At 41.9% G+C, this 141,605-nt stretch overlaps 5 protein-coding genes across 13 annotated transcripts; 3 read left to right on the top strand and 2 right to left on the bottom strand.

Annotated features, from left to right (window-relative positions):
* Positions 1-9,051: 9,051 nt before the first annotated feature.
* On the top strand, positions 9,052-46,382 carry REEP3 (receptor accessory protein 3). Of its 2 annotated transcripts, XR_009275054.1 has the most exons (9): positions 9,052-9,111; positions 25,276-25,348; positions 28,945-29,021; positions 29,501-29,621; positions 31,519-31,632; positions 38,985-39,132; positions 41,530-41,681; positions 42,427-44,586; positions 45,137-46,382. XR_009275054.1 is itself a non-coding variant. In XM_058810431.1 (8 exons), the coding sequence occupies exons 1-8, from the start codon at positions 9,080-9,082 to the stop codon at positions 42,481-42,483; spliced, it is 774 nt and encodes a 257-aa protein (XP_058666414.1). In that variant the 5' UTR covers positions 9,052-9,079; the 3' UTR covers positions 42,484-46,382. The 2 variants fall into 2 exon arrangements, 1 of the variants encoding a protein (XP_058666414.1); XM_058810431.1 differs by having other exon boundaries at positions 42,427-46,382.
* Positions 46,383-55,039: 8,657 nt separating this feature from the next.
* On the bottom strand, positions 55,040-61,773 carry TFAM (transcription factor A, mitochondrial). The gene is made up of 6 exons (XM_058810514.1): positions 61,485-61,773; positions 60,314-60,384; positions 59,202-59,351; positions 57,751-57,846; positions 56,880-56,936; positions 55,040-55,971 (listed from the first exon to the last, which is right to left on the bottom strand). The coding sequence occupies exons 1-6, from the start codon at positions 61,771-61,773 to the stop codon at positions 55,753-55,755; spliced, it is 882 nt and encodes a 293-aa protein (XP_058666497.1). The 3' UTR covers positions 55,040-55,752.
* A 1,140-nt stretch (positions 61,774-62,913) lies between these two features.
* UBE2D1 (ubiquitin conjugating enzyme E2 D1) lies at positions 62,914-78,020 on the bottom strand. Of its 2 annotated transcripts, none has more exons than XM_058810330.1 (7): positions 77,934-78,020; positions 70,041-70,104; positions 69,922-69,953; positions 68,930-69,007; positions 68,580-68,685; positions 66,312-66,405; positions 62,914-64,671 (listed from the first exon to the last, which is right to left on the bottom strand). In XM_058810330.1, exons 1-7 carry the CDS (start codon positions 77,955-77,957, stop codon positions 64,626-64,628), a joined length of 444 nt encoding a protein of 147 aa, XP_058666313.1. In that variant the 5' UTR covers positions 77,958-78,020; the 3' UTR covers positions 62,914-64,625. The 2 variants fall into 2 exon arrangements, with proteins under 2 accessions (XP_058666313.1, XP_058666314.1); XM_058810331.1 differs by having other exon boundaries at positions 66,312-66,363.
* Positions 78,021-78,192: 172 nt separating this feature from the next.
* CISD1 (CDGSH iron sulfur domain 1) lies at positions 78,193-92,269 on the top strand. Of its 6 annotated transcripts, none has more exons than XM_058810376.1 (4): positions 78,193-78,286; positions 78,955-79,325; positions 84,945-85,150; positions 89,432-91,383. In XM_058810376.1, the coding sequence occupies exons 2-4, from the start codon at positions 79,295-79,297 to the stop codon at positions 89,519-89,521; spliced, it is 327 nt and encodes a 108-aa protein (XP_058666359.1). In that variant the 5' UTR covers positions 78,193-78,286; positions 78,955-79,294; the 3' UTR covers positions 89,522-91,383. The 6 variants fall into 6 exon arrangements, 4 of the variants coding, with proteins under 4 accessions (XP_058666359.1, XP_058666358.1, XP_058666357.1 ...); XM_058810374.1 differs by lacking the exons at positions 78,193-78,286; positions 78,955-79,325 and adding exons at positions 84,050-84,230; positions 91,430-92,269 and having other exon boundaries at positions 89,432-89,549; XM_058810373.1 differs by lacking the exons at positions 78,193-78,286; positions 78,955-79,325 and adding exons at positions 84,050-84,230; positions 91,427-92,269 and having other exon boundaries at positions 89,432-89,549.
* A 5,401-nt stretch (positions 92,270-97,670) lies between these two features.
* IPMK (inositol polyphosphate multikinase) lies at positions 97,671-134,499 on the top strand. 2 transcript variants are annotated; one of them, XM_058810906.1, is made up of 6 exons: positions 97,671-97,722; positions 105,356-105,441; positions 118,464-118,560; positions 121,238-121,410; positions 128,418-128,499; positions 128,892-134,499. In XM_058810906.1, the coding sequence occupies exons 1-6, from the start codon at positions 97,686-97,688 to the stop codon at positions 129,524-129,526; spliced, it is 1,110 nt and encodes a 369-aa protein (XP_058666889.1). In that variant the 5' UTR covers positions 97,671-97,685; the 3' UTR covers positions 129,527-134,499. The 2 variants fall into 2 exon arrangements, with proteins under 2 accessions (XP_058666889.1, XP_058666888.1); XM_058810905.1 differs by lacking the exon at positions 97,671-97,722 and adding an exon at positions 101,057-101,282.
* The last annotated feature ends 7,106 nt before the right edge of the window (positions 134,500-141,605 follow it).

The raw sequence follows: 141,605 nt of genomic DNA, 5'->3' as shown, positions 1-141,605 counted from the left end.
AATTTGTGACTCTCATATGACCAAATGCAATGCAAATCCAGTGTCTTTCTTGTTTGCAATGAATGTTGATGGAAAGATGAAATGGAAGTTCAAGGAAATGGTTGCAATAAGCACCACCTCAGAGCCTTGTGTTGACTCCGATTTTCTTACATCATAACTGCTTTGAGCCCTCTAAGTTACAACCCAGCAATTTACCACTTGTGTTTCATGTTGCTTAAGTTAACTTTCTTGAGACAAAAAAGAGGTCTGAAAGCACAGGTTTGATAACTCCTGAACCAATTGATGACTGAATTAATTGATGCAAGAGAGATTTAGTGGTGCTCACAGTTGTGATGCAGCTCATCTGCAGGGAAATAAAGTGAGGGAAGGTATTCATGTCCTCCTTCCAGCGTTTGCATAAGCTACAAGACTTGCTCCATACTGGTGAAACTTGAGTACTTGTTTTATGCTTATGAACCCAGTAGGTCAACCATAAACATTAAAGCCACTCAAAACCATAAAGGTGACTTTATTTTTAATTCAGCTATCCACAATTAGTGCTCATTTAAGGAGGAGCATCCATCATTTGTGTAATTTGTGGTCCTAAGTACTCCAGAGATGAGCTGCTGAAGGTCCTGAATTTTAGGTTGCACTTTAGTTTTGTCAGGGTTTTTTAAATTCAGGTTTCATTTATCTTGATAGATTATTTACCAAAATGTGTGAGAGGATGAAAAAAGAGTATGTGGAAGAACTGTGTCTGTATGTTTATACTGTGTGAAAGGAAGCCAAAACAAACCAGCTACTGGTTGTCATTTTTGGCTTGCTGGAGATTGCCTTTTGTGTAGATTTTGATGTCCAACATTTATTTCTAGTGAATTCTGGGAGCCAAGGGGTATGCAAAAAAGGTGAAGCTCTGATTTGTCTAGACAGAATGTGTTTGACATCAAGATTTTTTCCTAGCCACCTGCAGGCTACCAGCTCAGAGCATCTACAGACATGGTGCATTTATGCCTGTTAAACCAGAAGTTCTGCCTATTGTTTTTCCTGCCTTCATCACTTTCTACTGCTCTAATCCAACTATGCTCTACCAGGCTATTAAACATTCAGCATCCACAATGTCTAGACAGGCTGAAAGACTGTCTGTGCTCCCTTTCTCAGAGTCAACTTTGCTCAGAACTAAAAGGCTAGTTGGAAAGCAAAGGTGGCAGAGTTTTGAGTATGAGAGACTTTTCAGGCTGCCTTCTGAGTGGATAGTAACACACACTGCTAGGGATTTCTGGCAGTGTAAAAATCCATGTGCAAAACTCCTGCTGCTCCCCAGAGAGGCTTCAAACCTTTGACAATTATTGCTAATGTATTAAACAGCTTGCACTTGTGTCCTTAGAGTACTACAGAAGACTACATAGAAATGTATTCTGTTGGCTGGCAATGTTCTACTCAAATAACAGAGAAGAAGACTCAAGGGTGACTTCCTTGCCACAGAAAATGGGAAAAAATCTTTTAGGCAGAAACAAATTTCTGTGTAGAGATGTTTTGTAGAAATTTCTGTAAGAGATGTTTTTCTGTGTGTATCTGCTGGTTTTGGCTATGTTGAACAAGAAAACAAGCCCAAGTGCCAACTTTTTTTTTCTAGGTAATCTTTATTTTCTTCAGTGCTGACTTGAGTCACTCTGTATAGCAAGAAGCAAGGACTTGTTTCTTGCAGGGTGGACATGAATGCTGCCTCTAGAAGCTTTGCAAATTGAAAGTTAGAGACTGTATAAGGGCTGTTGATCCTGTTTTGCTGTTGATCTGCTGCACCCTCTATATGATTGTGATATATCATTACAGAAACATGCTTTGATTTTGCACCTCAGGACAAGACTGGGAGGCTTTTTCAGAGGTGGGGAGGAAGGGAGGGCAGTCCGGTGGCACAGCAGGAGTTGTCCTTGTTGTGCTTGCAGGAGTGAGGAGACATGGGTGCTCCTATCCAGCCATGCCTTTGGGGTCCATCCCCTTTCTTTGAAGAATCTTGGCAAATCTTATGCTAACTCTCTTAACTTCCAGTAAGGGACAACAGCGTCTTAGTGGGGGTGTTTAATGACCTGGGCTCTGTTAGCAAGGTTTTTTTTGTGTTAGGTGAGCCCTCCAAGAACAGACATCAACAAAACATTCAGACTGGTAGCCAGGAGTTTGAGAAGCAGCACGCAAGGCAGGTGCCTGGATCAGAGGACAAAGAATTGAATATGAGCACCCAAGAACATTTTCTCTGTTAATGAGAACAAAAGAAAAAAGAGGGTGGCAGATTTATTATCTTATGCCATTCAAACAGAAAGTTTGTGAAGTTAACAGAAATGTGGTTACTAAGTTCAGCATATGAAAATACTGGACAAATTTGGGCTTAGAGCTAGGAATCTACCATAAAGAATTTAGGGACAAAAAAAAAAATTCCAAGAAACTTGCTGTTTAATTTTTCAAGAGACTGAAATGTGACTTATGCATGCATTAATCCTTGTGGAGACCTAATGAGTGAGAAAGACGTCTAATCTATCACTTAAAGCATAGCAGGAACCTAAACTGGAAACTAAAGGTAAATTCAAAGTTTCAAAGTAGGGGCCTAGTGTTTTCAAGAGGAAAAAAAAATTACTGGTGAAAATTAAAAAAAAGAATTGATGTTCTGATGCCTTCAAATCAATATCCTTTGCCGGCAGCACTGCTTCTAGGAAACAAAGGTTATCTGACACAACACATGAATTAATGATTCTGTGTCTAGGGTTTAAGTTGGATGAAATGATTTGATATTCCCTTCCAGTTTTCAAGTCTAGAGAGACCTTTTCCCCAGTTCAGGGGAGAATGCAGAGAGATAACACTTGGGGGGAAAAAAGAACCCAAGTAATGAGAAGGCAGAAAACATAGCTCCAAGGAAAAACAAATCAGAATATTGTTTAACAAAACAGCTTCCTTAAATGCATTTATTGGTTAGCAGTTTTGAGCAGACCTGTCTTGGAATGAGAAAGCAAGGCAGATTGGGGTCAGCTGGCTAAAGGCTGACTTGGGGCTGCACATAGGAATTGCCATCTTGCCTCACAGCAGAGGTTCCCCTGAGTATCTGTCCCAGCTGATCATGCTGTGCTGCCCTGAGAGTGTGGGAAACAAGAAAAGGGAAACCTGATAGCCTGGTGTCCTTTGCTGGCAGCCTTTTGAGTTGCTGGATAATGTACCAGGTAGTCCTTCAGCTCTTGGTGCTGATCACTCTCCTGTCAAGCTCTGTGTATGGGTCTGGGCTCTGCATTTCAAGAAAGTTTGATTAAAAAAGGAATCAAAAGGACTAGAAAATATCCCATAAGGAATTCTTTATTCCAAGGAAGATTTGATACATAAGTATTCGGTTGAGTTTTTTAGGGTGCTGCAAAGGAAATTAACATTTTTCCTGCCATACTTGGGGGAGGCAGGGTAACTGCTGAATACTCCTTGACTCAGCTTAACTTTGATACAAGGAAAAGCTTCCCAGTAGGATAATGAAGGACTAGTAAGCATAGTTAAGAAAAGGTGTGTAATTGCTGTTGAAAGGCTTTAGGAACAGGTAGGACAAGACATCTCTCCAAATGACAGGGGGTGATCTTTTTTCCTTATGCAGCAGAAAAACTTTGGGTCCTTTCTGTTTCTAAGCTATGTTTTGGGCTTGTGGCCATGTTGAACAAGCACTGTTTATCTGGAGAGACTGACATTCTGCAAATAGAAATGGTGCTGAACACCATTCCAAGTGTTGCTGAAGAAGGTATAGCTCCTCTTCATTTTAAGTAAAATCCATCAGTCAGTTCAAAAAGCAGTCATTGTTCCCTGATAAAATGCAGCTGGTGTGCACATGAGCTTAGTCAGCAGACTATAAAATAACGTAAGCTTTCCACAGGGATCACAAACATCAAAAGCAGAAGGTGTATTTAGAAACAATCTCCAGCAGATTGCTATAATTATTAAATGTGAGGCATCACAAGTAGTGATGGAATATAGCTGAGATGATACTGCCCAGACAGGAAGGAATAATATGGCTTTGGTGTCTGTCTCTCTATACAGATTTCAAATCCCAAAGAGTGCATCATCAGATGCCAGATTATGTGTAGCTCACCATTTAAAATGGGTCTGCTCTCATGAGGGAGGTGTATATTTACTGAAACATTCAGGTGCAGCTTTTGAACAGTTCAACAGCTTTAATGTCACTCCTAGACACAATGGGAACATGGGAGAAATAACAATACAAACCTCTCTGCTGGACTGCCCTAGTGGGATGTACTGGTATGGTTACACTTAGCTACAGGGTAATGTTTGAAGGTCCACATGCAACACGTCAGACATTTCTATCTTACATGTCAGACATTTCTGCCTATAGCTTATCAACACAGCAGCAGGAAAGTGACAGGTACAGCACTTTGTGAGGGCCTCCTGGGCTGGAAATGAGCTCCTCTGTTGCCTCAGCTTGCCCTTGTGGGGGCCACATTTTAAATGCTTTCAACTGCAAATGGAAGCAATAAGGTAGGATGGACACACAAGTGCTGCCAGGAGCAAGTCTCAGATGGAGCTGTTCTGAACTTTCCCCTTCCGCTTCAGATCACATTTCCCTTCAGAAAAAAAAATCCTAATGGGTTTGCTTTTATGTTTCTGGTAAGAAAGAACGGGAGGCACTTAACCCATTGCAACCCATTAAAAATTGATAAAACAAATCAGCAGTTGCATGATAAACCTTTTCACAGCATGGTAAGTTTTCTTTAAAATAGTAAGCAGAGTACCCTTTTAATATTTGTATTTATAAGATTAATTGGATTCTGTCTGAATTGACTGATGCAGTCAAAACAGGCTGGAGTGATGAAAATGCTTTGCCTTTATATTGATAAGGCTGTTCTGAATTGCTTTCAGTTCTGTCTCAGCCTTATCTGCTTTTCCTGACCTACAACTCATGGAATTAACAGTGCTAGACATCATTCTTTCATAGTTTTGAAAAACAAGTCTCTGGGCCTGCTGCATTTGCTAACTCCTCTGCTTGCAAGGATTCCCCTCTACTACTTGGTGCAGTCATCCTACAACTCTAGGTAGATGCCTTTTTAATTCCAAATTCTATTTTGCTTAAAATTCAGTACTAACTGTAATTCTCAGGGCCCTGAAAATCAGGAAACTGCCATCAAAAAATGCCTTAAACCATGAATTTTAAAACATGTTGCAGTTTGTGTGTTTTCAGGTTTTGCACTTGCAGGCATATCTGTAAACATGAGGGAAAGAGATTATTCAAAACCCAAGGTTTCTACTTATTCATATTGAAGCAAGAGCTTTAATAGGCATGTCAAACTGTAATAAAACTGAAAACAATAGTGGTTAAACCAAATGAAAAAGGTAGAAACATACATTTGAAACGTTGCTTTTTTGTTAAATTGGGTGCTTTACATTCCTAATTTGGAATGTTAATAAATTTCACACAAACATTCCTGAAAGAAATAAGCTTATGGCCTGTTAGCATTCAGTCTGCATGCTGTAATAAAAAAAACTTAAGACACCAATATTAGACACCAACTGGCTTTGCCATGTTCCTCAGCAAGATGCTGTGCTGGGAGGCTGAAATAGATGTGAGGAAAAGCTTCAGCTGCTTTGATTTCCTAAAACATCCATAGCATTGCCCAACATTCACTTTCAAATTAAAGCCCATTAGGGTAGAAGGGCTTTTTATTTAGAGATTAGAGCTTACCTTTGCTGTTGCCTCATGCATAGGAAAGGTAGATGAAGAGTTAAATACTTGAAGGTATCATAAACTCTACATTTCAACCATATTAATTAATAATCAGTTATGGTAATAACATCATTAGAGCAGTGTAAGAAATAGTAATTTTCACCCATTCTGTATTGCTGTTTTAACAGATAAACTCTCATAATCTGTGTTCTGGTCCCAAAATTACCAACGTATGTGGTATGATTCAGGACTGAAAGAAATCTTTTTTTTCAAAATATTTTAGATTTGAGGCTCAGCTAGAATAGATGAATATAAAAGAGTGAAGCTATGAAAAACCCATCCCTGCGATCAACCTATCTGTATTTTTAACCTATGTGATGCAACTGGTGTTGTCTTTGTGGAGCATATCCTTGTACTGCAGGGAACTGAATCCCTCTGTCACAGAGTAGCTTGTGGCTTCCTAAATGTTGCTCATCCACTGATTGCACAGCTGCAATGTAGTTGAAATGTTTGTTTACCTGTAAAAGAGGTGAAAGCTCAACATTGATGTTTGTATACATACATTGTATTATATCAAAGAAGGTAGGTGGCCTTTACAAATGATTTTCCAACCACTGTAAAAACTATTTAAAGCAACTTTTAACTATATTAAGTGGCTTTTGGAAGGGGCGTTAAAAATATCCCATAATGAGATACCTGTAAGTCTCCTCCTTAGACAGAAATAGACAGATGAGTAAGACATGCCAGGTTTGACTAAGTACATGGCATGGATTTAATTGCTGTGCTGCTCCCTGTGTTTCTGCCATGCAGGAGCATGGATTAGCATTATGTGTGAGCTGGAATACAGGGAAGTTCATGGGGCATCCCTGTGCCTGTCTGCTGAGGGCTCAGCAACCACCACCCAGCTTGTTGCACTGAATTTAGTCTCAAAACATTCTGTGAAATAAATTGTAATCTTCTGAGCAAGATAAATTACTCTTAGGAACCATCTGCCTTTACCCTTTTAAAAAATGTCTCTTTAAATGTAAATTTAGCTTTCTAACAGAGACAGTATCACCATGGTAACAAACACAAGAAAAATAAATGTCTCTTAGAGGAAAACCACTTTTTATTTTGTATAAACATATTCCATATAAAATAAATTATGCAGCTATGGAATTATTGTATATACAATCTGAGACAGTAAAGAAGAGTATAAGTCTTTTCCTGGAATGGTTCTCTGAGCTAGTACCAAACATAATTGCTTGCAGTAAAGAAATGTATTGTGTACTTAATTTCACATGCTGTGAACTAGAGCTCTCATCTTTGTTTGCTCTAAATGGACTGGAATGCTACAAACCTCAGTGGAGCGTCAGGCAGGCAGCAGGAGTTTACAGAACTGGAGCCTAAAATGTAATCTCTGCCAGGTAATTTATGTTACAAATGCTCTGCTGAGTGAGTTTCCTCTGCCCAGTCCACCACTGGAGGGGTTTGTTATTCAAAGGGCACAGAAGCAGTGGTTTGGATTTCTGCTTTCATTGAATGAAAGGAAGAATGCTTTCAGGTTAGGCCTGTTGCAAAAATAAGATTGATGAGTGGTGTACTTTAAATTGTTCACAAACAAATTCCTCGCTACCTCTTCCTGCATCAGTAACCCCCTACAAAGGTCAGTGTGAGGACACACCTAAGATGGGGCAGTATCACTGTATCCAAGAATTTCTGCATGGTTAAAAATAATTGCTTTTTACATTGTCTGCTTTCTTGTTTCAGGCTTCAAATTTCACAGTATACAACTATAAGAACAGTTTTCAAACACTGTTGAAATGTTCCACAATTGTTTATTTACCCTCTTTCTTTCCCTCTTTTAGGCTGTCTGTGGTGTGTTTGAAGGCTGTAGGTGAGTGAAGATGGCCGTGGCTGGGTTTTAGTGGTGGGAGGAGGTGAGGAATTCTGGTGGAACAGAAACCATCCTGCATTTACCTGGCACCTCTCATCTGAATAAAACAATAGCTTACACAGATTAAGCTATTTCTTTTTTCTGTATGGCAGGCAGAGAAACTCTATAATCTGCACTTAAAGATGTGTTAAAGTATTCATTTCTTCTAGGGATTGTCACAATGACTTTGGCATGTCATTTACTGTGAGAGGCAACAGGAGTGGTGCTGAAACTGTGATCTGCTCTTTCCCTACCTTAGCTCTGAGTGGCATGTTCAGTAGCATCGACATCCATCACTTTGGCTATTGCTCTGTTACACTCGTTGAAATCAGAAGAGTAAAATGGAATGTTTTCAGCGGTGGCTTGGGCAGGACTTCATACAACCTAGTCTTCTGAGAAAAGATAAAGCAGTCAGTTTCAGGAAAATATTGTTGTTTTATGTGCGCAAACAGTTCTGCAGGAAGTGTAAAACTAATATGCAGAGATGGATTAACTAAGGTATCAGGAAGCAATCAGCTTCTCCTGCATGTCTCAGCCTGCCAGACCACGACTTTGGCAAGAGTACCTGGACTGGGTTACACTGCGGATCATCTTGCTTGCTCTCAGGCCTTGGACGGCAGCTGGTAAAAAAGATGGGTAAGGGAAGAAACAAAAGTAACAAGGCAGACAAGCACTAATCCTTTCATGTGTATCTATCTGGTTATCTGCAGTTTTGGATTAACTGCATGTAGCAGTCTGTGTGGCCCACCTAAGGAGGTGACCTTAAACACTATTTGGTTCTGAGTGCCTGTGGGAGAGCACAGAGGAGGAACACCTTCTCCTAGTGCTCCAGGGGCGGGCTGGCACCACACTGTGCTTACGGCTGGGCTGCACAGCTGTCCCGGGGTGCCACAGCGGCCTGACCCACCCGCTGTCCCCCACCACTGTCCCTGGGTGACACAGTGGCCTTACCCACCCCTCCAGCACACGAGTGCCTCGGCACGCTCCGGGGCAGCAGGCCAGCCTGAGGTGACTTCAATAAACCACACGGATGTTTTGGCTTACCGAACATCCTACAGCATTGCGAGCACACGGGCAAAGACCAAGGCAAGGGGTGAGCATCGCACCCCTCTTATTGCTAGAGTTGGTCACTGTGTTTCAAATAGGGGCGGTGAGAAGGGGAGAAAGTGCCTTACTGCAATCTTAACGACTCCTATCTGTTCCTCTCTCTTCCAGGTGCTTTGCAAAGGCTGTATCCATGTCGGGGTCTAGGATGGCTGCTCAGACAGGTGCTGGATGAAGAGGCAGGAGCAGACACACACCTTTCCCAGCCGCCGTCCCGCTCCCCTCACGCCGCGCCGAGCCCTCCCCACGGGCCCCGCTCCGCTCCCGCCCCGCCCGCGCGGCCTCAGGGCGCAGGCGCGCAGCTCCCGAGCCAATGAGGCGGGCGGGGCGGGGCGCGGCCATTGCGGCCCGGCCGGCTGAGGGGACGCGTCGCTGCCGCCGCCGCCGCGATGGTGTCCTGGATGATCTCCCGAGCGGTCGTGTGAGTGCCGGGCTGGGGCTGCGGGAGGCGCCTTATTTCCCGGGGCTGAGATGGTGCCGATGAGCGGCGGGCGGGGGGCTGAGTCCCTTTTCTGCTTCCCCCAGCCTCCAGAGGCGGGTGCTCAGCGCTCCCCGCTCCCCTTGGGGGTCCGTGTCCCTGAGAGTCCTTGTGCTCCCAGAAACTCCGCAGGACCCGCACCGGGATTGTGGTTACCCATAATGTGGATCTCCTGCTCTTAGTGCACGTTTCCCGGGGCTGCGGAGCCAGCCAACTCGCGCTGCTTGTGCCTGGCGCGCACAGATTGCAACCGTTGCTTGTAAATTGATCCAGAGTAACCTATAAAATCTCGTAACTTTTACTTTTTAACTTCTAGCAGAGTTGAGAGGACTAGAAGAGTGCTTGCGAGTGTGAGATGGCGGTCTGTGCTGAGTGTAGCTTATCAGCTGAAGAGATAGGTTGGCAGTTATTGTGTTCTGCACCTCATAAACTCGAGTTTTTGAAAGCCAAAGAGACAAACTTCGTTAGGGCGAGAAGCTTCATTTTATCTGTTGTGTAAGTTCTATTTGAGAAAGAGTAAACTGCAGTGACACCTCTGAATTTTTTTCATAGGCATTGTACTGTTCCTTCCTGAAACTGATGAGTTATTGAGTTCATTTGAATGTCATAAAGTCCCTCATAAAGTCTGAGTAATATTTGGGTAGCAGAATCTTCCTCATGCTCCTTGCTGGATGGCAAGGATAGTGACTTTGAGGTCCCCGGTGCTTATTGGGTCCTTTGAGTTGAGATTTGCTGTGAGTGAGCTTTTGCCAGGCAAACGAAATGAATCCTCTCACAAAGCAGTCCAACAAACATCCGAATTAGCATAAAGTGTGTAGCAGGAGTGTGTGACCCACAGCAGGGCATAATAGGATTGTCCTGTTTTGTTGGTGAAAGATATCCCCCTTAAGCTGTCTGGTGTAATTTCATCTGAAAACTTTGTCAAGTTTTCTCCTGCTTTCTCATACTGCCGCGTATATTTTCCTGCGGCAGCCCAACCACCTCGATAAGTAGCAGTCTTTCTCCCTCTTCCTGCCGTCCCCGAGACTTGTCACATAATTGCAGCTTGCAAAGTAGAACATCACGTTCCAGAATTGGCAAGGGACGAGAGAGGTTTGGAGGAGAGTCTGTGGGAGGAATTGCTGTTGGTGCACTTTGGCAGTGTGGTCTTCCCACAGGCTTTACACGGTGCTATAGGCAAGAGGCATACTCCAGCTTTCTGTACATCAGATGGAGCTGCTCAACCTGTTTCTGCTTTGTTACATAACAGCACCAGCCGGAGAATTCTTATTTTAACTACTTAGACTGTGTTGGTTTCAGGGGAGATGGCAGCAATGCCGAGTACCTTCATTTCTGATGACCAGGTTCTTCTGTAGGTGGTTGGGTTTTCCCCCCTGAATTCCCAAGGGTTGTATTTACATAAGTTAAAATCTCCATGAGCCTAACCCTATAGCACAGGGAATGAAGAGAACAGCTTCTGTTCTCCACAGATTTATTGCAAAAGGCAGTAAAAGATAATGTACTGTGCAGTTCTGTGGAGTTAGTTTTCCTTGTTGCCATTGGTCACTGATCTGTGTGCCCTAATTATTTTTGCTAAAAAGGGAGTCCTGAATATTATTTATAAATCCTTTCCACCTTCTTGTGTCCTTGTTTCCTAGATGTGGGATTTAAATAGTTTGCCAGTGTTTAATTTCTCAGGAAGGTGGAAGTGTTTAATGAGAACTTGGACAGCTTTGAGATAGATTGTCGTTTAACTTTGCTAATAAAGCAAAATTCTTGTGGAAACAGAAGGTGAGAAGTAGCACAGAAGTAGATGTGGTATGACATGAGAGGTCATCAGTTTCAATAGTCTTGAGAATGCTCTTGTCCTGTTTTCTCAGTGTCCATTATCTTCCTTTTTTGATCTGTTTTCCTCTGGTCTCTTCCCAGATGTACCTATTTCAGTCACTTTGAGTCTCTGAATTGCGTGTTTGTAGTTTGGAAGGTGTGTCCTAGCCTTCCCATAGAAGCCATAAGAAAGAGATTTTTAAATACTGTGTAGCTGTGAGGACCTGAGGCTCTTTGTTATGTAGCATTTGGATTCTGCTCTGGTGACTTCCTGGTGCACAAGTCCCCAGCAGCCTGTCATCCTGACTGGTGATGGAAAGGAGCAGCAGTTTGTCTGTCTGTGGCAGAGTTCTTCACTCCTGACTGACCTCCTGTGTTTCAGGGCCAAAAGAGCAGCAAAATATTAATTTATAGGTGAGTCGCCGTGCCCTCTGCTGATTTCTGACGTGGTGGACTTGTCCTGACATGTGTGTCCCAAGCAAACTGCCTTCTGATTCAGTTTGGGAGTTTGCAATTTGGAATTCATTAACTCCACTAAAATACTTTGGTGAACACTTTAAGGAACTAGGGAATGGAGCTAGTAGGGAATTTGGATTCTTAATTGCATGTGAATTGTCTTGAGGAGTCATGCACAGGAAACAGGGAGTGGTTCAAATTCACTGTTCCACATAAGAATCTTTAGCAGAACTTTGTTTTAATGAAGTCTTTTCCCTTTGCTCTATCAATGCTATTATTCTTAAGTATTTAAACTTGTGAAATACTTTGTACTAATTGCATATCTTTATGTCAAGAAGCAGAAGACTTGAAGTGCACAATTAAAACATCTTTCCATTTTCAAATTGCATATCAATTGGGTGCTGTTGCAGTAAGTATAGCTTGTTATTTCTAAAACACACTGGCTGTTGCAACAATTTTTGGAATATTTACTGCAGGGTTTTTCCTTTTTTTTTCACATAACAAAACTAACAATAAGATAAATTATTTCATTCAGAATCTCAGAAAACATGTCAGTGTGGCACATCATGTTCTCGGTTTTTGATGGTGGAAATAATTTTTTAAATTTGGGAGTGCCCATCTTGTTAACTTCAAACAGAGCTTGTGCCTGACTTTTCATCCACTTGGATTGCTCATTCTTCTCATTTGTGAGGTCTGAGTGCTCGTGTACACATCAGTTGCTGAGACAGTATTTAATAGTAAACACACTGAATACTTGTCAGTCACAGCCTGGTATGGATGAGATCAGACCATCCTCTTGTGCCAAGCAGAGATGTGAAAGCATCCTAAATACCAAGTAGATGGCCATTTTGTTCTTGCAATCTGTTAAAGCAGACTGTCTGCTGTAATCTGTTAGCTTCTTTCCCTCCTCACTTAAAAATGAAAGTTCCCCCATCTGTGTTGCTTTGCAGCACGTTCTCCCTTCATGTTTAAGTACGTGGTTTGTTTCCAGTTAAGTAGGTCGGTATCCATCAATGTTGGAAGGAAAAGTTGCAGTGCTCCACAGAAGGATGGATTTGTTTGGGTACTAGTAGTTAGCTTTCTGTTTGCTTGTATTTATAATGTCTCTCTTCCCCACCCCAAGTTTGGAGCCTTGCAAATATTCTTTGAATCTGATGTTAGATTATAACTAATTGCTTTAAGCTGGACAAAGACTGTGTGGGGGGACACAGGAGGTGACCTGAAGCTAGGCAGTAGTATTGGTCTCTTTCAGCTTTTGCTGCTTTACACAATGGAGCTGTTTCTTTAATGGTAGTTTCTAAGGCATTATCTTACTCTACTTTTAATGCTTCTGTTGTTGTTTGACATTTCCAGATGTCCAGCTGCCCCCAGAATTACTGTAAATCTGAGAAGGGGTGGCTGCAGCCATAGCTTCTGTGTTGATTGAATTGTTGTCTAATACCTGGCTTAGCATGTGGATCATGTTTTATGTAACTCTGTATGCTTTGGCTGGAAACCTAGATCGTGTCTTGTTCGTGGAATACAATTTTTTTTTTTTAATAAAAGCATAAACTGCAATAATATTTACCCTCTTGTGTACTGATCAACATGCTGTCACATGTTTTGAAGTCATCCCAGCTCGTGGGGTGGAATCAGGTAACAATAACACCCTGTGTGTAAAAGGAACAGCTATAGCTTCATAGCCTGATCTTCAAGGCAGAGGAGGCCTTTGTGGGAGAGTTTCTGACTGTTTGTAGCCTGCTCTCTGGCACAGTGGTTGCAGCTGAAGTGTGAAGGATGTTGGCTGCTGTGGGATGCTGAATTTCTGACAGTTTTCTTTGGTTTAAAGGCCTATAAATTGCTGCTGCACCTGTGGGGAAAAGGAGCTGCTGTCACAGCGTGAGATGTGCTGCAGCATCTGTCTCATCTCAGAACTGGAATGAATCAGTGGCTCTGATCAGTTATCCTTGGCATTTCATGCTAGAGATGTCACTGCCCCTTTGCTGGGAGGGGCTATCCTGTCCTTCATCCTCTCCTCATTCACTTTCCACATGATCCAAACTGACCACTGTGTGTGTCTGATTGTTCTGTCAACTGGAATGAAAATTAGTCTTGATAGAAGTTAATATTTTGTTAGTTGCAATGAACTGCACCAGCTCACACTGCTGTTGTGTAGTTGCTAGGTAAGTGGTGTGTTGAGAATGAAAGGTTGCAGGACAAAACCAGCATTATTTTAGGCTTTAGGGTATGGTTAAAGTGTGCTCTGAAACTGCATTCTTTGCTTTCACATTGCTGCTTATTCTTTCTTCTTATGAATCTAGTTCCAGTAATAACAGTGCAGCTGTTCTAATCAAACAAGGTGTCAGATTTTTAAAGGGTTTTCAGTTTCATGGGTTGAAATCTGTGAGCATATGCAAGTCTAGGGATTAAGTGTATTGTCCTGACTGTGTGAAAGTTTAAAATCATTTACATAATTAAGCAGTGAAATCATCAGAACTCTTCTCTCCAACAGTTCAGCTTCTCAGTGAGGTAATCCTAATATATACAATGAGAAGTTTCTGCTCACTTGCATGTGACTTGTAACACTTCTTGAGTTAATACAATGCAAAATTTCTGTCTCTGCCAACTTGTAAGAAAGAAGTGTCCCTACTGCTTGTCTGGCACACCTTGCCTTAAATCAACATTTGCTCTGCAGCCTAGCTGCTCTTTCCTCTGCCATGTTTACAGGGTGGTGGGAGTGCAGAGCAGGCTCAGTGTGCCTGTGGCAGGCGAGCTGGACTGAAGCTTCCCCAGAACAGATGGAGCACGTCTAGAGGTGTCCCGTGGAGTCTGACATTCTTACTTCATGCTCTTGGCATGTTCTGTGTTACAAAATGTGCTGAGCCCCACATGTGTGTCTTCTGATTGTAGATAAAGAAATACCAAGAACTGCATGATCTGGCACAAAAGGGTGTTTCTAATGAAAACAAACAACCTCCACTCCTGCAGTGTTCCACAAAGCAATGTCTGCTTTGAGCCAGCACGTTGTAGGCTGTTGAGCACTTCTGCAGCCTGGACAGAAAGTTTTGTCTTTCCTGGGTTTGGACATAGAGGCAGCTCCCTATATGCTTGGGCAAGGCTGAGGAAGATCCTGAGCCAAATTCTGATTTGTTTAAAAAAAAGTTGCTTTGGCTCAATAATTTTAATATTTGATAGAAATCATCTTCTAAATGTGTGTAAAACGTGTCTGGCAAAGTCCTGTGTTCCAGTGCTCCATGTGCAAAGGAGTTTTCCCTAAGCTTTTTTTAGGTCCCTTTTATTCTGCTTTTGAAATTCCAACATTTTGAAACCTGTGTAAGTACTAGGTTTATACAGAAGAAAATATTCCATCTGCCAACAGCACAATCCCTCTGTTGGCAGGACCTGCCAGACTAGACCATGACAGTTTGCTTCAGGACAAATGAGAGGAGCTGTGCAGGGTCTAGGCAGGGAAGGGGATTGCAAATTTTTTGCTGACCAGGATGACTTCAAACACAACTGGCCTCAGTGGCACAGAACAACCAACCTGACAAGATGGTTTTTGTGTGAGGGAAATAAAACACCCCACAGAGGCTATCTCTGCACTGAGCTTCTTGTCAGCTATCTCTGTTCTTTGCTGCTCAGTTTATCACTGACAAAATAAAAGGGCGTTACTTGTGTTTCTCTTGTGTTTCCTAGCAGTCTGCAAGCATCAACATGGAGGTGGGTTCAACTAGATGAATGTTTGCCCTATGTTTATCATCTTTGGAACATTACTCATGCATCCCAAAGACAGTTGGAACTTGTGTTTGATGTTGAAAACTAGGTGCAGTTCGTTTCAAAAGCCTGCAACCTGGCTTTGAGTGCAAGGATTTCCCAAGCAGAGTTTTTCCTGATATGAGAAGCCTGACATAATGCTGTACCTTGTGTTAAAGCTGTTGGAACTTCCAGTGCTCAAGGGGAAAATCAGAAAACAGTTTGTGCTTGTGCCTTCCTACCACTGTCTGTTTTTGTTATTTCCTCCCCCCACCCTGTTTTGTAACTCATTGATCACAACTGTGGAGAGTCAGGAAGATGGTCACTAGCTTAAAGATATCCTGATTAGTTTTTAAGTATGGTAACATTACTTTAAACTAATATAAAACTCCCAAAGAATTATTATTTGGCTTTGTGCTGTCATTATTCACTTCTGCCTGCTAATATTTTTTTCCCAGATTAGGATTTTTTTCTAGAACGTATCACTGCCTTTATAGATGTCTAAAAGCACATCTAGGATTACTCAGTTGCAGTGTATTTAGTATTAGAATGTTTTAGAAGCTGACCTCTTCAATATTTTCATCTGTGAACAGCTTATGGTTCACTTGGAAGACACTATATCCACAGAAACATAAAATATATGTTTTACATGGCTGCTTTGGCAGTCATTAATTTCCTGTAGTTGCAAGGTAAGCAATGTTTGTTTTACTATTCTACTTACAGAACTTTGAGGGCTAGTTTTTCTTGTCTAAAAGTTACCCTTGAATGGTGGAGACAAAATGAAATTTACATTTGTATAAAGAGGATAATATGAATCGGGCAAATTATCTTACATTTGCATTTGGAAAATAACGTTTCTGAAAAGGCACGCATTTCTTTTGTATCTTCTGGTAACTTAGCCCATTTGCATATAACCAGTGAAACATAATTGTGTTAACAGAATTCTTCTCTCAGAAATTAATTTTTTTTGTTAATCAGCATAATGTGCTTTATTTGTTTTTGAGAGCAAACCCTCAAACTAATTAATGCATGAGTCTAAAAAAACCCATAAATTATTTGGGTTCAAAAGGGAGGAAATTAAGATCTTTCAGCATTGTATTTTTGTTACTAATAGAACTGCATGAATAAGGCTGGTGGAGATTCTGCTTGTCAGCCTGAACTTGGTGTCCAACAGAATCCTCGGAGTTCTCTCTGTACCAGGTATAATTGAGGAAACACATTACTGGCAATGACAACTCCAGATGCTGCCTCTACAGCATCTGCCAAATCCAAAGTTCATAGAAACCTTTTCCTGTGTCCAGTGGAAAGGTTTGTTCTTTGAATGCTCTGAGAGGCTCCAGAAGTTCATTTCTGGGTTATAAGATTAACAGAATTGTTTGAAAATCAAGGAACTTAGGGCAAAAAATTAAAATGTGTGTAACTTTGGATGATTAAAAACCAAACCAGCAGCTGCCTGGGGTAGAGATAAGGCATGCTTACTTTTACTTCACAAGTTGGTGTTATATGGCTTCACTTACCTCTTTGCTCAGATTGTGGTATTTCTGTAGCATTTTTGGGAGGGGCAGGTCGTTGAGGCTGGTGTCTGATGACACCCTTGGGTTCAAGAATCTGTAATGATTAAGTAGGACCTTTCTGAGCCTTTGGGTTATGAACCTCACTTTTCTCTCTGGAGCCACCCAGACAGATGAATATTCCACACAGTGTGACCTATGGCAGCATGGACACTTTTTTCTTTTAAATGCAACCCATATGAATGGGTGGTTACATGCAGTGTGGTTTGCCTTACACTAACAGACAGCTCAAAAATAAAATGTGCTTTCCCTTGGAATAAGCAGAAACAACTTTTATTTGGGACCACTCCTATTTTAAATGTTAGTTTCCTATAGCCAGTTATTTTGATGTTGATTAATATTTCCAAAAATAAAGATACTCTTAGAGCAGCAAACAATAACTGGATTTTAACTTGTGAAATTAGCTCCAGTCTCTAGCAAACTTGATGTAGAGTGAAAACCAAAGCTGAAAAGGTGGAAGTGGAAATCATTTTTGGACTATGGCATTTGGAGGTGTTAGAGGGAATAAGCCTAGGCCATAAGTGATGGCCAAGCCTGGAAGAGGAACTCAGTGGAGCAGTGAGATTTGAAGCCACTTGTCAAAGCTGAATAAAGCTTTAGATTTGAAAAATAGTTGAGAATGGACATGACTTCAGAGCCTTGAGAGAATCTGAACTCAGTTTCCTCTAATATTGAAGATAATATTAAAGTACTGATTTCCTGAACCTACAGTTCAAGCATTGGGTCCATCAGGAAACTTTCTCCTTAGGCAGCTGCTGAGACAATAGAGAAAATAAAACACTTTATTGCAAAGAATTTGTCCCCATCTCCTGCAGTTGAGACTTAGCTCTATGGTATGTCTGTACATTGGCTTCCCATTGTGACTTCTATAGCTTGATTGAAGGTAATGTAACTCAGGGTAAATATGCCCAAATTACCTTTCATAAATAAAAAGCTGGCCTTGGATGCTTTTGGGCAACCAAATTTTTTTTCTTCCCACAGCAGTGAAAGAGATAACTCAGTGTTTTAATTGGCAGTAATCTTGTCTTGGGACTTGCATACCTTAAATGAGTGAGGCTGCTTTAAAAATTAAGTACGGTTTCTGTAATGGGAATGGATTCTGCTGGGCTTTTTGACTTTTATTCTAGGCATGTGGTGCCCATGTGTTTTTGGCAAAGTTTCTTTTAGTTTTCTGTCACCTGAAGAACTTAATTAGTATTGCTGCTCTTCTGCTGTGCTGCATTACTGCTGCTCTTCCAGTTTTGTGCTGGATAAAATATTATCTTTGTATGCAAATCTGATTTTACCTGGTCATTCACCTGGACTGAGACCTCTGAGGCTTCCAGGAACTGAGGCTTTAACTGAAGACTGTTAAACATGTTTAAAAACGTGCAGGACTTGGCAGTGCCAAGATGAGTCTTTGTTTTTTTTTGTGCTGGCTTTGGTTCTTCAAACATCCATCTAATTTTCCTTGTTTCAAAATTTGCTGTGGCACAGAGCAGAGGAAGCTTTGAGAAGTGGCTGCTGGCTTGACACAAGTCACTGAAGTTACTGTAATGAACAATTTTCCAATATACCATATAGATTGCAATGGAAGGTGTTCTAAGGTGTATTCTGGAGTCTCCTTGATATGAAGGATGTCATGTTCTTACACAGAAATAAAGGCCTAAAAATTTGTAGAAGCTTCCAACATGATTTTGAAGACACTAGGCACAAAACTAAGTAGTGTAAATAAGAGAGCCGGTAGTTTTTAAAATGAAATTTATGGAAGCCAAGAAGCTACCAAGTGTATTTGTAACTTTAAACCTCATAACAAAATGAAACACCTCATTCTAGATCTGTAATGTTCCTGTTAATCTTGTTCAGCACATCATCTGCGTTAAATTACCCTTGTCTTTTAGGAGCTCTCAGAAGCTCCTGAATGGAGAGGATCACGTTGCTCATGAAAACTGCATGTGTAGGTTGTAGTACCTCCAGGAGCAGTGAGTGTAAAGAACTTTTTCCAAAGCAAGGAAGCTCGTGTGTTTTTCTGTCATCTGTCAATTACCTTTATTATGTAAACTCTTGATATGACAGTTTCTTCGAACATGCATGTAGGTATCAGCTTTCATCTTGAAACTTACAATTAAGACTGCAATTTTTTTATCTTGTTCACCTGCTTTATGAAATAAGTTTATTCATGCGTATACTAAATGAAAACAGAAATTATCTCCTGAAAACTAGGCTTGGTTTGATGTTTTTGAAAACATGAAAAATAGCAAACCAGTCAGTTTTTCTTCTGACATCCTTAATCCAGCTGTCAGTCCTTGCTGATCATTAGAAGAAAAGCACAGTTCAGTGCAAGGACACATCTTTTTCTTTGATCAAAGTCATGTGCAAGGCTGTCTTAAGAGCTGTCTGAGGAGTCCCTGCAATTGTTCCTAATTGTTGGCTATTTCTCAGTGTTCAGTTGTGCTCCTGGCTGACATGGGGCCACAAACACTGTGCTTCCAGTGGTAAGAAGTCTAGCAACACAGAAATCAGAGATAATTTCATGTGTTTGAAGGAAATAGGTGACTTGAGATTTGAGTGTGAGCAGCTTTGAAAATGAATACTTCTCTATCAGGGATGAACTTTTGCTATTGAGTTTGAGGTGGGAGCTAGGTGGGAGATTGAAGTTCTCTTCCAAGGGTTGTTCTGTGTTTGAAGGCATTCAGTGTTTGCTCTTTATCTCGAGGCAGTGCTGCAGAAGGTGTGGTTGCAGTTCCTGGTGTGAGTGCTGGCAGGTGTGAGCTCACCTGGGAGGCTGTAAACAGGAAGGAATGCTGGGATGGGATGGGCAGGACGCTCCTACAGCACGAGTAAAACATGGATCATAAAGCAGGAGGTGAATAGGTCAGCCTGCTGACAAGTGACTAAGGGTTTTATAACAATTTTTATTTGCCTTCCAGTATTAGCTTTTTGGAATTTTCTGTACAGCTGGATTTGTTGGGCCTTTTGACTGTGTTTTGAGCAGGATTTATGTTTGGGTTTTTTTGTTGGTTATTTATGATGTTGCTATCTCCAGACTTATGCCCTTCTGTTAAAATATACCTGGGCTATCCAGCAGCACAAGAAACACTGCTCACTTGTGGACACAAATTTTGGGCACTCTCTCCAGGTACAGATGAAGATTCTTGGAGTTAGGATGATAGGCAAATAGCTTCTCCCCAAGTACTTCTGTGCTGTGCAGGAGGTGGGTGGATTCACAGGTTTAGTGTACCAGTAATGCCCTGTCAACTCGTGAAAGGGTGACTGGGAGAACTGTGTTAAAGCACTGATGCAACTTGACCACGTGGAAGAGTTTCCAGGCTGACTCATTAGAGAGGGCAGCCTGGATTTTGCTTCAGGAGTTGTTTTTTAGCTGTCCCTTGTTCCAGACTGCCACAGGCCCCTGTGATCCCATAAGTACATCAGCACTTGCACACACACTCCACTGCAGAACATCCCTTACAGAAGAGAATTTTTTCTGGTTTTTTTTTTTTTTTTGTGCTCTTTTTAGACTTCTTTCAAGGTTCAGACAGAGATATCTCCATGTTGAGACAACTTGAAGAGTTATCTGGCAAAAGGTGCCAGATAATTTGGGGTAGATCAATAATTAGTCCATAAACATGAGTAGATAGGGTGCTTGTAATGGAGCCTAGAGGTCTGCATTGGAAAAAAGGCTTAATTGTCTCCTTTCAGACTGCTTGCAATTGTTATACTTGGGACCCATTAAATAAAAGTTCCTGACATAGAAAAGTCCCACATTTTGGAGGAATCAGTAGGGATGTCACTTTTCCTGTTAAAATTCTAGGGTGGTTTCTGACTGCTTGAGTAATTGCCTTACTATTGGTTTTGCTGTGCTTTGGAAGGATCTGGCAGTTGCTTTGGAGAATTCCAGCTTTCTAAGTTGGAAAGTTAATAGCTGCCTTGCTCTGCTCAAGAATGTGCTTTATTCAACTCTGTCAGTGCTTCTGGGGATATTCTTTAACTATTAAGGCATTTTTGTTCTCTGGCTTTTATATTCTGCTCATAAGAATGCCGTGAAGATTTTAACAGACCTGTTTCTGATTGCATTCCTGCATTTTGGTAACTGCAGTCTGCTAAAGGAGTTGCTGGATTTCAAGTTCACTACTGTTGGCAGACATGTTCTTTTAATAGGATTTACATGATTTTCCCTGCTCCTTGCCCAAAGCCAGGGGGGTTGGAAAAAAAGTGGGATACAATTTCTTGGGGGGTTCAGGAGCTGATCCTCATGCTCCTCTGTCCTGTAGCAGACTAGCATTTTGTTCCAAGTGTAGTTTTTGTAGTTACTGGTGTTTTACTGTAGATTTTGTGGTTAGTGTTGTGTATCTGAATAGCAAAGTGGAGCTAAATTCTGTCAGGTGCTGGACAGAATGACTTTGTTTAGTGTAGTGCTTTTCAGAAACATTCAGGACAAAAATGCCAGGGCAAGCTTTTGTTTGTCAGGACATGTGAACTGTAGCTGGTAGCTGGCTTAGTCTAGAAGTCACTGCCTAGCTGTGAAACACTCAGGGGGAGGGGTAAGGCATGGTTTGAGTGTATTGGGTTTGTGTGTCAAGGTTTTACTCTTATTTCTCATTTTCCTACTCTGATTTGATTGATAATAGATTAACAGTCAAATTACCCAAACCTGGTTGACAATTGCCCATGACAGTAACATGTGAGTGATCTCTGTCCTTATCTCTCCCCACAGCCTTTGACCTTTTTGTTGTATTTTCTCTCCCCTGCCCATCTGAGGGGGGGAGTGACAAAATGGCTTTGGTGTCCACCTGGTGTTGGGTTAACCCAACACATGCAGGGTTTTGGGCTTTTCCCCCTGAATAGGATTCTTCCATGTGCTCCTTGTGCCTTATTTTGAGCTTGAGAGTGCCCCAGAGGTGCATAGCAGGCAAAACTCAATCCATAACTGGAGCCTCATCACTTGGTAGCCAAAACAAAAGGAGAGCAAAGCCCAAATTCCTGATCTTTGATAGGAGTGGCTTGGAAGTTTATGGGCAGTAAACAGTCTAAGCAAAAATGCTTCTGCTTTTCCAGTGCTGACTGAAATGCCATTGGTGAGGCATATGGCTCTGTTTGCCTTTTTTACAGCCAAGAACAGCCAGCCAAAGATTCAAGCATTGTTCTTTAGGTTTTTATTCTGCTCTTTAGTTTTCATTAGCAAACTTGCTTTCAAGTGAAATGTTGCTTAGGCTAAACTTGCTAACCATATGTGGAATAGCAATTATAGTTCATCCACAAGTGAAATTGTACTACCTGTGCAGAAATTAGGTCTGGTGGTGGTAAAACAGTGTCATCTACACTACTTCTGGTATTTCCATGTTGTCTGAGCAGCTCTTAGAAAAACTTGTGTATGTTTATGACAGGGATGGAAACCACTCCTATTGTAGCTGGGAAACACCTGGTACTGAGAAGGGGAACTGGCATGGTCAGCAAAGCAAGGCAGTTTATCAGGTCCATGGTTTTTTTGTGGCATGGAGGATTCTTTTATTCTGCAGCCTGCCATTCGAGGGTGTAGGTGCATATTCCTACTGGAGATGCACACAGTGTCTGGCTCTTTATCAATCTGTGGAGATCCTCAGCCTTTGATTGGACCAATGGGTGTCATCACTACTACAAAATTTTTAAGGAAAGGGAATTTAGTGAATAGGGCTGTCTCCAAAGCATCTCATACTAAAAGAGTTTGCTGGATTGCTTTAACTGTTAGGTAAGGAACAGAGAGTGTTCCCTTTTTGCATTTGGAGGAATGAAAGAATAAAGTGCCAAACACTATTTCATGCTTTGGACAATACTTTGGCAATGTGAACAGACTGAACCCTTAAATGCATTGTTGTTAATGTTAATGGCTTAGTGTTTGAGGAGTCTGGATGCAAGTAGTACTTTTGAGAGGCTTTTATTTGTGTCTTTGTTTTATTTTTAATTTTTTTAACTGTGGCTTTAGAGTTGTTGCTATCCATGTGAAATATGTTCAGTGCCAGAGCAACATGTGTACAGATGACTGATGTTTTAGTTGTCTGTCAGATGCAAACTCTGTTGCTTTGCTTCATAAATGAGCCTTTCAAGCAATTATTCACTTTAAAGCTATTAAAACTGTAAGACCATACATTATGTGGTAATAAAGGCAGTAGGTTGGGTCTTTTAAAAATACAGCTATATGGATATGAAAATTTATTAATTCAGATTTAAAGGCTCTTTGATACTTCTTTCTTTGTGTTTTTGTCTCCTAATATATTTGAGAAACATTTCTCTTTACCTGAGCAAAATGTCTGTAGAGGAGGTGGCTGTACCAAAAAGGGAATGTTATGGCAGCTCCTGAGTCCAGCTAAAAACCTGAAATAGCTGGGCTTCCAACTGGCTCTGAAATGACATTGGTAAGCAGGATTATCCATGTATCTACTAATAATATAAAGTAAATGACATCACACTCAGCTGAAATCTGTTCCCATCTGTGGACACTGCCTTTGTTTTTTGTCTGCTCCATTGGTGCAGTGTGCTGATGCTCAGTGTGAAATCCAAACCACACTTGGAAAAATAACACTCGAGTTTTTAAATTTGAAAAGCCATAGAATGATTGGGAACATCCTCAAAGTAGTTGTATGGTTTCTGTAGAAATATCAGAGGATGGATGGGCATCTAATATGCAGCAGTGGGTGTTGCTGACAGCTTTGAGCTCTTGGGAGGTGTGGATGCAGGGAGGAAAAGGACTGGAATGTGTGGGGTTTTTGTAGCCATCTGTGTGCCCAGGCTCCCTGCTGTTCCTTTCTGGCTGGTGCTGCCCCACTCAGCTGCAGTGATCTCTGCTGCCCTGGACTGATCCAGCATGCAGAGATGCAAGGTAAAAGGGAGTTTGCTGGCCTTCAGCTACACTCACTGGTGACAAGTTGGCTTTTGGCCTGCAAAATTGCCTGGTAGGTTTAACTGAAGTCAGAGGACTTCTCCTATGTGAAGAAGATGGTGCCAGAGTTGGCAGCAGCATCATTCCTCAATTCAATGTCAGCTCTGGCTGTAAGGAGATAAAAACTTGATGGTACTGGTTCCTATGTTTTGTTTTCATCCTATCTACCTACCCACTTCTAGTGAACAAACAGAAGTTTTTCTAACACTTCCATTTTACAGCAGTATTGGAAACGATACTAAATTGTTATTTATTAGTGTATATATAATAAAATAATCATATTATAGAATAATATAATAATGATATATTGTCCTTTTAACCACTGCACTCTGTTTTAAAGTGATTTCCATAAAAATTCTTTAAAAGAAAAAGTGGTTACTCAAATAAGTATTTTTAAAGTCCTGATTTGACTAATATTGAGTAAAAGATTTTTCTAGAAAAATCTATGGGAAAAACTAGCTGCCTTTCTTGTGTTTCTTATGTTAGTGTTTTTATCGAACTTGAGGTCATCTTTAGTTTTATGATAGTCTTGCTGTATTTAGATTTCTGCTTAAGATCAGTTGTTTCTGAAGAAGTGTTCTTAAAATTCTGTTTTGTCCCATTTCATGTTTATAGCAGTTCAAGAGTGATATGTTCAGAGGATAAATTGCTGTTGAAGTTTAGAAATACATTGGGGTTTTTTCTTTATAGAAGTGATGCTACATGACAGAGTGAGTGGAAAAATGTAGCTGAAAAATCTGTGAAGTGAAAGACTCAAGCTGTTTCCCTTTCATCTGCTTCATTGCAAGATACTTACATGAGCAGGCTACTAATAGTTATTTAAATAACTTTGGAGTGCTGTTTTTACAATTATGGGGAGGTGCACAGGTAACCAGTAACTGTTTGGGTTATTATGCATGTCATCCGTTGGTGGTTATGATGTTCAGGAACCTCTTCTGTATCTTCTCTTTGAATAAACCTTTTCCACCCTTAAAAAGGCTATTTTATGGGTTAAAGGATGAGCAAAGGCTTTTCTTATCTCTGATACTTAATAATTATAATTTCAGCCAGAGCAAGGGAAGGTGAGAGACATTAGAGCTGGTGTGCTACTGAACAGAGTTTTCCACAGGGACAAAAATCAATTGAATGAATTCCCACTTTTCCTCCATTTCTAAATATTGCTGTTGCATAGTTCTAGCAGAAGGAGATGAAATGTTGTCAGTGTTGTCTTAAAATTCTTTTGGAAGGGAACTTCTGATAATCTGATAAAAGTAGATGATTGTGATTAACTACTGATAGGTTCAGAGGCTTTTCAAGTGTGATAGCACTGCCAGCACTCTTCTGGTGTGGACAGGCTGCAGGACTGGTTTGACTTGTAAAAGAACCAGAACAACTGGTTTTACATTATCTATTAGAAACAGTCTTACAAAACAGTTTTTTGTCTTTAGGGCATCCACCCTTTTCTGTTCATGTTGTTCTAGTTTTGCCTATCATGAAACTTCCTCTGAGGAACATATAACACTGATTTTTATTTTAATGCTAGAGAGCAGGATTTTTTCTGTTAAGTTGGCTGAATTGTTCTAATGATGTATTGTCACTGTTTTGTCATACAGTACACTGTTTTGTCATATATACAAAATCCTGAAGGCTCTCTCTGTTTTCCAATAGGCTGGTGTTTGGGATGCTGTACCCTGCATACTACTCATACAAAGCTGTGAAGACAAAAAATGTGAAGGAGTATGTAAGTCTCATTCCTTTTAATTGTTTAATTACACACCTCTGCTGATATAGATGTGTGACATTTTCATTGTGTAATAAATCATGTGAAAGCTTGAATTGACTGTCTTACTGTTAAATACAACACTTGTGTGACCCTAGTGGTAATCCTCTGATTTTGTTTGCAGGGCTAAAGTTAACATATCTCCTACTTTACATGGTTTTATGCTGAAACATGTTCAACACACTAAGCTGTAGTGTGATTTTTTTAAGAGTATTTTTAATGTAAACCTTCAAGTCTTGGTTTCTAATTCAGCAAAGAAATAATGCACTTTTAGGCAGGGGGTAGAATGCAAGTTTGCTAATTCTGCCAACACCTTAAGTGTAAGTATTGACAAACTGATTCATAGTGACCTCTAGAAGAGCAGCAGCAGCTTAATATCGTTGTATGGAGCTCAGTAGGGGACTCAGAATCTACCTAAAAAAAGGTTAGTTCTTAATCTATTTTTCCTAAAAGAGGAGAAAAAATGTAACCAAGGAAGGAAAAGATGGTGTGGAGGAAAGAAGCAGAACAGACAGAAGAGAAAGATTGAGAAAAACACAATTATAGTTACTTCAGTTTTTAATTAAGCTATTAAATTATTGACTTGTCAGTGTGAGCAATGAGATAATCATGGGAATGTTAACCAGTTGCAGTCACAAGGACCTTTAGTCACTGTGCTACTTCCCTGTTTTAAGAGACAGCCTGGCTTGATTTCAGCAGGTAACCTGTCCTGAATCCTGGCCATAACTCCTCAGGGTGGGGTCAGGGCCAGCAGTTACTCTGAACTCAGCAGCCAGAGATGTGACCCAGGGCCCTTGTCTGATGTGTGATGTCTCCACTTTGTACCTGGTTGTAGTTGTAAACTGTAATTGGTAGTTGGTAACTGTACACTGTAGTTGGTAGCTGTTGTTTCTCCCCTTGAGTGTCTTAATTTAGCCTTATCACCCTGTCAAGGCCTCAGAGGACATCATATTTGTACTTCTGATTTCTGTGTACAAGCTGATGGGAGCTCATTTGTGAGATAGAGCTGGTGCCTGCCAGAGTTGAACTCATGGGAGGAAAAAATCACCAAAACTAAGAGGAGAATTTTCTCTGTCTCATTCTTGTATTACTCTGTCAGGGAAGTCCATAATGCAAGGAATTTATAATCTGCTTTTCCTCCCTGCTCCTTCAAAACAGGTCCACAGACTAAGTAGGGCATAGCAGTTTCCAACCTAAATAAAGGAAATCACTTTAAGAGGTCACCATTGCCTCTTGCACTATGTTTTCTAGCAAAAGAGAAGCAATATTTTAGAATGCTGAGATATTTTTCTCACCTCAGTTGTCCAGTTAGCCATGACCTGTCTGGGCATCCTTACACAGGGTCCCTGCTAGTAGGGCCTGAAATTATATTTTTTCAGTTCTTTTAGTGTGAACCTGTGGTCTTTGAGCAGTCCCAGAACTTGCAGTCACATAGAAAATATTCATGGGACCAGGATGAATAAGAACCATCTCAGTGACATTTTCATTAGCAGGGCATGACAATGATTCATCAGTGAATTATCACTCCATGGCTGCCTGGGCTGACTGTCCTGATAGGTCTTGGGGATGATCCATGGCTGTCATTTTCCCAGCTGGGTCATTTCTTTGTCAGTAAAGGGTTTAGATTTAAATGCAGCTTTGCAAATGGCACAGGTTTGCTGCCACTCACATCATGCACAACTTCCTTTCCAGGGTTTTGTGTGGCTCAGGAGCCATCTGTGTAGCTCAACTTTGAGCTTTTTAACAGTAAAATATTTTACTCAGCCACTACTTCCACCACTAAAAACCAACCAAACAAAAAGAATAGACATCCTGACTTGTTGTATAGGTCATGATGCAGCAAATTAATCAAAGATTATTTCTGAGGGATAAAGTGTTGAGCTGACTTTGGTAATTTAAAAGACTTATGGAATTCAGTGCTAAAAATTAGAATCTGTGCCTTTGAGGAGATTTGTTCTTGTAATTACCCTGGTTTAGTGGAGTTGACTAAGATATTTGAGACCTTTTTTCCACTGTGTTGCACCAAAGTACTTGAAATCTGAAATGTAGTTGATAGGTCTGAACAGACCAGCCTTTTAAATCCTGGCTTCAAAATCCTGACCTGAAAGAATGTGTTTCAGACAGAGCCAACAAATATGAGCTTAATGCTTGGATGCTATGAAAAAAAACCCTCAATGAAACAAATGTGTAATCACTCTTTTAACATGAAAAATAAAACTCAGTCAAAGCTTCTGTAACTTGAAGTAGATGACAGTATTCTGGGTAGTGTGAAATCTGACCTGCCATTTTTAATGTCCTTTTTTTCTTTTTTCCTGGTATGAAAACCCCTCTAAGTCACTCAGGTTCATTTGTCAAGGATACTTGTGGTGCCTACTGCATGAGTTGTACTAGAATATGATTTGTTTTATTGAGTCTTTGCCCAGTCCTCAGCAGGACTCCTGGCACATCTCATGTGCCCTTCTGCAGGGCTTTTTATACTGTTCCTAGCAGCCCAGGAGAAATCCCACTTCCACTGTTGTTCTTGATTGAGTAAAAAGGTGTTGATTAAACAAAGTGCAGACTGGATAAATCATTTTGGGGAAAAATACAGTCTTGCATGGCATCTTAAAAATTGCGTTGAATTATGCTGAAGCTGATGGAGCAAGGTTGGATTAAGTTTTGTTTTATTCAGGTGTTGACTCAGGTTCATGGAAGGGTCACCAGTCTAAATGTCACATGGCCTGTCAGTAATGACTTCAGCTGCTGTGGACATTTGTCTTCGTTTATTCAAGCCTAAAATATCTAAATCCTCTGAGAGACTGAAGTGAAGAATGTTATCACATGACTGAGTTTCTTTTCAGACTGAAACACTGAAAAGCATTTAAGATAAATGGGTCTCAGGTTCTGACAGAGGAAGTGGTTTTAAACTATAATGCACATCCATGAAATAGGCAGCAGTGTATCATTAGGTTTTGAGTAGTTATTTAAATCCACTTCAAAAAAGATTGTTTTAAAAGTGAAGATTAAATCTGAGCCACATCCTCTGTGGGGAGGTGTGTGTGTATATATATCCTCCCTTTGAAAGACAGCACCATGAATTTAGGGCTCAAACTAGGCTCTAAGAATTTTGGTGGTTTTGTTTTATTCTTTGCTGGTTTGGTTTGTTTGGGTTTTTTTTTTTTTGTTTTTTTAATGGTTTTTTTTTTGTTGTTGTTGCAGGGTTTTGTTTTTTTTTCTAGGAATTTAAAGAACATGTGGATGTTCAGTTTGTACAAATAACTAGTGGTGGTTTGCAGTGACCCATTTTGGAAATACATTGCATTTGGCATCTGATAGCTTAGGGAAGATAAATGCATGGGAACTATTTCTGTAGTATTTATTCTGACAGATGAAATCAGCTTAGGCAACCAAAATTGAGCAAATGCTCAAGAAAAATGAGAGAGTCTCTTAACTGTTATAAAACAAACTACTGTTGAATATCTTGCTTTGACAACTTTAAACAAACTGTACAGTGTTCAGTATGTTATGTGTAAAGGTGAAATCCAAGCTCTCAGTGAAGATGGTGTTTTGATTTCCAGGTTCGCTGGATGATGTACTGGATTGTGTTTGCTCTTTATACAGTGACTGAAACAATAACTGACCTAACAGTCTCTTGGTAAGACCCTGCTTTTTATCAACTCTAGAGGAAACTGTTTGTTTCTGATGTTTTTTAATTTGTACTGATTTATTTTGTGTAAAGAAGTTGTGCTTGTTGAGTAGCTGTTTTTACAGGAAAATATCTTGGTGCATAGATGAACAGCAGCTGTTTTTAAGTTTGCTGTACACTGTCACTTGAATTAGGGACTGCAACATTTCCAGCTTCCCTGCAGAAGCTGAACAGGGGAATGGAACTCTTAAAAGGATGGCAGGAATGTATAATAAAAAGCAAGTATATTATCTGTTGTCATTTCTTAAATGACAGTAGTCCATAAATCCAGAACTCATTTAATTTTTGTCTAGTGTAACTACTTCTATTTGAAGGATCCTATATGCTAATATAATTGTGGTTTTTTAAAAATATCTTCATAATGATTAATTACTGAGCATTTTCCTACAGCAGTTGTTGATTTTGTGCAACCTTTAACTTGTCTGTAGGTTTCCACTGTACTATGAACTGAAGATAGCTTTTGTCATCTGGCTCCTTTCCCCATATACTAGAGGGGCAAGTTTAATCTACAGAAAATTCCTCCACCCACTTCTTTCTTCTAAAGAAAGGGTAAGAAATTACTTCTCAGATTTTTAATGCCTAATATGGAAACACCATATGCTGAAATAAAAGCTGTTGCTAGATACACTACAAAGCAGAGCAGCTTGTTACTGTCTTGCCTGGCAGCACCAATTTGCACTAGCAGAGGCAAGTGCACATGACTGTCCCTGTCTGTGCTTCTGTTTAACTGGTCTGAGCAGACAAGGTCCTGCCTCCATTGCCATGAGAGTTTGGTGTTCCCTGCTCTGCTTGAGGCACTCTGAGCAGCCCAGTTGAATGGAAATGATGCACCTTGAATTTCTGTGGAAACCCAGGGCACCAGGAATATTTCTGTCTGCTCTGGTGTGCCCTGACCCCCAGGGGAGCACTGTCTTTGACCCTCATTCATGGAGAAGGTTTCCTGGACTTCAAGATAAACTAGAACCCACAAAAGTGTGAAATAAATTATAAACATAGTGTAGGTGTATCACTTAGTGAGAAATTTAGGTTTTGGGATTTTTAGTATGTTGTGGATGGAAGCAAGATGGAAGGCACAGGATGTCATCCTGGGTTTCTTCTTCATGCTTCTTCCTTCCCTTCATAGGTTTGAGTAGCATTTGTAATTAGGCCAAATCCAGCTCTTTAGGATCAGCTACTGAGTTAAAAGACAAAATAATCTAAGTGTCAATTCTTAATTGTGTAGTCTTAAAATACCTTGTAACAAAAAATTGTTGACCAATTTGTGCCTTCTAATGAAAAGCTGCCAAACTCATGATAATGAAACTGTTTTTCTAATAAGAAATAATAAACACTTAGGTCCAAACACAAATTGCTGTCTCAAGTACCTTCAGTGCAAACCCAAAAAAGCCAACAACTAATACCCCCTTGTAAAAGTAGCAATGCTTGCAGTAGTGCTGCAAGCACATGTACAGTACTCCCTGCCCAGAAGCATGAACACAGCTTTACTAAAAGCTGTTGATGTTAACATTTTTTCCTAGCATAAACTAGTAATAACACTTCTCAGGATGATTGACATCAATGACTTTTTTTGGTTTGCAAACTAAGATAAGAGGAGAGACTTGTTACTGAGTTTGAAGGGTAGACCAGTCTGCAGCAGTAAATACCCAAACATAAAAATAGCTACAAGATGGTTAGCTTTGTCAAAGTATGACAGGGACACAGCTCTGCTTTAGCTCTTTTTCAGCATCAGTTTGGATGTGTGGAAAGAGCAATTAGCCAAGGTGTGGAGACAAGCACTGAGAAGCCCCACACTACAGAAAACAGCATTTCTAAAGGTCAGTTCATAAGGCTAGACTTGGCCTTTATGAGGCAAAGCAAGTAGCTGACAAGATTGCCACTGATAGGAACAGTAAGGTCATCTTGACCTTCTGAGGGTTGTGCTAGGAACAATTTGCAACTTTGTAAGGTGAGGAGATAATTCGCTGTAGTCTCCAAGCTGTTGGGAAGCACCTTGCAGACTTTTGTCTTCAACTCCAGGCATTTACCCGAGCTTGAGATAAATGCCATGCCTGTATTGTCCTTGGTACTTAAATATTTCGAAGCTGTGCCTTTGGAAGCTCTTTGTAAGTCGGCTCTACCTTTCCAGGGAGCTTGTGTTAGATAAGGTTATTTCTTGAAAAGCTTCTGTCCAACCAGTTAAAGTCACTCTCTGTAAGGAACTTGTTGCAATGTTTCTGAGCTGTACAAAAGTGATCTGCTTTATCTTCTTGTTTGACCACATATAATCTTTTTTTTACATGAGAAAATTGTAATGAAGGAAACATCTGAATACAAAGATAAATCCCATTAAATATTTTCTTAAATACTTCTTCTGTCTTCCTTTACTGATGGAAAAATAATAATACTGTGGAGTAATCTTACTCTCTTATGAACAGCCTTCTAAAATTTAAGTATGTTTTTCTTTTAGGAGATTGATGAGTACATAGTCCAAGCCAAAGAAAGAGGCTATGAGACCATGGTGAATTTTGGAAGGCAAGGGTTGAATTTGGCAGCAACTGCTGCAGTGACAGCAGCTGTAAAGGTGAGTTTCTGCTTGCATTAATTGCTTTTGAGTTTGATATAGAACAGTGCAATTGTACTGAGGATCTATCATCTTACATAAAAAAGGTAAATTCTGCAAGTGTACTGAAAACCTGGGACACAATTAAAGGCTTGCAGCCCTCTCCTCTTCACACTGTGTGTGTTGGTTTGTTGAAGATGGCTTGTAGTTATTTCTTGGATGATCAGATCAGTTAACTCTAATTCAAAAGGTACCATTCAGTTTTCTGTGCAGGCTTTTAATAAAGGTGACCATTGTTTCTTTTCTCCGTCTGTTGTGCTTTCTTGTTGATAAACAAACTTTTGAAAGGATTTCTGGCTTTTCTGCTGTTTTTCTCCAATCAACCTGAGGTAATGCCACATATGAATTAAGGCATGAAAGACTACTACCATGGTTAAAAATTCTCTTGACACAATTAACCTGTTTGCAACTTGTTGGGTGAATTATTATATTAATATACTAAACATAAGCCTGCCTATTGGTGTTTAGCATACACTTGCTTTGTCATTGTTTTCCATTAAATTATGGAGTGATCTGTTGTTTTTCCTACAAAACTCATCACCTTCAGTATTTCAGAGAGCTCTGGGTGTAGGAAAACAAAATACAAACTTATATGTCAGATTCTAAGCAATTTGTGCACCACTGAAAGGAATATACTCCAGACAATGTGTATCCTACCTAATAGTAATTTAAACAAAAAACAAAACAAAACAAAACAAAAACAAAAAAAAAAAAAAAAAAAGAAAAGAAAAAGGTGTATGTCCAAGGGAAATCACAGGTTTAAGGCAATCAGGATTAATTTCTTCCTGGGAATAAATGGAGCCATTGTGCTCATAGTAACAGCACTGAAACCCTGAGCACTGTCAGTAGATAACAGAAGACAGTCTAGAGATCCCTGGCTGTCAGAGTTGAGTATGTACAGCTGGCATTTAGCTTACATGTCTGGGCTTCTATGTGAACTTCCTGCATTATAAATAAAAGACATTCCTAAAAATTACATTTTCACATGCTGCCTCAAAAAGCTTTGGAAAAGTAGTCATGCATATCTTGTTTGTTCATTTTCTCTCTTTTTAAAGATATGTGTGGGTGGTAACATTATGACTTTTTATTTTTAAGTATGGTCATAATGAGCCCGAAATACTGAGAAAGTGATTAAATTTGATCACTGTAGGGGTTTTTTGTTATTCAAATTCTTAATATTGCCTTGAGACATGAAATAATTTAGAATGTAATAAGTGCACCTCCAAAGGAATGAAAGTATTCAGAGTGAAAATAGGTTATTTAAATAAACCAAATAAACCCAACAAACAAACACTCAAAGTGCTCTACTGGGAGAAAAAGTTTAATTGCTAAATGCTAAAATGCAAATTCTTTGTATTACACATTTATTACAATAAGCACCTGTAAGGATTCTTATGCTTTGTGTGTGCCCCTTTTGTTTGGCTGTGGTTGGATATTTCCTTGTTAATTTTTAGGATGTAGCAGAAATATTGTAAAATAAGTAACACCAGTATCTCCTCCCACTTTCTTCTGAAATAATGAATAACTTTTTCTGAAGTGTCTGTTTAGATTTCATTGCTATTCAGCTGTGACTGGCAAGATGCCTGCTCCATTTGTTAAAACTTGTTAAACATGCTCATGAATATTTGTACAGAATTAGTTCAGTGCAGATCAGATGCTAGGGAAAAACAACCACCACAATACCATAGACCTAAAATAGGCATGATTTTTTAACAGCATGAAAGAGGAGACTCACTGAAGAAAATCTTTATTTTGGCACGTTAAGCCTCTTGGGTTTGTCATTCCAAAATGCTGAGTGTGCCTGCTCCATGCAGGCAAATGGACTCAATGCATGTGTTCTTGATTTTGTTCCCTGTTTTTCAGGAGTTGACTGCTGCCTCCAGCAGGTGAAAAGATTATCCCTTCACCAGGAGCTGGTGGAGCATGCTATAGGATTTCAGCAACAGAACTGTAGTAGTGAGATCAGTCTTGATGGGAAAGAGGGCACACTTTCATCACTATTCTTTTTTTTAATAGAGCACACATGCTTATTCTGACATAGCAGATCTCAAATTAGGAGAGGGGGAAACGCTAAACATGTGTGCAAGGTTAAATCTATGTCAAAAGACATTAAAGTGTCCAAGAAAACTGCTTTTGCTGACTTTAGGAGGATGTTAAAATGGATTGGACACTTGCTGAAATATTTGGAATATCAAATGTGGGAGAGAGTGATTTTCTTCAAGGGTTGTCACAGGAATAGGGGATTACCATTGTTGGCTCTGTTAGGGAGGTTGGAGCAGCCAGCCAGGTCAGTCTGCTGAAATTTGACTTAGATTTAAACCTGCTCCCCTATAGTTAAATTGAAATGTGTTTGGCAGGAGTAGTGGCTTATAGCTTGCATTCTCATATTGATATTTTTAGCTGGTAGTAGTTAGCCACTGTTCATATAAAATGTAGTGTTTCAAAACCTCCTAAATACCATACATTGGCAAAATAATGGTGTTAAATTAGCATGTCAGAAAACAAATATTTGTAAAATCCTGATTTCTGGAGATTTAGAGATGAAAGATAGTCCGTCTGTGTTAAATTTTTTCTTTATACTGAAGGAAATTTTTATTAGTAAAAGAATCAGAAACAAGATGCCTTAATAGGCTCAGTAGTTTATGGATTTGGGGAAATTATATCCACAACATTTAAATTCCAGTGATGCATCTGCTTTTCAGGTCTTCTGAGATGATGGTTACCTCTATGTTTCAATGTCAGCCAACCCATGAATTCAGATTTCTTGAGCTACTAGTGAAACCTGGTGTCCTTATCACTCTGAGCAGGGGAACTGCTACTTAAGCTGTGAAATACTCTGTTCCTCTTTATGAGGTCACACAACAGTGTTCATTTGTAAAGTGATGGTGATAATATGTTTTGAGGGCTGTGTCACAGACATGTTCTATGAAAAATCCTTTCCTTAGGATTTTTTCTCCTGAGGAGCTGAGAGGCCTCAGGAACAAAATGTAAACAATGATTATCTGCTGCTGTGGAATGCAACAGGTGCATCTGTGATTGGTCTCATGTGGTTGTTTCTAATTAATGGCCAATCACAGTCTGGCTGTCTGGACTGTCCTGGTCAGTCACAAGCCTTTGTTATCATTCTTTTTCTATGATGAAATCCTTTCTTCTCTTCTTTTAGTGTAGTTCTAATGTAATATATATAATAAAATAATTCAAGCCTTCTAAAACATGGAGTCAAATCCTCATGTCTTCCCTCATCCTAAGACCCCTGTGAACACTGTCACAGGGCTGTGTTTCCTGAATGCCTTCTGGTCATCCTGAGTCTGCTGCCTTTTTGCTGCTGGAGTGATTTTCTCCTGGCCTTGCTCACCCTTCCCCTTATCCCCACTCAGGGCACGGCAGAGGAAGGAGCTGTGCTGCAGCCAGCTGTGGCACACAGCCAGGATCTCTCTGGGGAGCAGCAGTGCTGTCATCCTCCTCCCTGCTGGGCTGCCTGGCGTGCTGCAGGGGTCATTCACGGGACAGCAGTCCCTGGGCAGGCTCAGAGGGAGCAGGAGTCATTCCCTGTCAGCTTGGATGGGATCAGGGAGAGAACAGCTGAGAATGTGGGTGCTGCATGCATTGGGAACCTGTCCAAGGCAGGCAGGAAGCTCCAGTCAGTGATCCTGCCCCCTGAGGGCTGCAAGTGCCATTGAACAGCAGAGTCCCTGAGGCTCACAGTGTGGGGTTTGTTTACAGCCACTTCCATAAAAGTACATGCTCAATAACAGAATGGAAAATGGCATTTCATATATGAGGGTCAGCTGATGAGACTAATAGCTTACTAGAGGCTGAGTAGTCTTGAAAGGAGACCCTTAAATGGGCTGTATTTATTTCAAATAATTGATTTAGAAAGATATTATGACTTTAATTGGTGTCTCACATTGGTTACTGCTAATGTGTGTGGACTCTAAAACATGTTTAGTATGTTTTAGGAAATGCTATTGAATAATGAAGAAAAGTCATTCTTTAGGACTTGCATTTTGTTTAAGACAACACACAGACTTGACAGTTCATCTCTCTTCAGTGTTTGCCTACTTAGAAATTTTAGTGCTGAAGTTATGTGATTTATTTTCTTTATCCCTGGCACTCTAATTGTAAATGTATGTGTCTCAATCTTTTGGGCTGCAATTTAGTTCCCAGCCTCTGGGCTGAGTGCAGCCTGGTGTATTCCTTCCTTACTGGCAGAGACTGGTGATGTGATGGGCCACCAGTGATAACTGCTCTGCCACCTTCTCCTGAGCAGTATCTGGGGAGAGGTGATGGCTGCTGCCACATCCAGGGCATGGGAATGGAGGCAGGAGATCCTCTTCAGCTCCACCTACGCCTGAATTGCTCTGCTTTTAAGGCAAACATGTTGCTTTCAAGCTGTAACTCTTTGACCTTTCAAACAAAATAGTAAAGCTCTTAAAGCATTATTATTCTAAATGGGAATGTTACTCTCACATTTCCTGCAGTAGGAAGGAATTTAATATTTTTCAGCCAGACTTTCATCCTGAGCTGATAGTAATCCAGATCTACACAGAATGCTTTGTTTCAGCAGAAAGCAATTAACTGCTGTTTTTGGGCATGGGGGTGGAAGAATCTTCTGAAGTCTTAAATGCAGTGTGAGCACAGTGCTATGCACACTCCCACAGAACACCTTGAAATTTGTCCTTCAGTGTCCATGCAGTGGAGTTCAAGTAGAAATCAATCTTGATTTGGCTAGACTGGATGTTCCAGGTGTGGGACAGGGACTGGTGGCCCTCTAGGGAGTAGCTGCATAGGATTGGTGCCATGTGTGATGGGGACTGTCCAGCACAGCACAGCTCCCATTCTACTGTGACTCCCAGGCATGTGTGCTGCATCTTTATTTGTGTATATATCCCTTCAAACTTCTCAATGTTTTCTGTGTGTAACTTGAGTAAAACTTTCCATCTTGGCAAGTAGTTTTGGAATGAAGGGCCCTTTGTATAAATCCCTGCTGTGCTCCCTGAGTGAGGCAGTGCTCCACAGGAGCTCCAGATGAACCATGCAGTTTGGTTAGGGGCACAGTGTTATTTTATGGCACATACTTGACTTTTTTTTCCTCCTTTGAAAAACAAAATTTTGTATCCAAAAGCTGCACTGGAAAATAGGGCTGAATGTTCCTAGCTTGGATATAGTCCTCTGTCCACAGTGGAATAAGAAATGTAGGCTTGTAATGTGAATTCTTAATATGTTAGTTGTTATAATCCTTATTGCATTATTCTATACAATTTCCAAATGTCTTTTTGTAGTATATCACATGATGAATGAACTTGCTGGGCAGCTGTTAAACAAGTGTGTCTTTCTATACTTTGCTGCTGGCCAAAACCAGCTTCTGTCACTGTTTTGAGTCTGTTCACTCTTGGTGAGTGGAATTGTACTGAATTTGTATGGATTCTGCTGAGAACCAGCTAGGTCCATTTTACATATTCAGTAAAATATTTCAGTGTTCAGTGACTGAGACTTGAGTCCTGTTCAACCTCTTAAAGCATTGGACACAGTCTGATGAACACTCTTGTATCTTATAGCAGAGTAATATATTTACTGTAAGCTGTTACTTGTCAAAAGAAGCAGTTCTTTCTGCAGTTCTCTTCTCCATGTCCTCATAAAGTTCTCAGGCATAGCTGGTTCCTGATGTAGTTTACTTGAAATGCTTTTCAGTGCAGTAGTGGAAGGGCAGGATTTTTCCTGCCTTAAGAGAGACTTTAGGAGACCTGCCTCAAATGAGCCATTTTGGGGAATAAATTTGACTTTGGGATTTTTACAATTTTTAATACAGACACTGTGCAGTGTTTGTAGTGCACTTTAACTCAAAGGCAAGCTGTACTTCAGTTTGTGAGAACTGAGTCATCCTACAAGTATGTAGGAAGAGATAGAAAAGTTAAGGCTTCTCTCACAAGAAACCTTTTCTTTGTTGTTTGGTGACAATGATTGGGTAAGAATTATCATAGGTTTGTTGTGCTTGAGTAGAATACTGTCCACTGTCTTAATTTTATATGCTCTACTAATAACTAGTCATCAGAAAATTAATATTAGGTTTCAGGCACTTTTCCCCCTGCCTTTTGGTACCCACACAAACTTCAGGAACTTTAATTCAACTGTCTGTTCACTTTACATGGCTATTTTTGACGTGGACTAATTCAGTGTGCTGGTCTACCAACTGCAAAAACAGTTGTCATGAGAGTGGGAGCAAATGGCTGTGGCCAGCAGTGCCAGAATTGCCTTCTGCTGGTGCTGTTGCAGAGAAAGGTGAATGGAATTGTACCCAGGTTTCTGCTCCTGCTAGCTAGCAAGCTGGTCAAATGAAGAATTTTACTTAAAAGCTTCATTTGTAAGAATGAAACCAAGTCTTTAACACTTGCTTGAAGTGGAATTCATGCACGGGCTTGTCAACCTTTCCCTGAAATGGTTATTTTTTGCCTTATGCCAGAGATGGAAGAATTAAATGTTATTTTAACGTGACTTTGAGTACTTGTTCTTGTGGTCTTATTCTTTTAGTTGCTTATGCAATAAATTAATCTTTAATGCTTTAATAATAACATCATCTGATGTAAGATGAAAGAGCTGCTGGATGACCTTTCTTTCCAACAGGGAAACTTCCATATGTTCCATCTGGAAAAAAAGGGAAGAGAGTTGGAGATGTGTGATACTTGATGTGTGATTAACTATTCTCCTGTGTGGGGTTAGATTTGGGGTTGGTATTTTGTCAGTAAAGCTGTATTAGTAGGAGGACTGCTAGCCTGGAGTCCAGGCAGGACCTCTTTGGTTTGTGGTTTCAAGTTTCTGTCAACTGGAGCTGCTTTTATAGTGCTGCCAGTTTTGCTGCCTGTTTCTCAGTTATTTGAGTTAATGTTACAGAGTGTATTTTTAACACTTTTCTCCTTAACCTTATTCAAATTTGTGGAATATATAATGGCAGAAAACTATCTTCAACCATACTCTTTAAAGTGGAAGTGTTACTGTCATGCTACCTTGAACTGCCATGTTTGAAGTGAACATTTCTGATGTGTGTTTCTTTTAAACACTTACCCTCAGCCTTTATTTGCTCAGATGAAAGGGTTGAAATGCAGCACTTGTAATTAAGCTGCCAGCTTGTGTAACTTTGTCATCTAGGAGCAATGTGGGTAAAAGCAATACTTTTAAAAGTGTAAAGCAAGTGCATGTGTCTGTTCAATGGGTTTTGTTGTGCAGCAAGGAAGCATGGGCTTATACATCTTAACCCAAGCTGAGCAGCAAAGTTAAACCTCTGCCTGGATTCCAAAGATATTGTTGTTGTATTTCAGAGCCAAGGTGCAATAACTGAGAAACTGAGAAGTTTCAGTATGCATGATTTGACTACTATACAAGGAGATGAGCCTGTTGGACAGAGAGCTTATCAGACGTTGCCAGAAGCTAAGAAGAAAACCAGAGCCTCTACAAGTGAATCTTCAGGTATGTATCTTTTTTTCTTCCCTACCTAAAAGAACAATTCTCCCAAAGCAAAAGGGGAATAGCAGAAACACATTCACCCAATTTCTAAATGGAAAAGGCCTCAAAGAATTCCAATACACTTAAACAGAATACACTCAAGCAAAGTAAATTACGACAGTTAAGAAATCCTTCCTGAATTACTTTCTTCTCACAGCCACTCTCAGTGTAATCATACTGTATTCATTGCTCCTGTCCTTGCCAATTGGCAACAAGAATTTATTACCAAAATAAAACCTAATTGGAAGTCAAATGTTATGTGATTAAGTGGAGTTTCTGTGACAAATGTACAAGAAGTTAAACGTGAGAACATATGGAAGTTGAGTAAATAGAAGAGAAAATTAATAGAAATTAATTCACCAGGCTTGTAGTAATAGATCAAAATGTAAAATTGCTTATGGTGATAGGAATAATAAAGGCATCAAGTTTTCATAATGGGCTGATAAAAGATGATGTGTGGTCACCAATATATGGTTTTGTTCAGAGATACTATTGTTTCATTATTATATTACATGTGCTGTTATTGTCATCATCACTTTGCTCTTGAGCTTGTCATGTTTGAAGGAAGGTTTTGCTGGAAGCCTGGTAACTACACCTTTTTAAATGGCAAGGCTATGATGTCAAGGAGCTGATATTTCCCACAAAAGAAGTAGATCTGGGCTATTTCTTTTCACCTAAGCCTGTCCTTCCTTCTTATCCCTCTGTTTTGGGGAGGAGTAGTGTTTGTGGGGTCCAAGGGATTCCATGGATATGTGGTAGCCCATGAAGTTTGTAAGGAATAGATGGCCAGCTGAAGGGAGCTAAGCTGAATTGCACATTGTTTCCAGAAGGTATCCTGTGCAGGGCAGTGTGAACTGGAGCTGCTGGCTGCAGAGAAAGCCAAGAATTCATGAAGAGCTGCACTAGAGATGGTGTCACTGCAGCTGTTTGCAGGGTCTGTTCCTCACTCAGACAGCATTACCTACCTAGCTGAAATAGCTTGAAAATGCTCTAAATTTTTTTTAATGCTTCAATTTATACTATATAAATAATCACTGACTGTAAGATTCAATCTTAAATGTCAAAAAGCTTTCTTACAGCTAGTTGAATTTAATTAATTGTTTCTGCTCCTGGTCTGATATCTAACATACACCTCTCATGTTTACTTTGAATTTTCTGCAGCATTATGAACTTAAAAAAGATCAAAAGTGCACATAGATTTAGGAACACTGTGTAGCAATATTCTGCTGTGCTTAGCAAAATCTTATTTTTTGTGGTCTGAGCTGGGAGTTCTCTGCAAATTGCAGGACATGGATCATAGGGTGGTGCTGAGCTGGCAGTGAAAAAGGGAATGCTCTGATGGGATGCTGATGCATCACATGTTACAAACAGAGATAAGAAGTATTGGTGTCACTGCCAACACTGCTAGCCTGAAACAGAGAAACAGATGTGATTGAAATCTTTTGTGTTGAAAAGGATGAATTGAAACTATACTGGAAGCAGAGATGTGTTACCTCTGAAATGGCAGAAGAGAACAGCAGAATGTCTGCCTCAAGTAGCTGTGGAATAGATTAGGTGATTCTAAGTTCTAGGGAAAAAACACTGAGGAAAAAAATTAGCTAAGCCTAAATAAAACATTGGCTTAAGATGAAATGTACATAGGTCATTAATACAGTTTGGTTTGGAGTCCAAAAGGTGTTCCTGAGTGTTACAGCCTGTAGATTCTGGGATAAAAAGAGAGTTTTGCAGAAGAAGGAACCAGAGTGGATTTGGGAGATTTGTGATAGGTCTGTGATGGGGATTCGGGGCTGTTGGACCCCAAGGAGCTTTTCAGGGTGAGTTTTTAAGCAGTTTGTGCCCTCTAGTGAGAGTCTCAGGTAATAATCTTGGTCCTGGTTTTGCAGGATGTTAACAACCCTTAACAGTACTTGGGTGTGTTACTGATCTGAAAGGAGCTTTGGTGTTAAAAATGCAGGAGGATGAGAGTATGAAGAGGGATCCTATGAATGAAAGTCATGGAATGGTTTGTGTTAAAGGGACCTTTAAAGGTTTATGTAAGTGTAACCTCCCTCTCATGGGGATTATATCCAAAAATCTTGAGTACTTGTTAAGATGACCACTAAGGCTTTTGCAGTTTAGTGTAAAGCAGAAGATGTCAGCAGACTTGTGGTTCCAGTTTTGATTAATGAAGAATCACTGCATTTCACACCTGTGGAACCATGTGGCAGGATTAGAAGCACCAAACTTGTGGCAGAGTTGATGTTTCTGTTTTGAAATGAGCACATCATTTAAAAGGGTAAATCATGTGTGGTAAAGATGAAAATCACGGCTCTCCTAGAAATCAAAAAGTTACAGCTACTTTTTTAAAATTATTTTTTAAAGGTTATAAAACTCCACTGGAAAAAAATCCTGCAGATGATAAAACAGATGAAGAGATGGAAGGGACACATTCAGAGGATGAAATGTGTGCTCAGAGAGGCCTTCGAAGAACTCAGAGTATGAAATCGGTGAAAACGATTAAAGGCCGTAAAGAGGCAAGTATAATCCTGGTTAATGGAGTTTGTTTCTTCAGCCTATATTGGCATTTTTCATAGTGCAGACATTGATTTTTAATCCTGGAGAAGTTGTCAGCAATAACTGGGTTCTGGAATGCTAAATGGGGAAGGAAGTATGTGATGATAATATCTAGGCTTGGAGCTTTTGTAGTTTGGAGTGTTTAGGGGAAATCCATGAATGAAATGAACTAAGCAAGGAGCAGGGGAGAGGAGATGAAACACACTCTGTGCTTGCAATGCTAATTCTGACACCACTGAGCCCAGTTTCAGGAGCTGCTCACCTTGGAACGGTTATGGATAGCAATATTATAATTTCCATGTTGTGTACACTTAAACACCTCCTGTTTAATAAAGAATATTCAGAATTTTTTAGTTCCCGTAGACACATGGCCTGACTCTCTATGATGTACAAAGAGAAGATCCTAGTTTGCATTCAATGCACTTTATATGTGCATGCATCACAAAATTTAAAGATACTTCAGGATAAATCTCTGTGAAATCTCATAGAAGCTTTTGGGTCATTCCAGGAAAACAGATGATACTTATTCTTCTTGCCCAATTCTGTTGAAACTTTGTTATTTAATCATAGGCAGATTCTCTTAGTGAAACTGGGGTGTCCAAAGCACACTGAAAGACATTTGCAAAATAAAATTAGTGGGCAGTTGAATCATAGTTCTGCTTGGTGTGACTCAACTCTTTGTTATAATTTTATTTTTCCCCCCAGATACGATATGGATCACTGAAATACAGAGTAAAGAAGAGACCTGCTGTATACTTTTAAGTGTACTGCACAATGCCTGCCAGAGAAACTGCTGTACTATAGTAACTTGAATTCAAGTGTTAAAGATCTGTGTACAATTCCTAAAATGAGTCTGTATGAACAGATATAGTAGGACTTGTTTTTGTGAACCCAAGTGATCAGATCAAGTATTACTCTGTTTTTCTAGAATTGTTTAGATTTAAGTCTGGACAAGCTACAGCATGAATTTCAGCACTCCTTAAATAGGAGTTAAATGAGGAATGGGAAATACTCTTTTCCAGAGCTATTGGACAGATAGAAATAATTGCAACTCCAGTTAAATTAGCAGAAGGTTTAAGTATCTAGAGCTTGTGAGAATTGAACCATACTGTCCCCAAGTTTACATTGAAAGATAGATATACTTGAAATATTTTTCTGAACTACAATTCCTGAAAAGGCCTTTGTGTAATTTTTAAATGTACAGTTGAAAGGACAGTGGATGATGGTGGGAAAGAAAAAGGAAAGGTGAGGTAGGTTGGATACATCCTTAACATCATCATCTTGCATCATATTGCCAAGCTTAGCAAACTGGGGGTACATATAGCACTTTATGCAAAACTCTGTAGTTTTGCACACTCTTAATGATTTACAACTGCACATGTAATTTTAGTGACTTGCTAGATAGGTTAGAGTGACATTTTGAATGCCAGCAATTCTTGTATTTTATGATCTTTTTAAAATTTATCTTGATTCCTTAAGTACACTTAGGATGCTGTAGATATTTGCTACTAACAATATTATCAGGTGCCTTTCTATGTATAATAGGGCTGTGTGGGTTTTGTCTCTGTGTGTGTTTTTTTTGGGGGGTTTGGGGTTTTTTTTGTTTGTGGGGTTGTTTTGTTTGTGTCTGTCTTCCTCCATCTAAAGAGATGTAACATGATTTAAATCAGTTTTTGGTTAAAATTGTGGTAAGTAGAACTTGTAGCAATTCCAGTGATCTGCCTCAGGGATCTGATCAGCCCATGAGCTGTGTGTTAAAGTCGTGCTGCCATCAAGGTATGTATGAGCTTAGTCAGGCCCTGGTTTAGTTTTGCTCTACATTGCTTTAAGAACAAATATATTTATATATATATGTACTTCAGAACATGTAGGAGTGTATATTTCATACCATATGTGGATTCTAAAATGGCCTATGTAGTACTTTCTTTTATTGCTGAAGTTATTACTAAAATATTTGCATATAAATAGCTTTTCTTCTAAAAGTCTAGTTGATTTAGTCAGTCATTTTATAACCTAGAATCCCATGGCATATCTGCACAGAGATTAATTTTGAAATGTCTTTCAATATGCAGTGACTTGTCAAAATTACTTTTTTTAGGTCACCTTTGGTACTATTTTCTGCAGTTCTGAGAATTAGGCTGACTTTAGTTTGCTGTGTGACTATATTTCTACTGTGGATTCAGGGAGAAGCCACCACTTTTTGCAGATAGTATTTTATTATGTATCTTTGGGGCAGACCTTGTTACTTCCCTCAAAGAGGAAATGGCATGGATTCCTCTTATCCTGGGATCTCTGACTTTAATCCTTAGGCCTTTCCCCAGGTATTGACAGTCATCTGCAAGTCTCCAGCAGAGATTTTAAATATATTCCTGAGGCTTGGGCAGTTCTTCTTCTGTTACAGCCATAGCAATTCACTGCTGGTCTGCAGCATTCAGAGTAGTTTTCTGTATGCTTCAGCCATGGCTTGAGTTCTGTGGCTACAAATGCAGCTGGTCTGTGTTGGTGTTGTTCCTCCCTGGCTGTGGGAAGTGTCTGCAAGCCCTGTGCAAAGCTGTGCTCAAGTACAACAGCACTTCAGCATCTCTGAGGAACCTCAGTGCTTTAGGGAGAAGTCCCAGCAGGCCATGTGTGATTAAAAGCTAAAACCTGTAAAACTTCACTCAGAAACACAGGAACAAGAAGACAGGAAGGCTGCTCTCTCCCAAATGAGTAGAGTGTTAAAATCCCATCCCCTAACCAAACCTGTACCTTGTTATCCAGCTTTTCTAAGGAGCTGCGGGCAAGGAGTGATCACAAAAGCAACCTCCCCTGGAGTGTGGGACTTCTGCCCCAGGAATGTTTGTGCTTCTCCTCTGTTTCCCTGAGGTTTGTCTGTGTGTAAGACACTAAGGAACCCTAAGCTCTTGTATTTGCATCTCACCCCTCTCTGAATAGTAGACTGACCTGGGCCTGGGATGGAATCTCTAACTCTTACTGTGGAGTTGAAAACTTGCTGACACATTTTGCTGTAACTAATCATGCTTATTTTACCAGCAAGCATGGCAAAAAAATTATCATCTTTGTACAAATCATAATCCTGCATGAAGGAGTAGAGTAAGCCATTTTTATCAGAATTACAATTCCTGTACAGGTTCATGTAGATCCTGTTTTGGGGGTTGTTTTATGTTTTTAACACATTTCTAGGGCTAGAGATCATTGAAGTGTTTCAGGCTCTACCACACTCCTGTCAGGAAGTTGCTCTATGTGTCTCTATGTACCTGAGGCTGCAACTTCTGGCAGACTTAACTTACTAACTCAGTAGTGATAAAGGCTAAATAAATCCTCCTTTTCCTGGAACTTGCATGGAATTAGGAAAGCTGGCAGTATTATTCATATTCATTACTGTTTGCATATAAATGTGCTTCTTTTCTTTCAGGTAACTGTCTTACATGATCAAACCTTCAATATTTTCCTAGCTGTTTTCTTCAGTCTAATAGCCAACTATACAAATATTTTCTTGCCAGTGTGATTTTGATCTTTGAATTCATCCTCAAACTGGTTCACTGGATTATCTTCATTTTTTCTTCTTACTGTTCATTGTTAGGTGGTGCTTGTCAGGGCACAGTGGCATGATCAGCTTTTATCCCAGTGATACATAGTTCTCTCTCCTTGTTGAGTTTAGTTTACTTAGGTTTTGAAACACTACTAAAAGTCTCTTAACTTTGGTTTTAACTTTCTAAAATACTAAAAGTCTTTTAACTTTGGTTACAGGGAATTTTCAAACATTTTTTGCCTTAGCAACTGCACAAGTCATCTGTCTAGCTCTTGCCAGAAAAATTCTTGAAAAAAATGTTAAAAATCAATGTTTAACATTCTTTTTGGATTTGGAATGTAAAATGTAGTTGATGTCAAATTATCTAATCTTCTGAACAAAGTGTTTCCTGAGAACTGACTGACTGCCACCATCAGGACTGCTAATTTGACTGTAGTCAAACAAAGACTTGGGGTTTAAAAGTGCTTTAAAAGAGAATATGTTTTTCTGTTTAAATCATATCAAGGTTTCAAGGCTTTCCAAAATATGTCTGAACTGACTCAGCTTTCTTAGCAAGAGCCTGCTGTGCTTGTTAAAATACCCAGTCTGAGATGAGGATTACATTGGTGGCCTCAGCTGCAAGTGAGCTTAGGCTGGACTTTGATTGCAATGTAATTGCCAATATTGCTAATTCCTTTGGTGTGTGAAAGTAAGTGAATAACATCCAACAGACATTTTGCAAAGTATAATGAATTTTAAAATAGAAGATAACTTGGTAAAAGAGAATGGTGAAGAAAATGCTGGACACATTCAATGTGCTGTTCATGACAAAAATGTGTTTTATTTTTGGTGTTATTAATTTGCTTTTATTAATGGGAAGTTGGTATTTTTAAGTACTTTTTCTACAAAAATGTATGTGCAAAGGCAATACTTTAACATTTTTCAAGAACTTGTATTTTTAAATGCTACAAACCAGAGAATATACATTTGGACTGAAGATAGTAGCTTTAAAAAAATGCAATGTAAGCTTTAATTTTTATATTGTAATAATAACTTGCTGTCAACTTGTTTACATATTTGTAGGATGGAAACTTCATTATGCATTGACTTATCTTGATGCTGACTTTAATAAATGCTGCTTTGAGCAAGATGCAGTGGATATTTTATTACCTGAATTACTATTAACAAACTAGTCACTGTGTAATCTGTGTTCTGTTACTTATTGTAATGGTTCAAGCACCAAAAACAATGTAGCTGAACTTTGGAGAAACTTGAAAAACTCTTCAAAGTATGACTAAACTGCCCTTGAGGTTCTGCCATGAAGTCTGAAGCTAATTTAGGCTGAAATGAGATGTACCCTGCTAAAGGCAACTTGAACATGCTGTGGTGTCACCTGGTTTGATTAGATGTATGGTTCAGAGTAAATCAAAATTGAGATGCTCAGTGTCCCAAAAGAGTGTAACTTGCTGGGGAACTGCTGGACATCAAACTGATTTTGTTTTGCATTCCCTAGTCAGAGTTCTTCTGGTAATCCAGGGGAGGAGATGCATAGATGAATTTGGCCCTTTCCTTTTTCAAACCTCCTTTTGAGTCATCTGTTAACACCCCTACCAAAACCCAAGCAAAATCCTCAGTAACCACATTTTCTGGGCCTTGTTTGCAAGTTTCCTGGCTTACTTCCTCAAATAAAAGAATTTCTTGATATTGAGGAGAAAGATTTGAAAGACCATAGCAAGAAATAATTTTTAAGCATTGTGAAAATCCATCCCAGAAGCACAGACTGACTCTTAGGGGAACTTGCAGTGATTCAGTTTCTGATGTCAGAAAAGTTCATGCAGTACAAGCACCCTACCAAGAAATTGTGGATGTCAGAAAGCAATGCTGACTTCTTTTCCTTTATTTCTTCAGCTGACATTTAGCAGGTAGTGAGAGCACTCTTGAATGTGGGCTAAAAGCTGCCTTCCTGCTTTTTAATATGACGCTGGTAAGACCCTCTCAGGGAATAATCTGAGTATTCAAAACTAGTGCTGGTATGTGTATCTTGGGTTAAAATGTTAAATATTCAGCAGCAGCAATGGTGACAGGTCTTTTGGGGAGTTTTGTTGTTTGGTTTTTTGGTTTTGGGGGTTTTTAAAGTTCTGAGACATTGTGTATTTTCCCCACTAGTATGGGAAAACAAATGGTGGAATATGATGGGAAATCTAATACATATTGTGAAATCAATAGACTTCCAAAATTATTTTCCTCCTTTCTGTAGATGTATTCAGGAACAGAATGGGAGCCTGTCTTGTGTCTGCCTGCCTTTGCCAAACTTCAGCAGCAGATTGCTCTGTTTGCATTAGGATAGGAATTATGAAAGCAGCTGGAGCAGGGACTACAAGGAATTCAAAATGTAGGATTTCACTGCCGTCTGCTAATGTGCAGTGGCTACATGGATGGGGAAGCTAAGAAACTATTTAGAAAGTTCTTTTTTTTCAGGCTGCAGCAGTTCCAAGGTAAGCAGCCCTTTGACCCTCACATCTTTCCCTGTGTACAACACTCACTATGTTGTGTGGCACTCACTGCTTCCTCAGGGAGCTGCACCACCCCGGTCAATCTTTCTACTCATTTTAGTGAAAATGAACTAAGAAAACTGAGGGGAAATCATCCTACCTTACTGCCTTAAACAACAGAATTTCTTTGTATGGCTGAGGAGGAAGACTTTTTTAAAAAGCCCCAAAGCAAGTCTAAAACCCTGTATAAAGTTAGTGTGATTGTAAACAAATGTAATGCTAGGCAAAATGCAGCCATAACCATGTGTGTTAGTGTTGAGGGAACTGTACCAGCAGCCACTCACTGTGCTTTGGTCAAACCCATTTTTGCCAGGTTTAATTAATGATGGTTTATGTCTCTGTTCTTGCTAACTTGAAGGGAGTTTCTTGTGCTGTTCACAGGATGTGGAGCTTTTAGGTGTTACTCTGCAAGCCCCTGGGTCAAGAGAGCATTTATAGTAGTTCAGATTGATCATTGAATTGGCAGGACAATCTCCTGGCCTTTGGGGAAGGCTACTGAGCAAAATAAACCTTTGGTAGAGGCCTGAAATTATCCAGTCTAGATTAAATCTTGATGTAAAACAATGGTTCTCTTAAAATAGAGGCCATGGAAGAAGGAAAGCTGCTCCCTTGTTCAAACCATGATGGAACAACTGCCAAGCTGTTCTGCTTTTCTCTGGGCTGTCTCTTGCAGCTCCCCTTGGAGTGCTAGTTTGCTGCAGAGATGTGGCTGCATCCCCCAAAGTCCTGCCTGGACCAACCTCCTCTCTTGGCAGCCCCCTCTCTCCTTGGCAACATCTTTGTTGGCGAGTTACAGTTAATTTTGAAGAATTTTTAACAAGCTCCCTTTGTGCAAATAAAGTAGATAGCTGCATTCTTTTACAAGTTATGTTCTTCACAGATCACTGTATCAGACTTGCTAAAGCACAGACATGCAGCCACTGAGCAGCAAAAGTACCAGTTTGTGAAAGCAATCTTTTCTCTTGTTCTGCCCTGCAAGGGCTGCTTCTGTAGAGTTTATTTCCTTTATTTTGTTGATGGAGATTAAACTTAATGGAACTTTACTCAGTTCTGTTCTGATTTTGCAGGGAGTGTTCTTAAAAAAACTCCCCAGTGGTTCTTATGTTCTGCTTCAGGAACTAATCACTGTACAAGCTGTCTGTGTACCTTGCCCTGTTGGGAAATAGTATTTTTAATCCACTCTCAGTTAATTTTCTTCTCTTTGACTTGTGGTTGTGCTGCCTCTGTTTAGATTTTGGATGAGGTAGAAAATACATTTTATCAAGAAACTTATAATTTATTTGTAGCTTTTATTATAAATGCATGTGCATGATAAGATACCGAAATACCAGTGGGTAGCCCATAACTAGTTCTGAGCATTTTTATGCACCAAGACATTTTGCTGTAATCCCTTTCTGGTTCTCTTCAAGAGTTCAACATGTGTGTGGTGAGGGAAGGCACCAGGGATCACTTATTGTTCAGAAAGCACAGTGTTAACTCTCGAAGTACTGCAGTAGTGATTGTGCATTGAACTTCTTAGTGAAGAAATCTTAGTACCTACTCATTGAAATAAGTGTGCTGGTTTAGTGGTGAAATAGCTCTGCTTTTCACAGGTCCTTGTTTTAACAGTCCAAGATAAGCTGCCTTGGCAAAGCTTGGGATTTGGGGGCAGCTAATGTTGCTTACCACATGGAACAATTTTAATTAATTATAATGAAATTTCCTGGCTGAAACATGTTAGAATCTCTTATGGAGGAAAGAATATCACTACTGTTGGCTTACCTATCAAACTTTGAATAAAACTTTAATGGGACATAAAACAAGAAGTGGGAAATGATAAGAGAATAATTTTGATAGTTTTTATTACTGGGGGAAGGGCATACTTTTAATAAGGATTGTTTTCTTTTTTTTTAATAATGGTACCTAATTGAACAAGAAGCCTAGAGATTAAGCCTTGCATCATCCCTTGGTTTTTGCTGGAATGCTCATTGGAAATATCACATTTGGCCCTTTGTCAGATAAACTGGGGAGGAAACCAGTGTATATCTCAGGTAAGATTGTTAAAAGGTTTTTCTTAAGTATTCTACACGGAAAACATCTCTTTCCTGCCTGCCCCTGGGCCACCCTACTCACCCTACTCGCTCTGTCAGTGACCTGTATGAGCATTTCTCTGGGAGTGGAGCAGCACTGAAACTGGTTGGTGTCAGTGTGCTGAGCAGCACAGAGGCCAGGGAGTATTAGTGGGAGGTGAAAAAAACTGGTTTTGCTATGGCTGTCTCTACTGGAGCACAGTATTGCACACATTACCTAACTATGTAGTCCAAATAAAAAATATTTTCCTTTTTGTTCAGGGGGTAGGGAGGCCACTTTACCTAAGCATCTTCAGGAGTGGGTTACTGTCCTGGTGTTTTGTTTTCCAGCTGCATTTGCAAACAAAGGGTCTTGTTAAATGAGAACACTGTCTCAAGGAAATGCCAGGAGTCCTCTTCTTCCTCCTCCTTTGTAAGTGGTTCACATCCATTCTATGATAAGAAAAACTACGCAGTAATTAAGTTACTTTTTCTTGTCATGGTTTGAGTGAGTGGCAAAAATGAGGATGACATTTTTCTTTATGGGTTTGTGAACCAAACAAGATTAAAATGATATTGTGCATGAGTGTTAAAGGAATGCTAAATGAAGCAGAAAGTCAGGGTTACCCAAAAGACAAGTTTGTGTTTCTAAGTGCTGTTACAGCTGTGGTGACCAGCTGTGTGACAGCTGCCCAAGCAAATTTGATTACAAATCTGCTTGGGGAAGGGAAGGAAAGCCTCCCAGAGGCTGTGAGCTGGAGCATCTGCCAGTAGCACTGCCTCTTGCCAAGACAGGGCTTCAGCACTCCAGAACTTCGGGAAGTCATCCTAGGGGGATTTTAGAGTTTCTTTCCATGAGATGCATGCAAAGGGAAATAAATGCAAGCACTTGGAATTACCTTTTTAGCATGTTCTGCTTTTGAGGTTCCTTGTGCCTCTTCCTAGTGCTGGGTGCTCCTGTTTTGAATTCCTACACTGGCACTATCATAACAATGATTATAAACTCCTTCTGTATGTAAGGAATTAAGTGCTAGCTTTGTCTGGCTTGTGTTTTATTAGAGAATGTTCTTTTAAACTAAAAAGTTACACACCTCATATGTTCCTGATGAGTACTTAAAGCTGCAGAAGAAATAAAAGAATTAGTGTTGTAGGCTGCCTGCACAGGCATACAAGGAATGTCTGGCATGCAGCACAGATTGAACAAAGCTCTTCTGATTTAGTTTTTTTAGATAGATCTGCTCTTGATAGAAGTTCTGTTAAAGGCTACACTAAAAAACCCACCTCTCTTCCTGTAGTCACAGAATACAAAGCCTGAGGGCATCATAAAGTTGTGCATTATCTATTTTCCTCTATGGTGTTCTGTTTCTGATGAAGTAGAATTACTTCCCCAAATACTAAAAATACTGAGATCCTTCAAAGTAATGAAAGTTAAGTTAGATTGTAGGATGGATATCTCTGTTAAGAGTGCCAGAGAAAATAAATGTTCAGTTCAAAATATTCCTTTCCTTATTTTATGGCTCATATAAAAGCTGCAGCAGGGGGAAATAGTTGACAAATATTCACCTCTGGGGAATGGAAATGTGATAAAAAAGGCAGTGAATGAAGCCCCACAAGCACTGTGCTTGTGAGTTCCAGGCTGCAGGAGGAGTGTGGCTGCCACACACTTGCCCTGCTTATGTGAGCAGTCGGGAGGAGCAAGTTCAACAAGAGCTGCTTGTGCTGCTCCCTGTTCCTCTTCCAGCCCTCTGTGGAAACAATTGCACTCAGCTCTAGGAGTCAACATGCAGAGAACACGATGGTGGATTCAGCAAAGAAAGGGAAGCAGGGTGTTTATGTGATTTACATAGGGGAAGGTGCAGCCCAACTTGGCTTTTACTTGTCCAGTTTGACAGGGCAGCTGCTCTGCATTTGCAGCCCAACCACGAGAGGTAAAAATGAGCCACTTCATATATACTAGAAGGAAAGTGAGTATTCCAAATATGCTGTGTGCAAATTAAATGGTGCTGGAAGAAATGGCTGCCTTAGGAACTTTCTTCTGTCCTGACACTTTTTTCTTTGTGAGATACAGCTGCTTGGACTGTGGACTATGTTGAAGCTGTGTGAAAGTGATTGCACTGGAAATCAGGCTTTACAGGGTAGAGGGAAAGTCAGCAAATGTATTCTTTCCTGGCACACCACTCTGTCTGGGCTGCAGATGGAATTGCTTAGCTCTAATGATGGACTCAGCCACGTTGAGAATGTGAAGATGCTGTATGTGTTTTTGAGCAATATGGATCATTAGTGTGATTTGTCTGGTTTACAGACTGCAGAGGGGCTGTGAAGGCCAGAAATGGCTTTTTGCTCTGGAACCTTTTATTTGGGAGTAGTTGCTGGATGTTAGCTGCTGTGAGAGTTAGAGTGCCAGAGGGAAAGCGCCTATCTCCAGGGAGTTTGATGGGTTTGTGTTAGGTGTTGAGCACAGAAAGGGTTCTAAAAGGAAGAGGCCATGCTGGAATTGCCTTTTGTTCTGCAGCCTATGAAGTGAAAAGCCACAATGAAACAATTCCTCTTCCTTTCCCACAGATCACATTCTGTCTCCAGGAGCTCTCCCCTGAAGTGCTCCCACTGGAGCAGGGCTGGACTAGAACAGAACTTGGCTTTGTCTGGGCGCTGTCAGGGCCCATCAGAACCACCCATCAGATGCTCTAGGAAGCATCCTGGCAGGATTCCTCATCACTTAATTTATCATCCCTACAAAACCCCCTCCAACAACCATCCCACTCTCCATTCAAATAACTGCCTTGGTTGTGACAGCCCCAGGCATTGCTTTAGCCCTGGAAATCTCAAAACTAGCCCAAACACTCATCCTCACAAAACACACCCCTCTCTCAAGCTTCTCCACATCTCTAGGGTACTTGAACCCCTTAATCCACTACCGAAGCACAACTACCTTCCTCAACGGAGGACAAAAGCACGGTGGCGCTGCCGAGTAGCAAAGGAAGGACACGGACCGAGCCCTGCTCCACACCACCCCCGGGCAGAGCCAAGCTGGAAACGCCCCTGCTCTCACATCAGCTGTGTCAGGTCAAAAAGATGTCACAAATCCGCCCCTTCCAAGAGCACACCCTTCTTTGCACCACACTCAAAGAGCAGCACAAACTCCTCTGCACTGACAAAGCTTTTTGCACTCTGAGTCTGGCCACAACCTAGAAAAACATCTAGCAGAACCAGAGCTCACTGAGAAAGCCCCTCACGGCCTGGAACCCTGCCCCTCACACAGGGAGCCCTGACCCTCACGCATGGAGCCCCGCCCCTCACTGGCTGGAGCCCCGCCCCTCACTGGTTGGAGCCCTGACCCTCACACATGGAGCCCAGCCCCATCCACATGGAGCCCTCCCTCTCACACATGGAGCCCTGCCCCAAACTGCCTGGAGCCCTGCCCCTAACTGCCTGGAGCCCTGCCCCTCACACATGGAGCCCCGCCCCTCACACATGGACCCCTGCCCCTCACACATGGAGCCCTGCCCCTCACACATGGAGCCCTGCCCCTCACTGCTTGGAGCCCTGCCCCTCACACATGGAGCCCTGCCCCTCACTGCTTGGAGCCCTGCCCCTCACTGCTTGGAGCCCTGCCCCTCACACATGGAGCCCTGCCCCTCACTGCTTGGAGCCCCGCCCCTCACACATGGAGCCCTGCCCCTCACACATGGAGCCCCGCCCCTCACACATGGAGCCCTGCCCCTCACTGCTTGGAGCCCTGCCCCTCACACATGGAGCCCTGCCCCTCACTGCTTGGAGCCCCGCCCCTCACACATGGAGCCCTGCCCCTCACACATGGAGCCCCGCCCCTCACACATGGAACCCTGCCCCTCACACATGGAGCCCCGCCCCTCACACATGGAGCCCTGCCCCTCACTGCCTGGAGCCCTGCCCCTCACACAATAGCAGAAAAAGCTCTTGCTCCTTACAACTTCTATTTCAGCCATCGATTTACCAGGTCACACCCTGCTATCAGCACTTTCCTTCTCAGCTCCAGGTACCATCCTAAGCCTTGAGTCTCCCAGAGTCAAGATTCAAACAGAACGGCACCAGGGACTTCTCACACACTGAAGGTCCCAGGACAAAAAGCTCAGCAGAAACACCTGGTCTGATGGCACACTTCTCTTCCAGCAGGGCCCAGGGCTTGGCCAGATAAAATATCCTACAAGCAGGCCTATTCATGTCAGTTGTGCAGATTTTCTTAAAATGATACATTTCTTGCAGATAACTACACAAGGTTAGATGAAGTTTTCTAAAGCAGCCAGTTTGGTGTGAAACAGCAGGCAGAAGTGTCTCAGCCATCTATTTTTAGGTAAATAATACTGATGGTGTCAGTCACATAATGCCCAGGTTTCATCTTGGAAGTCAGCTCTGGCTGAGGCCTGAGCATCAGCACATCTGGGTCACTTGGTTTGTTCTGCCTGGAAAACTGGAGATTGAAGGGGAGACCTCATTGAGGTGACCAATATCCTCTTGAGGGGCAGGTACTGATTTGCTCACTCTTGTGACCAGTAACAACACTCTAGGGACTGGCTGGAGCTCTCAGGCAGGATTAGGTCAGGTATCAGGAAAAGGTCCTTACCCCAAAGGCTGCTCAGGCACTGAACAGGCTCCCAGGGCAGTGGTCACAGTACCAAGCCTGTTGGTATTCAAGAAGTGTTTGGACAACAGTCAGGCACAGGGGGGATTCCTGGGGTGTCCTCTACAGGGCCAGGAGTTAGACTTCATGATCCTGCTGGGTCCTTCAACTCAGGCTATTCTGATTCTTTGAGCACTGAATGATTATCTCCAACTGGTTTGCACTGGCACTCAGAGCTTGTCTCTAATTGCTTCCAATTTATCTCTGCAGTCAAGCCCAGGGCAATGACAGACTGATCAGACACAAAGGGTTTGAGGAAAATGCCCCTTTTTAGGGGACAGTGTCCAGGGTCAGGCTCCATGGGGCCCTGAGCAACCTGATTCAGTGAGTGGCATCACTTCCTCTGGGAGGGATGTGGGAACCATGTGATCCTGAGGGTCCCTTCCAACCCAACCCTTTCTGGAGTTCCATGATTACTCTGTGGGTCACTCAGAACAGATGAGCTCCACCAAACACTGAAAAAGTTGGCCTGCATTCTAAAAATAAATTCCTCAAAATACCTATGGGACTTTAACTAAGATAGAGAAACCCCAAAAAAGAAACCAACCACTTCTTCAAAATACCTGTATTTATTACACCAAAACTGAAAGTCCAAACAGTTCACATACTTCTTTTCCTTCTAGGTTGTCCCAAATGTGACAACAGCAAGACAAAAATGTGTGTATGTATCCAAACAAAACCAGAAAATCAAATACAAATCAAAATCGATAAAGGTACGTTCATACAAAACTCACATGGTTTTTAAATGCAACAGAAGTGGCATACACAGATCAACAAGTACAAAAAGACAGATGCATAAAATAAAAGCTAGCATTTTATATTTCTTGTGCCTGATGAAATGTAGAACATCTCACTAGCAGTAACATGGAGGGAATACAACACAGCAGTGTTAACTCAGATTGCAGCTCTTATTTACAGAATTTAGATGGTAACATTGCAGAATATCCTTTCTTTCATTAGCAAAAAAAGTATTTTTTATTTTTCATTAAAAAATACCTTATAAAAGCTGGATATTATCAACCGTTACTGGAGAGCACTGCTGCTGTCAGTGGCTATCAGAATTCACAGCTTGATTAGTTAATTGCTATTCTACAGTTCAGGCTACACCTGCAGTGATTATTTCAGTCAGTTCTGGGAGACAGTAACTCCTCTCTTACCTGATCACCTTCCCCAAGGCCCTTCATGGGCTTTCCACATTCAGTGCTAATGCTGACTGCAGCATTAACACAGCAGGACAGAAATAAGACAACCAAAGGGGATTTTCTATTCTTCAGATTTTTTTAATTTTGCCTTTTTTCCACTTGAGGAAGCTTTGGCTTTGGCTGTTTCAGTTTGCTTTGCAGTTTCAGCTGGTTTCTTTTTCAACCTTTGCCTTCTGGAACGCACCAGGTCTTCACGTCCCAGCTCAATCATTTTTGCTTCCCATGATTTCATTTCATTCTCATACCGAACCTTATCATCCTGAGCAAGCTGCAAGTATGGCTGAAAGAAAAGAAGGTACCAAGAAGTTACAGAAGGGGCTTTTTCTGGAAAAATGCCACACACAAAGGTGACTTAGAACAACACCTGTGCAGTGAACAGCCCAGGTATTTGTTTCCTACCCCAGCTAGTTGAAAAAAATAACCAAAAAAATCAAACTTGCAGAAAAATACAAAGCTTTAGCACTAAATTGCAGTTATGTCAGCAGCTGGCCATTCCCAAAGAATAAATTTATTCAGTACTACTACTAACAGTGAAGGCTTTTTTATTTGAGCACTAGTTTGAGACAGCTAGACTAAGTGAGGCACAGGAATAGATACTGCTGTGGAGTTATTTCAAGGTTTAGTTTGGATTTCAGTAAAGCACCCCTCCACTTCTTATTTGCTCATCTACAGGTTCATAGTTCACTACACTCAGAAAACTGGCAGAACATGATCTCCCAGACAACCAAAGTTAATAAATTACCCTGTGCACAGCACTTGTGAGTTTCTGTTACTTTCCCCTGTAAGAAGTCTTTCCATGAGCAGCAAATTCTTATGCTGGTGTTTATATTATATATAGAGATATTAAATATATATATATATGAAGATATTATAGATGATTATAAAAAAATCAAATTGTTGCATATTATTCCACCTTCTTTTCTAGGTGTTACTTAACATCCACTTTAAGGCACACCAAACTTCCATCCTATCCCACTGACTCACATTTCAACAACACTATGAATTAAATGGTCACTACTGGAATAGAGGTAATGACAATCTTTTTCAAGATGCATAAAGATCCTGGAGTATTTTGCTCAGTATTATAATTTGAGCAACTGAGTTCAGGATTTTGTATGAATATATAAATTTTGACTCAAGTTTTTAATTTTGATGAGATCAGAGCCTCATCCAAATCCTCTGACATACCTGCTTTTGGGCAGCAGACATTTTTTTCCATGTATCAAACAGTTTCTTCAGCTTTGCCTAGGGGATACAGAACATGCAATACATGAGTAGACTGACTTCAGAGAGCTCCAGATGAACACTGCATGAGTGAAAGTCAAGCATAAACCAATGCAAAAAAGCCCAAAAGCTTGCTTCCCCTTATTTACCCTTTTAATCTAAATAAATAATAAACTACAGAGTTCAAATCAAGCTTCTGGGCATCATCTGAGCCACAGTTACAGTGCAGGCCTCAGCTGACTGGAGAAACCTCCTAGTACATAGAAAACTGAGGAACAAACCACATCCACCATCCTGACTCACTGACTAAATGTGTAGGGTAAGAAGCACATGAGGCACACAGGGTGGGTCTGCAGCACCTCCACTGCTAGAATCCACCAGTGTAACTTAAACCACCCCACAGAACAGCTCAGTGCAGAACTTGTGGGTTTGCTGAGGAACTCTTGTGTTTCCATGACACCAGCTGAACTATAGGAGGTACAACAAACTGCCAGAACAGGAGCACACCACCACAGCTCTTGGAAAAACTCTATTTCTACATCAAAACAAAGGAAAGAATAATTCTCTCCTTACAAAAGGAACAGATAAAGTCTGTAACATTGAGGTGGAAAAAACAGCACAAAAATGTTCTAAGTCTGTATACCCTTACAGCATTTTTTATACAGGCCATGCTAGCAGTACAGCCAGATGGCCACAGCTTAAAAAAAAATAACCTAAGCAATGCAGCACCCAGATAGTGAACTACTGAATAGTATCTCTGAAAATGACAGAATCTAAACTAGATTTTTCTGAATACAATGGATATATTTTAGAAAAAGAATCTTTCCTGGCTTACCACAGGTGAATTTCCCTCACTTTCTTGAAAATTTTCTGACAAGAAGATGTTAAAGCCGCTACGAGCTCTTTTAGGTTTTCCAAGCAGATTCAATTCCTTTAAAAACAACAAGAGAAGTTATTCCATCTACCAAGCATGCATTTGTTCCAAAACTAAACTCAGTATTTATCTTTATATTTTATGCAAAAATCAAACACAAAGTCTTTCTTTGGTGTTTAATTCTGTAAACAGAACTGTATGTCAAGATGCTCTTAGTGCTTTTCAAGACTAATGTTAAACTACAAAAAGCTAACAACTTGAGTTTTCAACAAGTTGTTGAAAAAGCATTTAAAACTGATTCTTATTTCAGCTAAGTCTTCCAGAAACCAGAGTGCTACTAAATTCAATTCTGCAAGCAAGTCATGATGACAGATTTTCTATTATTCTTCAGTAAGGCTCCAGTTCCTGGAGTGAAATGCTGCCTGTGTGCAGAGAAGAGGGCACACACTGATCTGTGGGAGGTGACAAGGTGAAAGAGAGCTGTGTTTCTGTTATCAGAATGCTCTGCCTACAGGGATGATGGCTACAGAATGAAGTACAGCAAGTTAGAGATGCAATTACACTTCTGTTTTCTCCAGTCCTGACATTCCCACTGGAGCCTAGGTGCTCTAAGTTAACATTTGCTTAGGTATTAGATATGCCAACTGAATTCCTTGTGGTGCCATCCTCTAAAAATCATCAGCAAAATCATGAAGATTACAAATTCCATTTAAGAAGGGGTCTTTTAAACCAAACTTCTTGTGCTTTTGCCAATTAGGGCAATGTCACAGTTTAATTCACAGAAATAAATAAGCAATACATAACCCCTTTGACCTTTCCAGACAAACCACAATATTGTACTGTTGCAGATGGTTCTGTCTCTAAGGATTTATACATAAACCAGCCAAAAGGAAGAGGGAAGGTGGTGCCTATAAATATGCTAGTAAAGGACACAAACAGATGTCACAGCAGAGCTACACAGTGGCAGAGCCCAAAAAAGCAAGGAAAAAAGGCTACTTCAAACAGCTGCTACCTTGTAGGGCCTAATGAGGTAACAGTCTTTGTGAAAAGCCATTTCTGGATGTCTTCCCACCTGAAGAAAGTGCTGCTGGTCCAAATGTCTTTTAGTGCCTATCCCTTCTCTGGTAGCTCTGGAAATAGGGAGAAAAAAAGCATAGAGAAGCTACCTCTAAGCACAAAGATCCCTGCTAGTTCTGTGCTCTTCAAGCATGGCAAAGCCACTAAACTAGCTGCTGACACCAGGAATTATTTCAGTCCATGGCATTTTGGGGGGGTTTATGTATGTTTTGTGTTTTTTTCTATTCTGAATTGCTTTTGTCTTTGTAAAACATGCTTCAACTCTGCTTTGTATACTAGACAAACAGGGTTCAGACTCCTTGAGGGAAAAGAAAGCTGAACTTCAAAATACTTACTCTTTTTGCCCTGATTGATCTTCTCCTTGCCAGCTGTTTTCTCCTTTCCTCTTTCAGAGCTGCAGCCTGGGCTGGGGTCAGCTGTGCTTTGTAAGCAGCCAGCTGCTCCCCATATCTCTTCCAGTCTGTCTTCCTTGCTTCCTCATAAACCTGCAGCACAAACCACCAGCAGCCTTAAACTTCAGCTAGATGCTTTCAGTCAGAAGAACATGATCATTAGACAAGCTAACACTTCTAACCTATTAGTAGAAAAATTACAGACTGAACAATTTACACCAGAACATCAGATTTTCATGTTTGATTCCCTGTCCCAAATTTCACAGAAGGGAAAGGTACACAGAGTGAGAAGTCCAAAGGGATATGGGAGCAACTCAGGTCTACTAAATATCTCCTTTAGGAAATGGAATTTAGTTCCTGACTGCTAACTGCAGTCAAGGAAGAACAATCATTACTTTGCTATAAATGGCATTTAAATCCAGCAGCAAGTCCTAGAGTTGCTTTATGTTATCCCTTGAAATTGCCACTCAGAGAAAACTTCATTACTTATGACTTAATTTGATGACTCTTAAAGAAATTGACATGAAACAAAAGAAGTTTGGTCCTTTCATCAGAAATAAGTGAGGTTTCACCTGCCATATACATGAGATCAGAACAACTTAAAAAAACTTGCATTGTACATGTCATACAATATTGCCATTCAAAAAGGAAAAAGAATTGGTTTGCAGCCCCACAGCCACATGGAGTGAGAGCTGTGTCATTTCTCTGGCAACAGATTCAAACTCTTAAAGCCAAGGTCATGTACAAGTAGCAAAGTATCCTCCAGTATTGTGTTTGCATGGGCAGATTCTGGTGGCCAGGGGGGCACAGGGATGGCTCCTGTGAGGAGCCTGATGGAGCCAAGGCCAGCCAGCTCCAAGTGGCACCTGCTATTGGCCACCAGGGACAGTGGACCTTTGTACACAGGTGCTTTTTCAAGCTCTTTAAAAACCAACCAACCAACCAACCAACCAACCAACCAACCCCACCAGACCGAATAAAAAAAACACAAGACACCAACAAATAAAATTCCACCACCTGTAGAGTTCAAAGTTCTCAGGGAAATAGAACCTTACCTGTTTCTGTGATGCTGGTAACTCCTTCCATGCACTTGCCAATTTTTTAACCAGTTCTGTGTTGCTGGCCTCTGTAGGTTAAAAGAGAAAGCCCAGAAACCAAGATCAACATTGTATCTTTAGTAAGCTCCTTCAACTTTTCCCAAGGAAAGCTGTCACAGGTATCATCTTCCTGTACAAATGCTTTTTTATTTCATAAAACTAACTCACTGTGGCAGTTAAAGGGCACTGCAATATTTGGGGGATGGGAAAGAGCCACTGCTCACCTGGAACACAACATGAAGTAATAAACTGAAGCACCATTTCAAGGCAGCAACTGTTACTCTACAACAATTTCACATTTTTTGTCTTTTGAGCTGGGTAATTTTCTGTACAATGCAAGATAATCTGAATTTGGAGGGGAGAGGAGGGAAGAAACCAAAAGTAAAATTTCCAGTTCTACATGAGAGTGTGAACTCTTGAACTGGTGAGCTAAACAGGGCATCAAATGGTTTTCCTTACTTAAATCTTCCTCAGGATTTGCCCAATATGAACAGAGTTACTTAAACATTTTAACCTTCAACAGTATTTCAAAACCAGCTTATCTTTCTATTCTGGAGCTCTCTAGCAAGTCACTGCATTGCCTGTAAGTGAAGTTTTTGATGGTACATCAAACATATTCACAGGAAATAATTTTCCTCTAAATACTTTAAGTTCTTCTTGTATATACAGTGATGCAACCTAGTACCTGCAATTTTTCAATTACTAAGCCTCAAAATAAAATCACAAACAGCTCATATCAGCAAAAAGTATACTTCAAATACATAGAGTCCAAAAAATAATTCAGAACCATAAATCATTTTTACAATGTATTACCTAGGCGAGGTATTTCACTGAGTATTTTTAAAGTTACATACTCATGTTCATTATTTTGACTTATGAAGCACGTGCAGGCAAGGAGCATGACCGCGCCGGGTTGACCCGGGGAGTGGCTCGGATAAACACACGGGCGGGGTGTTTGAGACCAGGACTTCAGCTCGTTCCAAAAGCTCGGGTTTGCAAAGAAATAACAACTTTGGGGACGGGCTAAAGCTGCTCGGGCTGCTCCGGCTCACCCGCTCGGGGGCGGCGGTAGCGGAGCCCCGGCTCCCACCAGCGCCAAGCGCGGGCCCGCCGCCCCTCCAGCTCGTACCTGGGTTCTTTTCCTTGAAGGCCGGCCGGTTGTCCATCACGAAACGAAAATAGGCGGTGAGCGGCCGCTTCGGGCGCGGATTCGAGCTGGTCCCCCGCGACAGGCAGCGCTCCGCCACGCCACCGGGCCGGCACAGGACGGCAGCGCCGAGGAGGGTGCCGGTGCCCCGCTCTCGCAGCGCCGCTCCCGCCCCGCAGCGGAGGAGCCGCCGCCCGCCCGCGGCCGCGACCAGGCCCAGGCCCAGGCCCAGGCCCGTGGCCCGGCCCAGCAAGGCCGCTGCCGCCGCCATGCCGGCCCGCCGCGCATGCGCGCCAGCGCGCGGCACCCTGGGACGGCGGCGTGAGGGGCGGGGCCGGGGCGGCCCCACACGGTGACGGCGGCACGGGGTGACGCTGCCACAAGGTGACACCGGCACGAGGTGACACCGCCGCGAGGTGACACCGGCACGAGGTGACACCGCCGCGAGGTGACACCGGCACGAGGTGACACCGGCACGAGGTGACACCGGCACGAGGTGACACCGCCGCGAGGTGACCCCGCGGCCCCGAAGGTTCCGCACCGCGGGCGGCGGGTTCGCTGTGGGCGCCCTCAGGAGCAGGTACAGCAGAATGGTAATGGAGATCAGAAACTAACTGGGAACCAAGTAACTCGTTCTGTTCTTGAGCTGGGGCCAAAACAAACCCCACTGGTTCCTTCGCTATGGCGAGCTGCTGTGTCTGAAACAGCAGCAGCCTCTGCTCCGACCAGTTCTTTTTTCTTTTTTTTTTCCTTTTCCCATCGTAGTAAACAGCACAGAATAAAGTAAACTTCCCAGCCCTGGAAATAGAATTTGTATCAAAAGCATTAACCGAGGAGTGGAAGTGTTTCCCTCCACAGATTGAACCCAGCCACTTCGCAGCATGACTGAGTTTTAAATAATGTATTTATCATTTCATTCTGATAATTTCAAAAGCAGAAAGGCTGAACTGCTAGGAGCAGCATAACAATCTAAGACTTAGCTTCACACATCTAAACCAGCATGATCATAAGACAAATCCCTTTTTTAATATTTACATATGGTTAATATGTCCTACACATGGTTGTTGGTTGGTTTTCAGTCCTCCTGCTGGTTTCATACTGTGGTGGAAAGTCACTAATGCACGGCACAAAGCAGAAACATTACCAGGTAAAGTATAAATGTTTTCAAACCATCCCTAACACAAACTGATAAACCAAGTCAAACTTCTGATTTCACACAGTTCTGTACAGATACTCCAAAAATGCACGTAACTTCTAGTACAAAGAGATTGCTCTTTTACCTAGAAAAAATAAAAACTGAACACATTCTGATGGTCAGTTTTCTACAATCATTTGAGCAAGAAGTATAAATGATATCTTTGCCTTCCTAGCTACATTACCTTAGTTCAAATATAATGAAGCACTCAGGAACAAAACCAAATCCATTTATTCAGCTTGCAAAACAGGGATATTTTAAGATCATTGGAACCAATCTCAATCAAGCTGCTGTTTCAAATGTCATCATTACATCACAGATAAAACTAGCACAGAAATGACATTTTCCCATGTGTGACCAACTTAAGGTGAGTAAATCAGGAAACACAAAGTTAATATTTCACTGGTAGGAATAAAAGCTCCTACTGTGCATGCTTGCCTCCCATACCCCACATTCCAGTTGATGCATATTCAAATAAAAAACAACAATAAAAAACCCAAATCAAATATATCTGTCATGTTAAAAAATATGTTTTATGACAAATTTCCCAATTGAAAGTAATTTTTCTTTCATGTGCAAGATACAGAGAAAAACATTTTGTCATCTTTTTTTATTTTCAAGTAACCAAGAAGAATGAAAGGTAGGAAATGAAAAGGTTTTTTGCTTTTGATCTATGTTTTAAGAACAGATTACCCCTCTCAGCACTATTGGTTTTCCAGATGCATAGACTGAAGCAACTGAAGTTAATGGAAAAGTTACTTTCAAGTGTGAGGAGACAAGTGTGAGTTTACTGTAACATTCTGATATTGCAAATACACCACCCTTAACAGACCCCTGTGATTATCTCCTCCATAGGTGAATATTGGTGTGGCATGGCATGAGTCTCTTTGAAATCCTCTATCCAACAATGGGCTAAATCCACTAGGCTAGAACTAGCATACAAAATAACTTAGAGCCCAGTTCTGAGTGGTACATGATGCAAGGCTTTATTGGACATTCTGCCTACAAGACACACAAACACTACTGGCAGTTCTGTTAGAATGGTGGAACAAATACTTTAAGGATATGCATGAGTTAAGATAAAAAAAAATATAGCCAAGGAAAGTAGAAAATGTATTTTATTTATATGGAAAAGGCTACATCTGGATTTGTAAAAGGTCTGTGATAGTATTATGTTGCCCACACGTCACAAATCAGTTGTGAATAGCAACAAAATAGTTACATATCTTTCTACATACCAGTGCAATTAGTTCACATTGCAATAAAATTAAGTCAAGTATGCAACAGAATCAAAACCAAGTGTTTCTCCATAATCAGCATACAAAGATTTACAGTGCAAAGATCATTGTAGGTTTTAAGAAGTCTGCAGTCAGTCTTCAGAATATTTAATGGGTGAGATACTCCAATTATTTTTTATTAGCAGTTGTATCTTGTCAATACTGTGCACAAGCAAGTCTAAACTGAAATGACTTACATTGTAAATAAAACAGTCTATACAGTAAAAAAATACAAATTATATAAGAGAACTAACAAAAAGAAACTTGAACACACTTATGAAACAGACAACATACTTCAATGACACATACAGTATTCATCACATGAAAACAGCTACTTTTTCCAGCAAAAATAATTTCATTGATTTACAACTGAATTATAGATCTTGTAGTCTGAAGATGTAGGTGTCCAACTCTTAAAAACTATAATAAATGTCTTCTGCAAAGCATACAAAGAGGATAAATATTCTTACCAAAGTCATAAGGTTATTTTTGGAAGTTTGTTCTCTCTTGCTCCAGAAACACACTTACTTGGGTGAAAAAAAATTCAAGGAGTGTCACATTGAAACCATAAACTGTGCTCCATTTCCTTCTAATTTTGAAAAAAACTAGAATTTACAGTACTCTGTGGTATATGAAAATGTCTTCAAAAGTTTACATTGCATATTTCTGAGTCCATTCTCTTGCATGTCTGTTGTATCTGTACGTGCAGAAAGAAGGCATTACAGTGAAGAGCTGTTAGTGATACACTGACAATGGCCATGGACTTACTTAATACAGCTGGTACTGAGCTTTGCACCTCTGAGCAGTCAAAGAACACTAAAACAGTCTAAAAGCCACAAAGCACACACCCACTACACATTCAGTTTCTAAAGTTATCTACCAGAGCTGTCAGACTCAAACTCAGCTTCACAAGTTTGCATTAAATTGTGCATCCTTCATTTGTATTTCATAACTGGTTCCCTTATTTGCACCTTAACAGGAATTTGTTGTCAATTACTCCTAAAGGCATATGCTTATAAGAGTCTGACAAAGTTTACACATTTTAGTTCCACAAAATTCAGTATAATTAACTGGGATTTTATCCTCCGTTCTGCACTGCCAGCTGCATTTCAGAACTTGAAAAGAAAGTTTTCTGAAAAGCATTTTTTGCTGGGTTTTAAGTCTTGGGTCTTTTCCCAAACTGATTATCTTATAATTCCATAATCCCAAGGGTAAATGTCCTTAGAGAGTTGATAGCTTCCACTCTGGTCTTTACATTTGCTACATTCTACTCTTGAGACTGGATTCACTTTCTTGAGTCAACCAGAGAAAAATACTGACAAGTTTTTAACTCTTAAGATCAGTATATCAACCCATTTACTAATTGGTTTTCTTCTTGAGAATATGTTATCACATAAGTCCTTGGATTTTAACTTAAAACAAAATACTCATAGATAAATGCTCAGGGGTAACCAGCCATATCTTTCATTTCCTAAATCCAAGATAAAACAAAAAAAATATTTCTTCATGATAAGAAGATAAAACTACAGTTAAGACTCTGTATTTTCTCACTTTCCCTAGCAATGAATAAATTTAGAGATTTGGAGATGGAAAACCATCCCTCATTCACTTCCTTCACAAACAGGAGGCACAACAGAAATCACTAATAAGTAGGTGGAAAAAAAGTTGAGCCACAAATGGGGAGAAGCTGATGCACAACCTCCTCAACCTGAATACTATCTCCTTTGCAGAATGAGCTACAGCAGTCAGGCACTTCAGAAGTTACATGATTTGACTATTCCAGACATTGAACTGAGAGAAAAAGGCCATTTTAATCATTCTTAGTCTGGGCAGAGAAGTACTAGAGCACAGATGTCCATGCAACTTCTGCATCACTCCTCTGCTGCCTACTGCTTGAGGTAAAAGCAATTCTCAAATCTGCCTGAATCTGTGACGTGCTGAGCCACGGCATGCAGTGCAGGAAGTCTGCAATGGCTCAACACTGGAAAATAGGTACCAAATAAGTCAGTCAGTTAAACAGAAGCTCAAAAATTCTTCTGCGCAGGTTTTACAACCAGAGGATTGCAGTAGTGACAACTCATATTTGGCAAAGTAATTTTTCATGCAATAAATCTGTTACACAGAAGCATGAAGGTTTCATGTAATTAAGTATAAAAAAATTAGTTGCCAACAGCTGTGTATGCCTACAGTTTTCTACTTGCCATGGCTATTCCCAATATTTAAAGAGCTAATCCTGTGGAAATCTAAGAAAATAGAATTGCTAAAGTAAATACTGAAGGTGCACAGCAGCCAGCCATCTGCAAGTACCACACACACAGTTATGTATGTTATACTCACTTTTCCTTGTCTGACTTGTAGATCTGTGCAATATCTGGTACTAAAGGATCATCTGGATTAGGATCACAAAGTAAGGAGCATATGGACAATAAAACTAAATAAAAGAGACACTAGATTAAAAAAGTTAGTTTGCTTTATTTCTACAATTCTTTAACATATTCCAGTATACTGAAGGATGTGATAGGAGGGTATAGGAAAAGAATGCATATTAGTATCAAGCTGTCATTTAACAGCTCTGTCCAGAAATGTTTATACAGCATCATTTTTTCTAGGGCTTAAATAAACACCTGATACAAGGCCAGGGAATTTGCAGCCATGAACCTGAACCTTTTGTAATGATCTCTCCCCCACATCCTAGCTTAGGAACATTACCCAACTACAGACTACAGCTACATGTAGATACTGCTCAAACTAAGCTTTCCACCTGCAGCTAAGGTAACTAATTATTAATATTACATTGCCATGCAGTACTCTGTTTGTGCATATCCTTTTCCACTTCTGTGCTGACAATTATTCTCTCAATCATAAAATCATTTTACCCAAGTGTGACTTCCATTTTGGGAAATACTTGATCAGCATTAAATACAGGCATTCACTTCTAATTTCATATTAATTTCCTGGTATTGAACCAAGGAGGTTTGATTTTTTTGCCTAACATTTTCAAGCCATACTTTTCAGGCAATTTCTGGTTTTATGGTCAGAACTAATATGCATACAAGAGTACACAGTTAAATAATTCTAAATATGTTGTGAAAGGGGACTTCATGCTGCCATAAGAATCAACTATAGAATACCTTTTTTCCTCCCTGTTTTATCTTGTTAGCCAAGAGCCCACACCTATTTTCAGGAGTAGAAAGTTCAGCCACTTCAACACTAACTTATTTTAAGTGCCAGTAATATCAGAAAGTCAGGTTAGAATACATGGTCACACAGATGGTCAGAGGTGCTATAGTATGCTGTAAACTTTTGATTCAGTCAAACAAAGACTAGAAAGGAGAAACTTCCATGAATCACTGAGCTAATTTCCAGTTTATGAAATACATAATATCTGAACATGAGACCTGCTCCACTTTATTACCAAAGAAGTGCTCAGCAAGTAAAGAGATAGGAAAATGCTAAAGATCTAAAAATTTTACAGGTTTTCAGTTGTAGATGCCAGCTGTTAAACCTAAGTGCCAATTTTCATTTGCTTAATAACTAGAAGCAAGACAATTTTTGCATAGCTATAAAACAACTAATTTATGTGGAACAAAATGATACCAATTACACATAAGAGTAATTGATGTCTTTAGCAATCAGCTGAGGAAACAGAATATTAGACTTAGATTATATATGGCTTGTGAGGTTACTGCACAGGCCTGTAAACAAGAGAAGTTGTTTATCCAAGGTACAGCAACTGGACGTGCACAGGGCAATTTCCATTGGACAAAGCCCCACAATTTGTTCTGTGCTTGTACACCCAGTGCAGTGACACTGGCACACAGCTCAGAGAGCTCCCAAGCACAGGAGATGTGATATGGCCTCTTGACCTTTTGAGTCACATGAGGGATTTCTGTAATATGACTAAGTGTGCCTTAGCAATGTGAAGATGGGTGAGAAGAAACAACAGCACCCACATTTTAAGCAGCTTTTTAAGTGACACAAATGCCTGCAGCAAAAGAACTGCTAAACTGTTAACTCAGTGTTCCAGAAATCTACAGGGTGCAAGTTTTGAGAAAGCTTAACTAGGATGAGAATATTTTAATAAAACTTTTACTGATGACTGTGAAAGGAGCTACATTTTGAAATATTCATCTTACAAAGGAATGCAAACCAGAATAAATGATCTCATTTTTTAAAAAAGTGTAATTAAGACCTTAGTCCACACAAGGATGCTCAGGCAGCCTGAAGAGTCATCAACAGGCAATCATGTAAGCTCACACGACCTCAGCATCAGGGTTTCACATTTAGTCCCAAGTTGTGATTTTCAAGCCCTGCTCATCAGTTTCTCCTCCATTCAGCATGCACAGTCAGCTATCACATTTCAGGCTAAATGTACATTATTATCTTACCTAACTTGGTTTAGAATATTTCTTTGTGCATGCATTTTTTTTGCAATGAACTCCCAATAAACTGCACAAGATCTTGGATCATAACAAGAACTCCAATGGAATTTGCCTCTTCTAAAACATGCAGGATAAGTTTGTTCCCACTGTTTACCTTTAATACACAAAAAAGTGCCATGGCAATGTATGCAGCTTCACACATGCATTAAATCAGTGAGTTTACCTTTAGAAACAGTCAGAGCTGGTGACCATTGTGATCTCAAGATATCAAGACAAATACTCCCATTACTGTTTATGTTTGGGTGATATATTTTTGTTGTAAAAGCAATCTGTAATAAAAAACAAATTAAAAACAAATAATATCAGATTAGGGTTATTACATTTGGAATCCTTAACATCATCCCTTCCTTTCCAGTCGTATCAGATCTGCCAGCACAATTTTTTGACAGTCTTATCACCATCCATGAAGAACATGTATACTATGGCTCATCTTTCTGGTTTAACTTCCAAAATTAAGCCTCAAAGAATAAACTTTGAGCTAAAAACTTTATTTCCTTAAAAGAAAAGACTTACCTTTGGTGGTTTGAAAGGATAATCTGTTGGAAAGTGTACTGTGAGAAAAAATACTCCCCCTTGATATGCACTATCAGGCTGAGAAAAAAACAAAACAGATAAAACAGATTAATGTATTTCAGCTCTTTTGGAGCTTCCCTTCTTCTAAAGAAAATCCATTTTTCCCCAGTACATAACCCACTATGGGCCATGAACTGGGAAGGCACAGAGAGAACTGAACCCTCTCAAGTGTGGCTTCTACTGCAGCAGCACAGCACAATTACAGAGCATTGCCCTTGTGGGGAGAAAAGACAGGGAGCTCCATGGCTTCACTGCACTGAAGGGAGCACAGAAACCACAGCAGGTCCTCCAAACCCTGTCTCTGTGCAAGACCACAGCTGCTCTGATCTTCCTCCATTCTTCAGCTACAAACACACTTACCCTAACAAGTGGTTTCTCTTTGCTGATGCAAAGAGTGGGATTTTCCAACAGAATTCACTTCATCATGATGATATCAGGGAGTTTTAAAACACCCAACATTTTTGTGACCTGCACAAATCTGTGCACATGCCTTTTGTTAGACAACATGAGCACAAGTTTACATCTGGGTTGTACACTATCAAATAAAATAAGCTCCATCTAAAAGCCCTCTGCAACTCCACTCTTGTTTACAGTTAGCAACTTCAGTATTAGAATGCACCCACTCTTCCTCCTTTCAGATGGATGAATCTTCCAGGTTGATCATCTATGAAAAGCAAGCTCCATATCACCAACTCAGACACCACAGCTGACTAATTAAACACCTCTAACTTCATGAAGAAGAGGGATTTTTGAGGAGTTACAGAAAGCACCTGGTACCACACTAATAAGAACACCAATGTCACCCTAAAGTTTTAACTATTCACAGCCCAGCTGAAAGTGGCTGCTGTGTTCACAGAAACCCAAATGAATCCTTTTGTCGCAAAAAGAGAAGCAAGGTATTACATTTTAAGGGGCATGATTCTTATACTTACAGGTCCCATAATAGTTGCTTGCCAGTGAAACACTGAAAGGCAAAAACAGATACAACAATTAGAGATTTCCTGAGCCTTTCCAGAACTGAAATGTACTGCATGTTCTAGGAAGAGCTTACAGTCATCTCCAACAGGGCCAGCAGAACAGTGGGCTGGGGGATCTCGCTGCAGATCACTTAGCTCCTGCAAGAAACACAGAAATATTTCAAAGACATGAAAATCCATACCACTTGGGAGCATCCCTTCAAAAGTGGGAACACAAACAAATTTTATTAAATCCATGGGCATTTTTGTGGTATTTTGATAAAACAGTCAACTTGAAATGTTCATTGAAACTGAAAATGCTTTTTTGCCAGACGGCCTGCAGCTAACACTGTGCTAGAAATTAATATCTGAAAGAATTTAAGAGTTGTAACCAAGTTCACAGGAAGTTCAATATACTTGAAGGAGACAAAATAAAGAAGAAAGATTTCTTGATTAGTCTGTAAACTCACAGTTTAATTTAGTTGGGTGCTAATCTGATCATTCCCTTAGCTTTTGATTTTACAAAAGTTTCTGTATTGTTCTGAGTCTGCAGACATCAGCTGAGCTAAACTGGCTCATAAAATGTTTGCAGCCTGCCTGGAGATGATGTATGAACATAATATAAAGGGTCCTAACTAAAGTGGAAACTAAAGAAAAAAATATTAGCCCTACACCTTATTTACCTTGATTCAATTCCCTGCATGCTTGCTTTTTTTTTTTTGATTGACTAATTAAAAACTCCCAAGTTGAAACTTAAACACTCAGAGGAGCTTTTGGTGGTCAACTGATTTATTTCTCTTGCTGGAGTCCACACAGTCCCAAATAATTTAAAATTATGTGATTTCACAAAGCCAGCACTGTTTTTTATCTGATTTATCATCACTATTTCAAACAAGACAGGCAGCAATGTTAGTTCATCTTCCTCATTTAATTCAATATATTCCCTTTTGATGTCTGAACTATCACTGTACTAAGAAAAGCTTTTACAGTTCTAGGCTGATAGAAACTGTGCTATAGGAACTTTAATGACTACATGCAAGTACTTCCTTTGAAATAAGTTAAAAGGTGTGTGTTTGTAAGTAACTCAATTCCTTATTCAAAACACACACATTTAAGTCAGCAATAGACATAAGCAGGTCTGTGAGTTTACCTTAAGGAGTAACACCAGAAACATTTCCACTCAAAATACATTAGTCAAGGTAACTACTTACAAAATCAAGGTTTAAATTAGAGCTAAGTTTAACTCAAGTGTAGAACTGGTGTACTTAGTGTGATCAGGCCTTACATATAATTTGAAGGGTTAAAAATCTGCATTTCTCAACTGCTGTGATGTATTTTTCAACTTATGACATCCAGTAAATATTTCAACTCAATTTACCATGGACCCAACACCTAAATTTAGCCAGACTTATAGATCCACTCTTGGCCCTGAAATCAAAGAAAAGCACTGCACCATTTCTTACTACTGCTTTGAAGTGACTTCTCACAATCTTGTGATTTCAAACAAGAAGACACTTTTTCCTATACTGAAATAGCACAGGTTGGCAACTGGCATTACTTGTGTGCACTTTATTCTGTTGGTGACACTGTATGCTGATCCAGAAAGGACACTCTGGGCTAGACTTTAACTAATAAAGGCACTTTAGAAATGCAGTTCCTATTTTAATCAGAGGATTCAGATTTCATTAAGGAATGATTCAGAGAACCAGCTATTTATGCAAAGGCACTGCCAGTACACACAGGGAGTCAACAAATCTCAAGTTTCCAGCAGTCCCCAAACATGACCAGCAGCAGAGCTGGTACAGGCACTGTTTTCTCCAACTTGCAACTCAAGATCTAACCTAACAGGAGAAAATTAATTCTTGTACACACACTAAAACAACCCAACCAAAACCAAACAGCTGCACTACAGCACCAAAAACAGAGAACTCACACTAACAATCATGCATTTTGCAACAGTCTTTATTGACTACTAAATTCAAGGCAGTAAGTGGAAAAATACATAGCTTAAACTTTTCAGAAAGTCTCTGCAGTATACGCAAACATTCCATATGAATATAGGAACTACCAGGTAACCACTCAGGGTCACAGGTCCGTAATAGTGCTTTTGTTGCTACATGTGTTCATCAAGATCTTTACATACCCCCAAACCACACAAATTTGTTTTCTTTCATATATACACATGTACTTAAGAATTAACAGAACTGGGGAATGCTCCTTGGGTATACACTTCAATTTGTTCAGGCAAAAAGGCACTGACATCTGTTCATGATTAGAAAAAACCAGCAAATATTTTTCATCTTACATTGATGAGACCCACAACTATAAACTCTTGTAATTAATATTTCCTAACAACAATGAGGAAAAGGTTCTCTTCAATCAACTTCAGCAAATGAGAGCAATGTTCACAAATACATTCTGAGAGCTTCTGCACCTAAAAAACATAAAGCCAGATCAAACCTCAAAATCAGCAGAGCAAATTCAAGCTGCATTTTGCATCCATATGTGAAGCAAACTTCAAAATCAGTAGAGCAAATTCAAGCTGCATTTAGCATCCATATGTGAAGCTAGTGTGGTTTAAAAATACAAGTGGTAACATGATCCAACAGTATGAACAGTTTGAATCTTTATATACAGAAATTCAGATCAAGCTGTGATAAAAAGGAAGAACTACTCAGATTTACATTGTTGATTAGGCTGTTTAAGCTTTAGGTTCAAAGCAACATTATCTGCAGAGCTCTAAGATTTAGGTTCAAGCTTTCCTACACCTTTAGAAATGAGGCAAGGAGATACTCAGATGTCCCTGAATCAGACTGACCTGCCAGGGCCCAGAATTGAACACTGCAGAACAGAAATGAAGATCCTCTAAATACATGTAGAAAAACTTCTTCATAACTGTAAATATTCATGAAAGAATGAGAACACAAGAATTCTTTATACAAAGCACAGATGCTCTTTAGAAGGCCAAAACTTGGCTTTAAGGGACAAGGCTGAAGATTCTCAAAGTTTAACATGCTGAAACCTCATCAAGAAGCACAAGCATGTGAGGCACTACAGTCAACACCAGAGACTGCCCTGTAGTTTAAAGTTAATTTTAAGTTAAGCAGCTTTGTCCAAGCTTTATGGATTATTACCATGCAGCTGCATGAGGCAGGTCTGGTCACTTCAAGGGTCTGCACGAATACTTTTAGTCACTGGTACAGAAAGTGCAAGATGCACATATGCTGACAAACAGGATCTATAGCTCAAAGCAGATTCATTTCAAAAGAGAAAGTCACCACTATAAATTACAGTGTACACTGGTGCAACATCTTTCATGAGAATACACAAACCCAAGATTCTGTCTGCAAGAGATGCATCAGAAGGATGAGTTATTTCAAACACTGGGGAATGTGACAGCATGAAAGTACCTCTCAAGAGCTCCAACACATGCCAGGATAAACGTGCACAGAGAAAAATACCTCAGCTGGGGACAGTGTAGGAATAAATCCTCTAATCCTCTCATACAAAACATTTCAGGGTAGAATAGAATACTAATGGTTAACATACTACTGGAGATGGGCAAAGCCTCCAAATTATATTCACTTGCAACACACACACTCCTGAACAGCCCTGTAGATAGCATGAAGAAAAAATTCAAGTTTAACAGCTGTAAAAAAACAGTCTGTGGTAAGTTATAAACATTGGAGACATTTCTGAATGTGCAGACTAATGCCCATGGTCAATGAATAATACAGGACATATTTCATAAAAGTATGAAGTTGAAGACTGCAAGGCCAATTTAACACTTACATGCTTGATTAGCATCCAGGTTTTTCTCCCAAAAAGCTATTGGAATAACATTGTAAAAGATATTTTGGTGATAAGGAAATTAATGTTCTCAGCATAGAAGTCCTAAACATGTCTTTTTTCAGTCTAAAAAAATTCAGAAAAAAAGACTGCAGATTATCTGAAGACCAAAATAAACTGCAGACAGCATCACTAAAAGCTATTTTCATTCTCCATACACCACAAAACCACAACCTTTCTCCACACTATTATTTAAAATATAGATTTATATTTGTCAGTTGTGTTCTTAATTTCTTGCACAAAATGCACTGTAGACCACAGATTTATTTCCTACCAATTCTATGCATACACTGCTGCTTGGAACCATTTGTCATAAAACTCCACAGTGATCATACCTAAGACTAATTAAAGAATTCTCTGGTTCTTCACAAATTTGGTAAATATAAAGCACATATGTATAATAAGACTTATTGCTATAATGATTAGTCAGTAATAAATATTCTATTTCCATACATTGTTCTAATGCAAAAAAAATATTGTAAAATATGTAGTATCTCAGCTGAGGACTTGAAAGTAAATGCAACATTTTATGTTAGAGCCAAAAAAGTTTCCTTGTTATGTCAATTACCATCTAAAGGCTGCAGGTTTAAAGTCAAACTCTAAACCACAAATATCAATAATTTTTATTTGAGTCAATTTACAGTAACAAAAGTTATTTTCAACATAAATTTAAGTTAGTATGTCCTGTTAGCCCATGCATATATGAAACACATACTGAGCCACAGAGACATATTTCATTGCTCATTGAAACCATTCCGTGTTTGAATGAATGCTTCTATTCCTACTGAGTTGGAGGAGAAAACCAACCAAGCATTTCTGTATCAATAAGGTAAAAACAACAGCTATTTTTAAAGCAGTGTTCAAATCTATCTCCTCCTTCTTGGTTTCAAAATGTCTCCTAAAATCTGTTGAAGTCCTGAACAAAAGTATGTACAAGACAGCTGAGCATTAACAAGCACATCAACCTCCCACTAACACTGGGGGAGCACCCAGGTACAGGACTGGTGATTAAAACAGGTACAGGACTTAGGATGCAAACAATCTCAGCTGCAATATGGAACTACCAGGATGGCAAACTCTGCAAATTAGATATGTGAACAAAGAATTTGGAACAGGAACCCCAGGAAAATGGTTCTGCATAAGACAGATGGGGAGAACTGAGACCTACAGAACCTGACAGCCTGAATTACTTTCCACCTTTCACAAAAGTCATGGTATCTCACTTTTCCAGAGGTGGCAAGGATAAAGGCTCCTTTGCATAATATTTCTTCTCAACTAAAAAACCTACACTATTTATTTCGCTTTGATCATTTGCAACATCTGGAAGTTACACTGCCCACAAAGATGTGTTGCTCTTTCACTGCCCCAAGGAACATCACAGACAGAGTAACTGAACTTTTTTGACAGTGTAGAAACTCAGTGCCTCTCTCATACAATGGTGAAGCAAAGCACTCACAAGGCAAACGAACACAGGATCCTCAGCTTGTGATGAGTAAGAATCCTCCAGCCCCAAACTCTCTGAGGAACTCTGAGTCTGTCATGGACACTGCTGACAGCTGTGCCTGCAGAGCAGGGCTGCATGTCCTCACTGTTCCTCCACCTGCAGCACCAGGATCAGATACCTCCAAGTGCAGTGAGCAGCTTCTTCACTGCTTACTCAGCTGCCACTTTTAAGAAAGCTCCCAAGCACAGTCTGTTTTTCTGTGACTAGGGTACAGTCTTGGAATTCCACATGCTGTCCTCCTTTGAGAAGCCCCTTGAAGACAGTCAGCCAAAGGCAGGATGCAATGATACATGGGGCAATATTACTTAGAAATCAGAGTCCCAACCAGGATGACAAAAAATATGCTTACTGACAGGTTGACATATTATAGCTTTGCTTTCTTCAGAGGTGTTGTCACACTGAATGCTCAAATTATCAAAATTACTGTGAACAAACACTCAAGCTTGACACCAAAATCCCTTAGCTTCGTTTAAGCACAATTCTGAAGCACCCTAAACCCACAGAAGTTTAACTCCAGACAGTATGTCTAGACTGATGAGCTCCCAGGCAATGCCACTGTGTTTGCTGACAGTGTTTTGTTGTCCAAAGAATTCCTCTAGGCACTCTGAAACCACAGCACTTCCTCTGCTTCAGATCTTATCCCTTCCTATTCTTCAGATACAACACAACTATCAACCTTCACAGCCGGTCTGAAACACCAGGAAAGTAATCAAGATAAACATACCAACATACAAATACATTTCATCTACCACTAAACTTCCATCTCAATGATTTTTGGGGAAAATTTTATGAATTACATCAAAACAATTTGTCTTTTCAAACTTCTCCACTTCATTTTAACTTTCCATTTGAAACAAACTTATTTCCTTGCCATTCCCTTTCCTCTTCTACTTCTTCAGAGACAGACTGCTAGCCAAATCCCTCTAGCAAAATTTTTTCTTCTCCTGGAAAGGCAGAACAGAGTGATGAGGGTAGTTAATGGAAAAAAAAAGAAAGCCAGCAGTAGTCATTTCTGCAGCAAACTAGAAGCAAGGGGTAACTAGTTCTGAATTTAATCTCAACTCTTTTGGAGGTCCTTACCCAATATCTCTTCATGTTTCAGGCAGAAGTTATTGTAAAACCAGGAAATCTCATAGCACCTCACAGTCATCAGGTTGGAAAGCATCACTTTATTTTGAAAGAGCAGAAACAGAATTTAATAAGGCTAACAGAATGAAAGATACTTAGATAAAAAGTCTAACCATAATTTCACATCTATCAAAAGTTCTTAAATGCCACATTAAAGAGAATTGTGGCTTTCCAATATGTATGAACATCTCTAAAGCAGAAAGAAAGTTACACAGGGAACATGATAAAAGTATGAAGGCTAATTCTATTCTAGCAGGACTTATTTGGAAAGCCCCAAACCATCACTACATCTCAAAAATACTAGATTACCTGACTCTCCCCTTTGTCTGTTTATCTCAGCAGAAAGAAGCTGGACAAGAATTGCAAAGAGATGGTATTCAAGATCCTTTTCTTGAAACTAGGGTAAAGAAATGTTGAAGAATATGTGCGAAATTGAAGTGGCAACAAGAGGCAAACCATTTGTATAATATGCAGAAGCAAGACAAAGCTATTGCTGAAGAAAACCACTGTGGTAATTTGATATATTGGTCGAATGGAACATTCATGACAAACATGTGATATGAAGGAACAAAATTGTCCTGTAATTGCACTGTGTGTAAAGGTATAAGCCTTGCAGTAATAGACCGGTAAGCAGTATGCACTTTCTGGTAGAAATCCATCCAAAGTTGGTATCTACTGTAGGGTATCCCAAATCTGTCTACTGTGGGGTTAATCGGTCACTACAGAATCCTATTTCTGCAATACCAATGGCTTCCGACAGCAAAAGGGAATCCTGCACGAGAAATAATCACATCGTCACGTAACCAGGATAGCTCTGATGCCGCCCTAAACATAGCACAGCAACAGCAACCAAACACGGCGGCTTCTGTTCCGCGGCCAAAGCCCGAACCTCCGCTCCCCGCCGGTGCGACAGCCGGTCCGTACGGTACAGCGACCGGCTCAGCCTCGCCAAACAAAAGGAAACCGGCAATTCACAACTCGAACCAGGCCATTTACACACACCGGCCCAAAACACCACAACTGGGATACGCTCAAAGGTCACACCAAGAACTATGCTGACAACACTTCTTAACCCTGCCCCGAGCACGGCGCGGAGCAGCCGAGCACAAGGGCAGAGACCGATGCTGTCCCTGCGCCCGGCTGAAGGCTCCCCATAGCACCGCGGCTTTCCCCGCTCCCGCACCGCCCGGAGCACCGCGGCTGCTCCGCGAACGGCGCCCTAAAGCACCGACTGGGGCTGCGGGGCCTTCCAGGAGGCAGAGTCCCGAACCCGTGTGGCCGCCGGCGAGAGCCCCCCTTGCCCGTCCCACACCCCCTCTGCTTCCCCGGCTGCCGGCGAGGCAAGGACGAGCCCTGGCAGAGAAGGCGCGCGGCAGCGACTGCCGCGACACCTCTGCTGAGCCCGCTCCGGCCGCCGCCTCAACCCCGGCAACAAGGGGACAGCCCCGGCCACTACCCGAGGGCAGGGGAACCTTTCCGCCCCCTCCCACGGCTCGGCCCCACTCACTTTTTGTATCCGCTTCAGCGCCATGGGAACGCGCGGCGGAAGCGCGAAGCAGGCGGCGGGAGCGCGGGGCGGGAGCGCGGCCGGGGCGGGGCGGGCGGCGGGAGCGCGCGCCGTGGAAGCGGGAGGGGCGGGGGCGCAATCTCCGTGCCCTTTGTGTCCTCCTGCGCATGCGGAGCCGCGCGCGGGGCTCGCCGGGAAGCGTAGTCCGCGCGGCTGCGGAAGTCTCGGCCGGGCCGGGCCCCTCAGGGTGTGCGGGGCCGAGTGAGGGACTGCGAGTGTCAGTGTCTAGTGAGCACGGGGGTGAGGAAGAGGAAAGTGACCGTGTGAAGCTTCAGAACTGCATACAGGAAAAGGTGTGTCACATTCATGATGGTGTGTGAGAGAAGCAGTAGGCGTGGGGGTTGAAAAGTCTGTTGAACAGGTCATAGAATCATTAAAGTTGAAAGAGACCTCTAAGATCGAGTCAGTGCAGAAAAATCACGTGGAGTCCACTGGGGCACACACACCCATAGGGTTTTCTGTGTCAAGGTTTGGAAGAGACAGCCCCTTTTACCCTGAAGTCCTGGCTCCACCTCTTCCTTTCCCCATGGGCTGAGATGCTAGGAAGGTACAGCCTTCCCGAACAGCCTAGCACATATTCCTCCCTCGTATATGTAATTTCCCCCCAAAGTTCAGAAACTCGGGCTTGTGCCTACCCATTTGTTTCAGAGTCAGACTGTCTGGGTTCTGTAACAGACCTGTGGCTTGAAGTTGGTAGAGACATTAAGACGCCTTTCAACAACGTTAACACCCATACCCTCACCCATGGAAGTATTTTGTAAAGACTTAAACACACATCTTTCTTATTAGGTCCAACCATAAACGAGCTCCCAGAGTAACGAGTCCTTAATCAGGTATAGAACTTGGATAATACTTTTTATTGTATAGTAATTCTCATATCAATACTCAAGTTTATGAGGTTCGAGGCGGCTGTCACTCGCTGGACATCACTTTTCAGCTTCATCTTTCCACAACTACACAGGAGAGCGCTCACACAGCGATCTGCCCTGACAGATCAGTTTTGCAGAGCTGCTGGGCACCGACAGTACCACAAACAGAAGCAAGAAGAGCCAGTGTCTGCACAGCAGCGCCCAACACCCATTTTACAGCTGCAGAGGCCTCCCTGAGAGCCCCGTGCCTGTCGTCAGGGGAGCGACAGCGCTGATCCGTTCCTCCCTCCTCCAGCCCCCAGCGCCGTCCCGCACATCCCGTCACCTCCACCGGAGCCCCGGCCCCCCGCGCTGCCGGGCGGCCTTTAAGGGGCGGCCCCGCGGCCATCTTGGGCAGCGGCGCGTGCGCGGTGCGGAGCGGCAGCAGGAGCGATGGGGCCGGGACAGAACTGCACCGTGCGGGGTATGGCTGGCCGGGAGCCGGAGGTGTGAGCTGAGCGGAGGGGCGGGGCAGGGCCGGGGGCCCGGGACGGCGGCCGGCCGGGCAGGACGGGACGGGGGGCGCCGCTCGGGGGGCGGCTGCTCCTGGCGCCCCGTGCCCCGTCGGACCCCCGGGACAAGATGGCGGGCTGCCCGCCGCCGGGCCCGCGGCGTGCGGTGCGTCTGGAAGCGGCCGTGGGATCCTCTCGTCAGTAAAACCCTGCTGCGGTCAGCGAGGGGAGAATGCGCTGTGGGGTCCCGCTTCCCCCAGTCCCACCCCGCCGCCGTGTGAGGGCCCGGAGCCGCCGAGCTCCGCGCCGGGCCCTTGAGGCTGCTCCGGCCCTCGCAGCGGGCTCGGCCGCCCGCCGGGTTTTATCTGTAGTGAGGACTAGTGAGGCCCGTTTCAGACATCGCTGTTTATTTCTGTTGTTCCACCTGTTTGAGTGAAAATTTCCCGAAAACCTGTAAATGTCAGAGGTTCTGTCTGGCTCTCAATGCCCGCTACTGAACAGTAGAGGTAACGGTGACATTTGCGCTGTGTAATGATTGACCTGAACCGCGCCTGAGGTAGCGCTGTGTGTTTTAAATGCTGTTGCACAACCAGACAGGATGAAATAGTTGGGCCGGGTGGAGGATAGAATAGACTAGAAAGATTAATCACCTAATTTTCTCTAAAAAATGAGCTTTACGTGCATGACTGGTTTTCCACTTGCAAAGCTGCTCGTGGTTTATGTCCTTGATTTAGCGGGCAGATGGTTTGGGGTTCTTTTGTTGAGGGCTGAGGGAGGATGGAAGCTGCTGATACAGAGGATAGTGGCAAAGACATTGGTCTAAAATGGGTTATAGTGGTGGAAGGCTTATTAAAATAATCAAATCACTGAGGATCACTTGGTAATAGTTTGCATCCAGGTTGTGTTCCCAACGGCAGCTTGCTGTCATTTATAATCTTGCAAGAATTAGAACAGTTCCTAGACACTGCGAATTAAGCAGAAAGTCTTCGTGGAGATGGGAGAAGAATATGCTCCTAACCAAACTGCAAATATCCTCATTATTTAACAGAAGAGCAGCTGATGGCACTAGTCGGGAGGGTGCTTTGTTTGGGAGGTGACAGCATTAGGTTTTTGTGATTTCTGAAGAGATTAAACTTGATCAGTGCTTTGTGACTAGCAGGTTACAGTTCTTCCTCCAGCTGGCATGTGTCTCAGGCTAATGAGTATTGAAAATCATTTATTCTCTACGGAAAACTAGACCCCAGAAATTTACAGTATTTTTGTGAGATTTAATTTGTGCTGGCAGTTAGGGGAGTTAATTGCCTCTGTGCATGTGTGCCCTTTGCAGGGCAGTGAGTAGCACAGCTCATGCTTTTGGTCTGAGAGGTGTGCACGTTTGCAGGTGTGACCCCACACCAACCACAGACCTGATCATGGTGCCGTGCCTTTTACTGCTTATTGCTGAAATCCAGCAATCTTTTCCCCTCAGGTGTCCTTTACCATACATTTTCAGTTAAATTAAACGTGCCAGTCATAATCTCATTTTTTGTGGATGCTGTGGAGTGGTAGAAGTGATTTTGTTGGCTTTGACTGCTTGACTTTTAGTGTTAGGCTTTTTGTGTGCCCAGTTATTTTGGATGACTCTTCAGTAAGTGAGTATCATGTGTTTCTCCATCATTGGCTTTTATTGTGGGCAGTGGCACTACTAGTCTGTCATGAACAGCTCTTGCACAATAATAATCTCCTCATTGCAAACAAAATGAGGACAGAAGTGCTTGAAAGTTACAAGCACTTCTGGAGACATAAAATACAGTTTTTCATGTCAGGTGTTATTACTCTGTGACTTCTGAATAACATAACTATTTTCTAAGCAGCAGAGGTAACTTGGACTAACTTTGTCGGGGTGAAGCCTTCCCCCATATTGTTGGTAGCTGCTAGAATATAAATTGGTCTGGGTTCTTAAGAAGGATCATGGTGGAGGCAAGACCACTTCACTTTCTTAGTCCTCTTCTCAGAGCAGTTGGCAAATGTGCTTTCCTGTGGATAAAGCATCTCAGAGCTCTCTAGCAGATCCAGAAACTCCCTCTGTAGTGCAGATCTGGAAACATCCAGAGCAATGTTCTAGATGTTTAGAGAAAGAAGAGAGGAGAAACTTTGATCTAAATCTCTTTCATCAGGATATGTCCGAAGAATACAGAAGAGAATAAATCCCTGTCAGTGTCTTATTGCCATTCTCATCTCTGATTTTTTTGTTTACTTTTGTGCATTGCCTGCTCTCCTGGGGCTCCATTCTTTGAATTTATTTCCTTTTTTCTATCTCTCTTGCTGTCTCTTCTCTCCTTTGTTTTTTATTTTTTCTGGAGTTGTAGCTGAAATTTTTTCTATTGTTTAGTGCTTAAACAAAAAACCATTTTTTTCTGCCATGTTACACAGACCTGTTTTGTCTTGTCTTGTAACACTGTGGTTTGGTATTATACCAGAATTGGGAGTTCTTTAATAAAACCTCAAAAGTTGTTCCTACTGCTTTTTATTTTAAGAAGAAATAAAAACCCCTTGACACTCCACATCAGTGTCACTCTGTTAACAGATGCCTCATGCATGACCTTAGGAGTTTGGCAGCAGACTGTTGAATTGGCACCAGAGGTCTTTTGAAACAGTTCAGAGTATTTAAAAATAAAAGGGTTCTTCTTCCACATGCATTTTATGGTTAACTTAGTTAGAAAGATTAAATGGATTTTCCAGCTTTTCCAGATGTGTGTGAAACAAGACAAAACTTTCTGCCTCTGAAACCCTGTAGGATGATTTACCAGAGAGTCTATTGAATAAATTAAAATATTTCTTCTAATTTTTAATTATATTTATCAAGGCAATTCTGGAATTTAAAGAATAAGACTGCTTTAAATGTTTTGATTTAACGCATTATTGGTTGATAAAATTTTCCATCCCAAAAGGGGAAAAGCGAAGTGGCTCCAGTGAAGCCACTGCCTGAAAAAAGGTAATACAGTAGAAAAGACATTCTTCTATTGTAAGAAAAAATACCTGAAGCTGTTGATATGTATCCATATAGGTTATTGATATGTATCCAAGCTATTAATAAGCTTGTATAAGCTATTGATATTAATAAAACTTGCCTGTGTGTGAAGGATGACTCTGGTCCTTGGGAGAAGAGGCCGAGGATCGCTGCGAGATGAGATGACAATTTAGTTTGTGATCTCTGCTTGCTGAACTGGAGCTGATGTGCACGGTTATGGGGGATGGCCCCAGGGGTGTCAGAGGGATCTGGGCTGGCTGCAGATGTGCAGAAAAGCTCTTCTGAATGTGCTGCTGAATTTTAGTACAGACTTCTCTTGTCACAGAAATGTTAGTTTTTTTCCTCTTCTTATTTGCTAAGTTGTCTTGGACTTTTGGATAGGCACAAGTAAAGATCATCTTCCTTAAGGTGCAGTACCTTAAATAGTGCTTCAGTTAGAGGAGCCACCTGTGGACTTCATTAAAGTCACTCTTTCCCTTTGGGTTTCACGAGATATATGGTCCCCCTGTGCCCTTGTCACTTATTGAAGATGTAGGTGCAGGTTTGGACCATGGGCAGTGCACTGGTAGCAGCTTGGGCAGTCCTTGCAATTGCTGCTGCCCCAAAAGCCACACAGTGAGCAGCCCTACATCTGCCTTTGCTGCTGGAGCTGCACTTGGCATTTCATTGGGGTCACCTCCAAGTTGTCAGAGCCAGCAGGTCCCTGAGCTTGCTGAGCTCCTCCCAGCCACACCCCAGGGTACAGGTGCTGCAGTGGGTTTTCTTGGGAGAGCTGCTGTCTTGTTCTTTTGATTCATTTAGGCTGTTGTGCTAAATTAAAGCGGATTTTCATAGAATCATTTTTAAATTTTAATTTCCTCACTTCTTTATCAAAGTTAACGCATTACTCTGGGGAATAAAGGATGAAAACTCACTGAATATAAATGGATATAAAACACAGCATTCACAACCTGGTCTCTGAGGCTTTTATTGTTTTAAGGAGTTGGGGAGCAGGGAGACATGCCTGCCCTGAATTCTTCCATGTTAAAGATGATTTTCTGTATCTTAATATCACCTTACTGTTACAGGAAGGGTTTGTCACTCATTAGCAGGGGAGGTCTCAGTGTATGTTGGTCTCTTCTGTGTCATTTACTAAGAAAATGGACTCTGAAGGATCTCTGCATCTTTTACTCCTTCAGTGAGACTCTGAAAGAGTGCCTGCATTCCCAGCTCTCACAGGGCTGCAGACACTGCACAGACCTGTCTGATTCCACATATTGCTGCAGCCAGACACCTCTGGATCAGTTTGATGCCTGTCAGTGTTTTAGCTGAGGAGAGGGCTTGATAGAGATTTTAGGAAAATTTGTGGGATAGGGACAGAAAACCTTGATAGTTTTAGTCCAAGCTGTCAGTGGAAATACAGCAAATCACATCATGGAAAGTAGCAAGAACTAATAAAGGTTTTTGTTTTTTCCTAGACTTGGACATATTGATGTCTCTTGATCCACAGATGCCACCTAACTTGGCATCTTACAAATCCAATTAAAACACAAAAGCACAGGAGACAGTTCTAATTTTATGAAGCTCTGTAAATGAAGTGCTAAAAGTGAAATTGCTGTTTATTTGTCTGTAAACAGAAGTTGCAGTACATGTAGGAGTGCTGGATAGAAAGCAAAGAGAGAGCAGCCACTTGTTACTGTGAGAGGAAACAACGGACCTGGTGCTGCAACCTCAACCTTTGAGCAAAGTCCAGCTTATTTTCATGAAGCAGAGAGAAAACAGTAGAGCCACAAAAAAGTAGGAAAACCTCTTGCAGGAATGGACATTGTGCAAAGACAGACTGCAAAAATTTTCCCGATAAAGGGAGGAAATGTGAGGATGAGTTGTGGTAAGAGGATTTTTTTAAATGAAAGTTATCTTGCAGAGATGCAGGATTTAATCTAGTTAAAATAAACATGTGCTGTGATTCCTAAATAGAATCTTTTTGGATCCTTGTTCTTTCTTCTATACTGTGGTAGGGTTTTAATCTAAGATGGCTTTTCTTACAGGTGGTAGTATATTTAATAATTTCCCCATTGCCAAGCAACTGCTTTTAGTTTTTTTAGTTACAAGATGGATTTTATTAACAGCTATTCAGTGTCCATGCCTTTTTGGGGTTGAAACCTAGTTAGCACTAGTTCTTCTTCAGTGACTTTCTTGCAACTGAAACAAACACAAGTTTTTTGCTGCTACACCTAGTTTAATATGCTGAACTTTGAAATAATGTACTACTGATGGTAATATCAGGGTTTGCTAAGTACAGACCTGTCTAAGTTAAAAACAAAACCAAACCATGAAAACTCTGCCAGGTTAATTCTCACCCTTGTGTAGAAAGGATTGGGGTGAAGTAGAACTTTGATCAGTAGAAAAGAGCATTTTGACTAGGTGACTGTCAAAGGAAAATACTCTTTTAAGGTAGAGAGTTTCTATTACAGAATAAAAAGATCTGTTGGAAAGTAAAGAGGTGTTGCTGCAAGCATGAAAACATTTACTGCTGAGTAGTTTTAATAGAATGTTGTGGTCAAAACCTGACTGTCTCTTGTTTTTTCTTCTTTTATTCTAGCTGAATGGGTTGCTGCAGCCTCCATAGCTGCTGGAGCAGCTGCTCTTGGATATCTAGCTTACAAAGCAATTCTTTGTAAAGACAAAGCCTCCAAAGCAATGGTGAACCCCAATATCCAGAAGGATAACCCCAAGGTAGTCCATGCCTTTGATATGGAAGATCTGGGAGACAAGGCTGTGTACTGTCGTTGTTGGAGGTCCAAGCAGGTAAGAGAAGAGGGAATGGTTCCAGTGTTGTTCATGTTCATTGTTGATAAATTATTAAACCTTTCAGCAAAACTATTTTAAAACTGCTTTATTTAGAGCAAGCTAAGCTCTTTTCACCTCAGTGGTTCTGCACAGATATGTAGCAATATTCTAACCTATAGAATGATGCACATTTGTTCTGATGCTCAGAGTAAAGCCTGCAGATCAGTGCTAATAGTGGACAGAATGTTCCTCTAGCTCTGAAGAAGATATCCTGAAAAGACAGCAATTGTCTGGAGCATGACCATGAGTGACAGATGCCATTTTGTGTACTGCCTGTGCTGATACTGAGAATTATCCAAAGCCTTTGGCCTGTTGGCAGTAGGAGCTCAGGAACCACAGTCTGTGAGCATCTTAAACATCTCTTTTTGGAGAAAGTTGAAGTCAGAAAGTCCTTGCTAGTAGTACATGGTGTGTGCCAGTGCAATCACAGTGGCATGCTTTAAGCTTCTATTTTTGAGCAATTTTGAGCTTCTGTTTTTGAGCAGTTAAAAGTCTGGCCTAAATATTGGTCCAGCTTGCTTGCATTTGAATTTGGGTTGCTTCAATTGCCTTAACCTAGTGATAACCTTTCCTCTCAATAACAGTACCTCAGATTTAAATCTGATCTTAGGGGTGTGTGACACCTGACATGTATATACTTTATAGATAAAGGTACTTCTGGGATCTGTAATGAGAGAAAGCAGATTGCATGGTTAATCCTGTCCATTTACCACTGGTGCACATTTAAAAGCTTTTTTAGGAGGTGCCTGTGTGTGGAATTTGAAATAATACAGACCTTCAGAGCCAGACAACTGCCTTGAAATTTAGCTGTTTTTCCTCCAAGGAGGTGAACACTCAGCTTCTCAAGTCTGAGACATTGTTCTCATCAGGCCAAACTCAGCAATTTCCAGGTGCTGTAACTTTGGGCTCTTGCTCTTTCAGATCTGACTTCATCACCTTGCAGGTAACTCAGGAGCTTACACATTTGTACTGAATTGGGTTTTACAGTGTAACACTGCTAAGGAATAAACAGCATTTTGATTTGGTGCTGAAAGTCTTGTGGAGGTGGCCTTGTCTTTATTCTGTCTGGAGTCTGAACTGAAGAAACCCTACTTGAACCCTGGTGTTTGTGCTTTCTGCTTCCTAGTCAGTCTTCTAAACAGAAATGGAAGATGGTGTCTGATTCTGCTGGCTGCACTGCAGCTCCTGCCAATTGTTTGCTGTCGTTTGATGTTACCCTTCTTTTGGTGCGAAATAAGAACCTTTAGAAGTATGTTTTGGCATATGTTTAAGGGATATTGACAGTTTTGGAACATCATTGCCCTACTGAGTTAGAAACACAGTTGATGAAGCTGTAATGAGTGCCTTCTTAGAATTCTGATCTGAAAGGTCTTGTGAAGGCTTTTAGGGGGTCAGTGGAAATTTTGGAAGGTATTTGTTTCCTATTATTGCTGTTTAATGATAAGTATTTTAGTCAACGTGTTCCACCTCAAAGCCTGTAGTTTCCAGCTTAGTTGCCTTCCTCTTGCCTTCATGGGCTGACCTTGCAGCCTGGGTTGCACAACCTTTAATAGGGTTTGTGTGCTTCTCCTATTTGTTATTGTGCAACAGTAATAAAGTACATCATTCTTACATGCTTGTCATAGCTGGAAGTTGTCAGCTAGCCTTACCTGGCTTTTACAGTTCTCAAACTGTTTAAATTTTTAATTATATGGTGTCAGAATGTGGAATGTGTGTGCTTTCAATGCAGGGAATTACAGTTACTTCAAATGCATTAAATACCTGCCATGTTTTTGTGAAATATGTGCATCTAAAGGCTGGAAGAAATGTCCTTTTGTGTCACTCTGTGCAATTCTCCTGAGATCAGGCTCACCTGAGGCATGGGGCTGTTGCTAGAAGCAGTAGCATTAGGAACCCCAGGATGTTTCTGTTGCACTGGTGGTGTGATGCACTTACACCTGACCCCACATGGTGCTCCTCCTCTATATGGGATAACAAAGTTGGACTACACCAGAATATTTTAGAGTAACTCTTGAAAAAAGAGCACTTCTTTTTGTTTGGGTTCTTTTTCTGAAAAAGTGTACTTAAAAGGCTTTTGTGCTGGCCAGTGTCTTTGGTTTTTTAAAACACATACATTACACAAACATGGTATATTGAAATAAGTTTGTCTTGGCATGTAATTATCTGTTAATAATAAATGGCTGGTTCTTTAAATGACCCTTTTCTACTCAGTGTTGTGCTCTGCAGGCACTTCATACTTGTCCAGTTTAGTGAAAAAACCCAGTGCTCAAACGTATCAACACAGAGACAAGAGTTTAAACTGTAATTAAAGTTAGAACACTTGTTTTCTTACTTGTCTTCATTTTTAGGTGTGAGTTGGGGGAGTGGGAAATTTAATTTGCTGTCTTTTTACAATGACATGCAGCTCCTGTGTCTCCCAGAGAAGTATTAGCCCCCAGGTTGTGGGCTGAGGAATACTGCTGCAGGCTGTCAGCAGAAATAGAGATAGAGAATCCAAACATGTTCAGTGTCAAGGGAAATCAGCTGAGCTGTCCAGATCACTGTACAGTTCCCCTGGGGTTTGAGCTGTGACCACTATTGCTGTTAGCCTGCTTTATTTTTAATCAGGGATGAACACGTTGTGTCAGGCCCAGTATCCTTCTCTGCAGGGTCTGGCGTTTGAGGTGACCAAGTGAGAGCTCTGGGAGAGGGATGTTTGGTTTGGTGTTTGTCCCTGAGAAGCTCAAGTCCAGTGTAGCAGCCCCTGGCAGCCAGTGTTGTGAGAGCAGCTGAGCAGCAGAATGAATGCAGAGCAGTCACTGTTGGCAGCTGTTAAAGATGTCTCCATGCTGTCTGAACCCAGCAATCCCACCATTTTTGTTGCTTGGAAACTTGAAGTGATGATGTTGTAGCTGGACTTTGGGCTGCCTCCTTGGAGCTTGTGAGATGTTAGTGTCTGATGGAAGCTGTGTCATTGCATCTGTGAAGACGAGTGGGTTGTGGTGTTAAGTGGGAAAACAACTGGCCCAGGAACATCTGCTGAAAGCTGCTTAATGCCCCAGTAACATTAATTCCTGTTTGCTGATATTTTGTCCAAGTGTCTGTCTCTGCTTTTTCATTGAGTCACAAATGACTGATGGAATGAGAAGATTTCTCCATGAATCAGCTTATTATGAGCATTCTCTGAATCCAAAGTTTCTTTATTCAGAAATAGTGTATGCCATTTTTAGCTTAGGTTTTGACATTTCATTACTCTGAAAAGCCAGAAGAAACCCCTACACCTCATCTCTTTCCTTCCTTCCCAATACTATCCTGCAGACAAGGTGGTGTTATTTTTAAAGCTCTGTATATTGTTTCATTGTATTGCTTTTTTGCAGTACTTTGAAATCTTTTATCCTAATGAAACATGGGTGGTGGGGTATTCATGTTTTTCAAAGGCTGTGACTGGAGCAGGAACACTGAGCTCAGTGGGGCATTGAGTACTGACTGTGGTGGTACTGCAGGAGGATGGAAGTGTTGCAGAGGCAACAGCTGAGTAATGCCCTATTAACTTTCAGCCCTATTACTTCTGAGCAAACAAATTGTACCTGAATGCAAAATACCAGTGTGTGATTTCTGTGATCATCTCCAGTTTCCTGGGCAGAGGGGGTGTCGCCCTGAAAATGCATCCTTGAGAAGTGATGGGATCCAGCCTCACTCTTACTGCCTCACAGGATGTCTTTCAGCTCTTCCATGTGCTAAGAGCTTCCCAGGAGCTTCTTCTTGTCACTTCTCTGGGAGCTGGGCAGTTAGAGCTGGCTAAAGGAGTCCCTGTAATTCTTACTCTGACCAGCCTGTTCTAGGGTGGGGTTTGTTTGGGGTTTTTTAATGGAACAAATATTTCTTCAAATGACTTGGAACTGATGTGGCTCTTAAGGGCAGCACTGAGGAAGCTTGGGGCAAGGTTGGGAGTAAGGTACTCCAGGTAGGTCACAGCTGAGGGTCTGCTCAGGCTGTGGTTTCTCCTGCTCACCTGAGGCAGGAACACCAAAGAGTGGAGCTTGTGGCTGCTGCTTTAGAGCAAGCCTCCTGTCTGCTGTGCACTAACAAGGATAAAGCAGCATTCAGCCAAACCTCAGCGAGACCTGAGATGCTGGCACAAAAGTTGTGGTCTGTGGCTTCAGTGGATTTAATGAGAAGATGGCTCATAAACTTTCAGCCTAGGTTCTCAGTTCTGACCCTGGATGTACCTCAGGTGTGTTTATTCTTTTTTTTTTTCAGTTCCCACTGTGTGATGGTTCTCACACAAAGCACAACGAGGAAACTGGCGACAACGTTGGGCCTCTGATCATCAAGAGGAAGGAGGCGTAGAGTGAACACTAGAAGCTCCAGAATCAATGTCTGACAAATCCTCTGTTCTCTTGTAATTGGGGGGGAAAAATCCACAAATTCTTTGTCATATCACTGAAGACTTCCCATTTAGTATATACATCAGGCTTCAGCATGTATATTTTCTCTGGTACTTGTTGTCTTTCAATCACTACAATGCATAATTTATTAAGTAGTTATGGTTTAAATTTTTTGTCCTGTAAAATGTGTGTACCCTCTCACTAGTGTGAAACTAAAATGAGGCACAGAATGTACTTCATCAGGAAATAGGTATTAAATTATTTTCAGCTACATGTGTATGGAAAGGTAGATAATAAAATCCTGGAGAGGTTAAGAGGTGGATAGATAGCCATGTAAAAGGCAGTGGCAGGGAAGAAATCACAGTGCCATCTTTATCTCTGATTGTGCTGCATTTTCTGCAGGTGTCACATTTGTCTATTACACTACAGTGCTCTATGGCTTCTGTAAAAGAACAAATTCAAATTGCTAGCTATGAACAGACAACAGAAAAGGCTGAAAGATGGGGCTAGAGGGCAACTTTACCTTTGATTTACTGCAGCATTGAAACTTGATACTACTTCTATTTGGTATCCAGAAAACACTATCCAAACTGCAGACCTGTATTTAGAGTAGGATTAGGGAAATAGTCTCTAGAGATTTCTTAATAGATGAATGAAATGACACAAAGTGCTCCAGGAGTGGTGGGCAGTGGAGGTGGCAGGGTTGCTATTGCTGTTAGAGAAAGCCTTAGTTTCACTTGCATTCTTTCAGTGAAGCCAACTTCCCCAGACCACAGGATGCTTCTGTGGGGTGGCTCTGCTGATTAATTCCAGAAGCTAAAAGAAAAACTAAAACCCCCACCTGTTATCACCTCTGCTTCACCATTGCACTGGCTGGTTCTGGAAAGCTTTTCCCACTGAGAAGGGAGGAGGCATACCTTTTTCTTAATATGTGGCCTTAGGCTCTATGTGTCTTAACTCCTGCCTCCCTGGGCTGCTAATGTGGTTCAGCTGATTTTACCAAAAAACCCTGGCATGGACGAAGAAAGACTTTGAAAACAGATAGAAACAAGAAGGGAGGGAAGGATGAGACAGAGGAGAGGTCTTACCCTCCTTACCCATGGCACTTGTCTTGTTTGGCATGGTTGCATTAGTGGCTGTCCCGTTGGTTTCCTTAAATAGCTTTGATTTGTTAACATGCATGTAAGTACAAAGCAAAACCCAAAGAGTGGGGCAGCAGGGGGCAGTTCTGTACTGCCCGGTCCACGAGCGGAACTGTGGCCTGCATAAGATTGAGCTCTGAATGTCCTCGGACAGAAACTACCTCAGGGCTACATCAAAGGCCTTGTTAGGAAGCTGACATTTTAGCCTGGACCCTTAAGGATTCTTCAGATGATCAGGGCAGGAGAGTTCTGTTTGCTTTATTTTTTTAGGGGTGGTTAGTACAACACGTTAAAACTGAAGATGTTTTGCATAGTTTCTGTGTGAGGCTTTCAGAGGCTGAGGTCTTGGCCAGCTGGTGTGGATTTGGGCAGAAGCCCAGAATGTAAAGAAGGAGGCACAGGTAGAGAAAGGTGGAGTGTCAGAGTCAGGGCACTACTGTCCAAGAGACCTCTTGACCTGAAAGAAGTTGCAGTCAAATATGTTAGTTTGTCTGTTCTGTCTGAGTGTAAAGACTTGGTATTTTTTACTTTGCTGAGTGCTAATACATATGGAAAGTTGTTTTAACCTTAAATTATCAAATACATTTTATCCAAAGCAAAGTAACTTCTGTATTATTAGAATATGACAGTGGATATTTCTGTATTTTTGTCAAATACACATTTGAGCTCATCTTAATCTCAAGGTTGTAAAGTCTGTGTTCTCATGGCTATGCTCTTTCTTTCAGTAGAGCTGTACAGTGCTGCTGTAGTCATGAACCTGTGTGTGGAGTGGATTTTCCTTCTGAGACTCCTTTTCCTGTCAACATCAAAGCCTGGCTGCTCCTGAGGAATAGAAATTCAGTGTTAATGGTCTGAGAAATGAAGTCCTGAGGTTTCAGATAAGTCTCCTGAGTCATTAAACTATTTTGTGGAGTTTGCCAATAAAAGATTTCCGGCAGTTTGGGCGTCAGGGAAATGGGCCCTGTGGGAAGTTTTATTCCTGAGAAGCACAGTCTCTGTTGATTTACATCCTGGTGACTTTTGTTTTGGACAAGTGTTGCATTTCCAAATGTTGGTTTGAGTGTTCAGATCTTAATTAGAGGCACATACAATTCTTGTACTGTACCTTATTTATGCAAGCTGTTCAAATGTGATGATGAGAAGAGTCTTGGATTTGAGGAAACAAACTTAACCAAGCAGTCTCGATGAGCATCACAGAGAACACTTCATTTTTTCTCTTAGTACCATAAAAGGTACTAAGGTACCATAATAGGCACTACATTCTAATGGCCAGTGTGCTTGACTGTTCCAGTGTTTTCCTCAGTCTTGTTCTTTAGGGCTTTCTGCAAATAACCTCTAGAGTATGAAGTGCATTGGTTACATTTCTACCAGATTTAACCATAAATTTAACCACATGATTCAAATGTGCAATTTTGACCTCAGATTGACATTCCTAATAGAAAGCCTTCAAAAATTAAAGCAGAGAAAAATCCCTGCCACAGAGTAAAACTATTTCTGCTTCTCGTTATTTTCAGCTTGCAAGTGTTTGTTGGGAAGGTCAGGCAATTAAAGTACTGATTCTTGAGTAATTGAGTGTGACTCATTGCAATAGTGTGAATGTCAGGTATTTGAGTGCTTCTACAGTCAGGATCCTTGAAGGAGAGGCTGTCAGTTACAGGTATTTCCTGCAGGTTTCACTGGAGCACTCAGTCTGCAGGCTCAGGGGGCAGTAGCCAGCAGCCAGCACTGCAGCTGTGCTCTCCACTGGATGGAAACAGAGGCCACGTGTCGTGGTTTGACCCTGGCCAAATGCCAGCCATCCACAAAAGCCATTCACTCACCCTCTCTTGCTCTCAGCTGGGCAGAGGAGAGGGAAAAAAATTAATGAAGGGCTCATGTGTTGAGATGAGGACTGGGAGAAAACACTCCAAGGGCAAAACAGGTTGAAATTTCAAGGTATAAAGTAAATTTATGATTAATAGAGTCAGAGGAGGATAATAAGAAGTAAAATAAGCCTTTAAAACATCTTTTTTTTTTTTCCAGCCCCTCCCTCCTTCCCATTGACAGTAGAGGGAGACAGGCCATGGGGGTTTTGGTCAGTTTGTCACTGGACATCCTCTGTTTGCTCAGGGAGAGAAGCATTTCCTCTGCTCTGCTGTGGGGTCCCTCCCATGGGAGACAGTTCTCTGTGACTTTCTCTAGTGTGGCTCTGATCTCATGAGCAGCAGTCTTGCCAAAACTGCTGCAGCATGGGTCCATCCCACGGGCAAACAGTCATCCCAGAACTGCTGTGATGTGGGTCACTTGTCCATGGGGTGCAGTCCTCTAAGAACAGGCTGCTCTAGGTGGGAAGCAAGGACCCTCTCTCTCCAGTCAGGTCTCCCACTAGATTACAGCTTTCTCTGGCATCCACCTGTTCCAGTGTGAGCACTTCTCCCACAGGCTGGGAGTGGATCTCTGCATCCCCCATGGACTTCATGGGCTGCAGGGGTGCAGCTGCTTCACCACAGTCCTCACCATGGCCTGCAGAGCCATCTGGACTCTGCTTAGAGACCTCCTCTCCCTTTTTCCACTGACCTTGATGCCACCATGTTATCTCCCTCACATGTCCTCACTTCCTCCTCTTCCCTGACTAGAAGAAAAACTTTTGCCTGTACTGTTGCCAAAATTCCACCAATTCAAGCATTCTTGCAGGATCCCACAGCACTGAGAAGTTGATGTTCCATGGTGATGTCTGGGTTCCATGCTGGACAGTTGCTCACCATGTTTCTGCTGTCGGCCCCACAGCGCTGAGCGGGCAGTGCCAGCGCTGGGGCTGTTCAGTGCCTCTGGTCAGGCAGGGCTGGGAAGGAGAGGCCACAACCACCTGTATCCTCCTCCTGCCATCCCTGGCCCTCTGCCACCCTTGCCCTTCTGCCACCCCTGCCCTCCTGCCTGCGCCGTGGCCGGCTGGGGGTGGCCAGGCGGGCAGGGCTCACTGCAGGCCATGCTGACATGGCAGTGGCTGCAGCACATCGTTGTACACTGTGCTGGGATGGCCCTGGTGGTGGTGCTTCGCTGTCCCTGGAAAAAAAAACTGTCCATGTGCTGTTTTGGTTTTCTTAAATAGGTCATCACAGAGACATTGAAACCTCTCTAACTGGGCCAGCAGCATTTCCAGTTTCAGAGCCATCAGAGATTGGCTCTGTTGGACATGGTGAATGTTGCTAGCAGCTTCTCACAGAAACCACTTCTGTGGCTCTCCCCTGCTACCAGAAAGCCAGTCTGTGCCAAATCAACCCACTGTGCAGTGGTGCCTCCATGAGCACTGGTCCAGGGACTTTCTCCACAGCCATGGATTTAAGGGGTTTCAGCAGCAGTGCTGGCTGGCTGAGCCCAGGCAGCTGGAAGTGCTGCATAAATATGTTAGCAACTATGCAGCATTTCATGCCCACAGCCTCATGCACTTTGAGTCCAGAAGTTGTACTGCCAGTTCCCTGACAGCAAACCTGCTAAAATGACCATATTGATGCTGTTTGGGCCTTGTTCAGGTGCTGTTGGGGGTCTGTAAAACTTACCCTGTGCAATTGTGCACCAGTTAGAGGTGGATTTTCCTTTCATTGTAATGCAACTAAAGCCATGGAAACATGAGTCACTGTTGTATCACAGCTGCTGACATCCAAGAAACGGAAGAACATTTTATAATAGCAGGAAGGATAAGAATGTAGGCATGAAACTAAACATTGGTTTTGCAGAGGAACCTCGTCAGCTGGCTTCTCCTTAGCCACCCTGGACATGGAAGTCTCGTGCTAAATCTTTTGTTTCAACTCCTGAAGGTTCAAGGTTGACAAAACCCACACTGAGCCCTGACTGGATTAGGTGGACAAGAACAACCTCCCCTTTGCCTGTGGGCAGAGAGAGGATGCCCAACACCAGTGCCAGGAAGCTGAGTTTATTGATGTTCCCCATCACTGTTTCAGCCCAGACAGAACATTTCACACAGATCTGCGCTCACACATACTCAGTCCAGCAGTGTCAGATTCCTATTCCCCCAATTGCTCTCTGTATCCAGGCTTCTCTGCTGTGATTTTCCTGCATTGATGAGTGGCTTCTTTGTTTTGCACTGTCATAATGATTTTCCTAGAGCCATGATTAATTTAGAATGGGTACCTGGACCTGCTGCTTGAAGTTCTCTGATGCTTTTTTTCTATAGCTGCCGGGGTGTGTAGTGCATTTCTTGGCAGGACAATTTCCAAGCTGCCTAATGCTGAGGCTAATGCAGAGAGCAGCTAAATAAAAACTAAATAACATAAAAATAAACAAATTTGTGAAGAGAAGAAGAGGAAAAAGAAGAAAAAAGGTGTGGTGGATGGGAGGAGAGCATAAGCTAGAGAAGATTGACCATCATATAACAGTGCTACATGGGAGCAAAAAGGGATCAATCAAAGGACACAATGGTATGTTGCATTTCATTATATACCCTAATAGAGCTAAGCATTAAAAGTACAAAGTGGTGGTTCTGTTAGCCAAACCCATGCTTCTCAGAGTTGAAGGGTTATGTGTTTGAGCAGACATCTCTTACTGGGGTTTTTCCTCCTCATCTGTTTGTGAAGTCCTGCTGGACAGAAAGCAACACACACCAGTGCAGTGGGTCCCCTTAGCAGTTTCCTGTTCCTCCACACCCCACTTTGTAAGCTGTTTAATTAGCTGTGCAGTTGTAATAAATAGAAGGAGAATTTAGTGTATGCCCCCAGAAGTCAGTAAAATCACAGTAGGTTTACAGGACTAGCTAAGGAGGATCCACCTTTCCCATATGCAGGCTGGAGAAGTAAGAAAGGATTTTCCTGGCTTCTCAAGCAACTTCTGTTTCCTTCAATATATAGAAGTTGCACAGGTCTCACATAAGCACAGACAGATCATGTCTCTTATACTTTTCCCACTGAAGACTCAACCATCCCTCCTTCCTATTTGACATTGCACTGCCCTTAATCCACCCTGCTCTGTATCCTTTTTTGTCATGCAGACTGATTTTCTTCTGCTGTTTTTGTATGTGTGGCAGACTTACACAAAGAAAAAAGTGCCTTCTCTTCTTGAGCAGCCTATGCAAAAAAGCTTCCTAAGCATCCCAGAGATGACATCTTTAATGTGTAAATCATTCAAAAATTAGGGTATTCCAAGGGTCTGCTCAGTAACTGCGGTGTTCTGTTCAGTCAAGCTAGCTGGCAGCAGGCAGCAAAATGAATGATAAGGCCACACTGCATAACTTTTCTCAAATACTTCTCTACAGCTGGAAAATATCACCATACATGGGTAAGACATGTTCAAGATGCACTGTCTGTTCACTGCCAGGGCTCTTGCTCAAGATTTGGGTACCCAAACAATGGCCAGCACAGACTTCCACTGCAGTAATTATCAAATTTGATGCTCTTTTCAAACAGTGTGTTCTTTCAATCTCAGTCTTGGCTCTAACAGCTGTGCAGGTTAAATTACTTTTTAAGGGTTGTGGCTGTTGTTTTGCAGATTTTGGCAGTAGAATGCCACTTCATAGAACAGACTTTTTTAATGCCAGGGGGTTTAACCAATAAATAAGTGTTTAATTTTACTGCAGGTGGAGGCAATTTAAGTCACCTCTAGGGAAAGACAAAAAGGCATTTTAAATAAACCTCTTGGCATGTTAATCACCTTAAATCAAGTTCTGGGCTTATCCTAAAGCATTAGGATGTGACTGGTAAAATCCAAATGCCATCATGCATTCATAAACCCTGAGCAACCCCTGATAGTGATAAAACACTGTGCTTGGAAGAAGTCCCTGTTTAGAAAGACAAAAGGAGGATCTGTATCTGCATGTAAGCCATGAGATCAGGAGATGGTACCAAAGACTTTGGTCTAAAGTTTCAGGTAGAAGCTCAGCTGCTTTCTCAGGATGTCAAAGCACACATATCTGTCATTGCTGTTTTCTAGGACGGGAGGCAGCTAAAGCATGCTTCAGCTATTTAGGCTCTCCACAAATCATGGTTTAATCTTTCACACTGATAGTTAATGGTATGTTCCTATTCTCTGTGAGACACCAGGCATGGAAGTTGGACTCAGTGTATGTCATGCTGAGGCTACACAGAGCAAAAAAATGACACCTCTTGTCTTTCCTTTAACACTTCCTGCTGCTTCCCAAAAGTTTTGTTGGCATTTTTTGGCTGCAGATGCGCACTGGGCTGGCAATCTCAGGCAACTCTTAACAGCAACTTCAGGCCTCCTTCCTGGGCCGTGATGGCCAGTTCCATCATCAGCATCAAAGAGCTTTGGTTTGGATTATTTTCCTCTACATGTGTTACCCTGCATTTATCTATACTGAAACTCCTGTGCCAGCAGTGTGCCTTTTGTTCAGTTTTGTGAGATCCTGCAGGATGTTGTCACTGGCATGGCATTGACTGCCCTAAGGAGGTCAGGATTACCTGTAGACCTGGGGATTTTGTGCACTCTCCTTTCTGCAGGTTGTGAATGAAGATGTTGAATAAAACCAGTCTCAGCAAACACTGCTGCCTCCTCTCCACCACAAAGCCCTTTCATTTGCCTCCCAGCCTTCATCTACTCTCAGTTCAAAACCAAACTTTTCCTTCAAATACTTGGCTTGGTTTCCTAATTGATAACCAAGGAGAAAATAAAATCCAAGGATTCTGAAGAAGAACTGTTGAAATTAGCTTCTCATTTTTCTAGTCCTTGTATCTTTCTAATACAGAACAGACCTCCCAAAATTCACAGCTGCAGTTCTGATTGTAGAATAGGTGATGCAGAAGATACACAACTGCCATGAACCTTGCAGTAATTTTTTTAAATGTACCACATTATCACAGTGAGTGTAGGTTGGCTTTTGACAGCATCCCTTTGTTTTCATTCTAGAAAACCCAAATGGACCAGTTGCCAGGGAGGAGAGCAGTGTCACAGAGTTTGCATCCATTTCCCCAGTAAAATATTAATCATTGTGGAACATGATGCCTAAGTGACAAGGCCGTAGCTGGGAAAGAAAGCAGGATGGCACCCTTGAATTTTACAGCTGTAGCAGATAAGGGTATGTTTAGATTTTCCTTCACTTAACAAGATCAAGACAGGACAGAACTTCTGTGAATTTAACAAAGGATCAGACACCCTGAGTGATTTTAAGAGGTCACAGTACAGCAACACTTCTGCTTTGAAATGGCAAGAAAAAAGAGCTGCAATTCTGCTACAAGTTCCTGCTGCTGTAAGGTGTCTGCCTTGTGTTGTGTGAGTGGGACAGCCCTCCCTGCCTGCAGGAGCCCCACTGCAGATGTTTCTGTCTGCCCAGCACATACCTGGTTTGGGTGATGGACATTTGCTCTCAGCCCACATGTCTGGTCCTGGCTGGCTCTGTTGCAATCTCTTGGGCTGGCAGGAGCTATGCGCACGCAGCAGCCTGATGCAGGAAGTGGCTCTGTGGGCAGCAGATCCTTGTCTCACACAGACCTTGCAGAAAGCAGTGCTCTGGCAAAAGAGCAGTAGTTTTGGTGAGGTATGGAAGAGGTGGCTGTGAACCATGTGGAGGAAAAGTCCAGCAGAGTTTGCTGTTAGCACACTTCTAGAGGACTGATATTTTGGCAAAGACCCAGCCCCACTTCTCTGTTTACCTAATGTCCTGCTGCACTTCCACTTAAACAGGAGCTCATTTCCTGTTCTAAACTACTGTGCGTCTTGTGGTTAGTTATTAACTCGCTTTTGTGTCTGAAAAAGGCCTTCATTTCAGCACAAGGGGATACTTTTGTAATCCTCACTCAGTTCAGGGCAGCTGTGCAATCTGCCCATGACACATCCTTGCACAGCACAAACACAGTCCTGGTGTTTTCTAGGCATTGTTAGTCTGTACATTGTCATCAGGCTGACTGAGGGAAGAGTGATCTTCAGCAAGACTGGGAAAGAGTGATCCAGAATTAAGTATAATTTTGCCAAATGCCTTTTGTCAGGAGAATTGGAGGAGATTCTCAAACAAATACCCCTCCTTTAGAAGCTGTTCACAGGCTTTTCTGCTTTCTCTTGGAGTGCAGTCACACAGCCTGGAGATGAGAAATTTCCTTGGGAATCTTGCTGGTAGGTTCAGTTTTCAGTGCAATCTCTTACAGGATCACACTGTGGAGAAAGGAATTATTTGTCATTTCTGCTATTCTCTGTTTCACTTGTTTCATTTTAGGAGAAGTTCCCAGAAAGATTAGTGAGCTCCATGTGCTGAAGTGTGAGGGTGGAATGAGTGAGTGGAGGATAGTCTCATGTCACTTGATTTCTGTATGCATAAATCTGACTAAAGCAAATGTCAGGGAAAAGGAAAGAGTCAGTGTTTACTTATTCCAATTACTCATGCTTTTGTATTTCTTTTAATGCCCTCCAGGCACACTTCTGTTAGCTGCAAGAGTATCTAGCAGCTCCACTGAGGACTAGGTGCTTGAATAATCTTTAAATTCCAGGGTTTTTTGCCTTTTAATCCCATTCTTTCTTCCACTGAGATTTTGACTTCAGGCAGATTGCCGTGTTAGATGGGCACTTAGACAGCTTTGAAATGCCATCTCTGTTTTTCTCTCAGTGTTTAGATCCAGATTAGCTGAAGTGCCTCACATCTTTGCAGAGGGAAATACCTTTCTGCAAGGCTCAGGTTAGCATCCAAACTTTGTTGCAGCTACTGTTGTCAAGACTGGGAGCCTTCTCTCTGCCAGACAGACACACTTGTGCATTTTTTCACTGTACACCTCACTAGTTCTTGTGCAAGGGTTGGCCAATCTGTGGTATTTCCTGTGCCAGCACCTCCCTGAGAAAATTCATCATTGGGTATCTGAAGATAGGAGCTGACTTTTGCACCCATCTGGCTCTTGATCTTTAGGGCTGTACAGTAATGACTGATGAGAAGGGGATATTCAGGAGGAAGAAATGTTTTCTGCCCAGTCTTGTTACTTCCGGAAGGATCTTCCTGAGTTGTAACCCCTCTCTGCACCACCTTAGCCAATTAAGTGTGTAAAACAAACTCTTCCATGAACAATGAACTAAGAAACTCAGTTTCAACAGATTTATGTTTTGCTCTTTTCTCTCACTCTGCAAATTTTAATTTTCCCTGTGACCTTCCTGCTCTTTTGATACTTTGACGTCCCCAGTATATTCCTTAAATTGCCACTTCTCCCAAGCCCCTGCCACATCTCCACATCTCCCAGCTATGGGATGAGGAAGAGGTGGGAAATAGCCAAGCTCGTCATATCGAGGTTTCTCTGATGTTAATGCCAATTCTGGAATATGCATCAGGCCATTTTATAAAACCTGGGAAAACAACCTATATCTGCTAAAATTAATTTACCTGTCTCTGGCCTTTTTTTCTGTTTCTGTGTCCTGTTAATGCTAAACAGAACCTGATACTGGCAGATATGATAGCGAAAGTACAGATTAGTATTCACAGAAATCTGCTCATTTTATAAGGGATAGAAACAGCAAAAAGAAAAGGCAGTAATTACAGGCTGCTAAATAGAGGTAATATGAGCCCTAGTGAAGTGTTAATGAAGTCTCCTAGCCAAGCTTTGGGGTCCTGAGAGTGAACGCAGGGGCATACACACCTTCCTCTGATCATGGGGAGGTAAAATTCAATTTAGAGATTAATCTGTTATCCAGTTTAATCTGGTGTTGGGCCAGGTGCACTCATCTATAATGCACAACCAGCACATAGAGCGTGTGGAAAGGATCTGGTTTAGGCTGCTTTAAGGGCTCCTTGTCAGCTGTCAAGGTTTACACTGCACCCCTCCCCTGGATCTCCCTGCAGTCACTCCGATCTGCTGCAGAAGAAATGGAACAAACCCCGGCGTGACGGTAGATTTATTTAAAAACGAAGAGGAGTCGGGGGTATTTCAGGTTACCGAGAACCAGCGGAGGGAACGCCCTCTGCCCGCCAGCGCTCGGTTCTGCCGGCTCTCGCGGGGAGCCAGGGCCGGGGTGCCCGCGGCTGGGGCTGCCCGGCCGCCCTGCGCCTCGGGGCCGCTCGGCCGGTTGCGCCGGGCCCCGCTCCCTTCTCCACCGTCCGCTGAACCGGCGCTGCCCGCCCGGGCCTCCTGCCGGGGCCGCGCCCCACGCGGCGCCACCAGGGCCACCGTCATCGTCAGCACAGCGGCGGTCCCGCTGCGGGCCGGGCCGGGCCGGGCCGGGCGGCGGAGGCGGAGCCACGCCCGGGGCGGGGCGGCGGCGGTAGCCGCCGCTGCCCCAGCCCTAGCGCGGGGTGGGCGGACGGCGCGGTGCGGGGTGATGGAGTCGCGGGCCCTCGCCGCCCGCGTCCTGGTTCGCAGGGCCCGCTGAGGCCCGGCCGCAGCCGCCGCCGGCAGAGCGCGGCCATCCCCCGCCCGCCGCCGGCAGCCCCCCAGCGCCGGGACATGGCCACGGAGCCCCCGCGGCCGGCGGGGCGCCCCGAGGGCGGGCGCGGGTGCTGCGCGGGCGGCGGGCGCGGCGAGTCGGAGGAGGCCGAGGCCGCGGCCCAGCCGGTGCCCGGCGCCTCCCCGGGCCCCGCGGCGGCGGGGGGCGGCCGGCGGCGGGCACTGAACGGATGCGTGCCGCTGTCGCACCAAGTGGCCGGGCACATGTACGGCAAGGATAAAGGCGGTGAGCGGCGACGGGCGCGGGGAGGGGGCGGCGGGCCTGGCGGGACACCCGCGAGGGAGCTCTTCCCACCCCCACCCTCCCCTCCGTTTAGCTGAATTCTCCCAGACCGGCTGCGACCGGCGCGTTTGGCTTCGCGTTCCCTCACAGCCCGGCGGCGCAGGGGCAGCTCTGTGGCTGCCGGGGCAAGGGTCGGTGCCGGCGGGAGCGGCGCCGGGGGCCGAGCGCAGGACCGGCCCTTGCCGAGCTCCGCCGCCGGGCTCGGGGCGCACCTGCCCGCCCGAGGGGCCGCAGCAGCGCGGGAGGCCGGGGCTGGGCCTGGAGCAGCGCCGGGGAACCGGAGCCGGCCCGGGAAGGCCGGAGGGGCGGCCGGTGAGCTCCCCGCTACACACGGGCCGCGGACGGAGCGGTGAAACCCCTGCTGAATTTCATTCTCCTGGTGCTTTTCCTAAATGACGTTAGTCTGTCAGGTCGTGGTGGTTATCGGGCACCCTTAAACCGAAGGACTTGTGCCGTTCAGCTTCATTTTATCACTTTTTTAAAAGTGGGGATTGAAGTGACAGCATGCTGCTTTTCTCAGAACAGATGTCAGAAACGTGGCTTATCTAACGGGACCACCTGAACCTGTGGCCACCAGAAACTTCAGCAAATTATTGCTAAGCTATAGTTATTTGCTTGTTTATTTGACGATAAATTGGAGCCAATGGCTAGGAAGTGATCTAATAATACCAAGACATGAGGATAAAGTATGCCTCCCCCAGCTCTAAATTTCTGTTTTAGCTCCATGGTGAGGAGTAAGGTGTTGGCCCTTCTGATGGAGGGGCCTCTTAGCATAGGCAGTGGGCAGTGCCAAAGCAAGTGGCCAAGTTAATGTTGCCAAATGGCATTTCTCGCCTTTCCAGGACATTGCATTTGGGGTAAGTCCTGCCTCTCGGCCAGATGGAAAGTGTGCATCCATTCAGTTTGCACTGTGCTCTCTGAGAGGAGCTATAATGGGCACCTGCTGGCATATTGCCTTTGGACCCTGGCTGTAGGAACTGCCCCTGCTGAATAGGCCAGGGCTGAGCTACAGAACCCTGTCAGCTATCAGTGAATGCAATTACAGCACTAATGGCACTGGGAGTTTGTCTTATCTAGGGCCTGCATCCACGGTGTGCCTTGCTGTAGATAATCTCAACAAAAAACATTATTCTCTGCCCCTGCCAAGGGCTGAACTTCACAACCTTTTAGATCATCAGTGACTGGAATTATAGCAGTAAGGGTGCTGTGAGTTTGTCTTATCTGCAGGCTGTTTCCATGGCATGTCTTGCTGCTGATAATCTCCACAGAAAAGTAATTCTTGCGCCATTGCAGCCAGTGCAGTAAAATGTAGGTAGAGGTGCATTGGGTCCTTGAAGGTGTGTGTGTTCCCTCTTCATGCATCATAGCATGAGGTGGGATCAGACAAAAAAAAGCCTCAGTCAGGGAGAGCTTCACCTTTGGCTCATCAGTCTTACTGCAGTGAGGTCAGACAGCACAGGTGATCATCTGTGTTTTGGGTGCCACTGCAGTGGGTTAGGTAAAGCTTGCTCCACTACATCTCATGGGCAAGCCCAAGACTTTTCTGCAGAGGCACCTCCATGGTTGATGTTCTCATCTTGGAAACTGTTTTATATTGAAGAGCAAAGCTGTTCTGGTACTCACAGCTCTCATTTTTATAACTTGATTTTCCCTTCTATTCCCACATACAAACAGACAGAGGATTTGAAGGTATCCAAAGTATTTTGAACTTTTACTTTTTTTAGTAAAAGTACACAGTAAAATTTCTCCTGAATAACCTTTCTTTCCCCCTTTGTTCCCTGTCACTGCCTTGCAGAGAAAGGCCTCTCAGAGCCTCTCTGCCTGCATGTGTAGACGTTAGGCTGCTGTGCATTGTGAGTGCCCTTTTGTTGAATGCTGTGTGCAGTAGTGCTTCCCAGATAAATCATGTGTAGTGAGTAAAGTAATGACTTTGGGTTGTAGCTTAATTCCCTAGGCAGGCAGAGAGAGACAGCACCTGGTGGGATATGGCACCTGTAGAGCCCCCTGCACCTGCCTGAGTGTGGTGCCTGCAAAATGCTGGTGGTGGGGTTCTGTACCTAAAGGGGTTGGTGTCCCTCAAAGTGACTTGCTGCTCATTTCAGAGTGGCAGCAAGCTTTGCATCCCCAGCCAGGGAGAAACGTTTGTGAGATATTTCAGGGTTTTATTTTCAGCAGAGTTCTGTTAATTTGCTTTTTCATATGTTAAAACAGTCTTATTGCCTGTCTGTGCTGAAAAAATCCCAGGAAGCCTACAACAAACCCATGGCCAGCATCCATCTGCTGGTATGATCTGCAGGTGGTGGTGATCTGTGCTTCTTGTAGATCAGAGGGAAGGAAGGTTATGGATTTTACCTCTTTGTGGTGAATGTTGAAACATGGTTCTGGTTTTCAGGCCTGCCCCAGTCTTAGTGACAGAATAATTCAGTAAGTGTTCTAGAATGCAGAGAATGAGGGAACTTTGGATGTCAGTTTATATTCAACTCTTCAAATAATATGTAAACCCAATAGTGTATGGATTCTGCTTCCAGGAGTCTTTGCCTGATCTTTCTGCCTTGTAGATTGTTTGCTTATCAAAGGCAAAATGCAGATTTTTGAGGAGCATGTGTTATAAAACCCATTGTAATGTTTAACCTATTTGATTTTAATGTGATTGTTAACAATTCCCATGTGGAACATGTGCCATTGAAGTACTGGGTGCACTTTGCAGAGTGGTTTCCAGCACATGCAGAAGGGCACAGGGAGGGAGAACACAAGCTCCCCTTGTGTTGTGGTACCCTGCACAAGTGTGGCAATATTTTTCTAGTTTTGGAAAGTGTATAAAATCCAACTTTAGGCAAGAAACATGATTTGAGAGCTGTATAATGCAAATTTTAAAAGCAAATCTTTGGCATAGCAAACTAATGAAACAACTATTCTAAGTCTGGTGGTAGTTTTAAAGTAAACATCTTGGTCTCTAAAAACTTTGTTTAGTTTCCAGGACTGCACAGCAGAGCCATTCATAGATAATGGTTTTTGAGGAGTGAAAAACACAATTGCTGTTATAACTGCAAACTCTCTTTGGGATGCAAAGCTCCAGGCTCATTCTTCTGTTTTCTCACATTTTCTCAGTTGAAAATAGAACCTGTTGTGGATACAGTTGACATTTTTTCTATTCTTCTAAGCAAAATAAATTACTGTCTGAAATGCTAGAAATTAATATCCTAGGAGAAAAATTCATTTCCAGCAGTGGATTTTTAGTTTTGTGTTGAACCTAATGGTGCAACACAGCCCACATTTCAGAGGGATGCAGTTACTTCTCTCCATTCTTGCCTACATCCATGTCTTGAGCATCCTCAGATACTCAGCTGCATTTCTTCAGAAATACTGGTGACTGGAGAGTCATAAGGCTGTTTCATGAGGGCATTTTGGAGGGTTTTTTGTGTAGGCTTGATGGAGGTGTTGCCTGGCTGAAATGAAATTCTGTACTGTAATTAGGAGTCATACAAATACATCTGATAGCTTGGAGTGCTGCAGGGATGCTACTTCTTGTAGTAAAGACATACTCTGTCTGTGCCACTAGTGTAGCTGTACATCCACAGGACATTTATTTCTGCTCTAGTAGTGGGAAATGCATTAAATGTGCTACTCCTTTAAAGTCTTGGCATTGTTGGAAAACAATTTATGAATTATTTAAAAAGGGAGTGTCTGTGTAATCTCTTTTAGTTAATGATGGGGTTTTTGGGGGTGGAAATTTTAATGTCAAATCCCAGTACTGTGTTGGCCTTGGGCAGAACTACACCCAGGAAATTATTCAGTGAGTAGAAATAAGAGGAATGCAAGCAAACCTCTGCTAAGGGTTATGTGTTGGAGCTGATAATTCTGATAATTTTGTCTCTACTATGTGTGCAGTGGAAACAGTGCAGCTTTTCAATAGGCTGTCCTTGATGGTGAAATCACTATTTCTGGGGGGAAAAAAAAGGCAAAAAGAAAGCTGTACCTGTTAAAACTAAGCCCTGAAGGAAATGCTTCTCTTGTAGGCATACTGCAGCATCCAGATGGAACTGTCCTGAAGCAGCTGCAGCCACCACCCCGTGGGCCCAGGGAGCAGGAGTTCTACAACAAGGTGAGGGTCCCTCAGTGTGGGGGAGGCTGAAATGGGGGCTGTGCTTCCTGCAGAAGGAAATCCTTATCATTGCAGTTGGGAAAGTGCAGCCTAAATCCCCTGCCATGCTGTGTGCTCTCTAGAACTCTCTGCTCCTTGCATGCCAGACCTACTGCACTCACAGGATTTAAGCTTGTTTGGTTGTTCATAGGACAGCAGACTTTGACAGCATCTAAGATTTTATTGAAAAGCCTTATCTCCTGTCTATGTTTAAAGGGTTGTATGTTTGATCCCAACTTTCTCATATAGCTAAGTCTCTCAAAAGTGCTTACATCTAAATTTAGCATGTTGTATGCTTCTTCCTAACCTGGTTTACTGCTAGAAGTATTGCTCTGTTCACTGTATTAAAACTCAGCTCCTTTAAAAAGTCAATAAATATCAAACCTCTCAAGTTGTTTTAACTTCAGTTGTATTTTCCCTGTTGCATATCTTCAGTTTGCTTTATCGGTAACTTTAACAAGTGCACACCAGGAAAGCTGTTGCTTTCCTGTGACCAGTTTGTAGAGCCTGCTCTGTGCTACCTGCCTGTGGCAGTCTGTCGTGTGGTTTTTGTGTGTCAGGTTGATATGCCATGCCTCTCCATGGCTTATTAGGTACAAAAAGCTATTACAATCTTCATGCTTGGTGCAAGAGGAGTCTTGAGACCCTCTGCTGGTTGTGGTGTTTGGTTTGGATTTGGTTGGTAGGTTTCTTTTTCCCTAAAAGGGTATTTATTTAAGTTACCAAAAGACCTTGCAGATTTCATGAAAATGTCTCACTAAACAAAGCAAAGTGCTTTAAGTGAACAGTGTGTTTGCATACTGGCAACATTTGATAATTCTCATGATGGGACAGGACAGCAGTCTTGAGTTACTAGGAGCCAGTTAAACGTAAATATTTTTCTGAGTTTCTCTGTGACTCTAATTGAGATGAGGTTAAGAAATATGCCATCCAGCCTGACTGGTAACCTGAGTAGAAGGAGGAAGCTTGAACAAACTCCTTTAGGCACCAGGCTACCTTCTGTGCTGTGAAATCCTCAGGCAAAGGCAGTAGCATGCTGTCCCTGCCTAGAGCCTGCAGGTGAGGGGGGTAAGTTCAGGCATTGCTTGCACATGAACTCTTCACATCAGAGACTTGATAATTTTGCCTCTTTAAGCTTAGACTGATGTGACAAGCTGTGAGCAACACCTGGGGAGAGTCTTGGAGAGGGGGTGTCTGTTTTAGTGTGCTTGTTATTGGCTGTGGAGAACTAGATATCAATGCTGGTAACTTGCAGAGTAAGCTTCTGTTCTGTCTCCTAAGGCTTTGCTGGGCTGCTTCAAGCACAGTTTTTTTTTTTTTTGTTGTTGTTGTTATAAGCCATAAAATAACAGAGAAAGGGAAAGATGTAGACATGTTTAGTTGTGTGTGCATTAGGAGGCTTTTTAGTGGGAGGAGGGAAGGAGAGCACGTCCATGTGTGTTGTGGTGGTGAAATTACAGGAGAAAGGTCTTGGGGATTTGTTGCTCTTCAGTGATTACCTGCAATCATGTTTACTCTCAGGCAAGAGCTGTGGGATGTGGGTTTAGACATCTGAGCACTAGATATTATCATATAGGATGATAATTGCTCTGGGTTGGGAGGTTCAGGCTAGGGTACAGTTCTATGAGCAGCTTGAGCTGATCCAATAGCTCATTGTTGCCAAAAGGGAAATAAATGCCTTTCTTCCCATTCCTGCCATTTACCTTGTACCATGATGGTGCTTTTTGGACATTTATGAACTAATTTGAAAGTTCATATTTGAAGTTCATATATAAAGTTCATATATGAAGTTCACTATTTAAAAGATGGCAAAACTTCCTTTTTTTTGGTAGTGTTCTGGCAGTTTAGGGGACTAAGCTGACAAGCAAAGGGAGCAACAGCAAGACTGCCCTGCTTTGGTGGCTGAGTTCAGCCCATCTTGTGGGCTGTAATCAGAGATATTATCACCTTGGAGAAGGCTGATGAGCCTCCAGAGATGGAGGGAAGGATAATTTCACTGCTTCTTGAGACAAGGAGTTGTTTAAAAGGTGGCCATGTACAGGAGATGGTGAGAAACAGTGCAGAAATGAAACAAGTGAAATAAGCCTGATGAGTCCCAAGCTCTCCCTTTGTGAGGGCAAAACAGCAGGTTGGTTGGTAAGATCAAAGCAGATGTTTGTCCAACAGCATATATGGATTAATTGTGACTTTTTTTTTTTTAATTTCTGCTCCTGTTTTTTTTCAATATGTGCTTAGAACTGTTTTGTCTGTGGGTATGTTATTGCTCCCTTTGCATCCCACCTTATTCTAGCATGAATGAAAATTAGTGAGAAACAAGGAGGGAATCTTCCCTTCTGGACCAGCACACCTCCTCATGGGAAGTAACTGGGAAGCTCTGTGGTTTATGGTAGCAAGAAGTGGAGCATGTCTCAGTTTCAGCTGATGAGTCAGCTGCAGAGCAGCTATGGCAGATCTGAAGCAGAAGTTCTTCCAAGGAGCAGGAAATGGTATTTCAGTGAGCCCTAGCACTTGGCAGCTGCAGGGAATGTGTCGTGATAGATGATAATGAGGCATTAAGGGACAAGTTTGACTGGAACTCTGATATATTTATTGTGGTACCAGGTGGATATTACCTTCTGTTTTGACCAAAAAATTCTCCTTTTCTGAAACTGTTGGATTTGCTTGCAGCCTGATAATTGAACATGACAGAGGTAGAAGTCTGTCAGTGAATCAGATGTTTCTTCCCTTGTTATTGATGGCTTATTTTCTGTTGAGCATGGTGCTAAGTACTTACCAGTAGAGCCAAAACAAACTGGGATTCTGTTTTGGAATGGAAACTTGAGGAAGACATGTACTGCAAAATACTGGTCAGTGATCCAAAACTTGCTCAGAAGCAGGTGGCAGCTGAAGTTTGGAAGAATTTCACAGGTCTCTGTCAAATCTGGAAAATTGCTGAAGTAATACCTACTCAGGCTGCTGTCAGGTTACCTGTCTGTTTTCTTCATTCAGTGGTTTACCTTTAGCAGTCAAAAAAAAAAAAAAATAGAGGTCTTTTTTTGTAAGAGATGATTTCACCAATTAAACTTTTATCTACTAGAGCACTGTCTCATTCTCTTTTGCTAGGGAAGGGGCTTGCCCTGTGTTTAGGGAGGGGAAAACCAGCATGATAAGATTATCATGAATACCTTCTATGATAAAACATAGTAAAACAATGAGCTGTTTGTTAATAGCTTAACTGGTTTGTTAATAGCTTACTGTGCACTGCTTAACTTCTCGTTGGAGTGTGACTTTCTAGCTGTAATGTCCACTTGCTGTTGAGTTCTGTAAATCTGAGTAATTATGTAATCAAAATAATAACCTTTTAATTTTGTTTCTGCTAACATCCCTGCAGTACCTGAGGGCATAAACTCCTTACAAACATTGCCTGTACAGCCATGGAGTGTTTTGCTTGGTATTCTGGTACCCTTATCTGTGTGAGAAAAATACCATTTTTTTAACCTTGAATAGCTCCAAAATACTTTGTTTTCAATAGGTATGAGCAACAAGGGAATGAAACTAATTGAGGCATAAGGGTGCTGTTTATTTAAGGGCTATCTGCACTGCTGATCAGTTGTTTCTGTGTAATGGCAATGCTCTGTGTAGGTGGAGGTGCTCCAAAGGACTTCTTTTAAAGGGGTTTTGGGAGGCAGCAATACACAGGGATGTGGGAGCAGGGAAATAGTGTCGTTTGAAAATGTAGCCTTTCCAGTTAGAGACTAAATTGGTAAAAGGCAGTGTGAGTTCATGGTAGGCTGCCTAAGCAAGCATGCTGAGAAATGCACAGCAGGGGCCTGCTCCTCAGTGTGTTTTGGGATTTGGCTTCAGCCTGATTTATGCCAGGGCTCATTTATCCTTGCTGAAATGCTCTGATTTAGTTCAGCGGTGTTGACAGAAGGAGGAAACCTATCAGCACTCCTGCAGTGATCTGTTGCACCAGGTGAGTTGAAAAATGTGAGGATAGTGTGCTTTGAAAAAGTTACTGTGTGAGATAACCCAGTGCTCAGCTGGGTGTGGGGCTCCTGTCCCAGCCCCAGCAGGCTGTGCCCCATTGCACTGTGCTAGTACAGCTCTGCCTTTGCATTTCAGGGCTCTCCAGCACGGGGCTTTCCTCAGTTTGTCATGTCAGGAATGCAGCATTGCACAAACTGTTGTCCTGTAGGAGAGGGAGGATGCTGGAATGTCAAGCCTCAAACAGGACAGCTGCTTTTGTGGGCACTAAAAGGGAGGGGATGCTGGGGATGGGTGAGACCCCATCTGCAGAGCTGCCTCCAGCTCTGGGGTCCCCAGCACAGGAGGGACATGGAGCTCTTTGAGTGAGTCCAGAGGAGGCCTCCAAGGTGATGGGAGGGCTGGAACACCTCTGCTGTGAGGAAAGGCTGGGGGAATTGGGGTTGTTCAGCCTGGAGAAGAAAAGGCTCTGGGGAGAGCTTAGAGCCTCTTCCACTTCGACCAATAGAGCCTGGAGAGGGAATCTGGACAAGGACCTTGAGGAACAGGACGAGGGGGAATGGCTTCCCAGTGCCAGAGGGCAGGGCTGGATGGGATATTGGGCATTAGGAATTGTTCCCTGGCAGGGTGGGCAGGCCCTGGCACAGGGTGTCCAGAGCAGCTGGGGCTGCCCCTGGATCCCTGGCAGTGCCCAAGGCCGTGTTGGACAGGGCTTGGAGCACCCTGGGACAGTGGAAGGTGTTCCTGCCCATGGCAGGGGGATGGAACAAGAGGTCCTTTCCAACCCAAAGCATTCTGTTATTCTATGAAAACCGAGGAAGAGAGAATTTAGAGTTGTTGTCTTTGTGACTGTGGTTTCTTACAAGCTGTGTGTTAAGCATGAAGAGATGGAGTGTTTGTTAATGTTCAGTGGAGCAAGAGAAGGTTGTGACCTGTTTGGAAATGGCTACTCTGACTTCTGATCTTGGCTTTCACTCAGTGCTGCTGTAAACCTGTTACTGTGTGTCACTTTTCTGAGCATGGCCTACTGAAGTTTAAACTTTGTTAGTGGAACAGCTAATAAACTGGGATTTTATGCTTAACAGATCAATAAATGTTCCTGTAAAGTTTTATTAGTATTGCCCTTCAGTTTGCCTGTGGTGACTGTGTGACACTTGGGGGATGTGTAGTACACTTTCCCTCCTCCTGCTACCTGCTGAAAACTGTCCTGGGAAAGCTCCTGCAGCTTGGGCAACTTCCAGTGGGTACGTTTTTCTTTTTCTTTTTCCCTGTTGGCTGTACCTCAGAATTGTCACAGCTGGTTCTAGTAGTGTTGCCATGTCATAGCTCCAAATTTCATTGCTGCAATGGTATAAGGTTTCCAAGGCTGTTGTAATGCAAGCTGTACCCAAATTCTCAGAGAGTTCTGTCCCAGGTGCAAGGGTGATTTTGGGAAGTTGGATTGAAAAGGTGGACAGGGTTCTCCCAGCTCAGCTCTGGTAACTCCTACCTCTGGCCAATGCTTGTGAACCAAGGGAGATGATTAACTGCACAGCATTGTGAAAAGATAATTCAGCTAATCACTTGGCTCTTGTGGTTAACAAATCTTCCACCCTGCCCAGTTAGTGATGGCTCTGTTAACTGCTCTAGCAGTTCAGGGTTTGAGTCCTGCTGACATTGAATGCAAGGAAGTTATTACCAGTGGAGATAGCAGAAAATGTTTTTCGCTCTTGTTATGTGTCCTACAAACAAAGCCAGGATATAGGAGACACAAATAGCTCCAACATGTGAAAGAGATTTACAATGGTTAGGTGAGAGTTAGGCACTTGAAAGCTAGGAAGGAATGGTTTTGTGGTTGCTGCACAGTTATTCTGAAGTTTCCTTTGGATGCATTGAAATGCAGTTTCCATAGGGTAATGACCTGTGTTTGTTTTGCTTTCTCTCATAACTCACTAGCTCATTTTACAGCCTGATACCAGGCAGGGTGGATACTGTTTGTGCAACTTCTGCTGTCTTTTTTACCAGTCAGTCTTTGAGTTTGTACCCAGGGGATAATGTGTTAGTGAAACCCAGTTATGTTAATATTTCTGAAACCACAGTTCTTGTGCTTCTGGGGTTAAAGAGAAGAAATGTTCAGGAATTGTGCCCATTTGGACCATCAGCAGTAGTCTTTTCCTTACTGCTTTATTTATTTTGTTCTCAATAACCTGCTGCAGCTCCTGGGCTATGTATTTTCATTCCTGCTCAATGCTTGCTTATTTTCTTACTAATTTTAATTAGTATTCTAACAGGTTCAGGCAGTGCAGAAGAGTTGTGGTGATTCCCCACCCCCCCAAATGGCATAAAATGAAGGCAGCTGTCTGAAAGATGGGTTTTGGCCTGAATTTGCACAGAATTGCAAGAACTGAGTCATAAGGCTCAGCTCCCTTGAAGCCTATGTAGCATAAATCATGATAAGGCAGCCTGTGTTCCATAAACTGTTCTGTGCTACTGACAGGAAAGGAAAGGGGCTGGGGAGGCACAGTACGTCTTGTTTCAGGATAAGTTCTCCTATTTTGTAAGCTCAGTCAAGTGCTTTTGTACTCTTGATTTAGATGATAATCCTTGGCTGAAAAAGGAGTGGATGATGGCCATTGTGCTGCTGTTGTGTACTAAAATATCCTTATCCTGTGATCATGTCTCTGGCTGAGGTTTTGATTTGCAGTCTTGTATGGACATAAATACAGGATGCCTGCTTTTCTTAACATCTTATTTTGGAAGTAATGCCTTGCCCATGCCTTTCATTGCTGCTGCATTGGGAGCTGTAGCTCAAAAGGATCTTTGGCTGTGCCTCATTCTGGTACATCTGGATCTGCCACAGGAGATACTGGTGCTGAAGTGTCCACATTACCTGTTGGCAAACACAGTGAGCATGTTCTGATGCAGTTCATTCCTGCCCTCAGCATCACTCCTCTGCTCAGGAATTGTCTAGAAGGGATCCTCTTTTGCTGGGGAAATGAGCAAACCAGCATGTGAAGTTGCCTCTTAACCATGACCCTGGGTAATGGTAATAAAAGCAAGGACACATAGTAATTCTTAACTAATGAGAAGAAAATGGTTTTTTGATAAAATTGTGAAATACTGGCAGCTGGAATTCAGATCTTGTTTCACATTAGGAGTTGTCTAACAGAGATGAAAGATGAAGTGTAGCTGTAAGAATCTGCTGAGCTCCTACTACTTCTCTATGAATTTTTTTTTTTTTTTTTTGTACTATTAAATGACTGGCCAGTAGGACTTGGAAAATATGGCAGATTTTTGTGGTTCTTGTACTCTGCAGCAAAAACCAGTTTGGAAGAAACACACCACACAGTAGAAAGTGAACCTAGGAGGATCTGGTGAGTGTCTGTTTCCCATGCTCTTTGAGGATTGTGTATCACAGAATCAACTACAACCCACTTTAATCAATCTAGGAAACCCTTTAAAAAGGGAGACAGTAAAAGGCCATTATTGCAATTTGATGCAATTATGGAACTACTGGGTGGAGTTGGGAACAGACTGAATAGTCTGTAGTCTATGCAAATAAGCAGGAAAAAAATCCAGTTCTCTCAGCAACTTGATTTTGAGGATTATTCCTTACCAAGAGTAGATCTGGTTGGAAATAAAGTGAAAATGCATAGTTGTAAAGTGCACAGTATGTTAAATTGAATTAAGACCCAGCAAAGTGCTCCTGCTCTGCTGGAGGGTCATGCAAGTGCTTTTTCAGCTTGGATCAAATACTGTTCAGACTTTAATTATGAATGTTTTAGAATATGGATCAACTTACTAATACATGTTAGTGTTAGACAGAAAATACTTTCTCATTATAAGTTCATTTAAAAGTAAGATATGGTTGGTGAACTGACAGAATGAGGAAAGTGTAGGTTGCCTACTTGAAAGAAAAACAGAATAAGTTCAGTCTCCAAAAAGAATTCTAGTTTCCAGATTTAAAAAGAACCCAGACAGGCTTGTAATGTTGTCACTGATGATGTACTTGAGGGAAGGGAGGCCATCCTGGGGAACCCTGACAGGCTTGAGAAGTGGGAAAGGGGAAACTCAAGGGGCTCAGCAAAGGAAGTGCAGGGTCCTGCCCTGCATTCCCAGACACAGCAACAGCTTGGGAGGAGAGGGACTGGGAGCAGCCCTGGGAGAAGGGACTGGGAGCAGCCCTGGGAGAAGGACTTGGGGATGATGGTTGTTGAAAAACTCACCATGAGCTGGCAGGGAGTGCTCCCTGTGTGTTTTCAGTGGAAGTGATTGCAATTTCATTAATATGGCTGCATATTAGATAGTAAATTAAGCAATTTGCTATGGTAGTATTTGGTGTAACATCATTCACAGATATTTAACTTCTGAAGTTCTTGTGGTATGAGATTTTGAATGCAAGCAGAGCTGGCTCAATGACAGTCATTTTTGTGGAAACGGGTTCTGTGACACAGCTCAAACCATGATGGTACCACTTCAGGAAAAGCCCAGGGCTGTTTGAGTTGTAGAACCAAGCAGATACGAATTGCTAAAATCACAGCTGCTGTTTCAATCTCAATTTTTTGACCCTTGCCATTGCCTGGTGTAACTGGCTGATGTAAGAGTCTGGAGGGAAATGCAGTGTGTGCTCAGGTAATGAAAGTCTGGGATATAATACATACCCAATGGAAGAAGGCATTGAGGTTGCCCTAGCATCTGTAAATCTTGCATTTGCTAATTTAAGTGCATGACTTAGGTGCTCAAAAAAGTCTCAAATCCCAGGGTGGGCAGTGAATTCTCTGCCTGATGTTGGCAGCTGGCTGTGTAATGTGAGACTCTGCAGGCTGTAGTGCTGCTGCCTTTAGGGACAGTTTATGGTCACTGACAGCAAAGAAAGGTGATGCTTCAGACTGATATGCCTGCTCTGACACTTCAAGTTTCCTACTCAAATACAGCTTTAAAATACAAATTCTATTAAACTAGCCCTTGAATGTACTTTAGAAGGTTCTCTATGGATTACTTTTCTGTCCAAGTGATATTTTTTCATAAGGACATTTCAAGACAGGTCTGTACTGCTACAGTTAGTTTCCTGTTGAAATTTCAACACTTGTTTTACCCTCCTTCTATCATTTACCTAATTAGCTACTCTTTAGAAAAAAACTCTAAATGTTGTGTTTTAAATAAGGGAAAGAACATTCCCATTGTCCTGAGCAGCCCCTGTTTGCATTAAAAGCAGCTTAATCTGTTACAGGAAACCCCAGAGTGTACTTTGGATAAAAAACTTAGGGATGGTAAATAAGCCTCAGAATTAAAAGTCCTGCATGACTGGAAATTATGACTTCATGGTGTCTGTTAGAGTATCTGCCACAGAACATATCTGGAGCATGTTCCTCCTGTGAGTTAGTGGCTGTAATTTGTAATGGTCATGCTGTGAGCTCTCCAGATGTCAGCATCCTATTTACTTGCTTTTCTGGGGACATTTTCAGTCTGTGCAATTGGAGGAATGTAGCCTGTGATATGTAAAGGGGATAACTCCCCAGGCTGAGCTGGCATAGAGTTGTTTTGCATTTCTTGATTTATTGGATAATGTTATATATGCTCACACAGAAATTGGTTGTATTTGTCAGTGTTGGCTGGAGAGATGGACCTCCACTGTTACATTAAAAAAAAAAAAAAGTTCTGTTTCTTGAAGTAAAATTGGAATATTGCTGGTGTAAGTAAAAATCTAATGGGTTATTTATTAAGGGTTTCCTGAGGTGAGTGATAACCTGTATTTTTCAGGAATCTTCCAGCAGTATTGGTAGCAATACCTTTTGGGGCATGAGGTGCATTTCCTGTAGCTTTAGGGATGGTTTTATCATGTTTGCATTTATATTTGGTATTTTGTGGCTTGCTGCCAGGTTGTATGAAATAAGAACAAATGCCCATGACATGTGTTCTGCTCATGAGGCCCAGTTCTGATGAACAGAAGTGTTTCTGTCCTGCATAGGAATGAGCATAATTCCTGAAATGTCTGGTTTTGTTGCTTTGCCCACACCAAATGACTTCTTCTGATCTTTATTAATTGAGTGCTTATTCTTGTTTGACATGTGAATACATTACAGGCTAAGATTGAGGTCTGTATTAAGGTCAAATAAGTGCCTTGTAAATGTTATGTCAGTTATGAGGGGAGTTTCTTGCTGGTTCTTGAGAGCAAGATAACTTCTTGAGAGACAGAAGTAATGCAGTTAGTTCTGTTATGTCAAAGTAGTGATACTGGAAAATGCATTATTGGGAGTTCTGTCTCCATTTAAAATGTTTTATATCCGGTTATTGAGGAATAGACTCCTTGGAAGATACTGCTTCTGGAGCTCTTTTCCCCATTTGGTCTCAACTTTGGGCTCTTACATCCCATTATAAATTATCTGAGTATCTTTGTTGTATCCTGCTATTTGAAATACACAGGAACATACTCAGAATTACTTGCTAAGTTGCAAAGTTTAATGGCCTAATGTTGACTTACTTTAAAAAGTAAGTCAAGGCTCCTGTCTCTCTTAAAAAAACCAAAGTGTCTCCTGACATTCCACTTTCTCAGAATCTTTTGCTAATAAATTAAGTAAATGAGTTATTATGTTTGCCTATTTTTTCAGTTGCATTCAGTGTTTCTCCTTGTTGTCTGTTGTACTTTGGTTTCCATTGCTCCTCTCGGTCCTGACCTGTTTACATGTACTTGCTCCCATGTAAAAGATATGATGGTTTCTACCTCTCAGATCTCCTCAAACTCATCTGAGAAAAGAGCATTAGTGCCCCTTTAGTGCAGTGGAGTGCCCTACCTTGGATGTAAGGTGCTATGATCATAAGCTACCACAGTAAACAAAAATTGGGTTTGTACTACTTGTGTACAACAGTCAGCAGTCAGTGCCTGGAGTGCTGGCCCGGAAAGTGCTGCCTGCAGAGCTGTCTGAGCTGTTATCAGAGGGAGCAGGGATCAGGTCTGTGCCTGATCAAGGCTGTGCCTCAGATTCTGCCTGCTGCTCATCTTCCCCTCTCTTCCACCCTTCTTTTCTTCATTAAACAAGTAAGATCAAGCTACATTGCAGTCTGCTGGAGAAAGCACACTGTCCTCTGCTGGCACCCCTGAGGCTCAGTGAGGAAATGTTGTATAAATACACTGATCACAGGGGCAAGCAAGGTTTTTTATCTTATCAATGTACCTGCATACCAGCTTATGCTAAAATGGAGGGAAACTGGACTTAGACATACAATTATGTGTTGTCCTCAGTGGCCATGCCAGCTTGTCAAACCATGGCATGTGAAGAGAGGTCAGTGCCCTGTGATGTGACACTGTGACTTAAAGGCACACACCCAGCAACTTCTCTGTACTTAAGATAGCAACAGTAGTGGCAGAGGGTGTGGTGTTGGGTGTACCCCAGAGTTTTGCAATACACTGTGCACATATTTGTCTACTTTGAGCTTTCAGGATTCAGCCCCTTTGCCTTAGTCTCTTTCAAATGGGGCCTATACCATGAGTTGGTTCAAGGAATGGGTCAAATTCCATCCCTTAGCGCACAGTCAGCATGGGTGTATCATGCTCTTGATCACTGCCCACTGACAGGGTGTCAGAACTATGCCTGGTGCAAGGCCAGGGGAGCCCTGCTTCAGCTGTGGAGAAGTCCCTCTGTTAGAAGCACACTGGTGATTTGAGTTCACCTAGTTTGAGATTTTTGCAATGAAGCCTCAATTTAGGACAAACTCCCATAACTAATTTTAACAGTGCTGCTGTATGAGGTGCTGTGTCGAGTTCCTGGCACTGGTGAGCAGAGCCAAGGCTTGCCTCCATGCTCTAAAATAGCCTGTGGACTTCAGATCCATTTTTTTTTCTCTCTAGCTGCATTAACATCACACTCCAGGTTTGTATTTTGCATTACCTCCCTTTGTAGCTGCTATTGGCAGATATCCCCCAGAGTGGTTAAACGTGGCCTGACAGTGAGCTGAGCCAAGTCTGCAGAGCTGTTAGCACCTGATATTTGTTTTGCCTTGCTGCCAGCTTTGCAGTGGGCTCTGGCTGCCCTGCAGTGCCAGCAGAACCCTGAGCATGGCAGGTCACTGTGCAGCACCCTGGGTGTTGCTGGGTGGCCATGGTAGGGCTGAGGGAACGACACCACTCTGATGGCAGCAGAGCTGGGACATCTCTGTGGGGAGTGGGGTGAGATGGCTCCTAAATGCTGGGACAGTCATTGTAACTGGTGTAGATATGGATCTTTCAGTCTACAAAGCTTGTGGAAGCATGATAGAGGCAATCCCCTATGTCTGCAACTACATCACTGGGTGGGATGGGGGAATCTGGGCAAGGGAATGGTTTTGAAACCTCTTAGCATGCTGCAAACTGGTAACAGTCATGCAATTCCATAACAGATAGTATCCAAAGCTTCATTTAACCTGCAGAGTTGTTCCTTCAGAAATACAAACAAGCTGCTGTTTCCAAACTGTTACTGTTTTTCCTACAGAAGTTGAAAAAAATGCTGAAAGCATTAAAAGCAAATGAAAAGAAATATATTTGAAATGTGCATAGTCTCTACATGAATTGTCTTGAGGAAGATGAGAAAATGCTGTCTAGTCTGAGCTTCTATACTTTACCTGATAGAAATTAGAAAGATTTGGATCTATAATACAATACAGTAATCCTACACAGTCTTGAATGCAAATGTGAGAACACCTTTTTCAAAAGTTAAGCTTTAAAGTTAACAATCACAGTTTAGATTTTTATTCAAGTTGAACCATAAATTGTGCTTAGGGTTGATGCATCAATTGCACTTTAAAATTTGAAAGAAAGGATGCCACTCATTTATGTTGGACTGGGATAATTATCATCTTCATCTTGTATGTTTTTAAAATGTAATGTAAATATCTTAGACTTAAGAAAACAAATACTGTAAGAAAATATAATTATGGGACAATTGGAAGTTGTCATGGTTTGGCCCCAGCCAGCTGCCAAGTGCCATGCAGCTGCTTGTTCATTCCCCCAGCAGCAGAAATGAATGTTTAAAATGATCTCTGCAAGCCTCCCTATTTTATTTCAGGTTTATGACTCCGACTGTTGCGACAGAATTCTGCTGGAGCTGCGGGAATATCTGCCAAAATACTTCGGTGTCTGGTCACCACCTACTGCACCAAATGGTACTGTTCTAATTTTATCTCTTCATCCAAACCTCCTGGAAAACATTTCTGGAGATGAATTTTTGGCAGTTGTGAGCTCTGTGGGGTTTTTTTTGACTTGTTTTAGAACCCACTGCCATTCCCTCTAACAACTGGTTCCAGTTTGCAGTCTGGTGGCTGGATTAGATCTCTGGAGTCTTCCTCACCAGGAAGATGGGGTGTGGCTGTTTGAACAGCAGAGGTTTCCTGACTAGCTGGGCCTGATGGGAATTGCCCATTGCTCCTGCTCTGGGTGAGGTTGTGGTGGAGGAGTGGGCTGGTTCCATGGTCATGTGCAGCCAGGTGATCAAAGGAAGAAGCACTTTGTGGGTGTGGAAGAAAGATGGATACTCTGGGGCTGGGGAAGCATTCAGACGGAATCTGCTGCTGTTTCTCCAGAGCCTGGATCCCATCACTGTGCCTTACCACCCAAAGCACTTAATTCAGCAAGTGTCATGGTGGGAAGTTCTGCTTGTCATCCCCTGTTACTGATTTAAATGAAACAAAGATCTAGTGTCTTAAAATTTGTGTTTGTATAACATTGGGAGTCAGGAAGAAAAGGGTGGTTTTGGTAGAACAATTGGAAGATTGTGTCTTCAAGAGAAAATAGATATTGCTGTATTAGAAACTAGATTTTCTTCTGGGGGCTTTTCTAACTCACACTGGGGAAATGGAGCTTGTGGAACACACAAAGGGATGCCATGGAATCTCTTTGAATATGTGGGCATCAAACTAGATGTCATGCTCCTTTAAAATAACTGTCTTCTGCTTATGCTTGACAGGCTTGTTTTCCAAAGAAGTAGTAGGACAGTATCCAAAGACATGGTGTAATATCTACAGGAAAAACTGAAAGCAAGATTGTGATAGTACCAGCAGTTTCTCAGCTCAGATTTGCCTTCATGCTTTCCTGTTTGGCACTAACTCAAATATCTCTACAAGAGCTATCTTTTTCCTTCCCTCACAGTTTAATGTGTCATGGAGTTCACTTAATATTCCATCTCAATTGCAAATAATTTTTTTCTGTTTGCAGTGTGATCTTAAGATGTGAAAATATGTGGTCTAACCAAGAGACAGCAATTCAGCACATTGCTCATTTGCTTTGAGGATTCAAAAGCACTGTGCACGGTGGGGTTGGGTTTTGGGAGGTCCCCCCCAGTCAATCAGACATAGGCAGTAGGAATAACTGTTTAAAGAAGAGAAACTTTTGGTTTTGTTTGTTTTGCTTCTTGAAAAGGCTGTGCACTATCATGAGTCCTCTTCATAGAAAGCTGTGGCAACAGTTCAACCAAAACACTGCACTTCCAACTCTGCTATCTGTAGTGCTAATGAGCTTTGTGTAGTCTTGATAAAAATCAGAGTTGCTGCAGATGATGGAGCTTAGCAGAGTGTGTGTGTACCTTGTTCCTAAATGTAGATTGAAGATAAGTTTGTAGGTTTGCTGCAGACTTGATATTGGAAGCCTGACCTTTCCCTTGGCAGTCACTGCTCTGCAGGCTCTGGGATCACAGCTCTGTACAATCAGTGGTAGTCACTTAAAGTAGTACAAGTCCCTTTTATTTCTTTTCCTTAAGAAAGTGTTTCTACTTATTAAGTGTAAATGAAATGTTGCTTGTTCCCTTTATCTTGAGTGGCACTGGTTTGTTACCTGGCTGTACAGCTTTCAGATGAGGCACTTTGTGCCTCTTTAAACTAGTTTTGCTTTCTCTCTCAATCCCATTTTAGATCATACTGCAGGAATGGTGTATAATACAATGTTTTTTTGTGTTCAAACTGCATTAAAGCCAAAAAAATACATTTGTGGAGTAGGCTGTACTGGAAGGAAAACCAGACTTGAATTTTGTGCCTGGTGACAGGTGGATTTACACAGCACATATGAAGAATGAGGCCAATGTTGAGGCTGTGTTGGTTATGCTGTGTCCTGGCAAGGGCTGGAGGTGGGTGCAGCTGTCTGGGAGCTGGCTGGGTACTGATTCAATTTCCTTGTTGAGTTCTGATAGTGAGTGTGGGGGTCATGCTAGTAATGATAGTTTCCATCAGGGTTTAGATACTCCTTTAAATCTTCAGGCACTCCAAGTACTTTTGGGGTTTCTTAGTCCAGCCAAAGAGCTGTTAGAAATGGATGAAAGGCAGCCTAGGATCCCAAGAACATTTTCCCCAAAAGGTGTCCATGAGAAACAAGTGTAGATGGGAGTGGCATAAAAAGAAACAAAATGAGCTGCACTTCAGCCCCTGAAGGCCAGGACTGAAATGTTCCCTTCATTTTTAAAATGACACAGGAGACCAACTGAATTGCAAAAGTAGCCACACAGCTGCAAACCTGCATTTGTATGTGGTTAGTAATGCTCTTTGTGATATGTTAGTGACCTAATAAAAGCTACTCAGGGATTTTATCTGGGCAATAATTGGAATTTGAATGCTAGGTTAATGCATGTTAATTGTATACAATTTTCTAAACAAGAAAGCATGTATATTTTCATAGCAATACAATTTGTGGATGTCAGTGACCATGACTTAGCCTACATTCAGAGACAAATTTGACTCTTGAATTCATGTGATATTAAGCCTTAAACTCTTCACGTTCCTCCACAGGTGCTCAGCAGAAGCTATGTAATTATTTTGCTGTGACCCACTGTTAACAGAAGTTTTGTTTTTTTGACAGATACATATCTAAAACTGGAAGATGTGACCCGTAAGTTTAACAAGCCCTGCATAATGGATGTGAAAATAGGTCAGAAAAGTTATGATCCCTATGCTTCAGCAGAGAAGATACAGCAGCAGGTCAGCAAGTACCCTCTGATGGAAGAGATTGGCTTTTTGGTTCTTGGAATGAGGGTAAGGAATTGTTTTGTCTCCACTTTTAGTTTATTCTCCTCTTGTCCCACACCAGGTACAGCAACTGGTGTTCCTAGCAAACAGCAATCCTCTTGAGCTGTACATAAATACAGTGTCACCTGAATGTCTGGGTAGTGCTGGTATCAGCTGTGGAATCAGTTCCAAAGCACTGCCCTAAACCATTCTTTAACTTGGCTGTGTCCATTAGGACAAGCTATTTGCAACCTGGGCACTGTAAATGTGTACAAGAGATGGGCTAATATTCAGTTTTTAAAATTGAATGTAGTTGCAATTCATTCTTCACCACCACAACAGATATTTAAAATTATTAAGCAGATTTTTGTGTGTTTATGTTCTTTCAGGCTTATATCAGAGATCTGTATACTGAACCAGTCTTTCTGATAATTCAGTAATGAGCTGTATCCTCCACATTTTTCATCTTTATACTCTACTTTTAAATAAAAACAATATTAAATATTTTTTCTGTCTAAGGAAGAGTAAGTAAGCTCTCAGAGGTGATGCATATAGCCATGAACAGCTGCTTATGTTTTACATTTTAAAAGTTTTTCCATCAGAAGCAAACTTCTTTTGATATTTACACAATCAAGGGGCAGCTGTCAGGGGAAGGTTAGTTGGACATGGAGACATCCCTATTAATTCTTAGTATTCTTAGAAATACTAAGAGTCAATATGTGTGTATTGGCTACTCTAAAACTTCAATGTAAAGAAAAGCTGTACAGAACATTTGTGGCTCAGTAAGAGAAATGTGTTGATGTCACTGATGGAATTCAAAAGTAGTTTTTTCTGCAATGATAGGTACAGGAATAGTTTTCTTTTTGATGTGGGATTTTTGTTGTTCTTCTCATACACAAATCCAGGGCTCCTCAAGCTGTGCAGCATAAATGGCTGGAGACTTTGATCAGCTTCCCCTTTGCTGTTCAATAGCACCAGCAGCCAGATTGCACCATTGTTCAGATAATTCTAATATCTCTGTAATGTTTTGTGCAGAGCTGCCCAGCCTCCCAGCCCTTCAGTCTGCCTTGAGATAAGCTGCTATATAAATTATAGTGGTCCTGAGTAGTAATTACATAAGCCTGTGAGCAAGAATGTGGGAGTTAAATCAAAAAACAGCCAAACAGTTTGGATGGAAAAGGAAGGTTAGAGATTATAGCTTTGGATTTGGTTGATGTCATTATGTGACCTTTCTTATCTCATTGGTAAAACAATGTACTTCATGTCCTATGTTTCATGACAGTGCAAAAGGAATGATTGATTGCTTCTGTGGCATGCTTGTGACTATTGTTTCTGACATTGTCACTCATTTGTGCCTTTGTCCTGCAGAATTTTTTTCAATCCCCTAATTCAGACTGGATGTGTAATGATGATTCTCCCAAGTAGTGCAGTTTTCCATCCAGTGTTTAACTAGATGAGATTTGGATTTTTGCCTTTGGCACCCAATTACATCTTGGAAGTTGTTTTCCAAAGAGAACTGAAAAGGTTTCTCCTGCCCTCACACAGCACTTGGTAAAGTCTGAATTCACAAGGCATGCTTTCTGCCTCTTGGTTGTGGGGTGTCCTCTGTGCTTGCTTTACTTTTGCAACATTCTGGCTATATTATAAAACACTCCTGCACAGATTATATACAGCCCAGAACAGCTCATGGCTGCATGAAGGTTGTTCCTGTTCACTGGACAAAACATGATGTAGCAAAGAAGTACAGAGGTTTGGTTTTAATCTCTCCTTTTTTCAGTGTTTTTTTACCAGGGAGGTAGGCTTGTGGGGTAAATTTTTACAAGGCCAATAAGGAGAGGGCCAGGAAAAACAGAGACTGTAGGTGAGCTTTTTCTAAAGCACCCATTGTATAAGTTGTCATGAAGAGATACAAGCAAAAAAGTGTTATAGGTGGGGGTTTTGGCCCAAAAGCTATTTACAGTGTATTTTTACCCAAAAGGCTATTGAAACAGCTTTTTCTTATGCACTGGTAAACAAGCAGTCATCTGTTCATATATAAAATATGTGTTGTGTCCTTAAAAATAGGAGTCTCCTGTCTAGCCCAGCATTAATTTATGTACACACTTCTGGCATGTGATCTGTATTTAGCTTAACACATTGAATAGACAGAATAAATGCATGGAGACACATTTAGGAAGCACAGTTATTTTAATAACATTGTTTAAAAGCACAATTCTGTACCTAGTGGAGAAGTTCCTTTTTTTAACCACTGGATCCCTGAAGTTTAACCCTGGATCCCTGAAGTGTCCAAGGCCAGGTTGGACAGGACATGGAGCAGCCTGGTTTGGTGAAACATGTCCCTGCCCATGGCAGGGGATTGCAGCTTTGAAACCAGATCATTCTGGGATTCTGTCAGAATGGACATGGTTTGTTATGGAAGTAGTTAGAGTTTATAAAGAAGTTGGAAGTCTCAGATACTGTGGCAATGGCAAAAATACAAATTGCAATATGGTTTCAGTAGCACACATGCAAACAGGTAAGAGATCTCTTCACAGCACAGGCAATGTTAAATACAGAGCATTCTGCCTGCTGCTGAGTGTGAGCACAATGTGTGGGCTGTGCTCTCATTTCACATTCACAGCCCTTTGGAATCCACAGTTCCCAGATCCTGCAGATTTCCTTTTGTTTCCAGGCATCGATTGCAATCTCACTTACTCCAAAATATTTCTGAAATGCTTTTTTAAAGCACAAACTGGTGATTATGTAATTTTAACATTATAATCCATCATTGACTTCTATTGTTAGTGCCCATGAACATGCAGGCAGTAATGTATAATAATCAAAGCTGGTTTTACAAGTGAATTTTCTAATCTACAGCACATGATTCTGCAGGATATTTTCCTGCAGAAATAGACTGTAATTGACTCTATTTTATGAGGTTTTTATGAACTCTTTCTAGTATCATGGTAATTTTCACAAGCTCTGATCTGCTAGTAACAAGATTTAGGAGGGAAGTCAAAAATATTAAATTTTGCATTTACTGTTCAGATTCTTCTAGACTGAAAAATTACCAGAACGGGTTTTTTTACATTTGTAAGTCTAATTCAAGCTTTGATGTTTAAGGGAACAGGAAGACAAAGCAAAACAAAACCTAAAAGAAAACAAACAAAAAAAAATCCATGAAACAATAAATAAATAATTAAATGAAACCCTAAGCCAAAGAAACCAACCAAAAGCCCTGAAAAAAAATCTTCCAAGCTGGAGCAGGTGGTCTTTTATTACATAAAAGAAATTTATTCTAATGAGATGCTTCATTGAAGTTCTGGGAGTCTAAAATTACTGTATTAAGCTATTTTAAAGATGGTTCATGATTTAATTGCAGTGTTGTAGTTTCTTTTATTTAGCAGATTAATAGTCTGCTTTTCCACTGGATAAATTTCAGCCTAATTTCATTCTACAACTTATTTATGTAGGGACTTGACTAAAACTGTATATTGACTGTCAGAGCATTGGGGGTGAAATTAGTCATGTGAAGCACTCAGTCAAAACAGTCCAGAGGAGTAAAGAAGCAAAATGGGCAGAGAAATATCAAAGTATAGTCTTGGAAATGAGGGAGCAGGGATGCAGCCTTCTTGTGCTGCATTTTCAAGGGAGCAGGGATGTGTGCACTGTCATCACCTGTGGCCTAGGTCTAGCTACAACAAATCAAGCTAAAAAAAAGTAAAAATTAGGGAATGTTTAGATAAATAGGAGAAGAAATAGGAGATATTTAGATAAATGGATTTGGACAATGGGGCACGCTCTCAGCAGCAGTGGTAATTTGAGAGCATTGCTATAAAGTAGACATATCAAAAAAGAGAATGTTTTTTAACAAAATTTCTCCCTTTGTTATTTTTTCTTCAAATCCTTGCTTTACTTTCTTTTTGAAAAGAAAAAATGAGGCTTGTTGAAACTCTTTAAGTCTTGCACCATGGCAGGATGAAGGGCCTGCAGAGAAACCTGGGTTACTTGAGCATGAAGGAAACTTGTATTTATATTGGTACAGTCATAGGGCACAGGCAGAAGGTGCCCAGGCATGGCTGTGGGTCTTGGCCTGGCACAGGAGGGTCCCTGCAGAGCTGGGGGATGGATGCTGCTCTGGGATGTGCCTAGGGGATGGATGCTGCTCTGGGATGTGCCTAGGTGAGTTGGGGTGCCACCTGCTTACCCCAGTTTCAGCTTGTGGCTCCAGCTTTGGTAGCAGCTGGGTACTGACAGCAGCTGTGATCTTGCATAGTAAGAATATATAAAAATGACTGATGAAGCAGGAGTTTCTTGAAGGCAGTGTGTGGCAGCTCATAGAAGGAGTTTTCTTTGTCCTGCACCCTTCAGGAGACCTGCCAGTGGATACAGAGCAAACACATAACAAGCTGTCGCAGGTGGACAAGAAATGAGATTTCCCTGTCTAATCATTTGGCTGCTGTTAAGGTTACAGATCTGGCTTGACTTGTTGTTCTGACAGAAATGGGCCAGTACAGACAGCTGCAACAACAGGGATGCAGGAAAAGCTTGATTCAGAGGCACAGTGTCATTTTGGGAAGGGTTAATAGCAGATGATGGGTGGTGGCCATGTGCACAAAAGCACAGTAGAGCAAGAGGTCAGTCAGGAAGTTGATTTTAGCCTCCTGCTCCTCCAGCACAGCCACTCTGTGTTTGGCTGGGTGAGGGTGGAGCAAGGGCTGGTCAGAGATGGTTTCTGTTTGAGCTTGGCTTTGAGAATGGGGTGTGATGTAGCTGTATTTGAGTGAGGTTTTCCAGGAATGTTTAGCCAGTCTCTTCCTGCAGCTGTGCAAACTCTCAAGGTGCTGGTCAGAGGAGGTTTTTGTGATGATGCACATCTGCTGTCCCTTAGTGCCCCTGGCTGCAGCCAAGCCTCTGGGTGACCCAGTGCCTTCTGAGTGCACAAGGCAGTTAATTAAACACATACCTTACACTCATCCTGTGGCCCTGGGACTTGGTGCTATGTCTCTGACTGCTTTGTATAGTTAAAAATGTGCTGTTAATGCAGCATCTGTCTGTCAGCTATATAAAAAGACATCTGGGGAATGGTTTTGTTAAATTATGAGGTGAGGTGCCTTCTTGGGAAGCCCAGCTCAGAAACACAGGGTCTGATGTGCTGCTCCAGTGTTTCTTTGGAAAACAGAATGAGCTTGCAGATTTTGATCAGCTTGTTTGAGCTGGTGCCCATGTCAGAAAAACTGCAGCTCCTACAGGAAGAGATAAGGAAGGTTCTGGTAAACAAGATTTGGTTGGGTACTGCTGCAGTGCTGATGTCTGCTGAAAGCTGCCCCTAGTCCAGCTGGATGACAACACTTAATATCATTAAAATGAAGGCACAATTAGTGAAAACTTAAATTTAGTCTTCAGACTCTTGATTCTCTTCCTAAGCAATATTATTCTTTATTTCACTGCCTTTGACTTGTGGCTCTGTAAAAAGTTTTGAAACTTTTGGTATGTTTTTGAAGGTTACTCTGGTGCCTGAAGTATTTACATAAGTAATCTTTGAGTATCTGTGTTGTATGCTGGTACTTTTTTCATGTGCTTTGGAAAAAAACCCAGCAAAACTATGTGGAGAAACATTATTGTTCTTGTGAACCCAAAATCACATTTTTCAGATGCAGTTTTAGAATAACTCATCTCTGCTGTGGCCTTCTTCATTCCATAGACATGGAGGCCTCAGTTTCTCCAAGTATCATAACAGTGTGAAGTGTCTCTGCTGCTGAATTCAAACATTTAGAATTACAGCTCTTTATTTTTTTAGAATAATGAGGACTGTTTACAGCCCCTTCAGTTCATGGCTGGAGACTTAAAATCAATCTTTTTGTCAAAATAAAAGCTATTTGAGAGTGTTCTTCCCAGAACAGGAGGTGGGGATCTGTGTGATCAACTTTATTGTTGTTTGGATGGGGAAGAGACATTTCGAGGTGGTGGGCTATAGAGAAAACAGGGAATTCAATTTTTTTTTTTTAATTTAATATTCCTGTAATATTTCTTTTTATTGCTGCTGTTTCAGTGTTGAGGACTTTACTGGTTGGCTTCAGCAAGAATAAGGCCCCAGAGGAGGGATGAGGAGCAGGCACCTCAGCAGTGTGCCCAGACTCATCCAGTGGGATCCTCTCTGTTTACAGCAGGGAAGGGAGGGCAGGGCTGTGCATGGGGAGGATGCCTCAGGGATGGGTGGTCTGAACAAGTGCCAAGCACCAATTTCCTGCCAGAGACAACTGCCTGCTTGGTAACACCATTATTTCTGCAAATAAAAATTGCCTGCACTCTCATAAACAAATTATACTTGGGCCTTGCTGCCTCGCACATTTCTGCTATGGAAATAATTCAGTGTGAGAGAAAATATGTCTATATGTGAGGCAGTTTTGAATTAAGTTCTTAAGCTTGTACAATTCCTGATATGGACAAAACTGTCCCTGTGTGAGCTGCCTCCCTTTCAGATGAGAGCTGAAGTACTGCTGTTGATGCTGGAACCAGCTTTTGCCTGGCTGCTGCCATTTATTTAGTGCAGCCTCATTTGTGCTGACAGTGGCAGATGTGTCTTAGGGAGGTGGGCCTTGGTGGTCACATACAGTAATTCTTACTGTTTTGCTTTTCTTCTACTTTTTATTTTTCTTTCTTTTCTGTTTTAAAATAGTTTTATAACTTTAAGAACTCAGAATAATTGCATTGAAATTTTTGCTTTGTTGTCTCACTGATTTAACATCTATAGTAACGCAGATAGGACTGATAGTTTTAGGTCTCAGCTGTGATTTCCAAAACCATAAAGAGTTCCTTGTAAAGGGTACATTGCTTTTTGCCACCACCAGGATGTCCCTAGCACAGGAAAGCTGTAGCTTGGAGCCCAAGGGATGAAGGGAGAGTTTTGGAGAGCACTTTTTTTTTTGCTGGGCACTGCAAGAAACTTAAAAACTGTGAGGGCTAAATGTTTTGTGGCCTTTGAGGTGTCTCTTGCTCTGCAGAAATCCTGGTGATTCAAAATACATAGGGAGTCCCCTTCTTGCCTCTTTCAGGTGTACCATGTGTCTTCAGACAGCTATGAGACACAAAACCAGCACTATGGAAGGAGCTTGACCAAGGAAACAGTAAAGGATGGTAAGTAAGGGAATTGGGGTGTGCTTGGATCTTTTCATTTAAATACTGATTTATAAAGCTGTGTGGAAAAACTACTATTCTGGGTGTTCCTGTTTTAAGAGTCCTTTTTTGTCCTCAAAGATCCTCAGATGGGTCTTTGGCTGTTCCCTGTAGTGTTTGAACTGCCTGCCAGCCTTAAATTGTGTGCAGTTGGCTGTAACAGCAGTGCAGTGACTGAAGGTGTCAGAGTTCCTAGGTTCACTTTGCATTTAGTTAGTAATTGCCTGAAGAGAAATTCCCTAAATTGTGTCCATTCCTTCAAATAAGAACTATTCTCATCCCAAAAGACAAAAAATTCATCTGTTTTCTGTTCAGAAGTGAAAGTAATTCCAATATGTGTGTATTTCTTGCAGGGATCTCCAAGTTTTTCCACAGTGGGTACTGCTTGAGAAAAGATGTGGTAGCTGCCAGCATTCAGAAGGTAGAAAAGATTCTGGAGTGGTTTGAGGGCCAGACACAGCTCAACTTCTACGCAAGCTCACTGCTGTTTGTGTATGAGGGCTCATGCCAAGCAACAACCGTGAGGCTGAGTGATGTCACCTTGGCAGAGAAGAGAAGAGTACCCAAAGGCCTCTTGTCAGGTGGAGATGTGTTGGAGTATAATAATAATATTCATGTAATAAATTCTACAGAGAATGGAAAAATTGAAGCCTCTGTAGGTAAAGGCTTGTCTAAATTTTATGCACTTCACAAAAAGTCGTGCTCCAAGAGGCACCACAGCCAGCTCTCGCTAAAAGTTGAGGACTCAGAGCAAGACAATGTGTGGAAAAGCAGCACATGCATCACACAGGAGCACCTGAATGGAAATGTTCTACCCCAACTGGAAAAAGTTTTCTATCACATGCCAGCAGAGCCCAAGGAAAGCGCAAAGGTCGAGGTGCGAATGATCGATTTTGCTCACGTGTTTCCCAGCAACACAAAGGATGAGGGCTATATTTATGGGCTGAAGAATCTCATCACAGTACTGCAAAATATTTTGGATAACTAAATTCTTTGCTATGTTTTTTATTGGGGGCCAATGATAAAGAGCAACAACATGAAGAATTTCTGCACTTGTAATGCTGTATAACTGGGTTTGTATTGTTCTATATTTTATTTGTCTTTGTACTTTTGGTAGAAGGGTTTAACTTTTTATAATTTCACTCAGGAAAAATATTGATAGTTACATAGAAAGTGTGAAAGGATGAAGATGCTTGAGATAAAGCGGGATAGGTAAACTAATAGAATGAAATGTATGTGGTGGGCTTAAGTCCAAGGACTACCAGAAGCAAGGGTTATGTTAGTTCCTCTAATGACTTCAGCATAGATGACATTTTTGCCCATTTAGCCTTGACACTGAGCCACATCTCCATTAAGAGGTGTTTAGAAAATAGACTGAAAGTTGTAAGGTGCAGGATTGATGTCCTCAGTACTGCCCTTGTGTTTACTGTATTTGAATAACTGGAGTAACTCTGCTTGGAGAGAAATCCCATTCTGAGTCAGCAGTCTCACCTGAAGCCAGTGCATCCCAAAGTGCTTTTCCATGTCATGGGACAATATTGTTGTTCTTTCAGCCCTTCCCCCTTCGTGGATGTGTGTAGCTGATGTTCACCACAGATGAGCTACCGTATAATTTGTGTTGAGGTGCTAAGGAAATGCTGGAGTACAATACCATAACAGGCTTAAACTGCACAACTTCCAGAGAAACTCTTTGTTCCTAGGAAGGAGCAAAAGAAGGCAAATGCAAGATGTTCCAGGAGTTGATTTGGTTTAGGAGATTATGTCAGTCTGTTAATGAAGTGTCTGATGCTGTGATTAAGGAAAATGTCTCACTGTTGTTCTTGTGGCCCTTCTCCAACAACATTGCTTTAAAAAGCAAACCAGTGCAATGGGGACAGAAGTGTTTTGGGTGAGCGTGCAGAGCTCTGCTGGCTGTAAGCCACTTGCATTTGTGCAGTGAGTGTTTGATGCTTCTGCTGCTGGGGAGCACTGATGGAACCTCGAGCAATAGAGGCAGAGGAGCCTCCTGTGAGATCCTTCAGCCCTGAAGCCACCAGCTGTGCCACTGCTCGTGCCAGAGGAGCTGTGGCTCTCCATCCTGGGCTCCAAACTGCAGGTTTCCTTAATGACACACAGGCAAGCTGTGTCTTTTGAAAGCTCTCCCATTTCCTTCCTTTTCACAAGAAAAATTCAGCATTTGTATGGAATACTTGAGGTCAGGATGATGTATCCAAAGCAATTTTGGTGTGTCTCTTCTGTATGCTGTGTAGGTGGCTGTGCTGCCATGCATGTTACAGTGAGCTCTATGAAAAGTGGGAATGGAGGAGTCCTGCCATCCCTAGAGCAAGATTTTAATGCTTAAAGCATTTCCAGGACAAAAATGTTTTAGAATGGATTTGGTCATTGGAAACATACATCTTTTTCATGTGGACTTAGTGACCCTGTGGCCTTGCTGCTCTCTCTGTATGATGTTCTGCACTATGCACTCAGCTGTGTTCACATCTTGACAAGTTCTTCATTGGACATCTGTTTTCTACATGACAAAGAGATTCATACTTTTTTCAAGCAGATATGCTGTTTTAAATAAAGCTGAATTTTTAGCGCTATTTGAGAACTTGGGTTAATTGGGAGAAACAGGGTATTACTATGTGTAGAATTACATGGTTTAAACTTTAGAACTCATGTTTGGCCAATGCATTCAAGAATGACACCAACCTTTCAGTAACATGATGTTTTAGAAACATGGAAAAAGGGGCTTGCAGGAAGGGTGAGACCAGTGTGTTAAAATTTTTATGTGAAATACAGTGAAGTGTGAGGGGGAAAGTACCAGGAAAAAAGGAGCTTTTTTCCTACCTGGTATTTCTCTTGTACCTTATAGTTAATATATTCCCAACTCTCTGTGAATTAATTTAAGCCATATTCTAGAAAGAGTTTGTGGTTTTGTTTGCTTTGTCACTGGTTTCTCTGTTATGATTTTGTTGTTCTATCCCTTAAATAGTCAACACTAGAGTAGTCCAGACTGGTAGTGGCCTTGTATGATAAAGCTACAAGGTTTTACAGGAAAGTATGGGCAAAAACATTTTAACATCATCATTTTTGTCCTCTCTAATTCATCTCTTCTGGGTTTTAATCCATTTTGTACCAGAGAAATGAGGTATTTTCCTCAAGTTAGTTATTGGAAAAGGATTAGTATGCACTTAGTACCATGCACTCTCCTGTCTCTGCTTTAAGATACATGTCCTCAGTGTTTGAATGCTCTCTAAGTATTGATTGTTTTGTTGGCTGTGGCAGTATTTGTAACATGCCTGGAATATTGTCAACCTGTCAGAATATTTTGAATAAAAAAATTTTATCATGGTTTTTGTACCAGTAGTTATTCTGAATGTATTTCTGATCATTTAAAATGTAGCTTGAGAAGTAACAGTATTTTTTATTGGAAATTGTGTGAATAAAGCTTGCTGTGGAGATGTTTGGGCATAGTACCAGCTGTGAGTCTGAGCCTGCAGAGGCCTTATATTCACACTTCCGTTCTTGCAGATTTTAGGGTTGTGTCTGAGCCGGTTGTTTTCAGTTACAGTTGGACATGTATTCACAGAAATCATTAAACAGAATATATAATTAATCAGAAGATGAAGAGGGAGACAATGGGTCACTGAACTGATGCACTCTCAATGACTGATCTCCCTCCCTGTCAGCAACGCCCCTTTCGCTCTCTGGACAGGCAACCATCCCATGGAAATCTTTACAGGAATGGCTACAAGGCTTGTAGGTGTTTATGTCCATACAACAGTGGGTTGCTGCCCCAGCCTGGTGAGGTGTAGCTGGGTGCTAGGCCTGCTGAGGAAACTGATGGTTTTAAGCAATAAGAGTTGGGTTTAGCAGAGCTGACTCTCAAAGAGAAAGAACTCACACAGCATTGTCACTCGTGGACTCTGAGAATGAATACAGGCTTCTGCCTAGGTGGAGCGAGGACTGTGCTTGGGATTACCTAAGGGGAACTTGAGTTGTATAAAGTTTTATGAAAAGCATTTACAAATGTATTTTTGAATATGGGTGAAATTTGTTGCATAAATTCCATTGGAAGTTACTATACCACTATGAAATAATTCACATAATTTAATCAATTTGTTTTATGAACTGGAGACTTTACTGGTAGTTGTGATTCAGATGAAACTTGCACTGTTTTGTTTTTTTCTACTGTAATGTATAACCAGGATGTTCTTTTCCATAATCTCACAGTTTCATGGAGAACTTTTAAAAGTACTTGAGTAGATTAGGAAACCACTATTTTCCATTAATTTGATTAACAGAATGCATATGTTCTTAAAATACTTCAGTGCATGTAATATTGTGAGTAATGTTAACATGCTACAAATCTAGAACTCCAGTAAAAGTTCCTCACCTGCAGAGAGCTCTTGATGTGATCTGGATTGGGCAGAGTTTAAAATGGCCTCAGGTGTGAGAGCAGCAGTGCTGCAGGAACAGCATCACCTGTGCTGGCCACATTGGGTGTGCAGGAGTGTTCACATTGTGAGCCTGAAATCGTTGGAGTGACTTGCTCCTTCATGATGTGAAGCACAATCAAATGTAGGAAGATGCTGGAAGAGTGCAGACTCACATCCACACTTGCTGTTTCAAGTTAGGATTAGTTCATCCTCCTAATTTCCTTTCAGTTTCTTTTCCCTACATGCAATTTCCCCCCCTGAGTGCCCTTGGCACAGATGGCATCACTGATGGAAATTTGTATTTCCTAAAAAGCTCATGCCCCATTACTCTTCTTGAAGTGCCACTACTGCAAACCACCATGAGCTGCCTCAGATGCTGTGGGAATACTCTGTCCCCTGGGAGAGCAGGAGGGGAGCTGGAGGGCAGCACGATCTGATGGGAGACTGGATTGGAGGCTTTCAGTGAGTTCTGTACTTGTGACTTGCAGAGGGTGTTCTGGGGGCAAGGTGAGTGACAGCTGAGCTGTGTGGAGTTTGCCTTCCCTCACAGCAGTTCAGTGAGGTTTGGGTTTAAGGAGGAGGTGGTACAGCAGAGAGCAGTGAGAGTTCCTAAGGAGCCCTGAACAGGACACTGAGTCCCTGCAGTAGCACAGGGAATGGCTACAGGGAGGATCCAAAGGCTGCAGATCCCCAGGTGTCCCACAGAGAGAATGTGCTGTGCTTATTCACTGGGTTAAAGCAGGATCTTATCTGGGAAATATCATCATCATAGCCACGGGCCAAATCTGGCTGGTTTTCATGTTCACAGCAACCTGGAAATGGAAACTGCAGTGGAAAATTGTCATCCAAAGGGTAAATATGTTTGAAAGGGGAAAATAAGCAAACTAAGGGTTGTATCACAGGAAACATGTTTCAATAAATATCTTTTACTCTGGTCTTGTTTAGTGGAGATGGGCCTTGTGGATTTGGGGTTTATTTTGTTACATGACATTTAGTAGCAAAGTCAGAACAAAGAAACTTTAAAACACCTTAGTTTGAATTATGGACATGGGTTCAAGTAGTTATTTCATAGGTCACTTTTTAAAAAAGAAAGTAACTTCCAAACACAATGTGTGTTGCACCTGACTAAATGAAACTACAGTGCACTAAGGCACTTTAATCCTCTGGGAACTGTACTGGAACATAGCTAAAACCATGTGAAATTGCACCTGATGCTGTGTTGTTAATTGGTTTTGAGATTTAAAGTTCTACATTCATTATGTTGATGAATGAATGTGTCTAGTCTGGTCTCAGTTTCTTTGATCCAAGTGTCTAAAGCTGCCCCTCAATCTCCTCTGATCTGTATGTGTTTGTAATTTCTTTGTGCTATTTTCTGACATTCCTGGACCACAGGGAGTATTGTTAATGTTACCCATGTTTATTTTATAGAACATTGTACTGTGCTATCTACCAACTTTTGTAACTCAATTATTAGTGATATTTAGGGTCATTCTAATAGCTGTATATTTGGCAAATTATTAAAATTTTCTGCAAGTGACTTGCAAGTATAGTTGGTTTCTTTTAAATATAAGAAGATTGTTGAGAAAAAATTTACTTGACTGTTACCTGCACTGATGATGAATCCTTCTTTCTTTCCATCTTTATTTCTCCTTTTTTTCTGTGCACTCTGTAATGGGTTTCCCTTGTATTTACCAGGTTTGCTTTACCACCATGTTTTTGTCCCAGCCATTGTTTATTGGGAATACCTGCTGAGTATACAAGAATTATCTCTATAAACTAAAATAAGAAATTCCACAATCCTTTAAACTCATCCTGGAAAACCCTTAACAGCACCACAAGAGGCTGTGTATGTTGTTGATTACAAGTCCTTTTGCATCCAGCATCTGGTCCCAAATTCCAAAAGCATGCAGGAACAGCCTTAGTGCTTCACTTCTAAGTTGGTTTGGTTTGGAGGGGGGATTATGTTGGGAATTTTTTTTCTTTTTTTTTAATGTGTTGTCTTGCCTGTCTACAAAAAGCTTTCTAAATGTGTTCATTAGTAGTCTTAAGTGCTGTCCCATGGCTCTGTGCAGCCTTCCTTCCCATGCTCCAGAATTGGAAGAAATGATGGGGTAAGGCTGTAACTCAAAATCCACAGTATTGTGAGGATCTGGGGTTTTTGCGGATTTGAAAAATGAATAGTGGTGATGCACTGAAGAATCTTGTAAAGAAATCCCCATTTCCTTGTTGGTTTAAAGTGAAGAAGGAATCACACTCCTTGGTTGCCTGCTCACATCGCTTGTCAGGGGTGTTGCCTGGCTGGGGTTACTGTCTCTGTTCTCACACACACACATGTGTGTTTGAACAGTGCACAGTGAAATATCTCAGGGAGCTGATGCAGCTGAGAACTGCCTCAGACTGGGGAAATGCCGTGTGGGGAGGAGCTGGGGAACTGCACAGAGCCCCCACACAGGGACAGCCCATCCAGGATGTGTGGGCACAGAGTTTGTGGTCATTGGGAGTGGGGCTGGGGCTGAGCCTCATCCCCAATGGGCTGCAGCTGTGCAGGACAGGTGATATGAGATAATGAGCCACTAATGAGCCCAGGGGCACTGACCAATCACACAGGGAGCAGAGGGCACACAGGTGCAGTGCATCAACATGAGGGGATAAAAGGTTGGGCTGAAGCACAGAAGGGGCAGTTGCTTGCAGCTTTCTGAAGTGGAGTGGTGTTACTCTGTATGGACAGACACCTGAAGCCTTCTGATCAGGTAAGGGGTTACTGTGTATGGGGGAATGCTTAAAACCTTCTGAAATTGTGTGGTGACAGTCTGTATTGTGGCTGTCTTATCTGTGACAAGGGTGGGCAGGGAGTTGAGGCTGTTGAGATTTGGCCCTGTGTGACAAGCAAGCCCCCTGTTCCTTAGTGCAGAGACCTGCTGTGAGTCTCTGCTAGCACAGCTCTTGGGTTTGTGTTCACTGCCTCTGTGCACAGCGGGCCTGATGCCTGGCAGGTGCCAGATGTTACAGTCCTACCTATGTGACACATAAATGAGTAATTTTTTGCTCTCCTGGCTTCATCAGTTTGGCTTGGTTTTTTTCCTCTTCTGTGTGGAGGAAAGGCTGGGCTGTGGGAGGGGAATGGGTGTTACAGGATCCTTTCAGTGCAGGTAGGTTGAGGGGAGCTGCAGGCTGAGCTCTGGGGGAGCCCAGGGCCAGGGGCTCTGCCCTGCTGCCCCTCTGTGTAATGAGGGGCCTGGGCACCTGTGGCCCTGCCAGGGGACACTCGGAGACACAGCAGGAGCAGAGGACCCCAGAGTTTTGCCCTCAGATTGTGAGAGGATAAAAGCCAAGGGTTCCTTTTTTGGGGTCTCTCCTCAAAGGAACTGGCTGGAGTTGTTATTTGGTTAGTTGCACCAACATTAAATTTAAGAATTCAAATGTCTGAGTGTCTGCCGTGGAAAACCTGGGTCTGAGCCCATAGGGGAACCCAGTGTGAGTGTGGGGTGCAGCTGTGAAGGGGCTTTGGTCCAGCTCATGTTGTGCAAGAGTGAGTGTCAGAGTGGTCCTGGATGCTCAGACGGGGAAGTTTCCTTAACACTGGAGGGTCTAGAGAGCTGTTTAAAAGTCTCACCTTTAACATCAGATATTTCCCTTATCTTGCTGCTCTGCTGGTTTTGCTTTTACTTTTCATCCTTCTTGCCATCCCCAAATGTAGACTTCTCTAAATGTAACTGTAGTTTGTGGTTTAGACCAGCATAAGATCTGAGGGCAAACAGAATCTAGAATAACAACTATACCTGCCATATACACATTTTTCTCTGGCCATCTCTCCACTTTCTTTGACCTTGAACAGAGCAGATAAGTCCACCTGTGTGTTGTGCAGTGTGTCTGAAGGGCAGCCAATTGCCTGTAGCCCTGGATGGCAGTAAAGGATTGGTGTCAGAGCACACTTTTTGGTTGATAAAGCATAAGGAGGAACTGAGTTCAGCCCATTTTTCCACAGCTATATAAACTGCAATGTGGCTGGTAATAAAAACTTGATTTTTTAGCAGTTTCAGTGGCTATAAATTGGGCCAGCAGATGGGAAGCTGTCAAACAGGTAAAATGCCCAAGTACTAATTTTGCGAAGTTATTTCTCAAAAAAAGAAAGAAACCAGGAGTAGCTACAAAGAAAACAGTCCGATGCAGCTCTTCCCCTTCACCTCCCCTCAGTCAGCACTCCTGCAGAATTCAGCCCACTGACTGGAACCACACATTGGCATTTAATCAGCTGGAACTCTCAGCTTCTTACCCTGCCTGGAAGCTTTTTGGGTCCATTTCAAACACTGGTAGCCCAACATTTGGAGCAAGGAGGGTACAAGTCTCTCCCCAGAATGGTGATGTCTTGCTGGAGGCTGAACCAGCCAGGCTTTGTCACAGCTCAGCTTCCACATCCACTTGCTTGGGGCACGACCAGAAGCACCAGTGTGTTAACACTATTAAACCTCTGCCTGGAGGGGTAAAATGATGAATTGTTTGATTTTCAAAGGCTGGTGTGCCTCTAGGAAAATAGCAAAGACACAGAAGTCCTGAATATGCCCATGATTTCACTTTTTTATTGAGTTTTTTTGCTTTAAAGGCTTCCACCTCACCTGGTAGCTGTGCTATGTGTTAGAGCAGTCAGCAGGACAGCCAGGGAAGCCTGAGAAGTGAACCAGGAGGTATTTAAAATGAAAATTTTATTGCCACCAGGAAAGGAAGGTTCAGCTTTTAGTCCTCAATTTTATTAGCTTTGCTCAAGTGAAAATATCTACATAGACCCCAAGGCAGAATGGACAATCAACTAAAGAAAGGGCAGGAAGAAAGAAGCAGGCTGAAGAGGAGGAATTAATTTAAAGGAAACTGGGCATTCTCCCTTAAAGAAAAGTGCATTGAAATAAAAGAAGTCTAACAAAACGAGGAGTTTTACATAGCAATGCAGCACACCAGCATAACAGTGTAGTAACAGAAATTCTGGTCCTGTTTTGGCTCAGTGCCTCTCAACTTGCCTGGTTCCAGCATTTCCAGTGACCCTCTTGAGATTCTTCTCTTGCTTCAGGTTTTTTTCTTTTTCCTTGTCTTTCTTTCAGCAGGAGCTTAATTCACCACCAAGAGACGCTTTTGAATTCTACCACTGGCACATTCTTTCCAAACATGTTAACAGCTATTCAGGCTTGTGCAACCCTAAACATGGGAAATATATCATGCAGCTTTCTTACACACAGAGACTAAATGAGGGTTTGGGCAGACAGTATCTTCTGCATTTTTCCTGCCTGCCAGCACAGTGGGGAGGCCTTGGAGCCTCCCAGGTTCTCTTACACTTTCTGGCACTGCTGCTAGTGATGATTTATCTTTTTTCTTTTTTTCCTTTTTAAATTTTTTTCTCCCCCCACTCAGATGCATGAGCTGGGCTCTGCATCCTTCAGGAGTCTTTCAAAAATGCTGTGTATTTGTGTTTCAGGTGTGGGATGTCTTTAAAATCAGCATTCCAATTATGACAACAAAGGACTGACAACACTTGTCAGTCCTTTGTACAGCATTCAGGTTCAAGTGGAGATTTGGTTAGATAAGGCTAAAATTTTGGCTTGTCAAGAGTATTTGGTGGAGCTCCCGTGGTGCTGGACGTACTCTGTGTGTTGGGTACAAACAGGTGAGGACAAAGGGGGTTTCCTGAGTGGGCTGCTGAGAACGTCCCTGAATGGACAACAATCTTATAGACAACAACTGCTGGAAACCTCTCTGAATTTCTCTCCCCAGTGGGAGATCTACAACTATTTTCTTTGGAGGCAGCAGCTGAGATATTGCTAACAATAAGGAGATCTGCTCTGCCTCAATAAATACTGCAGACAGTGCATTAAACCTGACCAAGACAGGTTTGCTGCTGCTTATCTGCTGGCTTTATAAATGTCTATTAGAGAGAAACCAATCTATACATAATGGTGTTATCTCCCCAGATGTGGCCATGTAATAGAGCTCTTCTATCAGTGGATTTGTGGTAAATACTCTTTGGACTAATTATTAATTACTACTAATAAGCTGGAGCACTTTCCCAGAGGTGCATGTTTAGTGCAATGTGTGACTGACATGTGTTAGTAGGAGCTTTGATCCCAGCAGTGAAATCTGGGGCAGTGGGAATTTTATTGTCACAGTGGCTGGGAAGGGCTGGGAAATTTTCTTCTTCCTGGTGAAAATATAGCAGCGTTTCCAAGTTGACTCCAGCAGCAGAAACTCTGGAGGGAGCTGTAAGCTCAGTGTTTCAGCACAGCTGCTTCTTTTTATTATTTTTTTTCTCTCAGCCAAAATGAAACTTTCAAGAGGTGGCATGTTGGCCATTTGAAGGTAGTTATATTTTTGAGTGATAAAAAATGAACTAGTTTTACTTAGTCCTGCACCTTCAAGCTTCAAATGTATTACTGAGGTCTCTGAATGCAGTATTCACCTGTGCCTTTGCTGGTCAAGCTTTAGTGGTTTTCATCAGTGTATGAGACCACCTCTGTTTTCTGTGCTGGGTATCAATTTCCTCTGGAACTGATAAAAAAGGGAATTGATAAAACTTAGAAAATATAGACAGTGAATGTGAATTTTTATTAATGGATTGTCATGGCTTTCGAGTGCTACTGCTGTTTCAGAGATGGTGATTAGGGGAGGGGATGGTTAAATTTAAAACCTGAGATGTTAAAAACCAAAACTGACCAAAGTTAGCATATAGCTGCCTGTGCCAAGTTTCGCAATGCTTATTAACTATGTATTGAGAGGTGTGGGTTGTTTTGTGGTTGTTGTTTTTTTTTTTTTTTTTTTTTTTTTTTTTTTTTTTTTTTCTAAAATCACTGGAAAAGTCCTGGCAGAGGCTGACCTGGAGGCTGCAGAGCTCTCCTTTTGCATGAGGGCTGTTCCCAGCCCTGGGGCCGCTGGCTCTGTGCTGGTGACAGGAAAGGAGTGTGGTTATGTCTTTACAAATGATTCCATGGGTGAGGGGATGGGTGCCAATGTCTTTGAAATTGTCCTCTTCATATGTTCATTGAATGTTATCCCATCCAGGCATTTTAACACAAGCATACTTATATCAGCTATTTCACTACTATGTCTAAGCTTTATTAACAACAGAAATAAAAACTATATCTTCATAACAAAGTTGCTTTACCACTACACATATAATATCCATTTTAATATTTGTGAAAAGCCAATATTACAATATCTATCTATAACAAAAGCAATGACCCATGGAGTGCTGAGGTGCACTGATCAATCAAGAAAAGGTAGAGAGGGCACACAGGTGCAAGGCAGGAACATTGAGGGGTATAAAAGGCTGGGCTGAAGAACAAGAAGAGACACTTGAAGCCTTCTGATGTGATATGTGGCTTATGCTGTGATAAAAGCCTGGCTTTGATCTGGCAGGGTTTGCCTGCACTTTGTCACCTCCTTCCTGGCTGTTGTGTTCCTGTAGGGACCTGCAGAGGAAGGTCAAGCAGAGGCTAAATTAGGATTCAGCACTCTGAGCAAGCTGCTGCTTGCTTTTATGCTGCAGCAATGTCAGGTGAGACAACATCTTGTAGAAGCCAAGATTTCCACATACTGGTGGTACTGCAGCTCCTTTGTAGTGCATGGCTGTGAAATGATGCTTCCAGTCTTTGCCAAAATGGGGAAAGTCCTGACTAGTAACATTTTATTTTAGTGTTGTCTCGAGTATAGCTGTGAGCTCTCTTTCTGCATTAGAAGGAAATAGGTGCTTCTGTGGTGCATGTTGAATGCTGACAAGCTGTGGTGTGGCACTAGATGTCAGCAACGCTTTGCCAGTGTCTGTGTCAGCCCTTGCAGGTTTTATTTGCTGCTGGCTTTTGGCACATGATGCCCTTTTCTTGTTCCATATTTTCAGGAATAAATACATACAAATACACTGTCCTTCAAAACTATATTTTCTCTTACTCTGCTGTCCTTGGTGAATAACTATCTTAGGTCACCAATTTTCAAACATAACCTGTGCTCTGACATTTCCCCAGACCATGCACTGGCTGTTTAGTTCTTACTGTATAAAAGCTGCATCTGGGCTTGTAAATTGGCCAAAACAGCACTCTTGTCACAATTGCTCATTAAATGCAGGTGTGAAAGTTTCCAAAGTGATTCAAACACTACCAAAGAACTTTTTATTTGTAAAAAGGTACCCTACTGATTGGTAATGAAATAGTTATTACTGGTTTTGGTTGAATTGTTACTGGAGTATAGTAAGTAAGAGCTGAAACTATTAGTTTTTTGTTATAATTGATTGGAAAAATAGTTGGAAGAACTGAAAATTTAGAAAAAAAGTTTTGGTTTTGTTGTGTAGTATTAGTTACTCGTGTGGGTATGAGTTAATGATAAACATTTTTTTAAAAGTATGTTAATTTGGAAGTTGTCAGTTTATATTGTGGTTTTGGGGGTAACAATTTGGGGTTGTTTGGGAGATTGGTGATTTTATAAGTCGTACTTGGTTTGGGTTGTTTGGTTTTTTTTATGATTGAGTTGTTTTTGTTTTATGTGGTGGTGTGTGGTTTTTTTGATGTTTATTGATAGAGGTTTCTCATTTATGTTTACAGTGATAGTGATTAGTGTGATGTCTCTTTTTGTATTGAGGGTAAATATTAGGTATTTTTGGTTTTGTGTTTCATA

Source organism: Ammospiza caudacuta, chromosome 9, assembly GCF_027887145.1.
Source record: "Ammospiza caudacuta isolate bAmmCau1 chromosome 9, bAmmCau1.pri, whole genome shotgun sequence".
Classification (NCBI taxonomy): Eukaryota; Metazoa; Chordata; class Aves; order Passeriformes; family Passerellidae; genus Ammospiza; species Ammospiza caudacuta.
The sequence above is the reverse complement of the archived record's forward strand: the minus strand, read 5'-3'. Positions and strand labels throughout refer to the sequence as shown.

What these genes read in the sequence shown, in the direction of transcription:
- REEP3 (XM_058810431.1), top strand. Translation starts at nt 9,080, where the DNA reads ATGGTGTCCTGGATGATCTCCCGAGCGGTCGT. An exon ending in CAAAAAATGTGAAGGAGTAT is followed by an intron (nt 25,349 to 28,944) that starts GTAAGTCTCATT and finishes TTTGATTTCCAG; the next exon opens with GTTCGCTGGATGATGTACTG. An exon ending in CTCTACAAGTGAATCTTCAG is followed by an intron (nt 39,133 to 41,529) that starts GTATGTATCTTT and finishes TATTTTTTAAAG; the next exon opens with GTTATAAAACTCCACTGGAA.
- TFAM (XM_058810514.1), bottom strand. Translation starts at nt 61,773, where the DNA reads ATGGCGGCGGCAGCGGCCTTGCTGGGCCGGGCCACGGGCCTGGGCCTG. An exon ending in GATCAATCAGGGCAAAAAGA is followed by an intron (nt 57,847 to 59,201) that starts GTAAGTATTTTG and finishes TTGTTTTTAAAG; the next exon opens with GAATTGAATCTGCTTGGAAA. An exon ending in GTGAGGGAAATTCACCTGTG is followed by an intron (nt 56,937 to 57,750) that starts GTAAGCCAGGAA and finishes TGTATCCCCTAG; the next exon opens with GCAAAGCTGAAGAAACTGTT.
- UBE2D1 (XM_058810330.1), bottom strand. Translation starts at nt 77,957, where the DNA reads ATGGCGCTGAAGCGGATACAAAAA. An exon ending in ATCCTTTCAAACCACCAAAG is followed by an intron (nt 68,686 to 68,929) that starts GTAAGTCTTTTC and finishes TTTTTATTACAG; the next exon opens with ATTGCTTTTACAACAAAAAT. An exon ending in TACAAGTCAGACAAGGAAAA is followed by an intron (nt 64,672 to 66,311) that starts GTGAGTATAACA and finishes CTGCACGTACAG; the next exon opens with ATACAACAGACATGCAAGAG.
- CISD1 (XM_058810374.1), top strand. Translation starts at nt 84,161, where the DNA reads ATGGACATTGTGCAAAGACAGACTGCAAAAATTTTCCCGATAAAGGGA. An exon ending in AAATGTGAGGATGAGTTGTG is followed by an intron (nt 84,231 to 84,944) that starts GTAAGAGGATTT and finishes CTTTTATTCTAG; the next exon opens with CTGAATGGGTTGCTGCAGCC. An exon ending in GTTGTTGGAGGTCCAAGCAG is followed by an intron (nt 85,151 to 89,431) that starts GTAAGAGAAGAG and finishes TTTTTTTTTCAG; the next exon opens with TTCCCACTGTGTGATGGTTC.
- IPMK (XM_058810905.1), top strand. Translation starts at nt 101,057, where the DNA reads ATGGCCACGGAGCCCCCGCGGCCGGCGGGGCGCCCCGAGGGCGGGCGC. An exon ending in AGCAGGAGTTCTACAACAAG is followed by an intron (nt 105,442 to 118,463) that starts GTGAGGGTCCCT and finishes ATTTTATTTCAG; the next exon opens with GTTTATGACTCCGACTGTTG. An exon ending in ACCACCTACTGCACCAAATG is followed by an intron (nt 118,561 to 121,237) that starts GTACTGTTCTAA and finishes TTTTTTTGACAG; the next exon opens with ATACATATCTAAAACTGGAA.